This window comes from Arvicanthis niloticus, chromosome 4 (assembly GCF_011762505.2).
Source record: "Arvicanthis niloticus isolate mArvNil1 chromosome 4, mArvNil1.pat.X, whole genome shotgun sequence".
Lineage (NCBI taxonomy): Eukaryota > Metazoa > Chordata > Mammalia > Rodentia > Muridae > Arvicanthis > Arvicanthis niloticus.
The window spans coordinates 69,985,711-70,127,677 of record NC_047661.1 but is presented as its reverse complement, the minus strand read 5'-3'; the positions used below and the strand labels follow the sequence as shown (position 1 = coordinate 70,127,677).

The following is a 141,967-nucleotide window of genomic DNA, read 5'->3' as shown; positions in this document are numbered from 1 at the left end:
TGTGCTTTGTACAAATCAATCTGAGGTTTGTGGAATAGACCAGGGGTTAAAAGAGGCCACAGGAACATAGCCAGTTAGGAGATGGTGGTAACAGTACCATAGTCCAGCTGAGTGCTTAATAGACCTGTTGTGGTGTCAAAAGTGCCAGTTTGGACAGAATATAAACTGCCCCTCCGTTAGACAAGGCAACCTGAAGCTCCTATTGTAATGAGCCCAACAGGAATGAAGATGTTGTAAAGAGAGACTGTGTCTCACAGCCCGACTACTGAATCAATGCACCCTACAAAAGTGGGGATTTTCCCAGGAATCCTATACTGGAAAAAGAAAAAGGTCTCAGCCACCCGTGTACTTTGGAAGAGATTTCCCACAATTATAACACTTTGTCAGACTGCCTTATAGGATGAGACTGAAGAAGGACCACATCTCAACCTGTGCTGCTGAAATATACATATCTGTGGCCCTTCACATTTTAATCTCACTTCAGGGCCCCAGAAGATGGACTTTGGTGATCACTAGAGCCCCTTATCCCTTTTTGCATGTGACCATATCAAGCAAGTCTCCTCTTTCTACTTTCCAACATCAAGTTGACCCTCTTGATTGGCTTATAGAGCATAGGTGGCAGGACCCAACTTAGGCTCAGATTGTTACCCCTAAATTTGATACACTGGCATAAATAAATTACTTTAATTTTATGCTGTTTGCTCAGAGCTTGCTAAGAAAAGGCCCCTGTTTGGGACAGCCCAGTGAAGCAATCTTACACAACCCCAGGACCCAACCTCAGAGTCCTCTTTACCCCACCTTCCAGAGTTCCCTAAAATTTATATTTTAGAAAGTACTGCGTTACAGATTTTGACATTCCAATTACCAAGACAATAGCAGGAATGATGCAATTGTTGCTCAAGATTCTTGGGCTCATGTTTTGCTCAAGACCAGGTAAGCTTCCCAGCCATAATAGAGATATGTCTTCAAGAGACCAAGAAATAGCCCCCAGGAGAGAAATCACATGCCTCTCACAAGTTTTCTCACTTTCTATTGTGAGTTCCCCAGTGTTTGCCTTTGTAACTGAAAATAACAGGTGCAGACCTTAGAATGGAGCTCAGAAAACAGAAGAACACTAGCAGGCATAATAGGGGTTCAGGATCCCCATGGCCCATAGCCTAGGGCAGCCCCACATTAGTGTCAATCTCTTCCTCTCCTTTTCTCTTCTCTTCTCTCTCTCCCCTCTTTTTCCTCCTCCTCCTCTTTCTCCTCTTTCTCCTCTTGCTCCTTCTTCTCCTTCTTCTCCTTCTTCTCCTCCTCTCCTTGAATTGCTCCTCTCTTTCTCCCTCTATCTTGTTTTTCTTGGAACACTTTCTCACTCACTGCTTTCTGACCTCCAACGCTCCCTAGTGAGATACAGCCCTATGCTGTTAGGGTACTGATGTAGGGACTTTGCAAAGTAAGTATGAATATCCAACCATGAAGAACTACAAGCACAGTATTTACCTCCCAAGTCTCATCATAAAAGAAGGGGCAAATCACCAGAGGGAAATGCAATTGTTTGTCACTTAAAAGTTTTTGGATGATTTGCTATTGTGCAAACATCAAAGGGTGTGTTTGATTTAGAAGAAATCCAAAGTAATAGTGTTGATGTTATAAAAGATTTACCAATAGATCTTCTAAGGAGCCATTATCACGCAATGTAGCATTTAGCTAAAGGAGTACAGCCTCCAAAATACCCCAAACATAAAAAGAATGCCTACCAGGCCTGTGAGAGCTAAGCAAAATTTACAGTGCTAGGATAGAAATGTTTGTTCACCAGGACTGAACAGCCATTAGGCCCATCTCCAAAGAACACACTACTGACAGGCAGCTCAGGGTGCATCAAAGGGTCACAACAACCATCAGGTCCTGGTCTGCCATTTAGTTCCCTATGCTCTTATCAAGCAAAGCATACTTCTGACAGGTAGACAAAATTATCCTGGGTAACAACTATTGGAAAAGAACAACACTGGTATGCTTAAGAAATAATTCTGGCAACAGCTTTCCTGTGTAAATTTCTCATCTGCTCAAGTGGCCCGAATTGCAGTCTCCTGTACCTGTTTAAATTATAACCTGGAGCTGGGACCTAATGAAGATTTAAGGATGACAATGCAAGCGAAAGGCATAACCATAAGGTGTGTATAAGTTAGTAAACTCTTCTATTCAAGGTTGACTCTTCCTTGGGCATTAGCCACAGTTGGCTGTGACATAGTTGTTTATTTTTTTAAAGTAAATAGGTTTTCCTTTATTAAGATCTAAGTGTAAGAATGATTTCTCACAAGGCACCAGGAAGGCAGAGTATTTCTACAGCATGCTTACACAGAGATAGGTGGTACAGGCCAGTCCCTCGTTATGGCCTCATTTTGCAGTTGAGAAACTCTCTGAACATGAAATGTATGTGGCAATTGCTGGTAAAACACTATTATTTTTCGGTAAAGTTTTTTTTATCTTTTTGAATTTTTTTTTATTTTTTTACATGTCTGAGTGTTTTTTCCTGCATGTGTGTCTGTGTGCCACATATATACCTGGTGCTGTTGAACACCAGAAGAGGGCATCTGGAACTGGCTGCAGATGGTTATGAGCTACCATGTGGGTGCTAGGAGCCAGACCTGTCTTCTCTGGAAAAACAGCCAGGGCTCTTAACCACTGAGTTATCTCTCCAGGCTCTCAGTAAACCATTTTTATAAATAGGAGGAGCACACTTTAAAACAATGAGCAACAATAAATACATAAACCAGTAACATGGTCATTTGTTAAAATTACCAAGCACTATGTACAATATGTAGTTGAGTGTACTATCTTTTATATGACTGGCAATGTGGTGATTTTGTTTATACCAGCATCACCAGAAATATACAAGTGAGACCTTGTACCTTACACACATTACTCATCACTAAACGATAAATTTTTAACTCCATCATAATCTTATGGGACCACTGTCCTATATGCTATATGCCTTTGACCAGACATCATTATGCTTGTTCTTGAAAGACTTGGTAGAAATGAGGTGTTCATAATGATTGCTGATGACTGGAAAGGAGTCCAGGCCTGCAGGATCTTTTAAGATATGAGAGTCACTTGCCAATCATCTCCCACACTCCGCAGTACTAACCCAAAGCATCTTTCCTGTATTCAGTATCAGCTGTTACTTCCTTCTGCCAGAAAATAGTGACTCCATTAAAGGAAACTAACACTCATTGGTTATTCACTCATTCTACAGAGTCACTAAATAGACACTGGTGCAAGATATGGCTATTGACAGTGACGTCAACAAAGCACATAAAGTCCCTGCTCTCATAGAGTTTGCATCTCAGGGAGAGTAAAATGTCACATGGTGGGAAATATGTAGCCTAGGTCATCTCAGATGGTTATGAGTCCTACTGAGAAAACAAAGGAGGAAGACATGTTCAAGTGGCTGCTAAGCAAGACTCTGCTAAGGAGAGAACACTTATCATGAGATTTCCGTAAAAACTGACCATCTCCAGGAGAATGTGTTGGGTTAGAAAATGCTTGGAGGTGTTTTCTCAGGCAGGTAACATGATAATTTTTGTGTGGTGACCATAGGACTGCTTCATGGAAGGCAAATTTGGGAATTCCAGAGTAGAGGCATGAAGGGGACTTAGGAAGCTGTTATAGAGGCTCACTGAGCCTGATCATGTGTCAAACACTGCTAGACCCATATGGTCTAGAAGGCCTCCAACTAATGGAGGGCTGGGGGATGACAGACACCCAAAAATTGATTCTCAACACTAGCTAGGGCAAAACATAAGGAAGACTAGGTGGCAAACAAGATGACCAGGAAACACAAAAGAGGAACATTGTTTCTGTCTTCTTGGCTGGGGTGAGGCAAGGTTTCTCGGATTGGGTTCTGAAAGGATGAGAGCATCATTTCTGTTTTCTCAGTGCCAGGCCAAACAATGTGAGAAAGCAGAGCCTTCTAATTTAAATAGTCCAGTTTGCTTGCTTCCAACCGTGAAGGCTTCTTAGGTCGTCCAATATCAGGGGGACTATGACAACTGTTCCACTGAATCCAGATCCTTTTGCTGATTCCCAGGGATCTGTTATTACAGGTCAGCTTGGCTTATGGAGTACAAAAAGCCTGCCTGAAACGTCCCCGTGAACGACAAGAGATTAAATACTGAGCACCGAAAACAGTATGAGTGGCATTGCAATAGCTCATCAACTTCAGTCCAGAAGTGCTAAGTCCAGAGATGGACTGTGACTTGACTTTCAGCACTCTGTGACCACCTACAGTCACAATCCTATGAAACATCTAACCACTAACCAAAGTAAGGGCACTTACTCCTCAACACACAAATGTGAATTCTGGGAAGATGAAAGTATTACTGAAGGCACTAGGCAAGGTACTTTTCATAAGGCGTTAAGTGAAGAAATCTCTTTAATTCATTCTGAAATGATTGCAGGAAAGTGCTTAAGAACAACTTCCAATCTGGAGCTCTGATTCAACAATGGCTGCCCAGGTTTTACTTACCCATGTTTCACCCTTGTGCCAGTCAGAAGCCCCTCACTCACACTCGACTTTTCTGAAAGGTTTCAGACATAGTCCTGGATCCGGCTTCCATGTTCAACTCCACCCTTGCTTCCTATCAAAGGCCAAGACAGCAAGTCTCACTGCTGGGAAATGAAAAACGGGGTGAGGCACTTGGTGAGTATTTATGATAATAAAAAAAAAATGATGACATTGAAAACATTCAGAGCGGACTTGTAATCCTGGAAGGGCAGAGGCTTCGGCTGAAATTAAGGAAATCTGAGTGAAATGAATTCTTACAATAATGTATCAGTGGTGATTGGTCACCTTTAACAAATGTAATAGATGTTAAATCACACAAGAAACCAAGCACAGATGTGTGAGAACTCTCTATGGTGCCTTCTCATTTTTTTTTTTTTAAATAAATCTACAAGAGTCCCCATTTGTTAAGAAGTAAAGAGTTCTGGAGCAATTACAACACACCAGACACAACCTTGCAAAAATTCCTTAAAGCAGCCTTGGGGGCTGGGGTGGTCAGATGACTATTTTGCAATGAGGAATGGTTTAGAGAAGTGAAGTAACTTTTCTAAGTGTCAAACTCACCTGTCTCCAAAACCTTTGCTGTTATAAAACTCCCTAAAATCTGAAAATGTTTTTATTTCAGAAAATAATACCTTCAAAGCCTTTTTGAAAAAATGATTTTTGTAAGACATTCTTCTGTCAGACCCAACCTCTGGTTTTCCTCTAATCTTTATCTTAATACAGTTAATTCCCAATTTTAATTTTAAAACCCCATCCTCCTAGACAGGCTTGAGTCATTGCTATCTTGTCCAGTGGAGATAGATAACAAACTCTCAGGCTCTGGTTTATAGCTCAGATAGGTTTTATTTTAGATGTGTATGTGTTGATGTAAATTCAGTCTTATTTCTTCTGGCTGCCTATTCTAAATCCTTAGAATATGTTCCCATAAGTTACACTTTGTGAATTAAATGGCATGCATAATTCTTGCATTTTGTACAAACCTAATTTGATTTTTTTAAAACTATCCTTCTAAACTGTCTGTTTGCAGGTCAGAACATGGGGAAATGTAATTGTGTGGTGCTCTGAATATTTTTAAACTGCAAATGAAATTGACTAAACAAAAGAATTCTATACTCAGGGTCACTGTGTGAAAAGCCCTGTGCTAAGTTCAAGAACAAACTGGCACCAATGGCTGCCCTCTGAGACTTTAGAACTGAATGAGACCATGCACTTTTCTCAGCATTAGCACTAAGGTCACTGTGGTGAAGCAGAGCATGATGCTAAAGTCAGCCAAAGAGCTGACTCCATTCTGGGGGCAGGACTACTCAACAAAGTATATGCCCTGTCAATGAGAAGCCATGGGAAAGTGTTGGGACTAGACATTTCTTGGGCATCTCTGAAGTTCTGGCTACTTTGCCACTTATAGGAGGCAGGACACTCACACAGGTTTAAGCAAAGTTTGAACAGACAACAGAAAATTAGAATGTGTGGCAAGCCAGTCCCTCAGAACCACCCAAAGCAGATGGAATTTTCATCTATATGTGCCCCTATGATGCACAGGAACTGTGAGTCTCCAAAAAAACACCTATATGCCAAAGTCAGTGGGATCACTGGATCAGCCAAAGCCATATGGGACCAATCCCTCAACTCAGAGAAAGCAAGCTAATTCCGTGTGTCTTCGGAATTCCCTAGATCTGATGACCAAGGTTTGTCTCTCAGATCCACATTACACCTGGACTGACAGAGTTCTCAGTGTATCATTGTGGAGCCAAAGCCAGAACAACAGAGAGGGTGATTGGGCCTGGAGCAATGACCTCTTCCAAAACCCCATCTATCCAGGTAGGAAGAAGCCAAAGGGGGCCCTTTAGGCAGTCCCATTGTTGGCAACTAATAGGAATTCTCTTTCTGGGTTTTTCCTACTGTTTCTCTACAGTACGTGAGAAGTTTACCCATGTACAGCAGGAGATGTTACAGTAACAAAATATGACCCTATCCTGCACCAGAGAATCAGAGTTTTCAGTTACCTACCGCCACTGGGCTTAGTGAGTCTTGGTGGTCCTAACTAGACCAGGTGGTAGTATAGATATCCCCACTGGAGTCAATGACAGGTTGGGTACTACTTTCTCAGGATTTATATGATTATTCCAGATATGAAGACACATACAATAGAATAAAAGCATCTGTTGGATTGTGTTCCTGGAAGGATGTTTCAATCAACCAGGTGATGACAGACTAACAGCCTGACAAATCATTTCACACAGATGCCTTGTGATGCAAAAATCCCAAATAACGTTCTACCTGAGTGTGACAAGCACCCCAAAAAGGAATTTATAAGCCAACCCAATGTTTGTAACAGCAGCCAGTGAATGCTCATTTGTAAGAGTCTCTAGTCCAAAGCCATGGATTAGGTAGTGGGTTAAAACTACACAGCATGCTTAACCTTACACACCACTGGCAGTGTGTAAGACCTGTCTAACTTTATGTTTATGTTTCAGGGAAGCTGTACCAAGCTGTCCTTCTTCGATCAGGTTGTAGATTGCTGTTGGGATTCCCATCAAACTAACGGGCGGCTGCGTGTGTGCTGCTGGAGTCTGGGGTGGGATGCTTCAAATGGAGAAGCTGAGCCAACAATGGTTATGCTACTGGAGTCTGGGGTGGGATGCTTCAAATGGAGAAGCTGAGCCAACAATGGTTCAGAGCCCATGAAAGACTAGAAGGAAGGTTCATACATCCTGAGGGAGAATGGGGAAATCCCCCCAAGAACTTAGGGAAATCAAAACACCAGTTTCCTTGTTCCATGTGCGGGAAATTATCCTTGTCTGGAGGATTTCTCACACCCAGAAAGAGTCACCAGGACTTCAGGCCCTGAGGCATCTTGAGTGGAGTCCTGGGCAGAAAAAAAAAAAAAAAAAAAAAAAAAAAAAAAAAAAAAAAAAAAAAAAAGCCTCAGAGACAAGTTCATTGGCATCTTCCTGGCACCCTGTGCAGCAGAGGTGCTGAAAGGAGAAGACAGAAAAAGTCTAGAGAAGCAAGCATAGAGAGGAGGGAAGCTTGGCCCTGTCCACTCACTAAAATCTAGTGACTAGAAGAAAATAAGCCAGCAGCACTGCATACACTAAGCAGCGTCTTCCACCCATGATGAGCATGGGTCTGGACCTTACTCTGCACTTGCCAGACTAGTTAACAGGTTTTCAAGTTTCTTCACCTCTCTGGATGGATCTCTTTATAAGCAAAATGAAAATCAGGATTTCTTCTCTCACAAAGTTGTTATGAGAAATACATTAAATAGATTACCACAGTATCTCAAGCAAAAGCAAAAACTTACCAATAAACATAGTGGGCCTGTGTCAAAATTGTTGTTTAATTCTTAAGTAAAAGAATCATCAAATATTTTTCTCCTAAAAGAGTGGCTGGAAGAATATTCAAAATAAGTAAGGACAAAAAAAAGCAAATGTCTAAGGTTCTTAAGTGACTCACCAAACTTTAAACAAGGTGATGGCCATCACAGTCTGGGGTTCAGCATCTTGACCAAGCTGTAAAATACTCTGCTTTGTCCAACAGATAGAAAGCATGCCCTTATTTATAATTAGACACACTTTTCTCAAGTAACAAACAATGACAAAGATTTCTTCTTCTAAATAGATGAAGGTAGGAAATAAATAGCCACCATTTGTCTTTTCTCAGGTTGGAAATTATTTTTTCTTTTTTTACAGTGCCACACAGTTAGATCCCAATAAGTCCCAGATTGCCTGGCCCTCTTTAACCATTTGAATTTGGAGACCAGTACGTGGGATGAGGTCTGGACCCAATCAATATGGTTCCTCTCCCAAGAAGAGTATGTAAAGAACCTCCCACTAGACTAAACACTTGTGCTCAGCTGCTGGAGACCAGTGGTCCAGTTCCAGACCCTCTCTGTGCCCTTTTGGACCATTGCTACAATCAGGAAGATCTTGGCTGCATTCAGCCTTGGGTGGAGAACCTGGATAGACAGGAAAATTGCAGGCCCCGGAAATCTCAGTGGCCGGATCTGCCTCAATCGGTGAACCAAGATTTCCTCCGTGGTTCAAGTGTTGCATAAGGTTTCCTGCTGAGCCACTTATTCTTAACTTCCCACTGTATTGTTCTTCTGCTACTCTGAGGAAACAGGAAATCAAATCACCGTGCACCAGGCCATAATTCCTATCTGACTCTGCCCATTGGTTCCTATGATGGACACAAGGTTGTCTGTAGTGATAACCCCAGCCCATTCCTCCATGGAGCATCAGAGACCTGTCTCCCTCATCTCATTATTCTCTGCCCAAGCATGAACTTGGAATCAGTTGTTAGTAGCTTGGTGTTAATCTAATTCTTCCCAACTGGGGCTCATTCACAGAGCAACATGGTCCACCTTCCTTGTAGTTCATCTGGGTGAGCTTGGAGAAAGCATAACTCACTAGAATTTCAACTAAAGGCAGGCAATTACTAAAAATACATATCACCCAAAGATCTGGTGACAGCAAGTCCAACAGAGAATTTCAGGAGGAATCCAAACCACTGAGACATGTCCTTCCAGCCCGAGAGAGAGAGAGAGAGAGAGAGAGAGAGAGAGAGAGAGAGAGACCACCACCACCCAAGTGGATGATAGCTGAGAGGCATAATATACAGGCTGCTGTCTTTTGTTTGTTTGGAGTTGTTTTCCATATATCATACTCTCTCAGTATCAAGTAAGGCTAGAATGTGACCTGGTGAACCCAGAAGCTCTCCGATCTTTTCCCTAGGTCACTTTGATACCAGCTGCTCACTTTTGAATTATGAGTTAGAAAAACATTAACAAACAGAAGTCCATCTTCACGCCGAGTTATCCTTGTCTCTGTATTGCACAATGTGTTCCATGCTCCTGCCTTAGGAAGAGGATGGAAGAAGATATCCCTCCATAAAACTGAAGAAAGTGCTTTATTCACTTCCCTGATAGGTTTAGGGAGAGAGTAAAGGGAAAGTTGGAGAGAAAAGTATAGAAACTCATTGACTCCTCCTTTAGTCAAGGTGATTATTAATGCCAATAGCATAGAGGAGATCTGAAGAAAAATCTTAGCTCCCCACCCCCACCAAACAAAGCAAGGTGTGTTCTTTTAAGGTCCTAAGGAGGAGGAGGTAGAGAGAGTGGAAAGGTACTATACCACAAGAAACAGGTCAGGTCCCTTTGTATGACCAAAATACATTCACCCTGTGATTTGGGCCAGCAGCAAGTTCCTGGAAAGTCCAGAGCACATCTGAGGGTAAACGGGAGAGTGGGTCATTTCATGGAGCAATGGGCCTGGTTAATATGTGGCACATGGAATGGATAGGACTGGTTAATGCACAACAGTGAGACATGACAGTCACACTGCCTCTGGACATTAGAGAAACTGGTTGTGTTCTTGTCAGCCCCCTCTGTTCAGGGACTTAAGGCTTGTTTCTCTACATATATGACATGTATGCCATTTTCTATTCTGTGACTATTCTCCCATATCTATTTAGTCCCAATCTTTTAGCAGACTGGCTGCCCACTATTTGTATAAATATGTTGCTCATAATCAACTGGTTATTGACTGAAACATTGCTAAACAAGAAAGTGTCACTGTTTCCTCTACATTTACATTCAGGGTCTACTGCAGACATTAAATCTAGTGCTCAAAACTGAGCCGTCCTACTAGCAGCCAGTTAAATATCTGACAGCATTTTACTGGCCTTTAGGAAACTGCATATCCTTGTGAATTCCTGTGTTATTGGTCACTCCTCTCCTTCTACTGAGCATGAAACACAGCCACATTCTCCAAAGAACCCTCACCCTGGCCATCTCAGAGGTCAGCTCCTTTCTTCAACTCAGCTCAGGGATCCAAGGAACAATAGCTATCCGACCACGGTAACAACTGTCCAAGCAGGGTGTCTGCTGCAATTATACAATGGCTAGGAGGATACTCCAGGGCAGACAGACTTCAGGCTGTTTGTTGTTCACCTCCCAGATCAGGATGTCTTACGCTTCCAGAGGAAGATGTGAAGGGCTGTGGGCAGCAGGTAGAAACTGATCCTACCCTTGGGAACACAGATTCTTCCCAAAGGCTCTACCCACCTATCCAAAATACAACCCACACCAGTAATCCACTTTGCACTACAGAAAGCCAACAGCTAGGGTTACTATTCTCAAACTTTTGAAGTCTTTGACACTTTTTTTTAAACATTATTGTTACCATGAGAGTATGTGGCTGTGTGTGCCACTGTGTGCCTGTGGAAGACAACCACGAGGAGCCTGTTCTCTCCTTCCACCTTACATGGGTTCTGAGAATCCAACTCAGGTTTTCAGGTTTGATGCAGATCCATCTTTGACACTTTTGAGAATATGGTGACTGCTGTGGGGGAATGTTATACACCCATGTATTTCAAATGCAGCATCTCCTCAGTTCAGCTTCTCAGATACCCTAAAGTATAGCATAGACACTGGCCAAGTCAACAACCCTGGTTTAATGATGTTAGTAACGGTTCTCTATCCTCAGCATCACTAACACATGAGTAAAGACAATGCAAAGTTTCCCAAGCCACAGATCAGAAATCCAGACCAAGGGCTCATCTGGTAAAGTCCTTGTTGTACAAGTCTGACAACTTGAGCCCAATCCCTGGAACTCATGTAAAGGTGGAAAGTAGAAAGGAGAGATCAGACTCCACAAAATTGACTCTCTCTCCCTCTCTCTGTCTCTGTCTCTGTCTCTCTCTCTCTCTCTCTCTCTCTCTCTCTCTCTCTCTCTCACACACACACACACACACACACACACACACACACTGATGATGATGATAAATATTTTTAGTCTTTCCCAACCCCCAGGCTTGACCTTGGCCATACACCCTGTGTGCCAGCCCAGTCTGGTCCGCTTACCTGACATCAACCTGCCCGTACCATCTCCAGGCCTTAAGTAGGGTACTCATTCCGTGGGCAGGTACAATCTGGCAACTTTCTCAAACCCTAGGCTTCCTGCACCATCCCAAATCCCAAGACCTATTCCAGATCACACACTCTGCTCAGGGATCCTAATCTGCACATCACCCTAATCTGGTCAGTCTCATCTGCACCATTCCAAACCCCAGGGATTTAGCTGTACGTTGTCCTAGCCTGGAAGAAACAATCAGTCAAGTAAAGAGAAAGCCTATGAAATGGAGAACTTTTGCCAGCTATATATCTGATAGTAGATTGATATCCAAAATATATAGAGAATTAAGAAAACAAATGACCCGATTTTAAAACTGGGCTATGGATCTAAACAAATTATTTTCAAAAGAAAAAGTTAAAATGGCTAAGAAATATCTCAAAAAGTGTTTGACATCCCTAACAATTAGGAAAAATGCAAATGAAAACAACTTTGCGATTTCCTTTTACCCTAGTCAGAATGGCAAAGATCAGAAAAAGAGCTTACAACAAAAGCTGGTGAGGATGTGGAAAAGGGGAATGCCCTTCACTGTTGGTGGGAGGACAAACTGATGCATCATTATAGAAAACACTGTGGGTAGTTTTCACAAAGCTCAAAGTAGATCTACCATGTGATACCACTGTGGGTGGGGAAGGGGGCCCTGGAAGCTTTCTGGATGACAGGAAAGTGATACATGAAGAGACAAGAATGAAACTCAGTTCATTCCCACTTAGGTAACAGGTGATGGGCCAAAACCTCTAAAGTCTAATCTCAGCTCATTTATTTTTGACATATTTAGGCACAGCACAATTTTGGAAAAAGATTTCCTGATAACAATTAACTCAGTCCTGTGAGTACAACAAAGCTAAAGACCAGTCTGCACTGAAGCTCTTTGAAAAGTCCACATGACTTCTTCTGTAAAGATGGATTCTGTTGACTTAGAAAAAAAATGTTCAACATAAAGGTCTAAGGAGAATGGCTGTGGTAAACACAATGACTGTGGGAGTCAGGATTTACTGTTGTAAAGTACAAATGACATTTTTATAGCCTACAATAATGTTCAAGATTTTGCATGCTGGAAGGGTAAATGTGTGGGATAAATAAAACATAAATTCTGGGAAATATTGGCAAAGCCTGATTCATCAGAGAACAAAGGATTGCCAGGTTGTAAACTATATCTATTCCCAGAATTTCAGGAGGAAAACAGGTTAAAACATCTCCTCCCTTTGAAGAATGCCTGTGTATTTAACTTTCCTGGCTTCTCCAGTGCTTATCCGTATGCATAAGGATGTTTTACCATCTACGTACCACTCCTTAGCTTGTGCCCAAAGGACTCCACACACTACCCAGCATCTACCTGCTTAGCCATGTTCATTGCTACTCTGATCACAATAGCTAGAAAATGGAAACAGCCTAAATATCCTTTAACTGATGAATAGATTATGAAAATGTGCTATAAACACACTGCAGAAAACTATTCAGCTGTAAAGAAAGACTAAGTTTACAGGTGAATGCATGTAACTAGAAACTATTATGTTGAGTGAAGAGACCCACACCCAGAAAGACAAATGCCAAATGCTCTCTCATTTATGGTACCTAGCTCTGAATTTTCCAATGTGAGTGAAGTAGAAAAAAAAAAAAAAAAAAAAAAAAAAAAAAAAAAAAAAAAAAAAAAAAAAAAAAACCTCGTATGCAGGCTAGTTTGTGTCAACTTCACACAAACTAGAGACATCTGGAGGGGAAAGAAACCACAATTAAGAAAGACCCCTACCAAATTTCCCTATTGGCAATCTTGTGGGCCATTTTCTTGATTGGTGATTGATGTGAGAGGGTACAGATGTATACAGAGGTATAGGTGCTACCCCTGGGTTGTTGACCTGGCTGGTATAGGAAAGCAGGCTGAGTGGGCCATCGGAAGCGGCTACTGAGCAACGTTCTTCCATGACTTCTGCCTTCATCCTTGCCTCCTGGTTCCTTGAGTTTCTTGAGTTCCTGCCCTGACTTTTCTAGATGATGGACTACAGGCTGTAAGATGAAATAAACTTTTTGTTCCTTACATTTCTTTTGGTCATAATGTTTTATCACCACAATAGAAACCTAAATAAAACAGAAATTAGTAACAGGTCATGGGGTATTGTTGTGACAGACCTGGCCATGTTTTGTAGAGGATTGAAGAAGGACCTTGGAATTTGGAACTAGAAAAGCCATTGGGTATTCAGAGCTTAACAGGCTACTGTGGGGACTTAGAAAATAATGCTGATAGTGATGCAGAGAATAGAGGCTTGGCTTGTGAAGAAAAGTGTGAGAATCCATTAAAAACTCCACTAGGACCATTCAATTTAGAAGAATTCAAATGAAAGCTTTGCTGTACTGGAACAACCGATGCTGGTCAGCTGGATTGAGAAAAGATCAGCATTACTGGCGTGAAATCTGGGCAGTGTTTTCTCAAGCTCAACACTCAAACTGTCGTCCAGAGGGGGCCAAGATATTGTAACTTATGCTGGCAGCTAAACTTGGTAATATGTAAGAATGTCCCATTTGGTACTTGTTTTGAAGACATGAAGCGGTCATGGAGAACAGCTAAGGCTCGGTACTGTGAGAAGTCACTGGCGGCTGTGCAGCAGCAGTTAAAGAAGCCCCAGGATTAAAGGGATCAGAGAAAGAAACTGAGACTTGGCACCATGTGGCAGAGTCATAGTCCCTTAAGAGAACTAACAAAAGGTTGTTGATGAAGGTGCAGCCTCATTGTAATGGAGTCCCCACATTTTGGATAAGACAGCACTCTGGGACACCCATCAAGTTCAGCCAGGCTGAGTCTAGGAGATAAACTGTGTGTGCTACAGAGGGCAGAGCCAGAGAAGTAGCCCAGTGGGTGAGTGGATCCCAGACAGTAAGCGGTGAATTTTTTACAGTTTGATTTGGGCTTTGCTCTTACTTGATTACAACTGTACCTTAGTTCTTCCTTCTTGAAGTGAGAAAGTGTTTGACTTATTTTTGCTGTTGTAATTGTTTTACAAGAGCCCACAGTTAAAAACTTTGAAGTTTTAGAGAGGCTCTGGATATTTTTGAGAGGCTTTGGAAATTGAAAAGGACTTCGGATGATTTATAGAGATTAAACTTAATCTGAAAACTGTAGGGCTTTTAATTTTATTTATGTTTTATATTGTAATATTGATATTAATATGAGATCTTGGGGATGAACAAGAAAGAAATAGTTTCAGTTTAACAGTTATATGTTTGTGTTGACAAGAGGTCAATTGTACTGGCTAGTTTTATGTCAGCTTAACACAAAAACCAGAGTTATTTGAGAAGAAGAAACCACAATTGAGAAAATTCCCCCACCAATTAGTCTGAGGGCAAGCTGGTGGGCCACTTTCCTGATTGATGAATGATGTGGAAGGGCAGACCTCGTGTAAGCAGTGCCACCCCTCAGCTGATAGTTCTGGATGGGATAAAGAAGACTAAACAAAACACAGGAAATACGCCAGTAAGTAGCACTCCTCTGTGGCCTCTGTGGCCTCTGTGGCCTCTGTGGCCTCTGTGGCCTCTGTGGCCTCTGTGGCCTCTGTGGCCTCTGTATGAGTTTCTACCACTAGATTCCTACCCTGACTTTCTCTCGGTGATGGACTTTTACCTTGAAGTATAAGCAAAATAAACCCTTTCCTCTCCAAGTTGCTTTTGTTCATGGTGTCTTATCACAGCATTAGAAACCCTAACTAAGCTTCTTCCTTTAGAGTTATTGAATCATGGAAGTCTAAGCAAACTCCAAAATAACATACAGTGTTGCTGTTGCCCTTGACTGTCTCCCAGAATTTGAAGGTAAATCAGACATAAGATTTGGAGGAATCAATCTGAATCTGACCCATAAGCCTCCTCTCTGAGGCACTATGAGAGCTGACAAAGGAGGAAAGCACCCAATAGTACTAACCATATGTGAGGCCTGTGAACCACAGCAATGAGCAGTCTGGTAAGAGATCCCCAAAGGTGCAATAGTGACATTTTTTATCTTGTCAGTAACCAACAGCCATCTACTAGCCCACTCAACTGGAGGGAATCCATCCTGCATTGTAATCCCAGCCATCTAGTTGTGGATGATAAGATCATAGACCCCAGAGGAGAGCCTACAACTTCCATTTTCCTAAAGCCAAAATGATTTCTAAATATATTCTAGATACTTATCCTTTGACCCACAGATAAGATAAGTATGGCTTTTATCTCCTCTCATTACATAAGCTTGTGTTTGCAGCAGACAGAGAACATTACAGAAATCACAATTAGTCAAATGCATACTTAGAATAAACGGTGTTGGGGTACCCAGCACCAAATGATGCATCTGTAACACAACCCCTACACATAAGGCTCACGGAACATCACAGAAAAAGGTTCAGAAATACTGTTGAGAGCCAAAGGACTAAAAAAGTCTACTATGAAATGGTGTCTTCTATATATGACAGGGATGCTGCCCCCCATGAAGTATCAACAATATGGCTACCTAAATAAGACCTGAACAATTCTGACACCAACTGACATGACAACATAAATGGGTCTCACTCATAGATGAAGATCTATAAGCAATTAACAGCTTCTGAGAGGGAGACTCAGTCTTCATCAAGGATGAGCCCCTGTAAGTGTCTATCTAATACCGAGTGCTCAGCCCTAAACACGTACACATGAGCAATCCTAATTGAATTCATCAGGTTGTGTTTATACATTTGTTCTAATATCTATATGTAACAATTATAATTAAAGAAAAAGAGACCATGGATTTGAGAGACAGTTGAGAGGGAATGACGTGAAGGAGGTTGAGAGGGGAAGAAGGAGGACGGGAATGATATAAATACAGGACACATATAAAATTTATATTTTTTATTTTAAAAATAATAAAAGTGTTTAAATTTTAAAAAGGAAATTCAGTTCAATGGCTAAGCTCTAGTGAAAGGTCTATGAGTTCCTCATTTTACCAGTCCCTAGGAAAATCCACAGATGTAATGATGGGAAAGGCACACAGGTCACATATGACCATAGCTGTCCTTTGAGTTTTATGAATGCATTGACCTATCTACTCACTTCCTGTATCATTTAACTGAGTTGAAAGTTAGGAGTGAAAATGGAAAGATCATTAAGATATGAGACCAGATGTCCCTAGGGACCAGATGTACTCCTCTAGTGCTTAAGGTAAGACTAAAAGCCATCTACCTACCCCAAGACAGAAAATCAGACCTACCAATATCTCTCTCTCCTCTTCTCTCTCCCTCCCTCCCTCCCTCTATCCCTTCCCCCTTTCCTCCCTCTTCCTTTCCTCCCTCCTCCTTCCTCATATACATACCCTTCATACCTATCCTACTAATTTCCAAAAAGTCACATCTAAGACATTGAACTAGAAACTAAGTTATGTATACAGCATCCGTTTGCCTAGAATCCTCCTATTTCCAAATCTCTCATTTGGGATAAACCAGTAAAACTATCAAGTCTAAGTTACAGACTTTGGAAAATTCTTAAATTCTAGAACCACTGGCTCAAAGTTCAAAGGCCAGAAGAGACTGAGAACAATCTGGGGGTTAGTGAGCAGATGAGCAGTCATGGGAAAGGACTGGACCATGGACAGCAGTAAGGGCCAAAACAAGACAGGTTTTTTCTTTCCAGTTTTCCATCCCTTCCTTCACCCCCAGGAAAAGCAAGAGACTCAAGACAGACCTGAGATAAGACAACTTTATTCTGTAGACATGTCCAGGGGCCCAACCCCAGGCCAGAAGCTCTGCTACTCCTTGTGGCTGTCTTTGTGAGCTGCCACGCCCACTCTTATTGTCATCACAAGGAACTCCTCGAAGTTAACTGCATTGTCACTATTGACATCAAACTCTTTGAACAAGTTTTCGATATTTTTATTCTGTCAAGAAGAATGAGAGTGGGGGAGTTCAGACTGTAAATATATCAGAAAAAAATAAGCAGGGGCTATCTGAGGATAAGTACTGGCTAGCTGCAGAAAGCAGCCTGGAGGACCAGCCATCCCAGCACCATTAAAGAACCCTGAGAATGCAGCACCTCCTCACCTTCACATACTGAGGACACTCAGTGGTGACCATTTTCTTGAAGTCATCTCTGTAGACAGCATGGTGATTCCCTTTTATAGTGGAATAATTGTGGTAAACATCGATGATGTTGCTCAAGGCCTTCTCCAGTTCAGACTGCATTGTCACTAAAGATTTCCTTTCACCTGAAAGGAAAAGCCACAAAGGGATGAGAGCTGCAGTTATTCATGGCAGGGTGACAACTGAGTGAACATTCAGAAGGTTTGTGACCCAAGAACAAGTTTTGACCTGGCCTGTACCACTCAGATAACTAAACCCAGAAAATGGCTCTATCTCTGATAGGAAGGAATAGGATAGAGCATTGGAGGGAGTTTAGTAAACATACACACACACACACACACACACATACACACAAACACACACACACACACACATACACACTCACACACACAAGTGTAGCAAACTCTCCACACTAAATACTCCCTGCCTTCTTCTACTAGACACTGCTAGAAGGTTCCACTTTCTTTATCCTCAAGCATTTGATCAGTGCTGCAGACTTCCCCACGCTTTCTTGCCCTCTCAGAGGAGGTTACTCTATCCCCCAACCCTCCCTAAGGAAAGCCTACCGTGTGAGACAGATCCACACAGCCCTACTTACACGAAGTCCTGAAGACAAAGCTGACAAAGGATGTGTGAAGCTAAGTGTCTGTCGGCTGCTTTTATAGAGGAAAGCTTGGCCAGCTGCCCACAGCCTAGGACTATGGAGACAGCCTTCTTCCCTTCCAGAGTTGCCACAACCTCTGTTTCCTAACCAAACCCATGTGGCAATCACTGAGCACAGTGAGCATTTCTGAGTCTGAGGAAGTGGGAGTGTTGGAATAGGGAAGACATTTACCAGACAAGAGTGAACGGCAGGAAGAATCAGGATGGGGCACGGCAATAAATCCATTCCTGGCACATCGTCCCTGCATCTAAACAGACTTTCCGTCTTAGCCCTCTCCTCTGTTGCCATTGCTGATCCAATGCCTTCATGTCCAGTCTACCTCTAAACTGAAGTGAAGGTGAATATTGGTGTGTGAGTGTGGGTCCATAGAAGAGACAGCTTCCTCCTAGTTCTCAAAGTACCAAAGACCTCAGAAACATTACTGGTTCTAGCTACTGGATATTAGTAGAGTTTGGAGTACTGTTGTGGGGTAGTATTTGGATGGGTGGGTAAAGTCTTTGGGGGGACAGCTGTCTTCCCAAGGGTTGGATTAGTTCCTAACCTGCCATGACCCTTAATGATCATTCTGCTCTAAAAACTAAGGATGTCCTGAGCCATTGACTATAATTCCTGATCTTCTGTCTGTTCATCCTGCAGCAGCCACTGCATCACTGCATGATCACAGTAGAGACCCTTCCAACCTCTCAGAATAGTCACTGTGCCTTGGACCCCAGGAGCCTGGGATGAAGAGGGGCATGAACTCTAGGATGGTAGGGGGTCAAGCATTTTGGAAAATTCATGTGTATCTCATGCCCAAGGGAAAGAGAGGAGGGGCTGATTCCCAGGAATTCATAGAAGCAATCCCCAAGCCCCAGTAAAATGCTACTCAAATTAACTGACTGCCAGCACTGGAGATCTGTGGCATATTTCTCACATGACAGTGGGTTTCATCCACATTATCTTACAAAAGCTTCATAATAGGCCTCTCAGGGAGGCAGTGAGCTGAATCAGCCTATGTACAGATGAGGAAGCTGAAGCCCAGAAAGGTAGAGGGAGTCAACCAATTTCCCAGTCCAAGTGTGTCAGGATTGCAGAGTCCCTAGCATGATCTGACAAGAACTAGAGGTGATGGGGAAATTCATCTCTTCTTTCCTTCCTCTAAGTCCTCGGATACCAGTCCTGGTTCTACACCAGCACCCAGGCCATCAGAGCTGCGGCAGTTGATCTTTCCTATCAGCTCAACGGGATTCAGACTCACCATGAAAACAAATCTTTGGGCTTCTGTGTGAGATTGTCTAAATCAGATAAATTAAGATAGGGAGAGCCACCTTAAACATGGGCAGTACTTCTCACAGCCTGAGGTCCTGTTGGAGAACAGGGTTTTTGCATCCTTGCTCTCTGATTCTTGACTAGGGACACACTGTGACAGCTGCCTCTTGCTCCTTCTGCCATGCATTCCCCGCTCTGATAGACTGTGTGCTCTGGAATTGGAAGCCCAAATAAACCCTTCTTTAAGTTGCCTTTGTCTGGTTTGTTGTTGTGGCGGAGGCGGCGGCGGCAGCCGTGGCAGTGGTGTGTTATTACAATAATGAGCCAAGTAACAGTTTCTTGGGCAAGTGGATGAATTAACCTCTCTCGTTCCAGCTTCCACTGCCCACTAGATTCCAATAAGCAACTTCCTTACATTATACATGTGTGACCCAAGTTGAGCCAATTAACCATCCTCTTTTGTCTTAGTTGCATCAACTATTATATAAAGATTGAAAACATACTATATCTCTAACCCCACGAAAAGAGAGAAGTTGCTTGTATTTTGTATTTGTACCTGTATTAGTATTTCATAAGAAATTAATATTTAAAATATTAGAACCCCAACAATTCAACATAAAAAAATAAAACCAGCCAAAAAAAGGAAGTGAAAGGGAGGTTAAGTAGATGTTTCTCCATACTTTATACAAATGACCAACAAGCATATGAGCTAGTGCTCAACACCATAAACCATTAGAAAAACGCAAGTCAGCCTACGGGATGCCATCCCACATCTGTTAGGATGATAAAATACATACATACAAACATACATACAAACATACATACAAACATACATACAAACATACATACAAACATACATACAAACATACATACATACATACATACATACATACATACATACATAAATGCAGGAAAATCACAGGTGTTGCCACAGAGGAAGAGACATTGGAAGCAAGCTTCCTCTTGGATTTTTACCTAAAATGCAATAGAGAAACTTTGTGTCCTGTGATAGAAGTGAAACATATGAAACTGCAGTCCCTTGGTCACCAAGAATTACCATATAATCCAGCAGTTCCACTTGAGAACGTATAGACAAAAGACTGGACAGCAGGGCCTCAGAAAGCCCTGGACAGCTTGGGGACTTTTATGGAAGAGTAAGGAAAAGGATTGTAAGTGCCAAAGTGGGTAGGAACTTCAGAGGAAAGCCAACAGAGTCAACTAACCTGAACCCTTTGAACTCTCAGAGGCTGAACCACCAACCAAAAAGCATACATGAGCTGGACCTAGCCCCCCACTCGCACTTATAAGCAGATGGGCAGCTTGGTCTTTGTGTGGGTCCCTAATAACTGGAGGATGGTCTATCCCAAAAGCTGTTGCCTGTACGTGGGATATGTTCTTCTAGCTAGGCTGCCTGATCTGGCCTCAGTGGGAGAGAATGTGCCTAGCCCCACAGAGACTTGATGTGCCAGGGTTGAGGGGGTTGGGGGGGGCACCCTCTCAGATGCTCCTTCAGATCCGCACCATCCAAGAGAACCAAAGAGGGAAAGCAACAGCAGTGTTCGTGGATGGATAAGTGATAAGTCTGCTTTGCATACAGTGGAATATTCGTCAGCCTTGGTAAAGGAAGCAAGTTCTGGCACATGATGGAACATGGATGACCTAAAAGGAGAAATCAAGTATGGTTCCAGTTGTGCGGGGTTTATCTAGATTTATAGAGCCAAGTTAGAGGGGCTGGGAAGAGGAAGAATGAGCCACCGGTTAATGGGGTGCACTGTCAATGTCGCAAGAGGAAACAAGTTCTGGAGATGAGCTGTCCAACAATGTGAATGTAAGCAACCTCACTGGACTATACACCTGGAGAAGGAAAGATGACAAAAATGCTGTCATGTGTAACTGCGCACAATCGGGTGTTATAATTTTCAATGCTCATACCTATAACGTTTGCTTCATATTCAGTCCTAAGTGGGATGTCTTTGATAAAGCCCTCTCCTCAGGCTGTCTATGCCAGATCAATCTATCAGATCTATCTATGCCAAAGAGGAGGCAGGGAGATTATAAGAACCAGAAGGGATGGATGACACCAAAGAAACAGTGTCTTCCAGGCACAGCAGGCCTAGTGGGAAAAACAAAAAAAAAAAAAAAAAAAAAAAAAAAACACCTCACACTCACAGGGCCTACAGAACCTGCACAGCTTAAACCAGATGGTCCCAGTGCTGAGAAGGGGAAGTGGACAAGGCTCCCACACATAATCAAGAAGCTACCTGCAATTCACACCCACTGGCAAAGGGAAAATAAGTTTTCTCCAGTGGTATCTCAACCAGACTTCAGGGCTGGAAGCCATTGGCCAATACAGACTGAACTCACTGGTGTTTTTGCAGGCTTTATGTCTCGTCTTGCTTTGCTTGTTTGTTATTGCATTGGATTTTGAGTTGTTTCTTTTTCTCTCTCTCATACAATACATTCCAACAGCAGCCTCCCCTTCTCTCAGCTATGCATCTCCTCTCTTCCCCAGATCCACTGCTCATTTCCCTTCAGAAAAGAGCAGGCCTCCCGGGTATATCAACCAAACTTGGCACAACAAGATGCAATAAGACTGAGCACAGACTCTCATATCAAGGCTGGACGAAGCAATCCAGTAGGAGAAAATTGTATTATGAGCAGGCAAAGAAGTCGGAGATACTTCCACTCCCACTGTTTAAGAGGGCAACGAAAGTTTCAAGCTAAAGAACCTCAGCAGAGGGCCCGGCGCAGATCCATACAGGTTCCGTGGTTGCCACTTCAGTCTCTGTGAACTCCTATGAGCCCTGCTTAGTTGATTCTGTGAGCCATGTTCTTTGGTTGTCCTCAACCCCTCTGGCTCCTAAATCTTTCCTTCTCCTCTTCTGTAGAGTTCCCTGAGTTCTGCCTAGTATTTGGCTGTGAGCCTCTGATCTGCTCTCATTAGGAATCATTTCATTGCTGTTTGTTGTTGCTGCTGTTTTGTCAGCCATGTCTGATTCTACCCTAGATCTCTGAGACATCCAGCTTCCAGATCCTGGCTATCTAGGCAATATCAGGCATAGACTCCCTCTAGTGGTTGTGGGCCACAAGTTAAACTAGTCATTGGTTGGCCACTCCCACAAGTTCTGAGCCATCATTGTTCCAGCACATCGTTCCAGTAAGGCAGGTCACTGTGGGTCATAGAGTTTGTTGGTGGGTTGATGTTCCAGTCTCACCACTGGAAGCCTTACCTAGTTACAGAAGATGACGCATTCAGGCTCTGTGTCCTCCATTACCAGGAGTCCTTGCTATGGTCAACCTCATATGTTCTAGGAAGTTTCCACTGCACTAAGTTTCCATTTCACCCCCTAAATGCCCACCTATTTCAGTTGTCTCTCCTGTACTCTCTGCCTCCATCTCTCCTTTCCCTACCTGATCCCTCCTATTCCCATTCCTCTCACCCTTATCTACCATGCACCCACAAAATCTATTCTATGTCCCCTTCCCAGGGAGATCCACGCTCCCCACTAGACCTCTCCTCTTTATCCACCTTCTCTGGATCTGTGAATTATAGTGTGATTATTCTTTTCTTAACAGCTAGTATCCACTTATAAGTGAGTACGTATCACGTTTGTCTTTCTGGGTCTGGGTCCCCTTGTTCAGATGGATTTTTTTTTTCTAGTTCCATCCATTGGCCTGAATATTTCATGACGTCAGTTTTTTTCTAACAGCTGAGTAATACTCCATTGTGTAAATATACACATTTTTTAATCCATCTTTTGGCTGAAAGACATTTAGGTTATTTTCAGTTTCTTGCTATTATGAACAAAGTCAATATGAACACAGTTGAGCAAGTGTCCTGGTGGTAGGATGGGGCGTCTTCTGAGTATATGCCCAAGAATGGTATAGCTAGATCTTGGGATAGATCAATTCCCAATTTCCTGTGAAGCTGCTATATTGATTTCCAGTGGTTGTATGAGTTTGTACTCCCATCAGCAATGAAGAAGACTTCCCCTTGCTCCACATCCTCGCCATAATGAGCTATCATTTTTGTTGTGGATCTTAGTCATTCTGACATGTGTAAGATGGAATCTCACATAAATAAAGTTGGGTGGATGAGAAGGACTTGTTGGAGGAAGGATCATGATCAAAATATACTATATAAATTTTGAATTTAAAATAATAGTAAATAAAAAAATTAAAAATCTGCTTCATGGGTATCAATACCACATGAATATACTCGTGATTTTGTTTTTATTTTTTAAGAATTTCATCCACCCATACAGTGTATTTTGATCATATTCACTACCTACTTGCCACTCCAGCTCCTCCTATATCCCCTCCATGTCTCCCTCCCAACCTCATGTTCTCTTTTCTTATAATGACCCATTGTATCTATCACATAGATATAGATATATTACATAGATATAAAGATAGAAATAGTGAGAGAGATACATGGGTGTGGGACCATCCGTGAAGAGTGGTTAACCTACCAGGGAGTAACATTTTTATTATACTTTTGAGAATTCATACACATATACAATGAAATATCATATACACTCTCCATCTCCATCTTACCCCTCCGGTTTCCCTCTTATCTCAAAGCCCTCTCTCACTCAATTTCATGTTGTCTTCTTTTTTTCATAACTCACTAAGTCCAATCAGTGCTGTCCACAGGTATAAGAGGGTGGGGCACAGAAAACCTACCAATGTGAGTTCAAGGCAAGCCTGGGCTGCATCATAGGATGGTGTTTCAGAAACCCTAACACAGAGAGAGAGAGAGAGAGAGAGAGAGAGAGAGAGAGAGAGAGAGAGAGAGAGATCACATACACAATAAACCATACAAAATGATCCTTAAAAATGGGAGAGAGCTGAGGGCAGGGTTGCCATCTGTGGTTGATCCTGTAACTGGACACGGAGCCCTCCAGAGTCAGACTGTTAATATTCAAATCAATGAACCAAGTCCCTGCATCTGGTCCATTGTTACTTTAGGCTCATCAGGTGCTTCAGGAAGTAATACAGAAAGGGGGGCTGTGTGGCTGAAATCTAGTGATCTGGACATATGTTCCTCCTTGGGACTCCTTGGTCACTTCTTAGTAGTGTCATAGATGCAGGAGCCTAGGTTCCTCAGCCTGTTCTTCCAGAAAGACCAAGGAGAGGCCTTCTGCTTGTCTCACTTGAGGCATCGTTAGCTGACCACAAGCCAGCACAGTGCCTGACGTGCACAAAGGCAGCAGCCACAACTGTAATAACAGTGAATAATAGAGGCTAATGGCTGACAATTGCTGGGTGTGTGCTTGTGTACCATTGTGGGGACTCCCCCAATGATTTACTTACATAAACCCTCCTAACTCTCAATCCTATGAGGCACATGCATTACAGACCCCATTGTATAGAAGAGACTGAGGCCCTCTATGAGATGCCGGGATGGAGGTAGCTTAAGATAGGATGTGACAGCATCTATTTCCTCCATAGCCTGGAACACCTCTGTCCTGACAAATTTCTTATTTTAACTACCCAGCTAAGGTAGCATCTACTGTCTCCATCCTGCCCCCCATCTGTTTCCCCAACAGTACACCAATCATCTTTCCTCTGTTCCTCACAAGCCCTTATCCACTGTCCAATAAGTCTCTTTCATAAGAGGGAATGGTATACATCCATCAGAGATAAGTTGATCCCCTAGCTAGCAAACTAGAACCCAATGCTATATCACAACTTTCCAACCCATAATCAGCCCATAGTTCATACACATTCTCCACCAGGCACGGTTTTATGTGAGTATGCATTCACCACCTTACCAAAAAGCAACTCATCTCTTTTCAAAGCATGTTTACATCTGCTCGGAAGTCTAGTAGACTGAACTTTACAAGTAAAATGTTCCCTATGTAAAACATAAGGAAACCGAGGCACACGTGCTACTCAACGTAATTCCTCGGGCTCATTGGATTTCAAGGTGTTTATGAATGAAGGCTTCCTGCCGGCATCCTCAGTAGGATGAGTAGTGCGTGGGTCCGTGACCTCTCACCACCAGAAAGCATTCCCTCTAAGTGGGCAGCAGGGTTGTCTGACAGCCGCAGCCACATGTGTGTGCTGAGAACATAACTGGCTTGGCAGAAATGAAGACATTCTAAAGAAACATTTTATGCCTCTCAATCTGACTGTCGGACTATTGAAACAATGAACTCTGAAGAAATGGGAAGTTCCCCCACAGATCTCATGGTGGGAGAAGGGAAAGGCACCAGCCAGAGGGGGACCTGTCTCTAGAAAAAAAGACTTCACACCTTTCTAACAACTTGTCAGACTACTTTACAGGATCAGTGATGGGCAGGACCACACCTTGACTAGGACTGCCTAGACATACTTATCCTTGGCCCTCCGTGTAAATTTCCAGGTTACTTTAATTCATTGGGTCTCTTTGTCCTTCTTCCCAACATGGCCACATGAATAAATCTTTCTCAAATTCCCACTTGTAATTTTTGCTCTTTTAACTGGCTTGCTGGGGAGAGGTGGCTGGACCTGACTTTGGGGTACTGGTTATGACCTCCAAGTTCAATAACAAGAAGTAAATAAGCATGTTGGAGAAAAGGCCAAATTTGTAATTACCTGACAGTATGGAGCAATCTAGAATGAGAGTGGCAGGGCTGTGTTTACAGGAAAAGACTAAGACCCTAGGCTTGTGTTTCAACAGCCAGCTCTGAGGAAACCCAGGCAAAGGAAGCAGCACTGGTGGGGAAATGATCAGGAAGTGTTGGGTAAGTGCCAAGTGCTCAGGCTGCCAGAGCTGCTGCGACCTTGAAAGGTCAGTGCAACCCACCTGTCAGTGTAACCAGCAGGATCTGCCTGGACCCTCAGCGAGAGCAGCTGAGTAACCCAGGATCTTTGATATGAGCAAGAAGTAATCAAGTGTCATAAGAGGGACATAGGTCTAAGTCACTAGATTTCAGCTCCATGGGTCCCCTTCCTGCTTTCCTTCCTCAAAAACCTGCTGAACCAATCGTGTGAGGACACTGGGCCAGTTGCCAAAAGATAGAGGTATGCCCTTTATGGGACTAGACTTTGAGGAGAAAGAAATACAAACTTCTCTGCCCAGAGTCTTCAGAAAAGACAGGCCACCAAGTAGAACACTAACAGTGCCTTGGGGCAAAGAAATCCTTCCTGCAAGAGTCTTCCTTCATCTCTGGGCTCCAGGAAGAAAAAGAAAAATGACACAGCCAGGCAGCCATAGGGACCAGTCAGGAGGGCAGGGACCACAGGACCGGGCCCACTGAGTCACGAATACCTCAGAATCAGGAGAAACACCAGTCATCGCCATGTTACATTAGTAACAACCACACCCAGCCACTCTTTCCTCCAAGAAATCCTCCATGATTGACAACTCCCAGCTTCTGTTCATCAACTCTTCCCATAGCAGGTATCTGCTGCTTTGTTGGGCTAGGTTGCTGGCTTCGCAGGTACTTTCCTTGCCTCTCTGACTCAGCATACACGAAAGCCAGTGGACAGTGCTCCCTAGCACACTGGCTCCACGGTGACTTGGGTCATGTCCAGGTCAACAACTAGCATCACCTTCTCAGGATCAGCAGCAGCAGATACCTGGATCTCACTGGACCCCTCCCTCACAAAAAAAAAAAAAAAAAAAAAAACCTGTCCTTGAGGACTAAGGCTTTGACATTCACATTTCTCTCCTGTCTCTTCCCTTCCTTCTGTCCGTATGTGCAGCTACTAACTTGTCCACACTGCACCTGTCCAGAATAGTCAGGAACCCCTTATTGAGTCTCCCATTTCTCCCCACACGATCCATCCTTCCAAATTCCCAAATTTGGTACCCAAATTCCACTACACCATTTTCAAGGATAAAGTCCAAATCTCAACGTCCTCATGAGTAAATGAAGCTCACATGTTCCTCTTGAACACTTATTTCCAGAGTGCTCTCTGCTGTTCCAGACATACCATCTGGGTCTCTGGTGCTATTAAATCATCTTGAAACACCTCCTCCTCCCCTTCCTGGTCCTGGGCGTCTCCTGTTCTCCCATTCTCCTGTGTGTGCAGACTCACAAAAGGACCCCTTCTATGTGCCATTATCTGTGTGGCTCCCCTCCCCCCCCCATCCTGCATTTGCTGTGAATGGTCAGTCAGAAACATCATTGGGAGGTCTTACTTCCTTCTCAGGGGGTGCCCTGGCCCAGAGAAGAGCTCCTTCCTAACAGTCTGAAACCAGACAGCAGGCTATCTCACACCTCAGATAAGAATTCTGTTAGCAAGACTTGGTCACCTGCATCAGATAAGGGCACCTTGAATTCAAGGCCAGTATTCCTCCATTAAACAAGGGATCACTAAAGGCAGGAGCCATGTCTCCTGCCCAAAATGATGTTCCTGATAATAAAGATTGGATTTCTTTTACTGAACATTAAGGGATACCAAGAACCATGCCCTGAGTACTTCCCAGAAATATTTGTGATATTGTTTGTACACATGTGTGCACACCTAAGAAGAAATACATTGCTGAGTTCTGTAAGTCGTTCATTGTCAGGCCATGTCTCTGGGGAGAGGTTCCGGTGGTGAGAGACTGCCTGTCCTCCCTCTAGTAGAGGCTGTGCTGGGTGCAGTAATGTATGCACAACTGCCGGTGGAACTGGAGATGATAGTCCTTCACCAGTTTGCCCAAGATGTACAGGAACTCATCAAAGCAGATCTGGTTGTCCTTGTTTTTGTCAGCCGCCCGGAAGAGCTCTGTGATGTAGTATGGCTGCCTGCGGCCCTGCCAAATACAAAGAGGAGCATCAACACACAGTGTGCATTCAGTACACCAGTCCCTGCTGGCGATGGTAGGGATTACAACAGCATGATCCCCCTTCAAGGAGCATTCAGAGAAACAAGTTCTCCCATGAGTATCAACGAATGACAAGGTGACACCACATCCTGCAAAATCAGGCTGAAGAGGCGCTGGTGTTGATAGACACCTTGGGTCACTGGAGCTAGAGTGGAGTAGGCACAGAGACCAAAAATAGCCTTTTCAAAAGAGAACTGTAAGTAACTCCTGAGTTGAACTCAGCAGCCTGGAGTCCCCAGAACCACTTCACATACAGTGAAGTAAGTGTCTATGCTGGCTTTGCAGATGCACTGTAAGCTCTCCACAAAAGACACTTGTACAGGCTTCCTGAAAGCAAGACACTGCCTTCTTTCTCCATACCGAGAGCTCCTTAAGGGGAAGGTGGACCTGTTTCCTTGCACACACACACATCTCCAGCAGGACCATCTCCAAGCAGAGCAGAAATCTGCATGCTATGCTACCTACCTGGGCATTATTTATGAAACTCTGCCTGGTTCATCTATAGTGTGCAGAAAGTGGAATAGGGCAGAGAAACGGCCACAGGAGCTGCCCAGGATATTCAAGCAGAGGGCCTTGGGGCTGAAGATCCAAATGGCAAAAGAAAGGGTTGTTTGAGATGGGAGAGGAATGTGAGGAAAGTCGGGGTTCTTGTTTACAAAGAAGATATGAGACAGATAGAGATGGGAGGACATGGTAGAAAATGAGGGAGGGTCAGGGAAATCAGGTTTCAGCAAGATTTTTCTGGTATATGTGGGCATGCTCAAGCACAGAATGAAGCATCTAGAAAGCATGTGAGGGGAGGAAGGTAACGCATTTGTAAGTAGCTGCAGACCTAGAGGGCAGTCCCTCACCCCTGTAGGAAATCAGCAGCTTCTCTCCCCTTACCAGCACACCATCCTGTAACCCCATCACATCCAGAGTACAGATCTTTCTACCTCTGATGGACTCTCTTCAGCTCCCTTATCAACGCTCATCCTTACCAAGTCTACCAACTATGCCCTCGTGTCTGCCCCCAAGAGCCCTGCAGCAAAAGCTATACTATGGGTTCTATGATCCAGGCCTGGGTAATCCAAGGCAGCCCCAAGGAGTTCTTCCCAGGAGGGAAATATTTCCTTAAAACAGTTTTCAAGGAACTCCTATCCTGGCTATCTTCTAAGCCTTCAAAGGAACATTCCAGAAAGAATGAGGTTGTCTTTAGGTTCTTTCTCAAAGCCTGGAAGTAGGTGAAGGAGATATTTTACAGGAATGAGCAGACTCTCACTTCCTCTAGAGGTGGCAGATGAGAGAGCCCGGGACACCACAGACTGCAGAAGACAGCACCCACAGTTTCCTTCAGAGCTACAGTCCCTAAGAAATGCAGTAGCTGGGGATTAGAACTATTCACAGACTGGATGAGCAGGCTCTATAAGCCCAAGATCTAGGGCTGGTTCCATCTGACTCTAAGAAGTCCTAGGCATAGGAAGTGGAAGAGGTTATATTTCCCATGCCCACCAGACCAGGGCAGCCTCCACAGCCTAAATTACCTACTCCAGGCTCGCGGCAGACACGTTGGTGAAGGGGCTTATGCTCCAAGAGCTCACAGAGAGAATCTGACTTTAGGGCAATGTCACTTGTGAAGAGAGAACAGCTTTGAACCTGTCATGCTCACAGGATACAGGAGGCAGAAGAATCCAAAGGTGTGGTATCAAGCCATAGTCTCAGAGATTAGTTCTTTGTGGGACTGGAGTGAAACCAAGCTGGTGACTTCAGAGGAGGGAAGGGCAGGAAATAAAGCAAACCCTGCCTTCTGCATGCCCTCCCTCCTCCCTCCTCCTTTTAGGAACAGGAGATTCTCATGGGAGTCAGCTCCTTCCACCTACACACAGCACTCTCTGGGCACTTTGGTTCTCTCTTCATCTCCACTCCAGCCCCAGACTCTACATACCAAGGTGTCCATGAAGCGAGGCACACTATCCAAGAGCAGGGCTTTCAACTCCTCCAGGGACAAGGTCTCTTTGTCCCCTTCCCGGGCAGCATAGTGATGGAAGCAGTGTATGATTTGGAAGAGGGAGTCCTCCACTGGTGTGTCTGGCATGACTGATGGACCCTCGGGGTACAGGCAGATCTGCAGAGTAGACAAGGAGGCTCTGGGACAGTGGAGAGTCTGTAAGGAGAAAGAAGAACCTGATCTGCTGACAGGAGGAATTCTTCCTCCTAGAGACATTGCCACCAGACCCCCACTGCCCACTTCCCTGCTGCATCAGAACAGGGCCTCTTCACACCCCTGCTGGTCCCATGTGAACTTGGTTCAACTCTGCCCTCAACAAGCTTTCCTACCTGATCTAAGAGTGAGTCCCTGCACTGGAACTGAGGGCCTCCTGGGTCCAGGAGTGGTCTCCTCGCTGCTAATAGTCAAGATCTGAACCAATTAAAGATGATTTGAAGCAAGGTACTGTTTTTGTTGTGTACAATGAAAATATTGAGATCCTTGGAGAGGCAAGATCCTCTACAGTAAACTGCTTGGTGGGACCAGCAGAACATTAAGATAACTATACTGCACAGGAGAATCAGACCGGGCATTGTGCTGTTCGAGTTTTATTTCTCACTGGAATATACAGACAGACAGCACAGCCATTGACACCTTTGTCCCCACCACTATCTGCAATGTTATCTTCTCTAGGAGTTGACCACCCCCAGCATCGTCTCTTCAGCCTTCCTATCCTGGGGCCTTCTCACAGCACTATGCACTATCCATCAGATGCCCAAGGCCCGTCACTCCATTCTTCATACAGACGTACAGGTAATAGAAAGCAACTGCCTTCCCTAAGCCCTGTGCAAACAACAACCATATCAGCCATGCATCCAGCTTCTTCTGGGCCAGGTAGATCATAGGCAGAATATCTCAAACATTATCCCATTTTATCCACACAGGAGTTGAGCATCATGATGCTATTCTCCTGGAGGGAAAATGAAATCCAAAGAGGCTAGGGAATTTACCAAAATTACACAGCTGCTACACATAGAATTGGCCTCAAATCCTTGTATTTGTGGGCAAGCCCAAAGACACGCTTGTCCTCTGGGATTTAAAACCACTTTGGGGCCACAGCTCCATTGTTGGAGCACTTGTTCACACTATTCATGTTCTCCATAACAGGCAAACTGAGGATCTCTGCTCTCTAAGAGCTGCACACACCCAGCACAGCCCACACCACTCCCGAGACTGTTCTGGAGGAGGCACTGACCTGTTGCTCTTGGTGCAGGGCTGCCCGGCATCCACAGCCTAGCCTCTGTATGATCCTGGAAATCAGATAAAAGGCAGACTTATGAGCAGGGCAACTTCCACCATGCTAGACATCCTGCCCACGCCCGGCCCACTCATTTATGACAGCCAGTGTGTGACTTTCCACAGGTTCTTCTACAGCAGGACCAAACCTTAACTGCATTCCTGGGATGACATCGTCACACTCCTGGTTTTAGGGACCCACCTCCAGGACCTGAAAAACCTAGGAATCACAAAGGTTTCATTATACATCCACCGCCTCCAATCAGAGCTCATCATCCCACCCCACCCCCTAGCCCCAGGGATACTCTTAAAAACAACCTCCCTCAATTAGTGAACCTCTAAAGTCCACAATAATGAATCACATTCATCACTCAATCAACAAATATTTCATGAGTACTTGCAGCATGCCGGGTCCTCTGCTAAGCAATATGAATAAGACACTTACCCAGCTAGTTCACAGGATGCGGTTGAATAAGAAGGCTGACAGTTATACGTGGACACCGTGTACCCTGGGCAAGTCTAGGACAACCAGGGCACCCATCAAAGGCCACCCTCTCCCAGAAAAAAGAAATGAGGCAGACTTAATTTAGAGAGGTGCTATTTGAGCAGTGTCTTGAAAAGAAATTTTGAGTTACTTTGAGTTACTCTGGGAAACAGAGGAGCTCTAGGTAGAGGGGAATGTGCAAGCAAAGGCTTGGAGGTATGGAAGAGCATGTCTTGCTCTGGACGTGGAGTTGGCATAGTACTCGTGAATGCTTAAAAGAGCAAAGCTCCGGACAGCAAGGAGATGAAAGGTAAAAGCCCTGTGCACCTAGCCAGTGCTGAACCTTGACTTTCTATGTGGAAAGAGCTAAGATATTGTTTTAGTAGTCTAGACAATGTATGGAGGTCAAGACCTACACCTACACACACACACACACACACACACACACACACACACACACGGCTAGGATCCGTTTAGACCATTAGGAAATAACCAACTGCAACCTGGAACTAACTCTACTGAGTAGTCCAGACCTGTACATCTGTCCTCTACACACGGGTCACTTAACTATAAAGAACAAATTATAAAGAACTCTCCTTCTTCATCTCACCCCAGTTACAAGCCTTCTCTCATTTGTGGCTTCTGTCTGACCATCTCAACCCAAGTAGCACACATGGGACCACGCAGGCAGATGAGTGTATCTCCCAGAAGGTGGTGCCAAAGATCAAGCAACTGATTGAAAGTCTGCGCTGCATCCCAGAAGGTTCTCCAGAAATTGAAGGTACAGCGTGAAGTGTACTAGAGCCCCGGGGCTCCGTCCCAGCACCAGAAGCACCACAACAACCATAGCACAATGACACCCTTAAGTATACTTAACCCAGTACCTTTCTCTCTAGAGTTTGTGTCCCTCTAACGACACAATTTCCTCAACAGACAAGTGGTCTACCAAATCTCTATTGTATTTCTATGCTAAAAATATGGCTCAATTTTCTCAACTATTTGGAGATGCCAAGCTAGAACCTAGAGAACTTTATTAAATATCTTTGACTCATCCATCATTCACTGATAATTTATCCCAAGAAATTGACTAACTAGAGATTTTTAAGCAATAATTAAAAAAAATTCACCACTGTGATGTCTATAACTTAGAAGCATAGGTAAAAAAATATAAGTAAAACATTTAGTATTTAGACAAATAGTATATAATATTTTGTATTTCAGCTGTAGCTATCACATGTGGAATGAAGATCTAATAACCAAACTGCTGCTTGCCGGACAGAGACCAGCACCTCCTCCTGGCCTGTCTCCCTCCCTGATCACGTCTCACCTCCTCCAGGGACTCTCTGCACCTCCTTCTAGCCTATCTCCCCCCACCCCATCACATCGCACTCCTCCCAAGGACTCTCTATTCACTAACAGTGATTCAGACACCAGGTTATGCTACTGCACTTCCTGCCCGACCCCATCCACTCAGATCACCCAAGCTTAAGGCTGCTTTTCAGGAATCACCACCTGCTTCTGGCCTCTCTCCCCACTCTGGGACTCACCATATCCCAGCCCATCCCCCTCCCCACCGCAGGGACTCCCCAGACACCACATATGACCTAGAGTGCTAAAACCCTGTAAGATGCCTGGCTGGGACCCTCCAGTTGTCCTATCTTTAGAGGACAGGACTCAGGACCACATCCTTTCCTAGGAAGATCTTGTTTCAAACCCTTTTATCAAGCTGCTGAAGGCATTAGACCATAGCAGACAAGAGGCTTGTGTTAGGATAGTCTATAGTCCCAAATAGCAGACAAACAGGAAACCTGCATCCTAGCTCTACTGTGAATTAGCCCCACCCTGAATATTGTAACCTGTAATGAAAGAAGATGACTAGAACAAGAAAAGAAAAAGAAGAACAAAAAAGAAACAAACAAAAAAACAACAAAGAACTAACTCTAGATGTGTAAACCTTAACTCATAGGTTAAAACACACACACATACACTCTCTGTGTCTCTCTGTCTCTCCATTTCTCTCTGTCTCTGTCTCTGTCTCTCTCCATCTCTCTCTCTATCTCTCTCTCTCTCTCTCTCTCTCTCTCTCTCTCACACACACACACACACACACACACACACACATACACACACACACACCTTTCTCAACAAAAAAGGAAGAAAAGAATACAAATCCATGACAATGAAAACAAAGAGATAAGAATAAAATGAAGAAATCCATGCAGATATTTTTTTTTATTTTTTTAAGAAAACCCAAACTGAAACAATGCTGGAAATAAAATTCTCAGTAAGCCAAATGAAAGCTTCAGCAGAAAGCTCCACCACAGAACAATCATGTCAAAACCAGAGTCAAGGGTGGAAGGCAGAGCAGAAGAATCAGACCATGGAGTATACATCTATACATACATCCCTGTATCAATAACAATTATAGGTGAGATTATTAACTTTGAAGGAGAGAGAAAAAGAAAGTGGGAGTGGTGGAGATGCACTATTCGTCCATGAAATTCTCAAAAAAAATTAAAAAGAAGTATGTATGAACATTTCATGAAGAAACCTAGTACTTTGTATACTAACTTAAAATTAAATAAAATGTATTTATATAAAAAGAAACATTAATAGATCATGGATATTTGGGGGACACCATGAAAAAAAATCTCACCTCTGAGGCATAGAAGGAGATTACCATGGCATAGACATGGAAAATATGTTCAGTAAATTATAGAAGTAAAGCTCCCAAACCTGGTAGAAAGATGCCTATTCGCGTGCAAGAAGTCTATAGAACACCAAATAGATAAAACCAGAAAATAAAATTGTTCATGCTGTATTATATCTAAAACATTAGAAACACAGAATGAAAGGGGATATTGGAGCTGCAAGATAAAAAAAAAAAAAACCAGTATCTTATCATGATAAAAACAAATTAAAGGACTCTATGACTACTAAGCCAGCTCTACAGAGGTTACCAGAAAAAATACTTCAGTCTGGAGAGAAGAATAAACACAGGGAACAAATAAACAATGCTGGGGTAGAAAAGACCATAAAATCAACAAAATGACAGAAATGAATACACACCTTTCCATAATAATTCTGAATACTAATAGCCTCAAAAATGTCTTGAAGAAAACCTAGCCAGGAAAATTAAAGACCTGTACAATGAAAACTTTAAAACCCCAAAGAAAAGTTGGAAAAGATATCAGGAGATGGATTTATAGTGAGATGATTGTGAAAATGACCATCCTACCAAAAGCAATTTATAGATTCAGATAGGCCCCTTTTGTAACAGTCAGTTATAAAATGAATCAAAGACATTAATGTAAAACTTGAAAGCTTGAAGCTGCAGGAGAAACACATAAGGGGAAACATTAGGCAAGAACATTCTTGAAAGGACTCTCAAAGCTCAGAAAATAATAGCAAGAAGTCAGAAATGAGATTGTCTGGAATCTAGAAGCCTCTGCCCAGTGAAGGAACAAACAAATAGTGAGGAGACAGTCTAAGATACAGCAGAAAAATCTTTGCTGTATGTACAGTGGACATTGAATTTATATCTAAGATAATAAAGAACCCAAAATTAAATATTCAAAACCTAAATCAGCTCATCAATAAAATCTACCAGACAGGCGGTTCTCAGAAGAATGATAAGTGACTCAAAATAATATGAAAACATACTGGGGGTGGTGATACATGCCTGTAATCTCAGCATTCCAGAGGCAAAAGGCAACTGTATCTCTGTGAGATTCCGGGCCAGCCTAGTCTACAGAGTGAGTTCCAGACAGCCAAGGCTACACTGAGAAAACCTGTCTCGGGAGTTGGGGAGTGGGGAGAGAAAGAAAACATGTTTTACATTTGTAGTCAATAGAAAATCAATCAGAACTAAATTAATATTGCATCTCATGTCGGTTGGAATGGCTATGGTCAAATACTCAAACAACAATACATGCTGATAATGATGCTGAGAAAAGGAATCCTGACACACTGCTGGTAGAAATGTGAATTACAGTATTTATTATCCATGGAGACTCCTCGAACTACCATATGATCCAGCTCTCCTACGTCTGGAAATACACCTGAAGAGATCTAAATTAGTATACCACAGAAATACCCACACACTCATGCGTCCTAAGGCATTATTCACAAACCCCCCATACATAGGTTCAGCCTGGATGCCCATCAATGGCTAGAAATGGATGAATGGACAGAGAAAGCATGGCCTATATACGTGGTGGAGTCTCATTTAGCCATAAGGAAGAAGAAAAATATGTCATCCACAGGAAAATGAATAGCCATGGATATCGTTGTCCTAAGCAAAATAATCTAGACTCACAAAGACAAATTTTGCAGGTGACCTCTCATGTAGACAACAAGCAAGTTGAAGGGGAACTGAGTGGGGAGGAGGAACTGATGTGAGAGAGCGGAAATGATGAGGAAAGAGAAGACATTGTTAGAAAAATGTAACGGCATGCATGCACAAAAATGTCATCATGAAGTTCATTCACTTGTATACTAATTTTAAAATTAAGTAAAAAGAAACCCTTGTATGGCCCCCAAGAAAAACAACTGCATAATGTCCATGGTATAGATACAATAAAGTTCAACTATTTCTATTTTAATTTTCATTCAAGTTGTTTATAGCCTGTTGACATGGAGTGGTATTTCTATCATGTGGAGAAGTGGAGAGAGAGAAACAGAGGCCTTGGTTACAGTGGGGATCCCTCAGGGAGAAACTTGGAATAAAGTGGATTAAGACAGCAGGCACTACCTAGGGAAAGCAGTATCGTAGCTCAGTGGAGGCCTAAGATGCCCAAAGGGCTGGCCACCAAATGGACCTTGAACTCTCTTGTGCCTCGTGGTGAATTCCAGGTTCAGAGTAATAGAAAAGTGTCCCATTTTAGTTACTCATCCCCCACTTTCCTTCCACTGACTTTCCGACTCCCACTGACCAACTATTTCTTCTTACCCCCCTGCCCCCCGCACTAGCCTTTTCTGTAACACAGTGGGGCACGTCAGGTTTAGTACCATAGCAAGCAAAACATAGGCTGTTTTGCATATATTCAAACTTCTTAATCTTCTGCTCCAGACTTAGTCCTTAGTGGTTCTTCCATCACTGAATCCAGGCAACGGAGAACAGGAGAGTGGCACCAGAATTCTCCTCCCCTCTTCATAAGAACCCTGTGAGCTTCTGACTATCCATTGCACTGAAGTGATTCTGCCTTTCCCTGGACTGTTAGTTCCCAAAGGGTAGTTGCTGATGAGCCGAGGGTGGGGGGCTTTAGCTTAGGGGACAGGAGAATGGATTTGAAGTGGGATTTTCTACTGTTTGTTTGCTGTGTGAACTTGTTGAGTTTGCTTAACTCTGTACATGTCAGCTTCTCTTTACCTAAAATGAAAATAAATCCTAACTGTTAAGATTATGAGAATTAAGAAGGGATGAAGATGCGGCAGGACTCTTAATGTCTGGTCCATTAAACACTCACTTGTGGGGCCGTTGTGACTAGCTGTCGGGACAAATGTGTAGAACTCTGTAAGTCAGGCGAATGATCAAATAAAACCATACTGCCTCCCAGGCTCAAAAATTCTAGCAACTCAGTGTTTCTCTTCCATTTGCCTATCCACTAGCCACCCAAGTGCTAAGATGAGTTACAACAACAGCTTTCTGCTCCAAATACGATCTCTTGGGAGATACAGAACCTGGTCATTGGAAGGGCTGAGCACAGCATGGTGTGTCTTACCCACATGAAGTAGGGCAACACTAAAGGAAGCTGACTGTATCAGTGGCTCTATGGTTTCCAGCCCCATGATGAGATCCAGCCTTATAAAGGGACTGCTCTATGTTCAGGGCACACATCCTACCTGTCCTCTCGTTAGGACCATCCTCAGCTCAGGTAAGTCAGCAATTGACTCTTATTTCCTGGGACTGTGTTACCCTTCTCTTAGCCCATCCCACTACCTGAAGGGTAAGGAGCATTGTGGGGCCTGAGGCTAGCCACAGCCCTGTCATCAACAGGCCAGAGAGAAGAGAGAAGCGCGATGCTGATAACCACCGTGAACAACCTGACCCAATAGCGTAAGAAGCAAAACAGCTGTTTCGGTTCAGCAGGTGCCTATTGTAGTCATCCGTCTTTGTTTCCTCATCTTCAGGATGTTCTAGAAATTGTCTGACTAGTCCAGGACTGGGCTTTAATATCTTCTCAGTCTTATTCACATGCTCACACTTGGAGCCTACACAATATTTCATGAATATCTTACGAAGGGTGATGATGAGGCCCTTTGGTGCCTTGTCCCTGATAGAGAATGGGCAGAGAGCAGATGGCCAAGGACAGTATCCTGCTTCCACCAGTCTAACCTTGACTTTGAAGCTGGAAGAATTGGTCCTGATGCTTCCTAAGGAGGGGTCTACCAAATACTGGGTGCAGCTGGGTGCACTATCTTAGGGCTCAATCATTTTCTGTATGTTAACCCCCAGTTCTGCCTGCTTCTGCATCCTGTTCATGGTCTCCACTGCTAGACTTTGGTTCACCTATATTTTCACCTTGGTTCCTGAGTAGATAAACAAATGTCCCAGGCACATTCCTACCTTTCTTTTTGAACAATAACTATTACATCACATTGAAAGCAATAAGCTCTTTCTGCCCTGCCTTAGTCTTCCTTCCCTCAGTAGTGAGGAGGAGGAAAACCAGATCATTATCTTTGTTCCCTACAGACTTGTGAAAGCAAACATGAACAGCACTAAAGCTGAAAAGTCCATGGTGGGCGGAATCAACACGTTTCATGAATACAGGGATAATGGTGACATGATCAAGAAGCCAGATGGGACAAAGATATTGAAGGAGAATTTCCGCAACTTCCTCCATGTCTGTGTGAATAAAAGTCTGACTTTTCAATATTGGTTGGGTTCTGCTATGGCCCTCAGAGGAGTCTAGTATGACCCTATGCTGAAAAGGCCAAAGATGGAGAGTATCCTTCTAGGCCACAGAACTCTCAGTGTGGAGGGTGGGGCTGGACTTCAAGGGTAAAGCCCAGTGCAGGTAGAGTTTGGGATAAGAAGAAAGGTGGCAATGGAAGAGAGAAGTGGAGGAGGAATAAATAATACTAATGTTGTTTGAAAAGGCCATAGAGGCCAGGCGGTGGTGGTGCACGCCTTTAATCCCAGCACTTGGGAGGCAGAGGCAGGCGGATTTCTGAGTTCAAGGCCAGCCTGGTCTACAGAGAGGACAGCCAGGGCTACACAGAGAAACCTTGTCTCGAAAAACCAAAAAAAAAAAAAAAAGGCCATAGAGAAGCATATTATTTCATGTCACTAAAAATTACATATAATATTTTGTGTATATGTTTGTATATATGTGTGTGTGTATAGTTTAAATGAAGTTATGCCGCTTGAGGGGTGAAAATGCCCCTCACAAGCCATAGACTATCTAGAAAAAAAAAGGTATCAGACATGGGAGACCTTTTCAGTTGTTGGTCAGGGGAGTCCAAGAGACTTCCAAAGTCATGTGGGCTACTGCCATTGCTCTGGTTGCCTCCCAGACACTGGAGGTAAGAGCATTCTCAGTTATTTTTAAGATAGATGTCCAGTAATTTAACTAATGGTTGATTTGTTTACATTCTTCATATTTTTCTCCATCTTCTCTCCTCTCGTACTTTCTATTTTCTACTGAATTCTGAATGTGAATAGAGCAACTTCGCAGGATAAAGACAAGTATTCAAAGAGGGGAGACAAAGAGGAACAGCAGAACATTGGAGTGTTGGAAGTGAGCCCTAAAGGATGTCACGGTGTGAACTATGGTCTGGAAAGAATTTCCTGAAGAGGAGAGAGAGGGGTGGTTTATAAATAGAGGGCTAAAGAAACGGTGTGAGTAAAGAGTGGGCATTCCCACAGACAAAAACTTTCTTCATAATTTTTCTGAGACAGTCACTCACTATGACCTGGATATCCTGGAACTCACTATGTAGCCCAGAGCGGCCTAGTGCTCAGCTGTACCTATCAGTTGCTGGTTGACACCCCTGTGATGATAACTGGGATAGGCACTGATCCAAGATCTTTTACATCTCTGAATGTTCCTTTTTAAATCTTGTTTCAGAGAAAATGCCTTTCATAACTCTGAAAATATAAGAGTTTTCTTCTGATGTTCTCTTCCTTTTTTCCAAGTTCCACTCGTTTGTTTGTTTGTTTGTTTGTTTGTTTGTTTGTAAGAATCTTAGTCTTTCATTTTCTTTAAACCTCTGGTTGTCTTTAACTATCTATTCCTTTTCAGACTAAAATGCTAAATGAAGGTGAAGAATGGCTCACTTGGTAAATGGCATGAGAACACTCCTGTCACACACCCCTGCCCCTTCACACATACACTGGGTAGAGTAGGAACAGGCAGATCCCTAAGCTAATTGGCTGGCCAGGCTAGCCAAATCAATGAAAGATCCTGTCCCAAAACCAAAAGGTGGGGCCTAGATAGACTAGCTCACATCTGTCTGTAACTCCAGTCCCAAGTGCGCCCTCTTCTGGCCTCCATGAGCACCACACATATGTGGTGCACTGACATTCAAGCAGGCAAAACACCTATCTATATACACAAAAATGACTAAGTAAATAAAATTTCAGAACTAATTATTAGAGGCTGCTCAGACGTTAGGACCACAAGGGCTCTTTCAGAGGACCTGTTTGATTCCAGTACCCACATGGTGGCTTTCAACCACCTGTAACTCCAGTTCCAGAGGATTCGATGTCCTTTTCTGACCTCCTCAGGCTCCTGAACATACACAGTGCATATACATACTCTCAGGCATGCACACACATGTATGCACACACACATACATACACACACACACACACACACACACACACACACACACACAAATAAAATAAGTAAATATTTTGCTGGATGTGGTGGCACACACCTTTAATCCCAGAACTTGGGAGGCAGAAGCAGGTGGATCTCTGGGAGTTTAGCCAAAACTACATAATGAGAACTTGTCTCAGAAAATCAAAATAAAACAAAAGGTAAAATATAAATAAATAAATAAATAAATAAATAAATAAATAAATAAGGAAAAATACTATATCATCCCCTGGTCTCTATATGCACTCATTCATACTAATAAATACATATTCTACTCACAGTGATAGAAAAAGGAGAGAGACAGAGACAGAGGGAGTGATGGGGGGAGAGTCAGAGATAGCACATGTGCAGGTTTCTCATTTCTGTTTTAGTATAAACTTGTGTCACTCAGAGCTGTGGGTGATCTGGCCTCCACTGAAGTCTTAGGCCTCAGGCCTCACCTCACTTGTCTTCATCTTCTCCAACCCCTTCCAGCTCCTCCATCATGTCGTGATTACTTCCCTCCCCCAGAAGTTTCTCTGTGCTATCAATATGTCCAGAACAACTATCCGCTCTTCATTCTTCCTGACTGACATGGGCTTAGGTAACTGTCAGGATCTTTCCTGAACCCCTAAATAGGACTGTGTGTGCTGCAGTAAGGACTCTTGGGATCTTGATAAGGAAAGGAGTGTTGTTAAGAAGTGTTTGTTCTTGGGAGGCAGAGGCAGGCGGATTTCTGAGTTGGAGGCCATCCTGGTCTACAGAGTGAGTTCCAGGACAGCCAGGGCTACACAGAGAAACCCTGTCTTGAAAAAAAAAAAAAAAAAAAAAAAAGAGTGGCTTTCCCCTGAATTAACTAAGTCATTAAATTATCAGCTGACACTTGGTGGTAATTAAATATCAGCCTGCTTAAAGCAGGGACCTTGGAAAGACACCAGATCTAGAAGTGATCTTGGTGGAGGTTCTTGAGGGAGCAATGGGAGGGGTCCCAATAACTGATGTACACCATCCTCAACTTTGTGACACTGAAAGACACCTGAGAAACCACTGCCAGGATGAGCATCCCCTTGAAGCCTCCTCACCCTGAGAATCAGGGGTTTCTGAACCCCGGCTCTCAGCTAGCTCTTAGCTGCCTGCCTTGCCCAGGTGTGGCCTTACTTGGAAAGTACCTAAGAAAGATTCACACTTAGATGTCAGCATCGAAACAGAGTAACATTCTATGTCCTTACAGTCTGGGTTCAGTATGTGCACTTGTACTCCCAGTCCTGGCCTCGCCATGCCCACACCCTATGTCCCACCCAGGCCCCACTCAAGCCTTCTCCACCTCTGTTGCTGCCTCTCTTCCCATCTCATCCACTATCCCCACTTGGACTTCATACCAACCCCACCCACCACAGCTGAGAGCTCTGTGGCCTAAAAGGACACTGTCCTCGTCTCTGATCTTCTCAGCAAGGACTCAGACTAGACCTCTTGAGGGCCTGAACTTTCTTCTCTCACCTTAGGTAGTCCTCAGGAGCAAACACTAGCCTAGCCCCAACTGACAGCTCATCAAGGAGAGGGCACCACTTCCTGACTCAGCTCCCTGGTACTCCCTGCCCGCCACCTCCAGATCTCTAACTACATTCTCAGGAATGTAGATGAAAGGCTACAATGCTCTCTCACCCTAGCCTCTTGGAGATCAAAGTCTGGGGATGACAGTTTACCACTGTGACATAAAGAAGGAAGAGGAGGGCAGATTATAAAATGCTGACAAGCCAAAAACTCTGAGAGGTGCCCAGTGGGCTTTGCATATGGGTTGTTCTGGCAGTACCAATAGTGGGTACAGGGATGTCTGTTATAGGTGTTCAGGACCATTGTGCCTTCCAGCAAGGCTCTCCCAGGGCTATCTTGGTCTTAACGAAGAAGCTGTTGAAGAGAGCTAGAAATGGTCACTTCACTTGGGTTTACTAAATGCTGGGCCTTGTGTGTTCTGCCTTACATTACCCAAAAGGCTGGCTGGCTGTTTCTGAATAGTCCGTAGTAGTTCTTCAGAGAAAGAGACAACCCATCTCCACCGTTTTCCAGACAAAAGTCTACCAAGCCCCATCCACACACACCCCCATCAGCACTTTGTCTCTAGCAGCCATCCAAGAGCCAGTGCAGATGTGATCACACAGTCAGCAGTTTCAGCCACCTACTGGGTGCCAGGTCCAACTCAACTGAGATGAAGCTCCTCCCCCATCCCCACATTACAGGTAGTCACAGTCAACAGAGCCATAAATCTAACTATAGTGGCTACTGAGGTTTTCTCAAAGGGCTCACTTAACCTAGGGATTTCCTCAGTGCACTGTGTGAAATGTCTTTCCCAGAGAGATTTATTATCCCTTAAAGCAACTATCTTATTGCACAAATCTCTTCAAGTCTCATTCAATCTTTTTCCTTTATTTTACATTTCCTTTGTCCTTTACCACATTCTCAATCTTCATCAAAGTAGCTACTAAGACTTCAGCTCCAGCCATTGCTATAAGCCCTAGGGCACAGATAGCTAACAGCAACAAGACCTGCCTCCTTTACTCTCTGAAGAAGCACAGGCACATGGCATCAAAAGGGCTCAGGTACATAGTAGCATCAACCAAGAGAAATTTTAATAACACCACAGACCATAGGACAAGCATATTAAGATAAGGGGTAGAGAGGTGGCTCAGAGGTTAAGAGCACTGGCTGGTCTTCCAGAGGACTCAGTTTGATTACCAGCACCCACATGGAAGCTCACAACCATCTGTAACTTCAGTTTCAGAAGATCTAACTTCCTCTTCTGGCCACCTTGGGCACAAGTCATGTACATGGTACACAAACATACATGAAGGCAAAATATCCATACACGTAAAATAAATAAATAAATTTAAAAGAATATTAAAAATCAATTCAACAAAATATACCAATTCTGAAATGCATATAGAAAAGTCTAGATAATTCTGAAAATTAAGATGATGAGCTCACTCTACCACAGATTTATTGTATAACAATACAGAGACAGAAAGACAGAGCAAAGCAGAAATGTCAGAAATTCTGGAATCACAAGCATGCACAGCAGAAATGGAGCCACAGATAAATGAAAACAAATGAGAGGTGGGCACAGGATACGGGTGTGGGAGGGACTTTGCAGATATGTGGGAAATGGTAGCCTAGCACAGAAGTGGTGCTGGGATAACTTCCAGATAGGGAAAAATGGGATTGTATCTCATTCTGTATCATATAATATGCAAAAAGCTAAAACTAGGCACAGTAGTCAAGGGAACAGAGTCAGGAAGATCACCAAAAGTTCAAAAGGAATTTATATTTTCAGTTAAACGTGGGGTACCTGCCTATAACGCCAGCACTCGGGAGGCTGAAGCTGAGAATCTGAAATTCAAGCCCTCAAGACCAGCCTTAGCTACGTAGTGAGTTTGAGACCAACCTGAACTACATGAGATCCTATTTAAAAAAAAAAAATCTCTCCAGATGCACTGACATCTTTAAATCCAACACTCTACACTACAGAATAAGAGACAGGAGGCTCACAAATCCAAGGCCAATCTGGACTTATTAAAACAAGGGCTGGAGAGATGGCTCAGAGGTTAAGAGCACTGGTTGTTCTTCTAAAGGACCTGGGTTCGATCCCCACATGGTGGTTCCCAACCAGTTGTAGCTCTAGTTCCAGGAGAACTCGCAGCACTGAAAAGAAGAAGCGGACACAAAATCCCACCCCTAACCCAAAAACTGCTTGCAATTGATAACTTCTGGGAAAGGGAAAATCTGTTTTCCCCAATGGAGAGTCACTGGGTATATTAATACACTTCAAGGTAGGTCTCAAACCCAGGAGTAGTGAGCCAACATAAAATCCTGCCCCTATCCTGCTTTGTACTCCGGCTCCCTCCCTTCTGTCTAGTACCCATCCAGATTTCCATCCCTCTTCTCCAAAGGCCCTTCACAGTGAGCTCTGACCTCCAGCCTCCTACCTTATTGGAACAAGGGCCCCAGCACCCCTCACAAATCTGATATAACTCCCAACAGATATAAGGGAGCACACCTGTAACCTCAGCACTTGAAAGGTGGAGGCAGTGGGGAGTTCAAGGACATCCTCTACTACATCACAAGTTCAAGACTTCCGACTTCTGTCTCCTCTGCACTATCTTCTCCCGCCGCTAGGGGCAGAATGCTTGCATAGAGAAATGCAAGGAAAGAACTGCGTTCAGAACCCTACCTTCTCCTAGGTCTTCACTTCCACACACTTACAAACGTTTTCGGTGTGAGGGATTTTCCACTCATGCCCATGTCGCTGCTGTTGGATGTGAAGTGAGAGCCAGCCCTGTCTCTGTTTCCCTCCTACCAGTTTCAATCCTGAGGGATATGAGTGCTGTTTGCAGCCCACGGGCCATGCTTTCCCCCTACCCCCACAGTGTCTCACTACATGCCCCTGGCAGACCTGGAACTCACTATGTAGACCAGGCTGAACTCAAACTCACAGAGATCTGTCTGTTTCTGCCTCCTGAGCACTGGGATTGAAGAAGTATGCCTCCGCAGCCAGCACACCGGCCATTCTTAAAAATCATTCTTTTGAACTTATTTCTGGCATCTCCAGCCTCGATGTCTTTTGGAATCTGTGAGACAATGGTCCTCTGTAGAAGTTACCTTGGTTTTATTAGTTTGTTTTGTTTTTATTTGGTTTGTTGGTTTTGGTTTTGTTGCATCCATATTTCTTGTGTTTCGGTTGAAATGTACATTTCTGTCGAGGTAGACAGCCTTACATCGATGTGGTAGCCTTCATAGTAAATAGCTTTCTCTTGATCATGTGTCTTAGGGTATTGGTATATTCTGCTGTGTTGATTTATTAGATCTGGCCACAGTAATATACTCCCCCTTATCCTTGTAGCACAAGGCATGTTGTACAGAGAGAGAAGCCCACTGGGTTTCAGAACAGATCATGCTTTATCAGACAGAGAAGTCCCCAGAGTCTTTCAGGAGTGGGTATACTGGCGATTCAGGCAGATGTAGTGTAAATGGCAGAGTGTGTGGGTTATGTCCTCCACGAATGCTCCCACCTCGTGAGTTATAACCCCTGTCAGATAACGGCAACTTTGACAGGAACTGTAGCAACTCTCTGTTACTTCAAAGTGACTGCTGTCATTGTCATTTTCTTTGATGTTTGCATGTTTGTTTGTGGCATGTGTGTATGATGCTGTTTCTATGTATGTGGTCCATGCATGTGACTATCCAGGTGTACATACGTATGCACTAGCATGCAGGGGCCAAAGCAAAATGTCTTCCTCTCCCTCTGCCTCATTGCCTTGAGACAGGGTTGCTCACTGAACCAGAAGTTCCCCATTTCAACAAGTCTGGCTTGCCAGTGAACTCTTAGGATCTGCTTGTATCCACATCCCTTCACTGGGATTCCAGCCATATCTGGCCTTTTCCATAGGTGCTAGAGATTTAACTCAGTCCTCATTCCTGCAGGGTAGGCGCTGCTACCCACTGCACTATCTCCCCAGTGACTCTGGCACTGGCTTCTGTGAAATCAAAACAGGAACAATGTAACTTACAAGTTAATGGGAGACCAAAATGGGAAAAATAGACCTTGCAAGTTAAGGGTTCTGTTTACAGTTAAGACAGTCAAGAATAAGTTCCTATTTGTCCTGTGTTAAGCCCTTTCAAGGTAATATTTCTATTTGTAATTAAAAAAAAAAAGTTCTGTTCCGAGCCCCTCCGTGTCCCCCTTCGCCCGCGAAAGAGACACGTGAGGCGGTGTTTGGGTGGTTACCACAGCGAGGCTTTATTCTTGTATCAGCAGAGGCAGAAAGACCCCAAGCCCGGAAAAGGCACTGCTATATGTACCCTAGAGTGGCGTGTTCACTTCTGATTGGCTGTTCACTCATTACCCATAATACGCCCCGGGATGGGCAGTGACTTTGGCGCGCTTTTTGCCTTTTGCACCTGCGTAGTTAGTTGTTTACTAGTGGGAGCACAGGATGCCCGCGCAATGCTATCACGCTCACGCAGGGCTCCTAACAAAGTTCCTGCTTGTCCTGCTCAGATGTAGTGTAGGTTTCTGTTTGTAGTTAAAGAATCAATTCCTGTTTGTCCTGTGTCAAATTCTTGCAAGTTAGTTTCAATTTGTAATTAAGAATAAATTCCTGTGCCGGGCAGTGGTGGTGCACGCCTTTAATCCCAGCACTTGGGAGGCAGAGGCAGGCAGATTTCTGAGTTCGAGGCCAACCTGGTCTACAGAGTGAGTTCCAGGACAGCCAGGGCTACACAGAGAAACCCTGTCTCAAAAGACAAAAAAAAAAGTTCCTGTTTCTGAGATCTGATCTAAACTACAAAACTTGTTTTTCAACCTGCACTAAACTTGTAACCCGATTTACATGTTATATATTCTTACCCTCGCTCCTCCCCATTATTGTAGCTAACTATGTGTAACAACCAACTCTCCCAGCATGCATATATACATATATATGCAAACAGTGGCAGATGAGTGTGGATTATATCCACCGAAGCTTGTTCTCATACACCAAAGAACTCCATCACCTTTACTCCTGTCCCTGGAGTTTGTAGCAGTCACCATTGGTACAACTACCCACAATTCCTCTCTCCCTTCTTCCTGATAAAATCTACCTTCCATGACAAAGGCTGGGAATGCAAAAGGCTTGGTTCTAAGCTACACTTGCCACCTAGAAGTGTTCTAGATAGGATCCAGCTCTGGTTAGTGTTACAAAGAAGTCTTTTGGGGAGCTTAGGGGTGAGGTTCTGCTTCGAGAAGAAAAATAATATTAAAAGAACAGGTTCCTGCCTCCCTTTTTATTCTGAGTGTTGTCATAAAAGGAAGCATGTTATTGCTTCTTGAGGGGAAAGACATACTTGTAAAAAAAAAAAAAATTGGTGTCAGTCAAGTGGTGGTGGCACTTGCCTTTAATCCCAGCATTCAAGAGGTAAAGGCGAACAGATCTCTGAGTTCAAGGCCAGTCTGCTCTACAGAGCAAGTTCCAGGTCTATACAGAGAAACCCTGTCTCAAAAGAAAGGAAGGAAGGGAAAGGAAAAAAGGAAAGTACAAATGGAAAGAAAGAAAGAGAGAAAGGGAGGGAGGGAGAGAGGGAGGGAAGAGAAAAAATTGCAGAACACACTAGCTGCTCCTTGCCTGCTGACGTGGCTTCCAGCTTCCCATGACAGCAAATGGCTATGACTTGGTCCTTCCAAGGGCCGATGGATTTTATTTCCCCAGTATCTATGTGTCATCCAACAACCCACTCATGCCTCTGCTATGCCCTCTGGGCTCTCTAAACAACATTAAGAACCAGTGGCCAGGCCACAGCAGATACAGACACTAAGGAGCCTTGAAGATCCTCAATGAGACTGGGATCCATCTTGGAGAAGCCAGCCACCGCAAAGCAGCTTGGGGCAGTAAAGTTCTGAGACGCCTTCAGGGAAAAGACCAAGTCCTCAGCTAACTCAGGCAAGATTAGGACACTTTGGCCTCCCTTTCCCCTAAGGCCTCCTCTCCCAGGCTGTCCTCCAGCACTCAATTCACTCAGCACCTGCTGGGCACCAGGCTGCCCTGAGCATTGGAGAAGGGAAAATACACAAGACATAAGATTCTCACCCTCTCTCAGTATAGTCTGAGAAAATAAGGGTTTTTTTTTTATGTTTTTATTGGCATATGTAACTATATATGCATTTATTATATAAGGATGGTCTGTAGGGTGTTATATTTGTGTGTGTGTGTGTGTGTGTGTGTGTGTGTGTGTGTGTGTGTGTTGTGTTCATCTAGTGGGCACGATTGTGTATCTGGGGCCAGAGGACAGCTTCAGGTGCAACAGCTCTGGGGCATGGTCCACTTTGGGCTTTTGGGTTTGTTCTGTTTAGCTCTGTTTTTTGTTTTTGTCCTTTTAGACTGAGGAATCTGGACCTTGCTGCTTAGACTAGGCTGGGTAGCCATCAAGCCCTGGAGATTTGCCTGCTTCCACCTCCTCAGCACTCCCAGCTTCCAACATGGATGCCAAGACCCAGTGAGACTCAACTCAGGTCTTTGGGCTCCCACTGTGAGCACTTACACTGAGTTGTCCCCTCTGTCCCAAGATGACTTTTGTAACTTTTCTTTGTTGTGCTTTCTTCTCTTTTGAGTTGTAGAAGTGACCCATCCTCACTAAGGAAAAGGACATGTGACAGCCATTATGCTGCAAATATTACTTCACTTTGTCAGTGAGTTTTCCTTTTATATGTCCATCAAACCGATGCTTGCATATGCCTTTTTTTTTTTTTTTTTTTTTTTTTTTTTTTTTTTTGGTTTTTCGAGACATGGTTTCTCTGTGTAGCCCTGGCTGTCCTGGAACTCACTCTGTAGACCAGGCTAGCCTCGAACTCAGAAATCCACCTGCCTCTGCCTCCCAAGTGCTGGGATTAAAGGCATGCGCCACCACCACCTGGCTGCCTTTTTTTTTTTTTTTTTTTTTTTTTAAGTTAAATAATTCAGATGTTTTGTACTACAAAAGCTTCTCCCTGGGGCAGTCATTTTAGTGACTTTCCCTTGCTCTGCAAATGTCATCACCTTAATAAGGCGACTTACAATTCTGTTTATTTAACTAAGTTATGAGGGCATTTCCACTGGCTCCCTGCATGTAAGAGGTAGACTACTCTCCCTGTCTCCCTCCTAGTAACTATAGTGTTATTCTTTTTTTATTGGATATTTTCTTTATTTACATTTCAAATGTTATCCCCTTTCCCAGTCCCCCCTCAACCCCTATCCCATCCCCCCTCCCCTGCTGCTTCTATGAGGGTGTTCCCCCACCCACCCACCCACTTTCACCTCCCTGCCCTTGAATTCCCCTAATATACTGTTATTCTTTTAGCTCTTCTCTTGACAACCTTTTTGACTACTTCAAAGACATATTTTTATTTTGTGTGTATGGGTGCTTTGCCTGTTTGTATGCATATCTGTACAAAATGTGCATGTGGTGCCTCTGGAGGCCAAAAGAGGGCATAGGCTCACTTAGGACCAGAGTTACAGATAGTTGTGAGACACCCTATGGATGCTGAGAGCCAAACTCAGGTCCTCTGTAAGAGGAGATGGTGCTCTTAAGAGCCGAGCCATCTCTCCAGGCCCACCTTTGTGACTCTCAATCATAACCCCAAGCCTCCTTTGTGTTTCAGACTGTCCCTCTGCACTCCTGACTCTAAGATAAAGTGCATTCCCACCCTCCCCGGCATCCCACATGCCTTTATCTGCCACCCACCTGCTCTGTCAGACCTTTGCTTTTACATCTTCAGGCAATCGCTGAACACTCTTCTGGACCCATGGTTACAGCTCCAGGCTTTATTTTAGGTTTATCATGTACAACTGAAAACCAAACACCACATTTCTGTGATTGTAGAACTACAAGTGGCAGCCAGCATCATCACTCTTGCTACAGAGCCAGACACTGCACAGATGGCTCTTCATTCTTTGTCTAGTGACCTAGGATCTCAGCCTTGGACCTTTTATGATTTAAGCAAAGTAAACACTTTTTTTTTTCATTTTGCTATAAACTGAATGTCTATGCCACCTCTACCCCAAATTCCTTATGTCAAAGCTCAGTCCAGAATATTGGGCTGTTCAGGTACAGACACTATGACTGGATTAGTTTCTTTTATCTTTTATCCCTCTATCTTCAGACGTGGAAGAACACATCTTAAAAGACCTCTTCTAGACATGAGCGCAGGGCAGCTGTGTTTACCTGGACAACACCTGCATATGACTGGACTCATCAACATTTCATTATAGATGGAGGAGGGACCCAATGACACCCAGCCTCTCCCTGAGAGTCTATTGTCGGTCAACAGCTGTTAGGGTAGAGGTAGTGTGTTAACTTCTTCTTCCTCTTTCACGCTAGGAATAGTCTTCATATTGTGAGTTTTATAACTTTAGGTTTCATTTTCTTCAGTGGTGTAGCCACTGGCAAGTTCCTTGTGCTCCATCAAATAAGGTCCCACTTGCTCTCTTGAAAGAAACTCTAGTTAAACTCAATGGGTCACACAAAGAAGAACAGATGAAAGTGGGAGGCGGACTTGCTGTGAATAAAGGTTCCAGTGGGAGATGGAGGGGCGAGAGAGGGGACTGAGGAAACATCACCAAAACCCATTACATAAATGTATCAAACTGTCAAAAAAAAAAAAATTAAGGCAATCATCTGTGAACCAAGAAGCAGGCCCTCATCAACACTGAAGCTGCTGGCCCCTTGACCTTGTCCCTCTCAGCTTTTGGCACTAGGAAGTCACCAAGTCTAAGGTATTTTGTTGCCTCAACAAATGAAAACCATTAAGACACTAAATGTCATTTGTCCAAAAACATATTTTCACTATGCTTTCTTCCTGGACCATGACTTTCAAAGTTTCTGTTTCATCTGGTTTTCAATTGTTTTGTGGAGTTTCTCTTGCTAAGCAAAGAAGCCTATGGAGTCTGTATAACTACATGACAAAAAGCTACAATTATTAATTTTCACTGCAAAGGTGTACATGTCACTATATAACCCAACTTCATATCCTGTGCAGTCATGTCCCCCAAAATCATTTCGTGAACACATATCCACATCCCAGCTGCCCCTACCTCTCTAAGGATGCAGTGTTCTGGCTCCTGAACGGTCCCTTCCTTTTCTATGACCAGTGGTTATTCTGCATGTTAATCTCTTCTTTCTCTTTCACACTAGGAATATTCTTCACATTGTGATGATTTTGTACCCTTAGGAATAAGAGACCAGGTTAATTTACAGCTCGGATTGCCTGACTCAGGTCATATATCCACCTCTTTCAATAGTCACTGTGGCCAGGGTGACATCATCCACAAGAATTAAATTAAAGGCTTGGAGAAATGGTCACCCTCTGATGCTTTGTTTGTGAGGAGTTGTTGTTTGTAAAATAGCCAGAGGACTCCATGTCCTCAGAACATTTCAGAGGGTGTCAGCTAGGAGATGTTCACTGACCGATTCCTCTTTCCATGTCCTCAAACTTGCCTCCTGAAACTCTGACAGTGTTCCAAATCTGTCCCGAATTAGTCAGGTCACCTCATTCTAACCCGAAGTCAGCTACAAGTACCGACTTGTCTGTCACCCAAGTGTCACCCACACTGCAGTCATGAGCCACCGTAGGCTGCCTCCTGCATTTCAGAGCTTTGAGAGACTGCACACAAGAGGCTTGTCCAGGGCTTATGGCATGGGGGAAAAAGGTTCTTGGATCATCCAGGTCTGTAGTTACACATATCCACACTGTGAGAAGTAGGTATTAGATTTTGAAGTACCACCAGAAGGAGATGGAAATGAGAAAGACAGCTGCTCTAGAAATAAGGGGCAAAGCCTCAGAAAGGGTAGTGGTTGGACAGATGAAAGTGAACACAAGGATAATAGCAAGAACCAACTGGCCTCATAGCTGACCTCTGGGCACTGGGAACTTACTGGGTCATTTTGCAATTACCACACACTCTATCCAGGGGACCCAGAGCTGAGTCCCTTGGCCACGGTCTTACCAGTCTCCCTTCCTCCTCTGAACCTCATTTCTTACCCAGGAAACTTCCTGGAGGAAGCAACACCAAGACCCCCCCCCAATGCAATTCCATCCATTCACTCATTCTCCAGACCCCAAAGCCACAGGAAGTTAAATGCTTTCACTGTTTCAATGACAGTGGCCCCAAAGTAGAAGGTAAAGGGGTGCATTTCCAAGCATTCTGGAGAGGCTTATGGTCCTCTATGGGGAATTTTCTAGATCAGAGGCTAACTCTAACAATAACCCTATCCTCACCTTAAGAAAAGATAGCCTAGGATTACTCAGAGAGAGAGCTGGGGTGTTTTTTGGGGGGGGCACCATTTGTTCCCACCTCACCCCCATAGAAGAAGAAAGCAGATATTCTCCCCCTAGACCAACTGGGACACTCACTAAGAGAACCTCTCAATTGACTGAAGCTGGTTAATGTAATGAATAATACAGGAAATGGCTCCTGATCCATGAGTAAAACATTCTGAAGGTGAGAGACTGCCTGTCCCAAAGTCAATGAGGAAAGATGGCTGCAGGGAAGTCAACTGTGTTGCCACCTGATGTCCAGGCAATTATTGAAGTCTCATGATCAGATAAGGATCCCTAAAATATAGGGTCTGCCTACAGAACAACTTAACCCCAACACAGTCTGTGTGCAGATGTTGACTGGATCCTGGTAGTGTCATAAGTGATCAGGTGAAAGAGACGACCCACAGGAGTCAACACACCTTGAGGGGGATGGTCAGAAAGCCTGTGACTCCTGTGTCTCTATCCCCCTAATCAGACTGGGCAGACACACAGTGATGATGACAGACCACTAAAAGAGTAAAGAGGCTCCCCACGTGCCCCTTCCCCATTGCAGGATAGGCCTGGCTGGAGCAGCAGAAGCCCTTGAGTGGAACCTGAATGGAGAACTTCAGGTGTTTTCCACTACCTGTAGGTCATGACCTCAGAGACACTAAATAAGGCTATGGGCCTGACATGATTTCATCCAGGGTAAGGACTGGTGGATGAGAGTGTGTTGTTTGAAGAGAACTGGTTTTGTCTGCATTTGCACTTCAGAAAGTCAGTGGTTATGACTCATAGGCACCTGCTGTGCCTGACTCAATGTTGGGCTTGTGGAACACAGCAATGAATGCAGCCTTCAGGACTGAGCCCTTCAGGGATCCCTGAGATGATGACTTAAAGACACCCCTGCCCAGTGCCTGAAGTCTCAGAGACACACACACCTACATGACCTAGTCTCACATACTTCAGCTTTCTGGTTCGTCCTGCAAGATGTTCATGATGAGAGCCCTACTTAAAAGCACCTTCCACAGGCTCCTCCCTGAGCCCTTTACCCCCACCTCCCTCCTCAGTGTAAATAAAGATTTACTGAGTATTCAGGTCTTTGGCTGAGTGAAGAGGAGGGTAACTTGTCCCTTTGAGAGGTGTCTCAGTTCAGATTCAAGTGAGGGATATGGAGGAAGGGGGAAGTGGAGGAGGGACAGGCATGGAAACCGGTATCATACTCTTGAAACAAGGACTGTTGCAGAGGAATAAATCAGGATAATGGGAGAGACAGTGGAGAGCCCAGGACCTAAGATGTCACTGAGCAGGCAATATACAACTGGGTATGGAAGGCTGGGAAGGCTGAAGCATGACAGGAAAGTTGCAGGCCTGAATCACAGAGGTTGGAAGGATGCAGAATCAGAAGAGGGCAGTCCCTACTGTTGAGTGAGCCTGGCTCTTTTGCTAGCAGCAGCATGGTCTGAGCTGGGCTCTACAGTCTGAAGCTAGTAGATATGTTGGCTCCAACTTAGTGCTGTGGTCACTTTCTCCTAAAATACCCATTAGCAAAAAAAATTTGTAATGTGCCATTTTCTATCTGCAAGATACATGTTCTCCCATTGATAAGCTACCAACATCCGCTTTATAAAATATTAGCACCGGCTTCAGTAGGTCCCAGCGTATTTTGCTTGTTTTGAACAGTTAATCTCTCAGAGAACTGTGATGTCTCGACCTGCATCATCAGGTAAATGTCACCTTGTCCATGCATCCTGTTGTGACCACATTTCTCCAAGATAACTAAAAGGAAAGTTTGTAGGTTTTTTATTGGGAGATATTAGTTTGGGGTTAGGGGGTGGTTTGGTTTGGTTTGGTTTGGTTTGGTTTGGTTTGGTTTAGTTTGTGTGTATGTCCAGGAATTTTTCTGTCCAGCTGTAAATTTTGGCCTAGAGGAAAAAAAAAAAAAAAAAAGTCACAGAAAATGAAACAGAAGAGGCAGAGGGCAGAGACACAACTGTAGAAGGCTTGATGTGCAAACTCAAGGACCTGGCCCGTGGCTGACACCCATGAAGAGTTTGAAGTAAGTAAAGGATCAGCTTGGCTTGAAAAAACAAATGCACTTTCAACAGCAACATAGGAGATACATGGGCATATAAAATCTTAGCTCGGCTCTTCCCTCTGGGGGCCTATGCTATGCTGTGGCCCATTGATTTAGCCCTGAAGAGGAACAAATGGGTCTAGCTTCTGCTCAAACCAGCTGTTGTCCAAACATCTGGCCAGTGGGCTCCCCCAGCAATAGCAACCTAACCACCTCAAACCGGTTTCCCTGCAGGACCATAGTGAGTGGAAATGAAATGACCAGAAGGAGGTGCTAAAGAATGGGTTATGATACAGCTCGGGCTAGAAGAGGAAGACACCCAGTCTCCTTGCTTTGTGCAGATAGGCTCCATCATCCCTGCCCTCAGGCTCTGAGCTCAGACGGGAGCACAGTAGAAAGGGGGCATTTTTTTTATCCCAACATTTGGAATTCAGAATATGAACTGGAGTTCCCAGAAAAGAAGCTACCCATCCATTACAGATCCACAAGACTGACTGCTTAGACCTCTGTGGTTACAGCACTGCAGCATGGCAGATTCAGAGCCAAATTATCTTGGGCTATCTTTAGATCCCTTAACAATCATTCATATCTTCCTCTGTCTCTGACTTAACTTCCTTATGACTGACACATAAGCCCTTTTGAAGTACAGTGACAAACCACCAGTTCCTACCAAACAAAAATTAAGGACACTATCAGCTCGCATCTGGAAGCAACAAGAGATTTGCTGCAACTCACCTGATGTCCCCACTGACCTCATAGCAAATTTTCTGTCCCTCTGACTTTACAACCTTTCCACCCCATCTTCCACAATGACCCCTAAGTCCCACTCTCTACCCCACAATGATCTCTAAGCTTTAGGTGTAAGAGTTATGTTGTACATGTGTCTGTTAAGACTGGGATTTTTTTTTTTTCTTAATAGGGTTTCTCACTGGCCTGGAGCTTGGTAAATAGGCTATGATGACTGGTCAGGGCATCCCAGGGGTCCCTGGGACTTAACCACCTCCCCAGTTCTGGGATCATAAGCAATCACCACCACACTCAGCTCTTTTTAAGTGGGTTTTAGGGACCCCACAGGAGCTATCCCCTCGGCTTCATCTTGGAGTAGATTTTACTTACCAAATTCGTAAATCAACAAATGGTCACATTTCAGGTGGATGCCAGTGTTCCTGAACTAACACTGTGGCTCTGCACTGCTGAAAGGCTGTGCAAAACAAAATGACACACCAGGGCTCGGCATAAGTGAGAGATCTGAAGACTGGCTGCTGCTCTGGAAAATCACTGCCACAGTGAAGCTGCCTTTGCTGACACATTTTTCATAAGCAATCTGTGATTCGGGGAAGTAGAACCAGAAACAGTCTCCAAGGTCCAGAGGGAAGGGGCATTAGCAGACACTGCACACAGCAGTTTCTGTTTCTGACAGTAAGTTAATGCTAACTATGCTTTTCTAGGAAGAATTGATGTGGAAACACTGCTATCTTCAGGGTGGGGAGGGAGGTATGCAGTGAGAGGGACAGGTTCCTAGGACAAACTCTGAGCATCTCTCACCAGAGACCAAGAGAAGGCACAAAGGACTTCTTGTCTGTTTGAGAATTGGAGAGATCATGGATTATTTTTTTGCCTTTTATGTGATGTTTTATAGTATGTTTATAATTTTTCCCAAAACATACTAAGTAGGTTGTTCCATTCATTCAATAGGTTCTGAAAACCTCTACATAAAATATGAGTGTCAATCCATATTTTTGCTACTGCGTGAAATATAAAAGTACAAATATTGACCTTTTGCCCCATGAAACAATCGCTAAGAATGAGGCCTCTCGGGCTCAACCAGTTTTTCCATTGCTTTATATTTAAGCTTCAGTTAACACTGGGGTTCTGTAGTGGAGGATAAAGGGAACTGGGGGTTGTCAGGAAAAAGGATAAAAGGGCATCAACGTGGGGGTAGGGGTGGGGAGACTTGGAACTTGCAGAGCTAGAGGAATTGTTAAAGAGACATCAGTTACCTTCTGAGAGGGTTGGGATACAGGGCAAGAGAAGCCATGCCCCACCCCCCGGAAGAAGGGTACAACTTGGCTCTTCCTGCTGACCCTTCAGTCTTCAACTCTCATCTGTTCTGCCTAGTGAGAGCCTGACCCACACAGCCAGACACATATACCAGCAGGACAGCTTTCCTGAGACCCCTCAGGACAACTGTACAGAAAAAGGCACCCTCAGACTCTAGGTGGGGTAGTGGAGAGGACTCCCTACTGCTGTATGCAGAATAAGTTAAGCATGTTGTGGGGGCAGCTTATGCCACAGGTCAAGGCAAAAATATAAAATGTCCAATGGTGACATGTTGGGAGCTGACTTAAGCAGAAAGCGGCTAGATCAACTTTGCAGCCATCTGGAACCATATACCCTGATGAAAGACTTGGTTGTCAAAAGCCTATAACAGCTGAAGCACACTCTGATAAATATCTTGTTTATCCCACATAGCTTGTTTTGCTGTTTAGTGACCTCAGCTGTATGGTGCACATGGTAAAATGTTTTCACCTGTGGTCTCCTACTTGTGTATATAAATACCTCAGAATTCCCTTCAATAAGAGAGACTTGAGAAAATAGAAGAGACTGAATCACACCCTGTCTTGTCTCCATTCTTCTCGTCTCTTGCCCCAAGAGCCACACTCTCTCTTGATCAGAGCACTTAGCCCCAAAAGCGTTGAGGCAAAGCATTGAGGCCGAGTGTGGGCCTCAACAGTGACATCACCAGGTGATGGTGACATAAGTGCCTCGGAACACAATATAAAAACCCATCACGGTTAGGTGGTAGAACCTGGAACTTTTAGGGTTTTTTTTTTTATCTGTAATATTGTCTTTTCAAATTTCCTATGAAGTTTACTACCTCTGCCCTTCTTCCTCAGGAAGAGCAGACCTGACTGTCCACCACAGTCCATGTCCACTGTCCACCAGTCCCTCATCCCTACAGATGGTCAGCCTGCATCACAATGTCATCCATCCATGACAGCCTCCTCCTCAGACTGGCCACATGCAAACCCTCCTGGAAGCTTCTCAACAGCCTCCCACAGCCTGCTCTCGCCACATGCTCCTCAGAAGCAGGACCTCCCAATAATGCGCTCACCGCCCCCCAACACCTTGCTCCATCCCAGCTGGCCTCACTCTTTTGACGATTATTGTTCTTATTGTTTGTAGCAAAAACAACAGCTAGTGACAGACTGCGTGATTAGCTCCCTCCCCGTAGGCCCTGGGACAGACTTCTTTGAACTGTTTCTGAATGGCATTCTCCTGGGGACAACTTTTATTTGTGTTTATTCCCCTGCTACTCCATCCATCTGCTTTCTGGTGTTGGTGTTGTGTTAACACGGTTCCAATAGCAGCGCCCCTTATGAGGAAGTGACTTTCCTCACCCTGGCCCTCGTTCACTTCAGTCTTCACACTTTCACTCACTACTCCTGGTCTCAGTCACTTCCTCCTGATGCTCGATCACCAGACCCATAGTGGCTCCTCTAACAACTACTGTGGCAACACCAGCATTTGGCTTTTTCCTCCATACTGGTGATGGCTGCTTGGCTCCCAGCTGCCCATGCCCCCGAGCTGTGATAGATCTAATTGTGGAATGATATCACCATTATCTTTCAACCTACTCTGACTACTACCTAATAAGTATTTATATACTAACTAATAACATATGTAATGTGCTAATAATAGTTATCATTTACTATGTTGTAACGCTAAGGATTGTAAAGGCATTATTTCCTTTCATTCTCAAAACATCTCTAACAGGAAGGTGTGTGTATCTCAGTGTAAATAGGACCAAACTGAGGCTTCAGGATTTTTTTCCACCTAAGGCAAAGTGAGGGCTTAATAGTGGCTTGGTTTGAATCTGGGGTTGTTTTACTCTGTGAGCTTGGTTTGGAAGAGCTTTCTTTTGTTTTCATGTGATGTGGTAGGTTTGCTTTAGTTTGATTGATTCGGGGTCTCACAGTAGCCCTGTCTTGCCTGGAACTCACCATGTAGACCAGCCTGGCCTAGAACTCCTGGACTCCTACCTTGCCCCTTGAGTGCTGGATTTCAGGCATGGGCCCTACACCAGGCTCACAATGAGGTTCGCACTGGATTCTGCCTATTCCAAAATCTAGGCTCCCCCTTGACAACAGCCTTTCTGAAGCAGTCTGTGGAGTCTACCATCTGTCTCCAACCAGGTCTTGTCCCACCTTCCTTCAAGAATGAAGTAGGCAGACAGGAAAGAGCACAAACTGGGGGTACTTTATTGTAATGTTAAAAGTTGAAACAGGTGTCCAGGCTAGGTCTGAGGAGTGTTAGAACTCTGTGAACTGGCACACCTCAAAGGCTGGAGGCCTTCAGGTGTCAATAAAGAGCAGAGTTTTGCAGAGCAAGCCTGTAGATCAGCAGTGGGAATAACAGAAGCAGCAAATCTTGTCTCCAGCTGGTCTCGAAGAAGGCTGGAGCGGAAGGTCTCTGGAACAATGGGTCTCCAAAGCTGGCGTCACAGGTCTCTCAAGTGGCAGATCTAAAAGTTTGGAGCTGCCAGGCTCAGAAGCCAAGTTTCAGAAAGTACAAACAGCTGCAGAAGAAACCCCCTTGGGGAGCCCACCAGGGGAGGGGAGCCTTGAAGGGTGAGACAAGCCAAGTTGCATCACCTGCAGCTGCTCAGGTCCCAGAATCCAGCAAGTTTCCTGTCTAAGGCAGAAACCTTAGACCCAAGGACCTTTTTCTCTGTGCCCCTGGTGATTCTGGAAGGCACGCTTCCTTCTCCACTGAGCAAGCCAGCAAAAAGCAGGAACATCTGGAGCCCAGCTGCAGGCCAGGGCCAGGGAGCAAGCTTTGAAGTCTTCCTTCTGTTCCTCCTTGGTGGGCTCCTACAGCAGCCCTGGCTCTGCAGCTCTGGAAGTGAGGATTCATAGAGGTGCCAGGGTGCCAGCTGGGCCTAACTTGCTGAATGAGGGTGTGCAAATAAGGTGAAAAAGGTAGCACCGATCAGGGAAAATTTGTCCAACCTGGGAAGAGAGGGCATGCAACATGAGCAGCCAAGAGCTGCCAAAAGTTCACAATGAGGTCCACAGGTCTTTTGTCTCTGCAGGGGCAGGGAAACTGTATGAAGGTTCTGTCTGTTTCTGGTTGCTATGGTGACCTTGGCAGTTTGCCTACTGCTTCCCAGCTGCTGGGTTCACTAGGGGATTTCACTCAGCAGGTGCTTTTTGTTTCTTGAGGCTTTTTGTTTCATTTTGCAGCTAGCATGACTGTACTAATACAGGCCCCTTGGCCCTCCCCACTTCAGAAAGTTCTGAGTGTGAGGTCAGGGGAACTGACATAAGACTTCTGCTAAGCTAGTAAGGACCCTGTGCTAGGAGAGAATAACACAAGCACCTGAATCAATGATCAGGATGACAAGATAACACATTAGAGGTCAACCTAGGCTACATGGTGAATTTCAGGCTAGCCAGGGATATAGAATGAAAGCCTGCCTCAAAAAGCACCCCCAAATCCACAAACCCCAAAATGTCAATTCAGGGGTCTAAATTTTTAAATATCTAAAAATGTGTTTTGCCTATACATATATTCGTGAGCTACTATTGTGGGTTCTGAGAACCAAACCTGGGTCCTCTGCAAGAGCAGCCAGTGCTCTTAACTGGCAAGCCACCTCTTCAGGTTCAATTTAGAGGCATTTAATAAACTCGGCATTCTATAACCATTACCATGATTTGATATCAGCTCAGTTTAATCCCTTTAGCAACCTGATGCCCATTGACAGTCCTTCCTCTGACCTCCGACATCCACTAACACACTTTTGTCTCTGCATTTGTCCACCCTGGGAATTGCATATACACGAAAGCCACTCAATAATCTTTAATGACTGACTGCTTCACTTGCTTTCAGTTGACCTCTGCGGCACACATCAGTACTCAGTTCTTTTTATGACTAGCACTCCATCGGGTGTGTACCACAGTATGGTGATACGTACAGCAGCTGATGATGCTACATTTAAAAAAATTACAAATCATGCTGTTCGCAACATGAGTGTTCACACAGTTTTTGTAATAAAAACAACTTTTAATTCATTCATTCATGGATATAACAAGACGTGGATCGTCTCCTTCTTGTACACAGAAAGCAAATTGTGTGGCTTTCCACACCATTCACCTTCTTTGTGTAGTAGCGTGCTGACTGGCTTTGTGTCAACTTGACGCAAGCTAGAGTCATCAGAGGGAGGCGCCTCAGTTGAGGACATGCTCCCATGAGATCCAGCTGTAAGGCATTTTCTCAATTAGTGATCAGTGGGGGAGGGCCCAGTCCATTGTAGGTGGTGCCATTGCTGGGCTGTGGTCCTTGGTTCTATAAGCAAGCCACGGGGAGCACATACACACACACACACACACACACACACACACACACACACCACGCACACAAAATAAATATGTGAGAAAAGAAAATTGTAATGACGGGTAGATGACAATGAGTCCATCTTAGCTTCTTAATTCTCTTCCCAGAGGGGACAGTGCATGGAGCAGGTGGAGGTCAGAATGAACCTTCCTCTAGAGCAGCAGTTCTCAACTCTCCTAACACTGCCACCTCCAATACATTCAACACAATTCCTGTGTTGTGCTGACCCCCAACCATAGAGTTATGTCATCACTACTTCATAACTGTAATTTTGTACTGTTATGAATCACAATGTAAATATTTGATATTCAGGATATCTGATATGCGACCCCAAAGGAGTCAAAAGGTTCTTTACAAAGGTTAAGAACCGATGCTGTAGATAATTCATGAGGAAATCAGTAACAGCCTTTATACAAAAACGGAGAATGGGAATCAGTGTGCTGCTCTCCCTCCACGTTGGGTCTAGACAATGCATCATGGGGAAATTCCTTGAGCTTCATTCTAGCATACCAAGAGGCTACCGCTGGGATGTCTTTTGTAAGGAGTGAGGCAGAGTGACCCACGGGAGACCGTGAGCATGTGGAGCTGTAGGTTTGAAGAGGGAGGAGAGCTGTCACTAAGAGGAAGCATCATGTGAGGCCCTCCCCACCCGAGAGTCCAAAATGAGCCTGCAGGCAGGAGAAGGTCCTACTGATGGCTGGTGCTTGTTTTCCTCTGGAAAACAAGATGGACGCAGGAGCCCACAGTCTCCCCACCGCTCCACCTTCTGGACACAGAAAGGAGTTGAGCTCCAGGAAGTCTGAAAAGGCACTGCCATGGTGTGGGCACTGAGGGAACTCCATGACATATCCCTGCCATGCCCAGGGGCTCCCAGGTTCCTCTTTGCTCCCAGTTCATCTACCACACCTTCAAGAAGAGCTCCACGGCAAGCTTCTTCCCCACCCCCTCTCCCGACTCGCCTCCCCAAGTTTTGTCCCCTCCCCCATCTCTGCCTATGATGGTTTGGACTGCCTGGCTTTAAAACAAGGGTTTTAGATATATATCAGACTGACCTTGAGCTCACTATATAATCTACAATGGCTTCACACTTGTAGGAGTCCTCCTGCCTCCACCTTTTGAGTGCTAGGGCTACAGGAATGTACCATCACACTAGACTCAAGATGCTTTTTTAAGGTAAGTGCATATTATTTTGAGAAGAGCCGCGATTCATCTAGCCAGCTGCTAACTCCTTTTCCTGCTTTATTTTTTTTTTCACCAAAAGTAATTAATATTTCCACTGAAGTACTTAGATATTTACATCTTTAAGGAATGATGCTTTTATTTCAATGATGTGGATCCCCGAAATGAAGATGCTGGATGCCAGGCACATGTATATTTAATTTATATCACTTTCCAAAACAGTAATAACAGTTCACGCTTCCATTAGCAGTCAATGAGGAGCAGCCTTTCCTGGCATCTCTAACATCATATAAAAAGCCTGAGTGACTCAAAGGCGATAATGGAGTTTGAAAGCCCCATTTCCAGGCTGAGGGTGAGGAATAGCTGGGGAGGGCTTTTGAAAGATGGGGAAGGCCTGGACAGGTAAGGATATCTGGACCCTGAGAAAGGTAAACTGGGGCAAGTCTGACAACTGCTGGTGAGATACTACTCAACATGGGTGGACTGGGAAAGTGGATGTCAGGCAGGGAGGAGGCAGACATACACTCAAAGGTGAAGAGACGCTTTGCTGGACATAGGCCAGAAGGATGGGGTCTTGACTGGAGACTAGGATGATGGGGCTTGGCTCTTGGGAGGACACAAGACTAGCAGTGATGGTGGCATTCCTAAAGAATACACCAGTATCCTCTGACCTTGGGCTTTTTCTATGGACCTAGTACAGGTTGTGCGCAGGGACAGTCTTAGTAGGACCAAATAAATAAATATTTTAGACCACAGAATTTGTAATTTAGGGGTGTGGGAGCTATAGTCAGTGGTAGAAGAATTGCCTATCAGTCAACACACAGAGGGAAAATGTAGAACCTAGTGAGATGTCTTCTAGCCAGTGGAGATACATCCCTAAAGGGGATATTGAGAACACAACCCCTTCCTCTTCTTTCCTACAACTAGGCCATGAGGCAAATTTATATTCACATGAGGCAAATTGTTCCACACATGTTCCCATTACTGTGCACTGCCTGTAGGGTTAACCTACCATGTTAAGTCTTCAACGCTGTGAACAAAAATAAACTTTCTTCTTCAGTTTATCGTTTCACATCTTTTGTTATAGTAACAGAAAGCTAATACAAGTACCTACTTACAGGTTAGATATGATCCCATGTCATTCAAAAATATTGAAAATATCCTTTAAGATGAAGAGATGAGATGGTCATAACTTTAATTCTAGCATTTGAGAGGCAGAGACAGACAGATCTCTGAATTTGACCAGAGGCTAGCCTGGTCTACAGAACTAGTTCCCGGAGATCCAGTTCTACATAGAGAAATCCTGTCTCAAACAAACGAAAGATAAACCATGTTCATGGGTTTCAAGGATCAACATTCTCTACAAGTTGCTCTACAAAATCAAAGTAATGCCAATCAAATTCCAAAAGTTTTATTGTGAAATTTATTGTGGAACATTTCACAATCAAGTATATTTTTAAATATTTATTTACTTGAGAGAGGGTATTTGTTCAGTTTTTCTTTTATTTTGTTTTGAGACAGGATCTTCTTAAGTAACCTTGGCTAGCCAGGAACTCATAGAGATCTGCCCGCTGTTAGCTCCAGAGTGCTAGGATTAAAGGTCTGTGGCACCGTGCCTGATTTATTCATTTTTATATTATGTATATTGGCGGTTTGCTTTGCATGTACGTAAGTGTACCACATGCATGCCGTGCCCATGGAGGAGGCATTTTCTTAATCAATGATTGATGTGGAAGGGCCCAGCCCACAGGGTTGGATGCTGCCATCCCTGGGTTGGTGGTCCAAGTTCTGATTAAGCTGTGGGAAGCAAGCCAGTAAGCCCCACTCCTCCATGGCCTCTGCATCAGCTCCTGCCTCCAGCTTCCTGCCCTGTTACTCAAAAACTCATCCTGCCCTGACTCTCTTCAATGATGGACTACGATGTGGAAGTATAAGCCAAATAAACCTTTTTCTCCACAATTTGGTGGCGGTGTTTCATCATAGAAACCGTAGCCCTAACTAGGACTGTACACTAATGAGATGCCCAGTGGCCCAAGACAAGGTGGCACTGGTCATCAGAAAGCCCTGGGTGTTCATGATTAACACTTTCATCCTCACATGCCAACCTCCAGAGCTGAAGGCAAATTTGGTCAGTGGCTCGGGATGTAATCAATCACACTTCCTAATGAAGCTTCCACAAATAACCTAAAAGGATCAGGCTCTGTGATCCCAACACTCAGACGTGAGAAGGAAGAGGACCAGGAATTCAAAACATGCTTCAACAGAAAGCAAAGTCAAAGACTTCTGGGACCACTTGAGGGACTGTACAAATAAAATAAAATGAATACGAGGGCTCAGATAGCCTTTATAATATATAAAGGTTCCTTGAATGTAAAGTGCCCAGAGGAGGCAGGAGAGTCCTTTCCTCCTCACATGCCTGGTCTTTGGCATCTTGTCCATCTGGCTGTTGACCTGCTTCCTCCATTAGATCCCTAATGAACCAAGTACACAAATGGTGTCTGGCTGGCTCTTTGAGCAACTCTGGAAAAATTAATCAAACTCTATACCTATTATAGTGTTTCTCTCTTTTAAAGATTTAAGATTATTTTTAAATTAGATGTATATGTGTGTATTGGAGAATATAAAATGTGCAATTGCATGCACGTGGCTGCAGTGTCCAGAAGAGGGCACCAGAGAGATCCCTCGGATCTGGAGTTCAGGCCATTCTGAGCTGCCCCACATGGATACTGGGGACCCAGTTTCAGTCCCCTGCTGAGCTAACTCTCCAACCCTGTTTCTCTTTTTCTAATTATATTACATTTATTCATTTCTGTGTGCACATGCATGTGTGCACACATGTATGGGCACACATGCCACAAGCATGTATGTGGAAGTCAGAGACAACTTACAGGATTCAGTTTTCCCCTTCCACCATGTAGGTCCTAAGGATTATTCAGGTCAGCCGGCTTAACACCAAATGTTTTTACCCACTGAGTCGACTCGTCTCAGAAAAATGTTAGTGGTTGTTTTTTGTTTATTTGGTTAGTTGGTCTTTGGGGTTTTTTGTTTTGTTTTGTTATTTTGTTTGTTTGTATTTTGGTTTTTTGCAACAAGGTTTCTCTGTATAGCCCTGGCTGTCCTGGAACTTACCCTGTAGACCAGGCTGGCCTCAAAATCAGGGATCCACCTGCCTCTGCCTCCCCCAAGTACTAGGGTTAAAGACATGTGCCTCAATATTTGTTTTTAAGACTGGGTGTTTTGTGTTGCAATTTTTAAAGTTTAGGTATAGTCTATAATCTGTTTGGATATTCTTGATATTTAATTAAAACATTTACGAGAAAGGGATGAAGAAGAAAGAGTGACATTAAATCCTGAAGCAGCCGAGGAAAGCATTGTTGAGCTGGCCTGGGGTCAGAAGAGTTCATTTCCTCCAAGAACTTCTCCTGTCCCACCTTGGTGGACATCCTGCAACTGAGCCTTTAGTAACCCACACTACACGTAATTCTTCTGGAGATGAGGCCACAGTAGGTATAGTAGCACCTTGTACAAATGCAAGTGCTGTAGGACACAGACACCGTGGGAAGTGGCGCTGGCGTTCTTGACAGTTTCAGATATCCATGGCAGAGGACAGATAATACACCCCAAATCAGTCCCACTCCAACCCCCAACCTGGGAGACCACCCAGTTTATAGAAACAGTTGCCACTGTTCCAGCCTCCCATGTGTAAGGGTAACTAGTGCTACTTAGGCAGCGGCAAGGAAAGAATAGAGCCTGACAACAGGAAGGGGGAGCAGGGCCACTCCTTCTACCCAGCCTTTGGGTGTAGTCCTGGGCCATCTGCAGGGAAGGAGTCGCTGCAAGTCCCCAGCTCCAGCCCTCTCCTGGGAACCTAGACGATGCTCAAAGGCCAACTTGAAATCTTTTGAACTAATGAAAGAAGTCAGTCTACACCTGACCACACCCAATTCCACCTTTGCCTTCTGCCCCCACAAAATTTCCAGTGTAAATGGCCCTTCGCTTCTCAATTTTAAACTAAATCCCCAAGGCAACCAAAAGTTTCGCTACTCATTTTATTTCACTTTGTTTTGTTTTGTTTTGTTTTGTTTTGTTTTGTTTTAACTCTCCCCACCACCACTATACAGCCCTCCCTCCCCCACCTTACTTTTTCATTAAGACTGTGTCTCAGTATGCAGCCCTGACCGGCCTCCTGAGGAACTGAGCACCTCCTTCCGCCACCAGGCCCTACACCCTGAAAAAACTCCCCCTTGCCCTCCAAGAGCCTAGCTGATTGTCTTCATCTTCTAACCCCAGAAAGAGGAGGGCGGGATGGGACTGGATTCCACTTGTCTTTACAAAAATTTTCCCTTCCTTGACTTGCTTATAATAGATGTACCTCGGATGAAGTAGGGGTGACTGCTGAGAACTAAATGATGACTCGACTCTTACATTCCCTGAATAGCTAATTCTATAACAGCCTACACCTCTTAATCTTTGGCTCCCAACCCTGGTACTGGTGCCGTTGCTCTTTCCACAAGGCTCAGAAAATCAACTTTCTTCCTACTCCCCGCCACGTTCCTTCCCCCGCCCCCTCCTCGCCACGCCCACCTCCTACCCAACCTCAGCTTCCCTACCTGTAACCTGCTCTCTGTCCACAAGAGGGCGATCATTCCACACCCCAAAGTATCAACAACTGGGTGTGGGCAGCATATCGGAGTACTTTTCCAGAGCCACTGAATAGTTATGCTGTTATGCTGAACAGCGAGGGGTTGGGAGCGGCCGGGGACCCTCTGGCTGTCGAACAAGGTGGTAAGACTAGAATACTGCTGGAGAAGAAAGGTTTTTAAGAAATACAGCTACTGCTGTTTACTAGCCCCCACCCAGAGCAAGGGAAGACCACTAAATGTCTTAAAGTTGAGTGGAGAAAGGGTGGGGGATAAAAAGAGAAAATAGCTATGGTCTCCACATGAAGTCCAGATCTTTTCCCCTCGGGTCTTGGCCAGGATGCTGGCCAGCCTGAGTCAGGCCTTCCCAGGAGGAATAAATAGCAGCAAATGCTGACTCCATGACACCCGGACACATCACACACAGCTTTCCCCACACCTACGACTTAACTGCTAATGTACACAGTAGGCAGTAACTCAGTTGGCCATCTACTCTGATAGAGATTGAGGGCTCAACTGGGTTCCAAGGGAGTAGCCCCATGAGTCATTCTGCAGGGACAGGCTGGGTCAATATTGACAGAAAGGCCTGAAGCCACATTTGGTATGTTTAAGGACCCCAACCCTGCCCTGTTTATGAGAACCTCGTGAGTCACATGTTCATGGAGCTGTCAGCTCCTTGGCTTACCACCAAACAAAAAAGGACCCTATACACGATACTCCTAAAGTCTCCTCCACCTCCAACTGGAACACAGGCAGCTACAGAAACCTCAGTCATCCTGTGTCCCTGCTCAGATGTGCCTCTCCCCACCCCTCCCTCATATAGCACACAAACACAGTGAAAAGTTGGATTGCCCAACGTCAGGGCCCATCTAGTACTCCCTGATACACCACACCCAGACCAAAGTGTGCCTTCCAGGAGACTGCTGGGACTACTGCAACACTGCTTCTAGGGGCCCCTTTCTACTGGAGATTACTTGATTGAGCCTTTGTTTAAAGTGGCTTTGCCTAGAGGGGGCGCCTCTTTTAATACATAGATTCCTGGTGAGCTAGCAGACCTTGTCTGGGTCGGTCAGTGAGCTACTACTCTCAGAGATTCAGCCGCAAGCCAGGAAGAACTGGACGCCAGAGCACAAGAGTAGGCAAAACAAAAGCAAAATATTTATTGTATAATTACCCACCACTGGATTTGGCTGAGATAGGCCCCCAGAAGGTATCTCTGCCTTCCCATTTTATTTCAGAGCTTCATTGTAGATCAAAGCCAAGGCCCCCAGAAAGGCGACATACTCCTGGAAGTTTACTTCCTGATCCTTGTTACGGTCCAGATCCTCCATCAGCCTTGCAATTTCAGCATCCTGCAGCTTCTAATGATTAAAAGGAGAAGTCCACACTCAATGGCGGCCAGCACCCTAGACTCTTTTCCCCTTCCCTGCAAGCCCTCTCTCATACAAGTAGCTCTGCTCATTGTGACCAAAGATGGGACTTCAGCTTGAGTTTACATTGATTTACTCTCCTCAGCCCCTGCTCCTCCCTCACGGGATACGACAGGATGGAAGCATACAGGCATCCCTCCACAGGAAGTAAGATCAGGAACTGATTAAATGTCACTCAGATAAGTGGTGGGCGGGGAACCCGGACAGGGACTACTCACAGAGCCAATGGTGAGCTCCTTCTGGATCAGCTCCTTCAGCTCCTTCTTGCTCAGGGTGTGCTTGTCACCTTCCTTGCCAGAGTACTTGTGGAAGATGGCCACGAGAAGGCCAATGGCCTGATCCAGAGGGCATGCCATGACTGATCACTGGGCTAGAAGAAGCTGTTTGACAGAGGGGCTAGTCAGTGCTGCTGATAGCAGAGAGTTCTCTCACCATCCTCTGAGCCGGGTGACTACCTGCCTGAAGCAGCCAGCCTCAAGCCAACACAGGTGGCAGCCAAGGCAACTGAGGTGAGGGATATACCGACAGAAGGGGCTTTGGGGTGTGTGAACGCTGTCCTCCAGGGCTTCCAAGAGAACTGGGGCATATGACTGAGCAAGGAAAAGAATGGAGGCTGCCCCTGGGCACCTCCTAACAGGGCCACACACTGGGACGACAATGACACACCCAAGGCAAACCCTCCTGCACCCCAAAAGAACAGACTCAGGTTGCCGCCCCATAGGGATGCCTTAGCCTCGAGGGTTTGCCTGGTACAGCCCAGCTGATCATGGCTCTCCCTGCCTCCCCAGGCTCTGAAAACTTGGATCCCAATGCATTCCACCCACGGAGCCTGCAGAGGCTGACTGGGGTAGGAAGTGGCTTAATCCCTAGCCCAGGAGCCGACAGACCCTAGAGGCATCCCCCAGCTAGAGCTCACCGCACGGTCGACAGCGAAGCACCAAACGAGTGGTCCAGGGGATGGACTGTGTCGCAGTCTGGCTGGCCTTATAGTGGCCAACATCCGTGTGGCCCGCCCAGGGAGGGAGTGCTGGCACGCCCCAACCCCACCCAGCGCCTGAGGCAAGGCAAACACACCTCCCTGCCCCCTCGACTTTCCACGCCCCTGTTGCCTGGACTGTCCAGGATTTGGAGCGGGATGAGGGAGCCTGGTGGACCCTGACGGGCCCAGAGGAGACCAGTGCAAGCCGGAGACATCGAGTTTTCTCTAATTCCGTGTTTAGTTTGCCCTTCTGACACGTGACTCGTAACTCTGGCTGTGTGCTGAACCTTCTGCCAGCCAGAGAACTTAAAAGTTAACATCAGTGTGATGCGGCTGGAAACCACACTGATGCTGTTGCCCTCTAGTGGCAAGGTCAACTCCAAGTGACGGAGGGGCAGCAGTTAGTCTACCAGATCCTCTAAGATAGCGGTTCTTAACCTTTCTGATGCTGCAGTTAGTCTACCAGATCCTCTAAGATAGCGGTTCTTAACCTTTCTGATTCTGCGACCCTTTAATACAGTTCTTTATGTTGTGGTGATCCCCCAACCATAAAATTATTTTCGTTGCTACTTCATAACTATAATTTTGCTACTGTTATGAATCACAGTGTAAATACCTGTATTTTCAGATGGTCTTAGGCGATTCCTGTGAAAAGGGTCTCAACCCACAGGGTGAGAACCATTGGTCTAAATCTTGATGATATAGCTAAATAGGTTGATCCCAAGACGTAGAATTTAGAGCTAACCTATATAAGACCCTTGTCTCAAAAAGGGGGCGGTGGAGGAGGAACACAGTCTTCCCCAACAACATAAATTTCCTAACATCACTGGCTTCCTCCCACTCACTGCCTGGAATTTCATCCTTAGAGCAGCTTATGTATTGATGTGCACACAGGGGAGCCAAGCCCAGCGAGCATTCCTAGTTACTCATCTCAAGTGAAAAGTTTTAAACATTTTCTTCTGGGGGGTGGGGGGGGAGAATCTTGAGAAGAGGAAGTTGGTGGGGGATGGGGAGGGATTAGCATCCTGAAGTCACTCTTCAGTGAGTAATGGGAAGGGTGCTCCTGGAAGGGTGGAGAGGAGACGGGCTAAGACTCCCTTCTTTACTAGGGCTCCTGGGGTGGTCTCCCACAGGCTGTTCCCAAGTCAGACCGCACCATCCCTGCGCCAGCAGCACAGCCCATCCCTCTGACCTCCTGGCTCTCACAGTGCTTTTCTCTGTTGTCTTTGCTGCATCTTTGCTGTCTGGGCAGCTTTGTTATTTTACAAGAGTGCAGAACAAAGTCAGAACACTTCCAACAATGTCCAGGATAAAGGACAGCCAGTGGAGTGGGGTGAGAGGCCAGTTCCTGTACCCACAGACCACCTGTGAGTGGCCCAAGGCTGAGTGGGACGAAATGTCTGTCTGTTCTCCTCTGCTTCAGCCAAGCGAGACAAACCACCCTAAAACCAGCACATGCAATGGATACGGCTTTATTTCTCTGCTAGAAGACTCCATCTGAGAGAAAGAGAAGGGCAGGGGGCATAGGAGACTGCAGAGACCACAGAAGTCAGGACAAGGAGCTGCCGGTGAGGGTAGAGAGGATCCTGGTCACTTGTTGTCCTCTAGGAAGAAATCATTGTAGGCCATGCACAGCGTGGTCAGGAACACGGAGTACTCCTTGAAGTCAATCTCCTGGTCGCTGTTTTTGTCCAGGCTCTTCATCAAATTGTCAATGCTGCTCTCCTGCATCTTCTGCAAGGGCCCAAGGGATGGAGACCTGCTCAGCAGCTCAGCCCCAACCCACAGCTTTACCACAGGACCCGACACCTAACAGGGGTCAATGACCTGCGTGCTGACTCCAAATGAATTACAGTAGGAAGGCTAGTTCTAGCCTTCACTCCTGGGACATCTTCCCATCCAAAGAAATAATAATCTATAATTCATACCAGTACCTACTGAAAACAGCTTGAGGCCTGGCCATGTGGCCCTGAGCATCGTCCTGAGTTAAATCCTAGACTTAGCCTACCTGATTGTAAGACCAAGCTGGGAAAGGATCCAGACATCACTACTCTCTGTAAAATCAGTATATTGGAGCTGAGAAACCAGCACACCCCCTGCCCCAAGACCTGGCCTGGCACTAGATGCCTTCCCAGTTTGGTTCCTGCATCCTGGCTCTGCTAGGAGGTTAAAGGCAGAGCCTTAGGGTAAAACAAGAAAATGCAAATGTGCACACCCTGCTTTCCCTCCATTGCAATCAGTTCTAGATCTCCCTTGGATTCAGGATGTTAATACTCATACTGGTAGAAACTGCTTCTCTGTAACATGATCCTGGTCCCCAGACTGGGCTCCTCCCCTGGGGCTCTGGCACCAGGTGAGTCAGAGGTCCCCCCTCTATCTTCATTAGCTCCAGGATAGCAAAAGCAGTTTCTAGGGTTGACTATGTATGTGCCAGGCCACATGTGGTGACACTCAGGAAGCAGAGGCAAGTGGATCTCTGTGAGCTGGAGGCTGGCCTGGTAAGGAACTACAGAGTGAGTTCCAGGACAGCTAAGTCTACACAGAGAAAACCTGTCTCAAAAAAGAAAAGAGAAGAAAATGTATGTGCTATGGTAAACTTCATGTGCCTTGGAGAGAGGACACAGAGAGGCCTAGGAAGAGTGGCAATGGCTTCGCCACTGACCATGGCATACTCCAGGAAATTTCTCTCCAGGGGGACACTAGGATTTAGGACTTCATTGTAAAAATAAGCAAGAGGTTGGTGCAGAGGCCTAGAATTCCAGCTCAGTCCCAATGGACAAGGTCTCTGATGTTTCCAAGGCTCAGTTATTCTATCACATAGACCCTCACATCAGCCCCTCACCACTCTTGTCATAGCCATCCAATCAGAATCAAAGTTCCCTCCTTCTCAACCCATGTTCACAAATCAGCCTATTAGTCTATTTGTCAGCATCACTTAGGACCTTGACTCTGCCAGGCATGGGGGAGAACCAAGAAGGATCCCTACCCTCCAGATATACACAGCCAAACATGGCACCCCACATCCCTCAAACCCTCAAGATCCCTAACACAGGCTATCATCAAAGTATCCTTTATCCAATTCCTTAGCCTCCCATGGGCAGTAGTCTGCCCCCAGACTCACCTCCTTTCCAGCACAGAGGTCTAGAGACTTGGTAGCCAGGGATGCCCAACTCTTCCCCTGTCTCTGGCCCTTCAGCAATCCTGACACTTCCTTAAACTATAGTACCCTGAGAGTTGATGGGTATCTCCCAGAAGGAGTGGGATAAGGAAGAATGTCCACCTACCTCTACAAGGCTCAGCTCTGTCTTGATCAACTCCTTCAGTTCTTTCCTACTCAGGGTCAACTTGCTACCCTCTCTCCCTGAATATTTATGGAAAGTGGTGACCATGGTGGTCAGTGCCTTCTCAAGAGGAGTCTCCATAACGATGTGTACTCTGGAGTAGGAGAGAGGACAGTCACAGCACTGGAGAAGCTAAGCTTGCTCCTCACCAATCATGTATACCCAAAGACCCTCCTGCAAACCACCATTGACAGGGTCCACAGTGAGACCAACAAGAAAAAATGTGTGTGTGTGTGTGTGTGTGTGTGTGTGTGTGTGTGTGTGTGTAAAATGAGAGCCATGGCAAACACTAGAACAGCTAAAGTTGTAAGTCCAGCCCCCAAAAGAGGTGCAGCTTCCCTGATCAAGACATGCCGACAAAGAGGTCCAGATGCAAAGAGAGGACAGGATAGCCTCTTCAAAAGAGCTGGTAGAACAGAAGAAGGGTCAGGATTTTCCTCTTCCCTGCACAGTTCCAGCCACAGTCCCCACCTAGTCACCCTCCCTTTTCCTGAGTCACCTCGCTCTAGTGTCTCACCATAAAGGGAGTCAAAAAAAGAAGTCCAAGGGTCAGAGGGGCTGGGGCTGAAGCTGGGAGACAAGGTCTCAGCAGGAAGTAGGAGGTGACTGGACTTGCTCAGTGACCTCCAGTCTGGTGCCCCTAGATCTGTACCCAAACACTGGCAGGGGCAGGAGATGAAGGGCAGGGCTATCAACATGGCCAGGACCTTCTAAGACCTAGTTCTAGAAGTTGGGTTTGATTGATGGCCTCAATTCTGTCAGCATAGCCACTCCACCAAAAGAGCAGGCAGCTGAAGCTTGTGGGACTCAAGACTCAAAAACCATTTCCCCTTAAAGAGGAAGGAAACCATGGCCACAGAACTGGAGGCGTCTGGAGATCCTGTAGAGAACCCCGGGCTGTCAGCTTCCCTCACCCCACAGAGACTCAGCCAGGACCACAGCTCAAGGTAAGGAAGGAAGTCTGAGCATCTGCAGAAACATCTAGCTGGTTCCTCTCTCTCTCTCTCTCTCTCTCTCTCTCTCTCTCTCTCTCTCTCTCTCTCTCTCTCTCTCCCTCTCTGAGACAGTGTCTCACAATGTATTAAGATAGCTGGCCTCAAGCCCACGATCCTGCCTCATCTTTCCTGCTGCCAGGGCTGGATTCTCAGGGAATCCTTACAGTCACAATTCCAAGTACTCTGTTCTCTCCTCCCTGCACACGATCCCACTTGCAAGGCCAGGCCTTCCTTGTGGAGGATTCCATGTCTTGTCACACTCTTCTCACCCAGACTGGCCCAGCAGAAGTGAAAGAGATCATCTGAAGGAAGAACTCACCAAGGAAGAAGTGAAACTGGAGAATCTATTCTGCAGCCACGGCCTCCCCGACAGTACCTTTATTCCCTTGTCCCCAATCCCCAGGAGATGAGGATGGGTGGAGCCAATGAGAAGGGGTCAGGAATATGAAGACTTCCAGACAAGGCTGACGTGAACCTTCACTGGAAATTTTGACTTGCTGTTTACAAACAGAGCTAGATATGGCACATGAAGTTACCCATGACACGTATTTTCAATAACAGAAACCATTTTTTCTACGAAGCCTCACCATCTGGTGAATAGGCAGAGAAAGGGAAAGTCACCAGAAAAGAAACAGGAAAGGTGTGGACCAAACACGGGATAACTCCCCATACCCTAGGATAAACTCCACACTGAAACCCTCCATCTTTGAATCCATTCCAAAAGCAGAAAGGATGCCTCTTGGGATGGGGTCAGTGAAGGAAGGTCTTTTCTGCCAAGGATATGGCTAAAGTCACTAGCTAACATAAAGTAAAAGATGGAAAATAATTGTTAGAGACTCCTGGCTTGGAGGACTGAGAATCCAGGGTTGGAGAAGGTTCTGGACTGGAAAGGGGACTGAGAGTATGGACTGGGGAGGAGACTCAGGTTTAAGCTATGGTCATTGGCACAGAGGTCAAGGCAAGTTGCCTGTATTCTGCAAACACTCACACTGCATCTAAGAACAGAATTGGGTTAGGGGCATGGCACTCATCTTGGCTGAAGTCCCACGCTAGCCTGCCTGTTTCCGCTCTGCTGCCCCCTTTGTCATCCCACCACAACTATTACACTAGTGATACATCTGGGACTTGTCTCTAAGCAACAGGAGTTTCCGAAAGTAGAGAGTGATGCAGGAGGAGGCTCTAGGGAGCACACTCCCATGGAAGATGGGCAAATTGACTGGGAGTGCAAAAGAGAGGAGACAGGCTTAGCCTGGACTGAAGTCTCTGTAGTCAAACTCCAAGGGAACATCTGAGTCACCTACCCCACTCCTCTGAGGCTAGAGAGAAAAGCACAAGATGATGAGAGGGGAAGCGTGAGGTCAAGAGGACCAAACCCGCCAGCCTTGGGACAGCTTCTGTACACCTTTCCTTAAGCATCTCCGTATCATCCAGGCAAGGGCTTGACGTCTAATCTCAGGCCATTCTCTTCACTCTGGAAGCACTGGCCTTAAGCCTACCCTAAGGGAAAGCAACAGTATGCCTCATGTTCTAGGGATGAGAGGATGAGGAGATGGGGATCTTAATTTTCTTTATCAGAGCCTATGGCCAAAATTATGTCTCTAAAACTATGGTCACTTCCCCATCATCTCCTTCACTCCCACCTGGCTACTACCCCTGCCTCATTCACTCTCCCTGAGGTCTCTTGTCCTCCTCTGAGCAACATGAGTCTTAGTAATAGTAGATACTATTGTTGTAATAGTAGGCAATATAATAACAGTAATGGCAATCGCTTGTCCCACAGCCTTTGAGGGCAGAGACAGTATGTTAAGAGAGTGACTGTTTCAGTCATCCATGGTAGCATATGTCCATAATGCCAGCACTGAGGAGGCTGGCAAGAAGGATAAGAAGTTCAAGGCTAGCTTTGGCTATAGAAGTGAAACCTCTTCAGAGAGAGAGAGAGAGAGAGAGAGAGAGAGAGAGAGAGAGAGAGAGAGATTCTTTTGTTACTACAAATGACCTCCCTCTATATTACCCTTCTTCATCCAACCCTTCATGGACAGGAAAGGATTAATCCAGTGTTTGAAGCGAATGAGCTGGAATGGGTAGCAGGACAGGACCTGGACTATAAATGTCACGGCTGAGTGCCAGTCCACCTCCCCATTCTTCTCTGGCTTCAAGACTCCTTCCTCATGACTCAGGCAGGCCTGTTGTCTTCTCTCCAGACCCCAACCAGCAGCAGATGTGACCTTTAATCCCGTCCCAACTTCAGTTTGAGTCCAGAGGCAGTACTGGAAAAAGGAGGGAGAACCGTGGGCTGGCTAACATCCCACATCTGGAGCCTTTCAAGCCAAGCCTCTGGTGGTTTCTGCCTTTAGTGTTCCCTAAAGTTTGCTTTGCTGCATGTACAGGAGCATGTGAACACACACATGCACACACACACACACACGCATGCATGAATGCACCCATACACAAGCAAGCACACACAAATACATGCTTGCAATGTGCTCAAAACAAGCTACCCACCCCACCCCAACCTTTTCTAGGTAGGGCCCCACAAAGCTCCAGGTCAACTTCCAGTAGTCTCTACCACAACCATCCCTCAGCCCCCAACCCACAATCTCCAGTCTCTCAGACAACAGCTCGCAGTTTCAAAACTCTTTATTGAACTTGGTCAGCATTGTGCACACGTATGAAGAAGCCAGAGTAAGGCACTATGCTCGCAGCCGACGGGAGAGATCCCCACTGGCAGACTGCACCCTGACAGTTCATCCAAGGAGCTTTCACTTCTTCCGGGGCTCCTTATCCGGGCAGCCCTCAAAGAATTCATTGCACATCATGGCAATGCAGGACAGGAAGACACAATACTCCTGGAAGTCAACTTCATTGTCCCTGTTGCTGTCCAAGTTGCTCATCACCTTCTCGAATGCAGCTTCATTTGTCCTTTTCTGGAGGTAGAAGATGTGCAGTTAGAAGCCAGAGCAAACCAGACATGTGCCTCCAGCCAGGGGCTCAAGAAGGTTTCCAGGCACTCCTTACTAGCCTCAGGGCTAAACTATGGGATGAACACATGGGATAGCTGGGAAAGGATGTGACCACATCTTCCCTGTGCTTGTTTTAATTCCCTTAATAGGTAACTGTCTTAATAGTGATACATTAACTAATGTAAGGTGCTATGAGGGGAGGATCTGCAGCATTTGTGTGCCTCCACAATCGTGTCTTTACAAATAGAAACTTGATTTCTATTGCCCATCACCGGAAAGACGGTCGTGATCTAGGCTGTGGTTTCAGACACTGACTGCCTAATATGGTTGTTTTGGTTTTCCTCTGCCTCTTCAGTTATCTTCATCCTAAGCCTTGTCTCTACTGGGGGCTAGTGTGAAGTAGATGGTTCACTGTGGTTTTACACCAAGTACCTAGAGCAGGGACATATGCCAGCTATAGCTAGGTAGTGCATCAAGGCTAGTGCCCACCAGCCCCAGCCTCTGCCTAGGGATACATCACACATGCAATACACAGGCAGGACCCACTCACCCCCAGGAAGCTAGGCAGCTCCCTGGTCAGTAGCTCCTTGAGCTCTGTCTTGTTCAGCTTGAACTTGTCACCCTCTTTGCCTGAATATTTGTGGAAGGTGGACACGATTATATCCAGAGCCTCCTCCAAGGGTCTCGCCATGGTAACCGCTGAGACCTAAGGGCAAGAGACACAAAAGTAGCCTTGTCCAACCCACGCCAACAGTGAGTTGAGAACTGGATATGTGTCACTGAGCACAAGTGACATCACCCAAGTCACATGCAACCTGTCCCCATTTTAAGTGCTCTACCCCAACCTACTCAAAGAGCACTTCAAGAGACTGACCTGACTCCCAGGGAGACCAGAGGAATGGGACCCACTGATGGCAAAAAGGTTGCACGTGCTTTGGGCTCTGAAACCTGCAAAGCCTACCACTCAAACTCTGGAGATCCATGCCAGCAGCCTTCTGTGCCTCGCTCAGGCCTGGCCTCAACACCAGCAGTTTTCCATCCCTCACTGAGCTTATTCACTCCCACGACTCAACCACAAGCACCAAGCTCTGACCCATTCTTCTCCTCCCAGCACTGGGCGAGGCTGCTGGCTGCCTGCCCGGGGCGACAGCGGAAAAAACCCAGCTGCCTAGTAGGAGTAAGATGAAGTGGCAGACAGAGGGGTACGGGGGTGGGGGAGGTGGGGAAGCCAGGTTCTCTTGGCCTAGGTGCTATATGTTCATAGGGCTATGAATTCCTATGAACACAAAACACACTATGAACACACATGCCTACAGGTGGGTGCTGGAGAGATGGCTCAGTGGGTAGAGGTGCTTGCCCCCCAAGCTCAAAGGTCTGAGTTTGATCCCAGAACTCACATGCTAGAAGGAACAGATTGACTCCCACAAGTTGTCCTTTGATTTCCACAGGTGCACCTTGGCATTTACCTCAGCCCAACCCATACACTCGTACTATAATTTCAACATTGTAAAACAAAAAGGCCTACTGATGCCTTCACTTCACTTCCTGTATCCGAGTGTCCACACACTGACTTGTATGACCGAGTAACACAAGTCACCATACCAATCCATCACAGTGGCTCCCAAGCACCAACATACACTATAGCAACAAACAAGCAAGCCTCAGCATCTCAGAACCTCCGGGAGCTCAAATGTATGCACTTTTTTTAAATTTTCATTTTTATGCAACATACACAGACACACAGACACACAGACACACAGACACACAGACACACACACACACACACACACACACACACACCCCTCCACATCAGAATCTCTCATCTGGATCTATTAAAGACATCTGTCCCCCGCAGCAGCCCCTGTTTCTCTTGCCCTAGCCTCAGCCTCTAACACCGCTAACGGTGCTATCAGGACGACACAACTCACCAGAACAAGAGAGGAAGTGCTGAATAGAGAGGTTTGGGGAGAGCCCAACAATCTGACCTATTTATACCCTGCCAGGCCCTGCCCATGCAGCGGATGGAGAAACATGGACACTGTGCGCTTGCTGTTGGCTGATGTAGCAAATGTCACAGCACCCTCCACTAGCCCAGCCTGGGAACCAGGTCTCCTGCTCCCCAGTAGGCACAATCAAGTAGTGAGTGAGCTCCAGTGGGCACGGCAGAGACTTGGATGGGGTGGACACCACCAAGTAGCCACAGCTCAGTCAGAGTTTTAGGAAGCTTTGAGAACGGGCAACCTGGACATGAGGTGTGGGCCACAGGAAAGGAGATGGAGGTGTTATGGGCGAGAGATGGGAAACTGCCCTGGAAATATGTGGCCCAGGAATTAAGGAGGTGACCCCAGCTAGTGGGACAATGTCAGCCCTTCTCTCCAGCCTAAGCAGCTTCTTGTCACAATCAGGAAGACCCAGGGTGGAGACTAACAAATCCCCCTAATATTGAGTGGAAACTATACCTAGGAGGTCATGATGGAGTTAGGATGGCAGTGTGACCTGGAGGTTTATACATGGATGGAAGCTTAAGTAAGGGTATTAGGGATGGCAGGAGCACCCGGGGTTGAATGCTCAGCTGGGAGAAGAGAGTTAAAAAACAGGAAAACTGGGGAGTCAGGATTAATCTCTAAGGATAGGGTACAAACACAGGGATTGAGTGAAGGTTAGATGGGGATTTGGCTCTGGGCTCCCACAACCACACCCTCCTTGTAGCTTCCGGTCACAAGTACTGAGTACCTCCCAAGGAGCCCCTTGTCCTCCTAGAAGGCCCAAGATAAGGACTTCTACCTCAAGCCAGGGGACAGAGAGATGGAGACAGAAACCCTCCATTCTTCTGACGGGACCTTGTATTGTCCCCGCCCTCCTATTGGACTCAGAAATGTGCATTTCTACAGGGTCTGACTCTGCTTTGGGGGCCCATGCCTTCAGTGGTCAGTCTTCTTCCTCCAGTGGTAAGGAGCATAGAGGAACAAGGACTCAGTCCCAAGGCCCAGTATGTCTCATCAGAAAAACCAAAGTAAGCCAAGATGACATGTCTTTATTGGGAGTTGAGGAGGTCCCTGCCACAGCAGTCCCAATTGGGTGCACATTGCTGAGCTTCCAAGGTAAGAGCAGAGATGTCCTTCCCTTCCAAGAAGAGAAGCAGCAAAGGCTGGCTATTGTTCCGCCCCTCACTAGCTAGACATCCCTAGGAAAACCTCTAAAGCTCATGGGTAGCTGGGGTTAGCACATCAAGGACTTGGCAGGTCTAAATTGAAAGGGGTACCACAGAGAGAGTAGGAAGGATGTGGCTACACACCCAGGACCACCTCAGGGACAAAGACGGTGCATTGGAGCAGACCCTGCCCTTCTGGGATAGCACACACCTCCGGATCAGAGGCTACTGGGGGCAGGGGGGTTCAGGGGGGCACTCTTTGAAGTACTCGTGGCAGTAGAGACAGAGGCTGGCAAGTGAGTGCACGTACTCCCCAAAGTCCACCTCGCAGTCCTTGTTGGTATCCAGAACACTCATGAATTTGTTGTAGTCACACTCCCGGAACTCACTCTGTGGAGGGGATGAGAAAGGGGGGTCAGAAAACCAGGATAAGGAGCCAAACGGCTCCCCACACCACTTCCCTCTGCTGGGTAGGCTGCCCCACTGCAAGCAAAGCCCTCACGGGCCGACCTCATCCTACCCATCTGATAGGACACCCATTTCAATCCCCCTTCCCAGCCCTGCTTCTCAGCCCATCTGCCGAGTTCCTACTCCTTGTTATGGAGATCCTGCTGAGTGAGGCATTATCCACCGGACAGTGACTGTCAACCTATTCACATTCTATTTCACTAAGACTCATGAGGCCTTGTCAGTTCATTTCCTTATATTTCCCCCTCCCCACAATCTAGCTTCTCTCTCTCTTGCTGCCCTATGCTGGTGCTTGGTCCTAGGTTACTCTTTGCAGAGTCCAAGCGGGGAGAGTATGAGGTGCTCACCGGGGTCCAGGTGGGCAGCTCCTTCTGCAACAGCTCCTTGAGCTCCGACTGGCAGATCTTGTATTTATCCCCACAACGCTCTGCATACTTCTGAAAGGTGCACACGATGGCAGCTACTGCCTGCTCCAGGGAACAGGTCATCCTCACTGTCACAAAACAAGGGTATGACTCACAAGGAGATCCAGGCTCTGACTCTCCTCTTCCTCAGTGTTTCCCAGGAACTAATTCCAAACCTGTCCATCTCCACCATGCTAAAGCACCCCTGCCTCTGAGCAGCCCTCCTTGACCACACGCGTGTGCGTGCGCGCGCGCACACACACACACACTCACTCACTCAATCAATCAATCAATCAATCAATCAATTCACCTCCCCGTTGTGCCTGTTGTGATTTTTCTAGACAGAAGTTTAAGCTCTAGACATTACCATAAATTCCTCAGGATCAGAATATCCACCATCTTCACCCCCAACTGGGAGCCTCCCTCAGGAGTCTGATTTCCTCCCATCCTTTCTCATCACAATGCCTGGGAATTCTCAGTCTCCTATTGGGTACCATTTCATGTGATGCTGCTCCTGGTCCTAGAAAGCTCTGCCTTTTGGAGACCCAGAGACCCATCCTGTAAGAGCTTGCACAGGAAGCCCTGCCCAGGGCTTTTTTTGTCCAGATTCTGGTGAGGCTAATGCCAGAGGCAATGATGGTAAGGCCTGATAGGACCCCTCCACCTCACTATGCCTCTTGCCCTGAACTCAAAGAAGCTGCAGTTGGGGGCCCTCATTCTCTTGTGCACTCCAAAGCCCTAGGTGAACTGTTTCTCTCTGGGTCTCAGTTGTCTTATCTGTAAAGTGGGATAATCTAGCCTCACAGGCCTAGTCAGAAACATGGACCAGGTGGTGTCTGCAGAGTCCACCGGTTCATAGATCTACTCATCTATAACCTACCCCATTCTTTAGCCATCCTCCCCTCCCCTGGGGGACCTCAGAGGGCTTTGAGAAGAGTCCCCCACTGGGATGGAAGGGAGACACTTCCAGAATCCCTTCCTTCACCTCACATCTACTGTTGCCTTCCATTGCCCATGCAGCCTGGGCAAATCCAGGCTGGCAGGAAGGCAATGGAGATGTTTCCATGTGAGTCCAATGACTCACTCCTGACTCCCTCAGGGAACTGGAGTCCTGCAACACAGGGCAGCCAGAGCCAAGACCCTTCCTGGTGAGTTCCCTCTACTGGGAGCAAATGACCAGCAAGACTGTAGCTGACAAGGAAATAGCGGAATGGGAGCTGAGGTGGCAAGCACTACTGGGGTCTAATTCTCTGTGACAGCCCGGGCACTGGAGCAAGGATCCACATTCCCAGTAGAGGAAAGTGCCACAGTCCTTGGAGAGGAAAGCGCAGTGATCCCAGGAGCTCTGCTCCTCAGAGCCCTTCTGAGTTCCTCCCAGCCTGCCTGGCGCCACTTCAGTTGCTATTTCAGAAGCACGGGGCTTGAAGACTCACAGGAATCCTCTCTTCTCCTGCAGCCCTGGCCTGTCCCAACTCGTCCCCAGGAATGAAGCTAAGAGTCAAGCAAGGAGCTCACTAAGAGCTTCCCCAGAAGCATAGCTAGCCACTGTCCTCACAGCAGTACTAGATGGTGGCTGGGTACACTCCACCAAAACAAACTTCCTTACAGCGCCTTGGTGTATGAGGGAACCTCTGAGTTCCCATCACCTGCTAACATCACCTTTCTGCTCCCATATCCAGACCCTGTATCCAGGAACAGGCTACCTATTGAGGGCTTTCTGAGCTGCCCAGAGCCCCAGCCCAAGGCGGTTCCCAGGCAACCGTACTCACCACTGCTGCTGTTGCTCCAGCTGTAGGAGCCTACCAACCGGGTGTCCCTATTTGTAGCCTCTCGAGAGATGAAGGGAGCAATTATAAGGACCCAAGTAGGTCAAGGCTGAGGCTGCCCCCAGGGTCCCCTGCCTCCTTCCCTCAGTAGCCTCTATTACAAGCCCACCGCCTACCTAGCAACGCACACATCAAAGACCCAGTCAGAGTCTCGGGCACCGCTCCCCTCGGGCACCGCTCCCCACTCCTTCCCCCTCTGCCCTTCCCCAAAGCTGGGAACTGGTACCAGCTTCCTGCTTGCATCTTTCAGCCACGCACATCCCTCTCCTGGGCTTTTTATTGTGAAGAGACCAAGAATACAAAATGGGAACACACCTTGGACTCTCTTAGGGTATACCTCCAAACAGTATCTGTGCAGGGGAGACCTTAAGAGCATCTGGCTAAGGCCCCTATTTCCAGGTGAGGAGTCTAAGGCCATGGGACACTTTCTCTGCTCAGCCTCCAGATCACTGAGTGTTGGGTGGCCTTTGGCTGTGAATTGCTTATTTCGCTGGAGGAAATTGTTATGAGGTATTTTTGAGGCCTCGAAAGAAAGGTATTTCTTCTAGGGAGCCACCAGCTGTCAGGGCTTGAACTTTCTTGCCTCCCTGCTCCAAGTGATAATGGATCAATTTGGGCCACACATTCATGAGAGAGCTGGCATGTCCCCAAGCTGGCATGTCCCCAAGCTCCCGAGCTCCCGAGGAAGCTGGTTTTCAGTTCCACTACTCTGTTCTGTTCTGGGGCGACCTTCCAGGCAGTCATGGGGCAGAGCATTCATTTTAACTTAATCATATTACCCCTTGGGGTTCCAGTGTCAAGTCTCTACTTGTCTCCTCTGTGAGCCCTGGGCTTCAGCTTGTGTCTTTTTCCCAAAATCATCAAACACAAATTTGAGCTTGGGCATGGCCAGAGCCCTCAGGGTGCCTGACCTGCTCAACTTCACAGATTTTTGCCATCACTTAAGGTTTTTTTTTTTTTTTTAAATTAGTTTTTATTTGTTTTGTTTTCTTGTTGTTTTAAAGATTTAATTTTATTTTGAAAGATTGTAATTTATTTTCCCTCATGTGTGCGTCTGTGAGTGTTTTACGCATTAGTGTAGGTGCCCACAAGGGCCACAGGCACTGAGTCCCCACAGCACTGGGGTTACAGGTAGTTGTGAGCCCCCTAATGTGAGTGCTGGGAACCAAATCTGGGTTCTCTGCAAGAACAGCAAGTACTCTTAACCTCTGGACCATCTCTCCAACCCCAATGGAACTTGTTTTGTTTTTTTGAGACAGAGTCTCTCTACATAGCCCTGGCTATCCTGGAACTCACTATGTAGACCAGGCTGACCTTAAACTCACAGAGATCTGCCCGCCTCTGCCTCCCAAGTGTTAGGATCAAAGGCATGCACCACCATGACTGGTCTGAGATTTTTCTTACTACCTTGTTGTTCTTTGATGTTTGAACTAGGTCATTTTAACTCTGCCTGGCATTTCTGGCCTTTCTTTATTTTTTCCTGCCATTCTTAGCTGGCATCGGGGAGACCACCACTGACCAGACATGGAAATCCCCTCCGGCTGTTTCTCTGTTCTCTCCCACCCCTAGGCTTTCCTGTTCCACAAGAAAGAAAATCCAACACCCAGGAAAATACAGGAAGGAGAAGAGAAACCTGGCTTCCTGGCCAGTGACAAAAACCTCATGCCTATATGGGCACTCTGGGAGCCCTTGACCTCACCCCAGGCCCAGTACCAAGCTTGGTCTGGGACACAATCTCCTTTTAGGAGTTGCCAGGCTGTGGGTAAGGGGAGTGAGCAATGGAGGCAGAAGGAAAGAAAAGTTGTGATTAACTCTGTTTTATTGGCAAGGAGTTATGAGCAGTCTGAAACACAGGACAGAGATGGTCACATGGCCACAGGAGGGGCCGAAGTGGACCAACAATTAATTTGCTTCTAGGTCAATGACTTCGTCTCACCTGTGTTAAGCAGAGGCTACCAGCTACCTTAAGCATGTCATCTCTACTCTTGCGACCTGGGTTTCCTCATTGATGGAAATAAAAATAGTAACCATCTCATAAGGTTGTTGTGGAGTTTGAGTTAGCACAAGCAAGGTTCATAGAATAAACATTGCTAAAATACAGTGAGGGCTTGGTAAATGTTAACTCTGAGAGGTAATGACTTGCCCCAAATCACATAACTAGTGAGCAGCAGGCTCGCTATTCACGGTGTATACAAGTAATTAGAGGCACTGATACTAGGCACGGGGGTGTAGCATAAACAAAGCCGACACGGTCCCTCTCGAGGGAGATGACAATCTAGTGGGAGAAACAGACAATAACAAACGAATGTTTAATAAGCTGGAAGAGCCTGGCTCCTGAGCCCACTTTCTTATCCAACAGCCCTTCGTGTTTCTGGGCACAGCCACAGCCCCAGGGAACACAGCTTCTCTGTCCACCAAGAGAAAGCTGGAAGAGGCCTAGAGACATGTCTTGGTGGAGAGATGGGGTTGGAATATGCACATGGAAAGAACACTTAATTGGGCCTTCTCTCAGAACTCCACCCCACCTCAGCACCTGACTTCAACATGTCTGCGCTTTACCTTGTTAGAGACTTAATTTTCTATCTCCAAGATGCCTACCCTAAGAATCCTAAGTGTTGCCTTTTATGGTGGAATATGTCTTTCATCCCAGTGCTTGAAAGGCAGAGGCAAATAGATCTTGGTGAGTTCAAGCCCAGCCTAGTCTACATAGCAAGTTTCAGGCCAGTAAGAGCTACATAGTAAGACCTTGTCTCAAAAAAAATGTTTTCGGCAATGTGAGTGCTCTGGACCCTGAGTTCAACTTAATAGGAGTTCCCTAGATTGCTGGGGGGAAGGGGTCAGAACCAATCCTTCCTCACCAGCTCATCTTTCTGCCTCCATAAAGATGATAGAGATGACTCTAAACTCTCTTCCCTTGTACCCCGCCACCCCCCAAAAAAAATACTTCTTAAAGTGTCTGGAGTCTTCCTGCTCTATTGAAGTTTTCCAGACTCTGCCCTGAACCCTTTTTTTTGCAGTGTCCCCAATGCACAACAGTGGACCCCAGTTCCAAGGGCTGGACTAGAGCAATCTTCCATCTTTCTCGCTCTTTCCTGCCCACATGCTCCATCCCTACCCTTAGGCTGAGCCTAGGACCACGGCTTCTCACCTTGCATAACTCCCTGCGGACAGGAGAGCTGGCTTCTCACCTTGCATAACTCCCTGCGGACAGGAGAGCTGACCGCTGAAAAATGTGCCGTCACTGGAGACTGAGAAGCTTTGCCTCAAAAGGATCAGCAAGAGGGTGTGCAAGGGTAAACACAGATGCTAGCCGATCTGGCAGGACTTCTTACAAGCTAAAACTCTGACTCTCCTCACTATCACCACCATCGCCTGAGATCCCTGGAAAACACATCACCCTTCTAAAGGGCAGTGCCTGCCCTTGCACCTCAGGGGGAAAAATAAGATAGGATGTCCCAAGAATCTGGACACTCTATTTACTTCTGGCAAAAGATCCTGAGCCCTATGTCCAGCAAAGCCCATATCCAATACCCCATGAGGCTAAATGAACTTGACCAAAACAATAAACATCCTTTCTGATCTTCTGAGCCACCTATGGAGGACATTTGGGAAGGGGTATCTGATTACTGGGGCCAGTGAGAAAGCTAGAGTCAGAGCTGAAGCTACAGAACCAAGAGCCTGCAGAGGTTAGACCTATCAGTTGCTTTGACAACCAAGCTATGTCCATTGCACAGATGAGAACAGTGAGTTGCTGGAGAGATGAAGTGACCCATACAGGAGCTGTAGAGCACCAGCTCACTCCATTGTCTCAGAACCCATGACTGAATGTCATGTGAGTTATGAGAACCGAACTCAGTTCCTCTGCACAAACAGTACATGCTCTTAAGTGTGGAGCTATCTAATTCTAGCTTTGCTGGTTCCTAGTTTACTTTGAAAATCAGTAGCTATGGAGGCGATGAGCGGGGCAGGTCTCGTGCTAGGGTGACTGACATCTCTGATGTTTGGTTTAAAATGACAGAAGCCCCATAGAGTACTTTTCAAGGATTTACTTGAAAGCCACGTACTTTACTGTAAGCACTGACACTCTGGCCCACAGGAGTGTCTAATGGACAACTAAAACAAGATGAGATTGACCTTGGCACTTAAAATCAGATAGACTGAGGCAGGAGGATTGCTGAACATTTGAGCACAACTTAGGTTTCGTAGCAATACCTTGGGGTCTTAGCAATAACCAAGGGTAAAAATGCTAGGGACGTCCACTATTTGTGCTTATCTCCTTTGCTACCTTAACCTTTGGGTCAGATTCTGCTGAACTCTGCACAGAGGCACATTAGTCATTTAATAAATGTTTGTCTGGGACTCCTAGTACAAGACCAGCTTACCCTAACCTCTGTCCTCCCTCTCCAAGGCTAAAGACACCAAGATAAAAGTAACTCAGATACTTTCAAGATTTACAATCACATCACCGTCTTGTGACCCCACTCATACCAACCACATTTCTCAATGTCCTATTCCAGATCACAGAAAAGGCACAGTCCTTCCCTACTCCAGGGCTGAGCCATGCAATAAAATGTGGCTATGACAGGAGGTGAGGTTACTGTGTTGCTCGTTCCAGCAGCAATCCCAGGAGGACTGGGAAAGATCTGGCCACAGATCCTTGAAAAGCTGAGTGATGTCCAAACACTCTTCTGCCTCAGCACAAAAATACGGAAGCTCCTTACAGTTTGATGTAGTTAGTCTGACAAATACCAAAAGGGACAAATAGCCACTTTGGAACTTCTCCAAGTGGGGGAAACCTCAGAGGCAGAGGCAACAATGTACGTTTGATTACTGTACCCCAACCGACTGTCCAAATCCAAAACTGAGAAGCCCCGCACCTATGGCACACCAAAAGAAATCAGAGGTCACAGAGCCGACCTCCTGCAAGGGGGCCTCATCTCCCTGTGATTCAGGATGATGGGCCAGGTACCTCTGAACCCTGTTCAGCCAGGTCCCCTCCAGGTCACACAAAGCCCAGAGTTCTGGAGATGGTTTCAGAAAGAGTAACAAGGCCTGGTCCACCATCCCAGTGTCCCAAAGGGATGGGGAGTTTTCTTATAGATGTGGGTCATGCCCCAACACTAGTCCTTATTTCATGTCCCTCAGCCTCTGTTTCTTCATCTGCAAAGTGCAGGTTCACTGAGGATTAAATGGCCAGTGCCTTAGTATCTCAAGCACCTGGTCAGAAGCGGGGCTACAAATGGCTAAGGCTGCCTCTCCCAGCTTCCCCATCTGTAAAAAGGTTAATGATAGCCCCTTTGGGGTTACCATGAGGTTGAAATGACAGTGTGCTGATCAGGATCTTTGAGAACTGCCCCCAGAATGTTAATTACTGGCATCATGATTCCCTTACCTATACTTATCAGGTCCCTCTCCAATAGGGTGTTAAGAAGGTGGGCTTCTCTCTTTTTATTGCTATGAAAAGAAACTATTTGTCCCAGAGGCCTGCCTGGCCTTATCTCCAGCCCTATACGCACAATGAAGACGGAGCACTGAGAACAAGTGGCTGACATGTGGCTTCTCGGTAGCATAACCCTCCTCTGCAGAGCTCTGTCTGATGTACTCTACAAATGGCACACGTACATCAGAGTTTCCTGGGAGGAAAGGGTTCCCACATAGCGTGGGCTTCTTAGAACATGGCTCCTAGCTTCTGACATGCCTCAGATGGAGCAATAGAAGAGGCTAGATTGGATGCTGAAATACTCTTAAGACATATTTCAGAATTCCCAGGGCATCATTTCTGCTCCATTCTATTGATCCCACAAATCATTAAGGTTGGCTCAGAAACAGAAGGAAGCCACATAAAAGAGTTGTCTTCTAATCTCCACAAGTACACCCTAGCCTATGCTCATGCTCAAGCATGCTCATGGGCAAACACACACACAGACACTTGGGGTCGGGTCCAGGCCACATCTGAAATCCAGCATCCTTTTGTTGTTTTGTCCTTTAAACCTACAGCACACCATCTGCTACACTATGTTTGCTGACTCCTGATCACAACATGGCTGCTATACTCACTGTCCATGCTCTAGGTAGAAGACAGAGTAAAGATAAGACATGAAAAGCTTTTTCCTCAAGAGCCTTTGTCTGAGTGATATGGCAGTATTAACCTCTCTAGTCATCCTTTACCTTCTTCACCTTCTCATTATGTTATCCTGAAGGTGACAGGGACAGGAGTTATCACCAAGCTGGCCCCTGCCCAACCCACCTCCAACACCTTCCCTGACATCAGCGTCCAGCTTTCACCCCCAAGGTGGGCAGCCAGGTTCACTGTGGGCAGGAAACCCTTGTAAGGTACCGAGAAGGCCAGTAAGAAAGGACAGATAGGCTTATGATGTAAGTGTCTCCAGTACGCCTAATGGAGTGGGGGGTCCTGGGTATTCCTCAGAGTATGAAGAAACTAATCTTTGCTAGGCCCCAGCTTCATCTTGATAAAGAGAAAATCAGAGCTTTACCGCCCTCTCCCCACAGCAGGATGAATTCAAAGAAGGCAAACTTTTTAATACCAGCCAAAACAATGAGAAAGATTAACCCAAAGTGAAGAAGAAGAAAAAAAAAGGCAAGACCTGCCTCATACATTAAGTTCTGAGACCTAACTCTATGATTACCCATTAGTCTGTTCAGGGCAGGAGACAAATAGAGAAGGTAACAGTGCCTCTCTAGCAAATGCCCCAGGGTGCCTGTCTTGGCTAGAATCCATTCTCTCTGTATACTTTCTTGGCTTGGCATAGAAATGTGTAAAATAAAAAGAGAAGTTAATACCCACTAATAATGTCCTTGTGTGCTCCATGGCCAGCTGCTACCCTTCTCTGAGTTTGGGACCATTCGACTAACCAATTACAGGATTAGACAGATAGACTCTGGAGCCCCCAATAGCAATGTGCTTGCTAAAGCACGCTGAAGGACGCAGCCATTAATAGCCCGTTCACACATATACACCTAACTGGCACCTCAGGTACTGTGAAGTAAAAGCTGATAGGGAATCCTCAACCCCACCCTGGGACTGGCACCAGGAGGCACCTTGAGAATGAAAGCAGGATTAGACTTACCCCCTCCCAGGCTCCCCTCCTGGCCTGCCTCACTACCCCCACATAGCTCTTTCATCTCCCCTTTGTTGCTTTTGAGCCTCTCACCCTCTTGACTGGCATCCTTGTGGAAGGTGTAGACCATCACATCCACAGCCTGTTGCAGGTCACTAGACATCTTGGATCTAGAAACACAAACGAACACCACCAAGGCACTTGGGGCCTCAAATCCGGTCTACAAGGCCTGCTTCTGCTTCACCAAGTCCCTCCAGGAATGGCAAGTCACTGTGTGCCTGCATTCTGCCCTGGAAGTATGGTTTTCTAAGGATGAAGTTCCACTCTGCACTGTAATCAGATGTTAGACTTTCCAGTGCTGTGAGAGCCACCTGGAGCAGAACCTTGTGTCTAAGGACATATCTCTGAATGTAGATCTCCCTGCTTGAGTGTCTAATGGGAGATGAGGAGGGGATGAGAGGGAGAGGGGTTGCAGGGTGTCTAGAGTCTCAATTTGACTTTTATCTGTGCCAAGAATGCAGAGAACAGATGTGTCCATGGGGTCCCAGAGTCACCTGGCAATAGCCATGAAAACAGCCCAGAAGTTTAAGGCCCCTTCATAGGGTCAAATCTTTCACAAACTCTAGTCTACTGAAGTCAGAGTCTCTGCCATCTAAAGGGAAGCTCCCTTAAGCAGGAATGTTTCCTTCTTCACACCAGAGACTCTCATAGAGTGTCAGACGTGCCTCCTGCCAGGCTGAGGGTTATGCTGCACAGTGCTGGTTCTCTGTAGTCAGGGCACGGGCAGGATGTAAGTGACTCAACATCCTCTCCAACAGGAAGGATTCTGCTGGAGTTAGAACTAAAGAAATTAAATGGTCAGTGTCTTGGGATCAGGTTAGAAGCTGAAGAGATAAGGTCAGAGGTCAGAGGTCACCTCTTCCAAATTCTTCTAAGAATATTGAGTGGGTTCCAGGGTAAGGCCAGAGGAGCCAATGTTGGAGGCAGGAAAAGCCTCCAGCCGGCCCTGCCAGCCCTCTTCTGCCAACCCCACTCTTATCTACTTAGAAAAGCACAGGAAGTAGCCTTGGGCATGGCTCTGCCACTACACATAGGACTAGGGACTCAGGCAGGGCTAAGCACTGAGACCCCTGTCTCTCTGCCTTCTTAGTCCTAAAAGAATCCAAGACTTGGCAAAAGCAAAAACAATTCAATATTGATTGTTTGTGACATGTTACTCTACAACCCAATGTGACCTTGACCTAATATACCCACTTTACTGCCTCAGCCTCCTGAGTGTGGAATTACAGACAGGCTCCGTTGCATCTGGCACAAATTGGGGATTCTTATAAAAGCACTCCCAATTCCTAGGCCTAACACCACCACCCCCAAAAATGGTCATATCTAAACTGGGAGACACAGAGTCCTCAGACACAGAGACCAGAGAACAGGTAACGGAGTAAGCCCCTAAGCCCTCGAAGGAGAATGTAGGAAAGGCCCTTCCATCTAAAACTTTACAGAGAGGGTCCCTTCAAACAGGAGATCCCACCAGCAAGTCAGAGAAAAGCTACAAGGACCAGGGTCAAGATAGTGGGACAAAGATAGAAACCCAGGTCCTCTACAGGACAAAGGTACTCAGCAGATCAGGTAGCAGAGACCTAGGAGGAAGTAAAATGGTCAAGACACCCAGGGTAGGGATTTATATGCCAGCCCAACTGACCTCCAATTTGTCGTTTTGGAGAAACAACTTGTCCTAACCTGATCTTGGTGAAATCTGACCTCCTCCCCACCGCATATACTCCCTCCCAGACAGCACTGGTCTCAGCACCTGCTGAAGACTCTCCAGGCCCACCCAAGGGCACACCTGAGCTCATCCAGGCCTCAGCAAGCAAACAGGTGTGGTGGGGAAGGGGCGTGTACTGGCTAGTTGTGTGTGTCAACTTGATACAAACTAGAGCTATCACAGAGAAAGGAACCTCCCTTGAGGAAATGCCTCCATGAGATCCAGCTGTAAGACATTTTCTCAATAAGTGATCAAGGTGGAAGGACCCACTGTGGGTGGTGCCATCCCTGGGCTGATGATCCTGGGTTCTATAAGAAAGCAAGATGAGCAAGCCAGGGGAAGCAAGCCAGTAAGCAGCACCCTCCATGGCCTCTGCATCAGCTCCTGCCTCCAGGTTCCTGCCCTGTGTGAGTTCCTGTCCTGACTTCCTTTGGTGATGAACAGCAAGGTGGAAATGTAAGCTATTTTGTGCAGGAATACAAACCCTGACTAAGACAGGGAGCCTGGTCAGGGATGAGAGGAGACAGCTTTTGTTCTGGGGCCTAGACACTCATTCCAAACCTGGTTCTCATGTTATACTTGTGAGTCACAACTCCCTCCTGTGTCAGAGAATGCAGTGTGACACAGAGTGGGTGGAAACTTCACAGCCTGTGCTCACTTGTGTGTGTGTGTGTGTGTGTGTGTGTGTGTGTGTGTGTGTGTGTGTGTAATGCAAAAAATTCAGCTGAGGGACATCCAGAAGAGGATGCCAGGAAGTCAGGAAGTCAAAGAAATCTTTTCTTACTGTTTTGTTTTATGGAAAATGCCTGGCACCAGAACGCTTAAAGAGATAGTGTGGTGACAGAGATGTGGGTCTGGTTAAAACTGTGAGCAATAGTCTGTGCAGAATGCAAGAGAGGACCAAAGAGGAATAAAGGGAAATGTGAACACCCTCTTCTTTATTTTACATAGAAGTGAGTGGGTAGGAAAGACTGCCCTACCCAGAGCTGAAAACACAGCATGAACCCAGCCATGCCCTCCCTCAGGCCCTCACCAGTCCCCCCTGAGTGCCTTCTCCATGGAGAAAAACAAACACTGTGTCCTTCAACTGGGCCCAAGGGAAGGGTCTTTAAGGAAGAGCTGACTTCAAGACTTCAGACTCCACACTGCCCCCTTCTGCTTCTTACCCCTTCCCCAGTTGGGCACCGCCCTTCCTGTGGACCCAGCTCTCTTCCCCTTCAAGACACCAAGCAGCTTCTCTCAGCTCCCCCAGGATGGGGTGACTCACCACGGTTCCAAGCCCAGATACCCAGGTGGTGACTCAGCGGCACACCCTGCTCCCCAGGGCCAGAGCAGCAGCCGGAAACCCCAACCCACAAGCACCAGAGTGGAGCCCCTCACCAGACAGCACCCAGGGAACCGATGGTGTTAACACCACTGAAATCTGAGAGGTAGCAGAATCAGACCCCCAGGTCTTAGCCTAGGACTCACTATGGCAACCAGCCTGCACAGCACAGATGAAGTGGTGTTGGGCCCTCCAGTGTCCTCTTCTAAACCTTTGCAAAGCCACTCAGTGTTCCCCTCCTCTCCACCCTGAGGAAGGGCCCATAGGGAGCAAACCTCTGGTGCTCACAGGGACTCCCTCCACATCATTCAGCATCTGCAGGTTTCCCCTCTGCTCAGAAACTACATGTGTCTCTTCCATAAGGTGCACAGTGAATACTCCATACCCACTGCTTCCCAACCTCCTTGCCATCCCTCGCTGTCTGAACAAGGGTCCAAGCACACGGTGCAACTAAGGCCCTTGGCTTCACTAATCATCCTGGCAAGAATATGCCCACACCCCTTCTGCTGAGATTCTATCTATGCTTTGAAGGCCACTTAAAAGGCCTTCTCTAACCCAGCTAGAGTCAGTCTCTACCTGTCCTGACACAGACAAAGCACTCCTTGTGCCCTCCCTTCTGTCTTAGCTTCTTCCTATTTAGGCAGATTCACTGTGTACCTGCTTTCTCTTGCCCTCACTGCCTGCCTCATGGTGAGCTCACTGGTGAATACTGAGTCTTATTCATTTCTGCATGAGCACAGGATCTCACCCACGCCAGGTGCCTACCAGCATTTATGACTGCTGACTGGCAGCAGGGGTCACTGGGGCCAGTGGATAGGTAGGAGTGCTGGGGGGGGGGGGGGGCCGTGTCTCTTTTCTTGCTGCCTGAAAGCACACCACTAGTAAACAATAGCGTCTCTTCTGAGTCCCAGGAGTGGCAATAAGACAGGGTTGGAAAACAGAGCCTTGGAAAGCTATAAACCACTAAGGGACCACAGGAAACTTCCTGCCACAGGGACCCAGAAAAGGAGCAAAGTTCCCAGAGAGCAAGGATGGAGATTAGACGCTGACAAAGAGAGCCTCACATTCCATCCACCCACTCCCAAGTTTTACAGCAGCGGTTGGCTCGGTTTTGCCTATCCGGCTTCTGCCCCCTCGTGGTTAAGATGTATCATTGCAATTTAGTTCTTGGTTCTCCCTCCAGTCCACCAGAAAGCTGTTCCCAAGCCCCAGCCATGATTCACCAAGGAGGAGTCAGTGGTGACTCATCTCCAAAGAGCCTTCTCACACCCACACCTGCTTCACACAGAAAGGGTTTCCTGGACAGTCCCTGCTGAGAAGCCTAGGTGGACTGAACAGGAAACCAGATACCGGGAACCTGTTTCAACACCTGGTCCAGGATAGGGGCAACAGGAGGTGAGCGTCAGAAATGAGAGTCTAAACACTGCCCAGCCCGACTCACTCTCCCCTTTCAAGGGGTAAGTACAGTGGAAAGAGGAATGGTCTCACTATCAGCACCCCAGGTGGAAGTCTGTGCGCTGTCTCTGAGTCACCCTGCCATGTTGGATAAGTGGTACCACACCTCGGAGCCTACACCTTTTTGCCACAAGGATCTCTTTTAGTATCCCCTGTACCCTAAAACAAGTTTTGAAGTTCTTTTTCTTATCAAGTTGCATTAAGCCATTCATGATCTGTCCTATAAATCCTACCATGACTCTTCCGTTGGTAGCATGGTCAGCATGCCTTACATGCTTGATTGCTATTCCTTTTCTTTTTATTGCTATTCCTAAGGGGTGTGTGTACTCCTATAGCTGGGGGACTACTGTGTGCCAAGTGCTTTCCATAAATTATCCCACCGAGTTCATTAGACAACCCCAAGAAGGTGGAAAAGCTCACCCTACTTGATAGAAAAGAAAATTAGGACTCGAGGAAATGTTCCCACCCAATGAATGAGAGAGAAGAAAAGATTTAAAGGTGAGTTACTTAGTGGTGTTAATCTCCTGTGTGCTCCAACCACCAGTGATCCTGGGAGGCCTTAAGGAAAGTTGCTGCTAAGACCAACCTCCATCGGCCCAACAAATTAGTCTCAGGTCTCAGCCACACTGGGTCCAGGAGCCTGTCTTCTGAGCACCTCTGGTTCTGGCACCTTTTCTCATCGCCTACAAATATGGCCTGAACTTGAAATAAACTCCAAAGAAGCCTTTGTCAGCTTCCCCCACCTTCCAGTAAAGACTAGGTCTTACTCATTTTTTCATGAGCACAGGATCTTGCCCACGCCAGGTGCCTGCCTACCAGTGTGCTCATGGCTGCTGAGTGACAACAGGGGTCACTGGGGGTAGGAGCCAGAGAGTCAGGGATCCCTCTCTTATCCAATGCCTGAAAGCACACCACTGGTTACACTAGCAAGTAATAACTTCTCTTCTGAGTCCCAGGAGTAACAATGAGGACTTGGAAGTCAGGCTTGGAAAACAGAGCCTTAGAGAGCTGCAACCCTCTGAGGAGTGAACACAGGAAACATCTTGCCACTGGGACCCAGAAAAGGAGCTGAGCAAAGTCCCCAGAGAGCAAGGATGGAGACTGGAGACAGACTGATGGATGAACCAGGCTTCCCCTGGGCCACAAAGAGCACTACCATCCACCCAATGGTCTGAAACAGGCACTTGGCTTCTGCCCAGCCTCCTGCTTCCTGCCTGCCAACCAGATGTCTGGTCAGTCTGCTTATTGTCTCTGAACAGGTCTGGACCCTGTCCACTCTGCTTTAGGCCTCTTCCAAACCATCTAGCCCTGCTGCAGACACACCCAGATGCTCTTCCACCCCTGCTCTTGGGCCTTACTCTAATCCCTCCTCAGCTCTGGCACCAGGGTAACTATTTAAAACCTCAGATCTCTCCAGACTAAAGGACATGGTGAATTAGAAGGTTGAGGCATGGCATTCTACCCTAGACACACTACCTTGCTGAAGCATAGGTCACACTTTTCATGTCCCCAAACCTTTGCCCATGCCATGTACTCTCATGGAAAGCCCTTTGCCCATGCCGTGTATTCTCACGGAAAGCCCTTTGCCCATGCCGTGTATTCTCACGGAAAGCCCTTTCTCAGTAGAGCTATCCACCAGCCTCTTGATTTATTTTCATTTATTTTTGGACTTTTTATTTATTTATTATTTTAGTTTATGTATATGAGTGTTTATCTGAACACATGTCTGTGTGTCATATGCATACAGTGCCCAAGGCAACCAGAAAATGCTGTCAGATCTCCGGGGACTGGAGTTACAAATTGTTGTAAGCCGTTGAACCTGGGTCCTCTGGAAGAGCATCAGGTACTCTTAACCACTAAGACACCACTCCAGCCTCACCCCCAGCCTCTTAATCACCCTTTCTGCTCAGCTCAAAGGTCATTTCCTCTGGGTATTGTCCTGAATCTATTTCCCAGGTCTTCTGCAAATCTGAGCACACTCATGCATGCACTTAGCTGCTTCTCGGTCTGAAGCCTCTTACCCACGTTTTATTAATGTTATAATGAATATATATATTGATCTCTATAGATATAGTGATACAGATAGATATAGATCACTAGAAATATTCATGAAAGCCTCCATCCCTTAGTGCATAGCACAAAGCAAATGTTTGATGGATAGTGTATGGAGGCTCAAGCACTATCCTTCACAGCCAATATCTTCTTCTCCCTATCTCCAGATACACTCAATCCTCTAACCCAGGCCTGGCCCTTCTGAAAACTGACTCCTTACCATTCTATGGAATTAGCTCTCTTTGGTGCTACCAGAAACTCCCTTCTTGCTATGGGGTGGGAGTAGTTTAATACCCACCTTCTTAGAAGAGTTCTTCAGAGGGAGCTACTCACTCCACGCCCGCTCTCCATGTCTCTAAGGAGACTGTGTTCTCTCTGTCCTCTCTTCATCCCTGATGCTGCTCTTCCTATCCTTCTGTGTTCTCTTCCTCTGCTAATGGTCCACCACCCCCATGAGGCCTGTTGTTGGGCAGCTTCTATCTATGAGGAGGTGTGAGATGTCACACCTCATGCTGTGTGATTTTTCTTGGGGGAGACATGAGCAAATGTCTGTAGTGAAGTGGTGGGTTTGTTAAGGTTACTTACTGGAATATGGATAGTCAAAGGCATTACCAAGAAGTCTACCCTAGCATGGGTAACAACTCATGAAGCTGTATCCTCGAAACACCCTGCTCTGCTTGCAGGTAGATCAGCAAATCAACAGGTCTCCTCTCCCCACAAATCTTTTCTGATTCTATACCTTCAGGGAGGCACCTTGTGAATCTTGTTTTAGGAGCTTCTTGAGAGAGAAAAGTTTTGTTTACTGCCTGAGCTTTAGAGGGATGTTTCAATTCTGGGGAAATAACTACATGGCTAGCAATGATAAAGATACCAAGATCTTGAGGCTAGAAAACTGGTTCAGCAGTTGAGAGCACTGGCACTCTTCCAGAAGACCCAGGATCGAGTTTCCAGAACCCACATAGCAGCTGTAATTTTCCAGGGTATCCACTGCCCTCTTCTGGCCTCCTTGAGCACTGCATGCACAGAATGCAGAGACATACTTACAGGTGAATCACCCATACACATAAAATAATATAAAGACCCTATTGGCCTGCACTAGTTACTTTTCCCATCACTGTTATGAAAATATCTAAAAGAAAAAACTTAAGAGAAGGAGAATTTATTTTTGGTCAAGTGACTCGAGACAGAACAGTCCGCTATGATGAGGAAAAGCCATAGAAGCAGAGCAACTCCACATTGGGGTAGAAGGACCGTTGGACTTCTTATATCGTGTCATCAGCCAGAAAACAAAGAGGTCAAACAGAAGTAGGCGGGGCTATAACTCCTTAAGGCCTGCCTCCCCCAGCTCCGTCCCATGTTCTAATTTCCTGAATCAGCACTACCTGCTATGGACCAAGTTTGTAACCACGTGAGCCTGTGGAGAACAGTTCCCAACCAAACCATGACATTCTGCATCTGGCTAGGTGGTCTCAGGGCCACACCATAACGCAGGATGCACTCATACATTCAGGACAACTTTAAAAGTCACTAGAGTTGCTGGAGGAAAGGCTCAGTCCACAAAGTGATAGCTGCTCAAAATGTGAGAAGCCAGAACTCATAGAAATAAATAGCTGGGCATGGCAGCACATACATGCAACCCTAGTGCTGGGAGATGGAAGACAGAATTCTTGGGGCTTGCTAGTGGGGTAGTCTGGCCAGTTGATGAACTCTAGGTTCAATATGGCACCCTGCCTTAGATAATAAGCTAGACAGTGATTCAGGAAAACATTCAAACTTGCCTCTGGCCTCTGCATGTGTGCACATGTGTACACACACACAAAAATGTGTGTGTATATGTATACATGTGTATATATATACATACATACATATATACATATATACACTATATATTCATATGTACATTATATACACATATATACACTATATAAACATATTTATATTATATATCATGTATTATATATTATATTTGTGTATGTATACACCACAAAACATGAAAAGTAAATAAAATAAAGATTGAAAAGTCCTTGAACTCTTAAAGTTCCAACACTTTTCAGAAGTACAAAGTCTTTCTGAAACTCAAAACAAACCCTTGGCGAAGAACTCTCAAAAAAAAAAAAAGTTACATACTTTCAGCATACAATGATACAAACATATCCATTCCTAAAGGAAGAGATGGAAAAACATTACAAGGATAGCAGACTAAAGAAAGACCAGAATTCTCTCAGACAGATACCAAACCTTGCAACAACTGCACAACCATTATTGGGGGCTCATGACAACGTCCTCTGGGCTCCAACAGGTTTGGACAGTCCTGTCCCTCCAGCCCTGCAACCTGTAGCATATGTGTGTTCTCTCTTGACCTGGCTCTTCTCAGTGCCTACAGAAGTCCAAATTCGTGGCATCTCAAACATCCTGGAATCTCTATTGAAACTTGGGCTTCAACTTTATGCACATCCCACTCCATGCAGAGAATGTAACATTGCTGCATACTACTTGACCTCAGCAACTTTGTGGAATCTTATTGGCCCATGAATCTTGAGGTTTGTTTGCCTGCCAAGCCAGTACTACATGGAAAATCGCACCAAGTTTTTATTGCCAACTTGAAATATAGCCTGACCCACTTGGACTGTGGCTGTAGCATCCAAGTGCCTATATGACTTAATCAGTGAAAATTTTTCCTAGGCAGCCATTTTCAAGCAAAAGCACCCTGTGCAGGCGCTTTCCTTTGCAGACCCTCTCCTTTCAAATGAATGTTTTCAAATAGTTTCAAGCTCTGAGCTCTTCAGTGAGTAAGGTCTTGCCTTTAAGGCACCATTCCTATTGTGTCCCAAAGCAAGCTGCACAGTTTGCCCTTAATTGTGCTCCTATCTTTATAATTGTAGCTACTTTGTCTGCAAAAACCTTATCTGCTCCTTCTGCAACTTTATCTTGGCTCGTGCTCCTGTGCACATTAACACTGTTCATTTTTTGAATTTTTCACTTCAGAGATTTTTACTGGAAACATAGCTAAAGACAGTGATCAATAACCATGTGACAACCTGAATCCTGCTCTGTCTGGCAATGTTCTCTACCAAACAAATTAGTCTATTGCTTCTGAATTCAACTTCACTCAAATTCATAAGACAGAGCACACAGCCAATTCCTTTAACTAAATTTAATATAAACAGCACCTAGCCCAGTGTCTGCTATAATCCTTGCTTTGTTTGGGGGTGTGTGTGTGTGTGTGTGTGTGTGTGTGTGTGTGTGTGTGTTAGTTTGGTTTGTTTTCCTTTGCTGTTCTCTGTCTATTTTGAGAAATTTCACATGGAGTCCAACCTGGCCTCAAACTTGCGGATGACCTTGGGCTCCCAATTCTGGTGCCTCCACCTTCCAAGAACTTGGATCACAGGTATGCACTGCCACTCCTGGCCATTTCTTCCCCTCGAAATCTTCATGAATCTAAATAATGTTCATCTATCTATCAATAGTATGACCTGAGCACTTACCAGAATGGTTCAGTAAGCTCTGACTACAGAATTTTAGGGCCTCTCTAACCCACAATTCTAAATGCTTCCACATTCCTCCTACAAACCACCACCAAAGACTTACAAACAATATGGTCAATTTTATAACAGCAACAGCTTTCTGTATTAGTCACTTCCTCATCACTGACCAACCCTTGACAATTTCAAGGAGAAAGGATTGATTTTGGTTCACAATTTGGGTGGGTACAATCCATCATGGAAGAAAGCATCGCTGTGGATGGCTTCACGGCAGTAGGAGCATGAGGCAGCTCTTTGCCATGGCGTGCCATCTAGGAGGCTGAGAGTTCATGCTGTAACTGTGGGTGGGCTCTAACTCTTAAGGCCCACTCCTGCCTCAAGTCTCTTAATAGGCTCCAAGTCCAAAAGGTCTTGCAATCTCCCAAAATAATGCCACCATCTAAGAACCAACTATTCAAACACAGGTGCCTGTGGGAGAGGATTACCATTCAAACAACAACATGGCCTCAGCTCCAAATTGCATCATCTGGTCCATGGCTGTGATTGGGAGCCCTGCATGAGTCTTTCTCTGAGCTTCAAAGGGAAGAAGGTGGGAATAATTAGCACCCTCCCAAACCCCAATACCTACATCTTGCCTTCTCAGCCTCTCTGTAGCTGTTTATACCATTCAACAGAGACAGTCTTCAGGGGAATGTGGTCAGAAAAAGAAAAACACTGTTCCCTATCCTCTAACCACCAAAGCCACCATTGCATCTCAGTGAGAGCCAATGAGAAGGAGCACAATAAAATGGTCCATATGAACGTCCCTCGAGGGTAACACACTCAGAGGGGACATGGAAACTCTGAGCTGCTCTTCCTGTACTTAACACAATGCACCTCTTCATCTGCAATAAACAAGCAAACTAAGGTCTTGCAAACTAAGGTCAAGCAAAATATAATTGGAGAAGTAAATAACCTTGAAAATATAAAGGAAGAATGGGCTAACTGTGGTTCAGTGGGAGAGCACCTGCCTGGAAAGAGCAAGAACCTAGGTTTCATCTACAAAAGGAGAGGCTGTGAACCAGGCTCTGATAACCAACGCCTTCTTGGTAATCAATAAACAAATCCCGAATATTTCGTGAACAGCCTTTTTGAAGAAGCTCAGATGGTGTCAAATGTTCTCTTTTCACTGAGTAGCAGAAATAGATTACATATATAAAATTATGGAAAACTGGGCTCTGGGCTAGTGTAAACTCTTAGCAGGTAAGGTGCTTGCCCTCAACTTGAAGGCCCTACACAGTGGAAAAAGAGAAGTAAATCCCAGAGTTGTCCTCTGACAGCCGCATAGGCACCACGGCACACGTGTGTACACACATATATAAGTAAGTAAAGCAATAGGTTAAGTAATGCTAAAGATGGGAAGAACTCCCCGACAGAGGCCTCCCCCTCCCTGGGGCCTCAAGTCTCTGGAGTTTTAGGGGAATCTTCTCCCGCTGAAGCCACACCAGGCAGTCCTCTGCTATATATGGTGCGGGAGCATCCTCTCAGAGACAGGGGGGAGGAGAAATGGAATGAGGAACTGTGGGAGGGGGGAGCAGGAGAGGGGACAATGGCTGGATTGTAAATAAATTTAAAAAAAATAAAATATTTTTAAAATGAGAAAAAGTAAAAGAATGCATGTACTGTAAAAAGAAAATGTCAGTTTTATGAGAGAGAGAGAGAGAGAGAGAGAGAGAGAGAGAGAGAGAGAGAGAGAGAGACTGACTCCAGAGACAGTTTTTCCCAGGACAGTCACAGGCTGGAAGTGTTACTTAGAAAATTGTATCTGATGTTGAAGAAAATGTTGCTGTCCTACTACACAGTTTGATTGATTGTTTTGCTCTGTTCTGTTTTTTGTTTTGTTTTGTTTTCCTTCTCCTTTCTTTCTTTCTTTCTTTTTTTCTTCTTTTTTACTTAGTAACAGGACTTCACTATGCAACCTAGAGTAGCCTCCAATGCAAGCTCCTTCTGCCTTGGACTCCCAAGTGATGGGGTTGCCAGCACATGTTGCCACATGCAGCTGTCATTAAACAGCTTAGAAACCATCACTCATACGCAGATCCAGTTAGTCAGGGGTAAAAGATCATCTAGGAATGTGATGTGTCTCGGAGTATTGGACTTCCATATTCTCTTCTCACTGTAATCCAAGTCAGAGACTCAGAGACTTCATCAGAAAATACCACATCTCTCCAAAAAAAAAAAAAAAAAAAAAAAAAAAAAAAAAAATCATTTCTCCCTGGCAACAGCTCTTTTTCCCCTTAAATGCTAAGGAAAACATCCTGCAAGGAAACAGGCTTATAGACAGCTGTGACATCTGAGGGACTCAACTCCTGCTGAAGCATCCAAACAACTTTTGAAGCATTGGACTAGCTGGAAATTTTTCAAAGAACTAGTAGTGACTGTGAGTAAGGTCAGTGTACAAGCCAGATCATGAGGTGGGGAAGCCAGACTCTGAACTCTTGTTACAGATGCTAATCCATCTCCCCCAATGAGATCTTTAAGTGAATTTCCTAATACTAGTTGGGAAAGCCGCATGTTCAATGCACTTTTTCTACAAGAATCCCCCCCCAAAAAAATCGTAGACTTATTTTCTAATACCAGTGAGTCAATATAACATGTTAAATAGCTGTCTCATTAGAATCTTTAAATAATATAGATTAGCAAATGCTTTTACTGCATGAATTATTCAGACATCCTCCCTCCCTTTCTCTCTCTCTCTCTCTCTCTCTCTCTCTCTCTCTCTTTCTCTTTCTCTCTTTCTCTCTCTCTCCAGTGCTAGGGATAGAACCCAGAGCCTTACACATTCTAAGCAAACACTCTACCACCACCCTACATCACTGCCAAATAGTACAAATGTGCTTAGAAGTCAGAGTTTTAAATGGCAATGCATTTTTAATTATACATGTGAAATATCCCATGCAATTACCATCACATTGCTAGAAGGGCCTGCTTCCTCCACCGCTATGCCTAAACCTCCAAGCGTTCTCCGTTTTCAGTTTGCAACGGCAACATAGACTGCAATGCTAGCCTAGGTGGAACACGCAACATGCGCTTCCTTTCTGTCTGTGTTTATCTGGTTTTGTAGAGATCATTGAACACAGAGTCTCACACATGCTGGGTAAGCGCTCTACCACTGAGCCACACCCTCAGCCTGCATTTTCATTTAAGAACTGGTGGCTTAGTATATTAGCCGTTATTAACCTGCCAACTCACATTTATGCAGTTCTAGAACTATGCATATTTTTCAAGTCTTTCTCCAAGAATTCCAGATCACCTTCTTTCTATCTTTCTTTTAGAGTCTGTTTGTTCCTGGATAATCTTTGATGACTCGTCCACTTGTAGCCTCTCACAATCCACAGCTATACCTAAACCTCCGGTGTCCTCATTTTTCAGTTTGTCATGTCAAGATAGACTCCAATATTAAGCTGGGTGGAGCATCTAACTTGTACTTCCTCCCAGCTAAGGTCATGACCCCACATCACTAGGTAATGAAAATTCTTTAAATTTGCCCCATAAAATGTGGTTTCTATGTCATATATCAGAGTCAACCTGTGTATACATAAAGGGATGATTTATTACATTCTAGGGTCACAAAGGGGAACATTTTGTTAGTTTAAATTTAAACCAGTTAGACTTCTGTATCCCACTGTTGTTTTCAGTGCCCTAGCTGTGAAAAGAAAGAAGAAAAGACTCAATGTCTGGACCGTCATCCCTCCACACTGTAACTAAAAGAACTGGAGCCAGGCTTGCACATCTCACAGTTCCTGACAGCCAGGCTGCAGAGGGTCTATAGCTCCAGAGTTCTGCCACCTGATGCCTGAATCAAGAGCTCAGAACATCTGTACCCTGGCTGCCAACTCCTAGGGCCTTCCATAGCCAGAGACTGGCTGCTGTCCCAGCAAGTGCATAAGCCTCCATGTCAGGCAGGATTGAGGCTGAAGCTAGCTAGGCTCCACCGCTTGCCAGAAGAGAGGGCCAACAATGGATAGTGTTACTGCAACTGGTGCTGAGAGGAATCCGCATAAATGAAAGTGGTAACAATCCTCTCAGAAGCATTCAACTTGAGAGCTATGTCCTGGTGTGTTCCGATGAACTCAGGGAAGTTCCTCATTCCAGAAAGGGATGGTAGCCAGATTCAGAAAGGAAACAAGTGACTCAGAGGGAGCAGTGTTTTTAAACCTAGGGTGTTACTCATGAGAAAGTGGTTTCAGAGATCAGTTATGGTAAAAGAGTTAAGACTTTGGGATCCGTACTTGAATCTCGACCCAGTAATTAACATTAATTCTATTAATTAAATTCTTTCAGGGGCTGAAGAGATGACACAGTGGTTAAGAGTTTGTGCTGTTCTCGCAGAGGCCTAGAGTTCAGGTCTCCCCACCCACACATGGTGGCTCACAACTGCTTATAAGTCCAGCTTTAGGGAGTCAGAAGATCTTTTCTGGCAGGTACTCACATGTGTGTGTTCACTCAAATACACAGAAATAAAAATAATTTTTATATTTTTAATGTTTTACTCTTATTTTTTATTTGTTGCTTGTTTATTGAGACAAAGTCTCACTGTGTAGCCTTCACTGACCAGCTACTGACTATGTAGATCAACCTGGCTTCAAATTCATAATTTTTTTTTTGTTTTGTTTTTTTTGGTTTTTTTGTTTTTCGAGACAGGGTTTCTCTGTGTAGCCCTGACTGTCCTGAAACTCACTCTGTAGACCAGGCTGGCCTCGAACTTAGAAATCCGCCTGCCTCTGCCTCACAAATGCCGACACTGAAGGTGCACACCACCACACCCAGCCATAATTTTTCTTAATCTTTCAGGAGCTGCAGAGATGACTTACCAAGAGCCCATACTGTGCTTATAGAGGACCAGACTTCAGTTCCCAGTACCTATGTCAGGTATCTTACAGTCACCAGTTCCAAGTGGGTCCCATGCTGACCATCGCAAGTGTGCATGTGTACACACACACTTTCATATCCATACTCACTCAAAGTCAGACACACGTGTGTGCATGCACGCAAACACACACACTCTGACACACACATACTTTCAAATAAAATGAATCTCTTTTTAAATCTTTCATCAAAGCCTGATCTATAACTCAAGAGGCTGAGGAAAGAAGGTCACAGGTTCAAGAACAATTTAGCAAGACCCTGCCTCAAAATAAAGGAGGGGAGCTAAAAATCTATTTAACTTTAATTTTTTTAAAGCCTACTTTTAATGATGGTTTTTAAATATTTTAACCTCCCTTCTAGCCCACCACTCACCAGAGGTAGTGGAAAAGAAAGGATATGGGGAAAATGGACCTGTTTAGAAATGGCTCTTTAGAGCAAATCTCATGTATGTTGTCAGGAAAATAGTAGTTTTAGTTCATGGGTCAGCAGCTTGATCCCTTTGCAAACATATCAAGGATATATCAACAGTCCAGTTGAATAGTGTCGGGATAATAAACACAGGATAGTAAGCACTAGTAGAGACAGCCAGGCCTCAACCTCTGCATGAGTCAGCAAGAGAGACCAGGAGGGACACCAGGAGTTCTCAGATGTGCCTCTCCCGGTGAAGCAAAGATCGGCGAGACTCGAGACCAACAGACATTGCACAGCTAGCTCTATAAGCAAGCCTAGCTCTGCCTCCTTCACTGTCTGTCCAGTTCTATTTATACTCTCTCCAAACATCCCAGGTCTTATATCGGCATGTGTCTTGCCTCAGCAGACTCTGTCTCAGCTGACATCACTCTGCCAATCAGCATGAGTCCCCCGAAGTGACAAGAAGCCACAGCACACCCCCAGAAGTGTTTTGGTGCAGTTCCATCTGTGGAGCCCTGACAAATGGAGCTCAACTACACAATGAAAGGCAGACCAATACGTGTGCGTCAGTAGCAAAGACTCCTTCATCACGGGTCCTCTCGAGCACTTGCTTTAACAGAGCGTCCTTTTGCCTGTGTCTACTTCAGCAAAACGCTCCTTCACGTGTTTGCCCCAGCAAAACACCATCCAACACAACTGACTTTCCAAAGAACACTTCGGTTTCCATTTCGAATCTGGCTCTGTGGTTGAGTTCCTGCCCAGGGAGTACAAGGCCTGCCTGGGTTTAATCGTCAGCATTATGATCGAAAATGTCCCCAGTGATCCCAAGCTGGTTGCTCTGTTTTGGAAACTGTGTACAGCTTTTAGGTTATGAGCTCAACCTGGGGAAGTATGACAGGCCTTGAGGGTTAGAGCCAGGCCCGCTGTCCCATTCACCCCTTTGCTTCGGGACTTGCTGACAGAGTGTAAGCTTTCTGCTGATTTAGCGATACTTCCTCCCGCTTTCCCAGGATGGTTGGCTGTACCCTCTCAAACCTCAAGCCAAAATGAATCTTTTCAACTTTAAATTATTACCCAGGCTTTTTGTCGCAGCAACAAGAAGAGAAACTGCTGGCTATACTCAGGGTTTCAGCTCTGGGGCAAGCTCAGCTGGAGCTCACAGATCACTAAAGATAGAAAGGTGCTGGGAAGTGGTGGCACAGGCCTTTAATCCCAGCACTCCACACCAGGCTGGAGGCAGAGGCCAGCCTGGTCTACAGAGGAAGTTCCAGGACAGCCAAGGCTACACAGAGAGCCCTTATTTTAAAAAGGGAGGAGGGAGTTGGTAGCCTGCTTACCTAGCATTCAAGAAATCTTAGGTTTAGTCTCTAGCATCCCATAAATTGGTGCAGTGGTATACTTCTGACACAGGGGAAGTAGAGGCAGGAGGATTAGGACTGTAGGATAATCCTCAACTACATAGTAAGTTTGAGGCCAGTTTGGGACAGATAAGCCCCTACCTATCTCGAAATAAATAAATAAATAAACTTATCTTTACAGTCATTCATTGATCCAACCTCAGGGGCCAAAAGGAATTAAATATCCATCCATCCATCCAACCTAGGATCTGCTTATTAATGCAGGGGAGTGCCCTGATTGGCCCTGCTTGGTTCATATATTCTGTCATTGGCCAGTAGCTGTTGCCAGGGAGACAGAGTGCTCTAATTGGCAAGGGTAAGATCAGATACTCAGCTCTGTTGTTAGGGTATTTTACTAAAGAAAGCAAGCAAGTTGTTACAGTAACTACATTCACTATGTGCTCTCACAAATAGGTAACTCTGCAGTCTATGCTCCCCTCTTTTGTAACAGACAAATACTATCCCGGCCACAGATCAAATGAGATGACACATATGACATACGCAAGAATTCAATGCACTCAAAAGGAAGCCAGGGCTGCAGAGTTGGCCCAATGGTTAAGAGCACTGACTCTTCTTGTAAAAGACCTGGGTTCAATTTCTAGCACCTACATAGTGGCTCACAATTGACTGTCTCCAGTTCTAAGGAATATAACTCCCTTTACTGACCTCCACAGTCACCAGGCACATAGGAAAGCACTCATACACATAAAAGTTTAAGATATAAGTCAACCTTTAAAGAAAAATAAAAGAAGAAAAATAAATCAATTCTATTCCCTACAAGGAGAGACATACACCCTACTATGGTCCTTTAAGATCATTCACATCTCTGGGTGGATTGATGGAGACTGTAATCCAAGCACATGAGGTAGGAAGATCAGAAGTTCAAGGCCAGCTTCAACCACACAGCTTGTTTAAAACTAGCCTGGGTTGTATGAGAATAAGACCCTGAAAAGAAAGAATGAAAGGAAGGAAGGAATGAGAGAGGGAGGGGAGAAGGGAGGGAGGAAGGGAGAGAGAAAGAGAAGAGGGAGAGGGAGAGGGAATGAAGAGATGGGGAGGGGGAGGGGAGAGGGAAAGGGAGGGGAGGGGAAGGGGAGGAGAGGGGGGAGAGGAGAAGAGGGGGGAGGGGGGAGAGGGAGGGAGAGGGGAGAGGGGAGAGGGAGAAGTGTTATTCCCACCCAGTTGCTCACTGCTGGCTCCAGACTCAAAGAGGGACTTTCCTTCTGGGAAGAAATAAATTCCAGATTCCTGGAATGCTAGGATAGGAACTGATCTCTTCATCCCAGGAGGAAGACTCAGGCTCTCAGGACAAGACCATCCCTGAATGAAGTGATAAACAATGACCTGAATCTGCCCAGCTTTAAGACAGAGACTATGTCCTTCTGAGAAGAGAATAAGACAGTCAGCAGGTAGGCAGAAAGAAACTGAATGTACTAAATAGTGTGCACATAGATTACCTGGTTCCTGTTTCTATAACCCTATCGACATAGGGATCTATGAATTCAGTCACAACTGCATGGGGGTGGAAGAGCAATGGCAATAGTCGGTAGTGTTTTAGAGGGCTCTGAAGCTTCCCTGATCAATAACCACAGGGACATATCCTATGCTTGGCATTGAGATTTTCAGTTAGTAACTCATGTCTTCTCAGGGAAGCCCAGAGAAGCGCTGGGGAGCACCTGTGTTCTAACTCTTCTCAAAGCTAAGCAAAAATAGCTTACACACTAGTGAGTTTCCATAAGGGTTGTTTTGTTTTGTTTTGTTTTTTGTCTTTTTGAGACAGGATTTACTAGGTAGCTCTAGCTAATCTGGAACTCACTATGTAGACCAGGCTGGCCTTAAAGTTATAGAGATCCAACTGCTTTACAGGTGTGTGGCACCACTCCCAAGCTTCCATAGTTTCCATAAGGGAGGTGTGCACACACACACACACACACACACACACACACACACATCAGCAAGAGCCTTTACCAACTGAGCCATCTCCCCTGCTTCCCTCTGCCTTCCACTTTTTTTGGCAGGGGACAGACTCTCATATATTCCAGGCTAGCCTTGAACTTACTGTGTAGCTGAGGATGACCTTGAACTTCTAAGTCTCCTGCCTCTTACTCCTTGAGTGCAAGATTACAGCTATGTACTGCTACACTGGGCTTATATAGTGTCAGGAACTAAAACCAAGACTGCATGCTAAACAAACACTCTGTCAAATAAACTATGTGTTCAGGGTCCTCAAACAGCAATTATTATTTTCTTTTTGAAATTTTTCAACAGTGACCTGACCCGAGGGTCTAGTTATTTCGTGGGCACAAGAAGGATTGTAACCTGAAAGAAGAAAGGGCAAGAGAGAGAGAATGGACTCAAGGAAGCAAATGCTTGTCAAGAGTCATGTAATTGGGCGCAAATCGCATTTTTGTACCTCGGTTTACAAAGGGAAAGGTAAGAGGGATCCAGGTGGTGGGAAAGTACAGAATCTTCTCGGCCTGTGCCCTCAAACAATGGTGATCTAACTGCTTTTCTCAAAAGATACGGTACACTGCTTTAAATCTATAAGTCTATCTGTAACTGTCAAGCAGGACCTTGTGGTTGCCATGGGGAATGAAGCTGCAGGGGACATTGTGCAGGTGGGGAGAGGTAGGGGGTGAGGGTGAGAGGCAAGGGTCCTGGCTTCTGACAAGACAGAGTTTCTCTATGTAAGCCTGGCTGCCCTGGAACTTGTTCTGAGGCTGACCTCAAACTCAGAAAATTAGCCTGCTTCTATTTCTTGAGTAATGGGACTAAGGGAGTTTGCCACCACACCTGGCCTCAAGCAACAATTCTTAAAATCAAATATCCAAACATAATACAATTTAAAAATACACTAATTTATTACTAATTTGCTGGAGAATGATGACAGGAAAATATTAATAGTCTTTGTTTTCCAGGCTGAAGAGCTGCCTCAGCAGTTAAAAACACTGGTTGCTCTTACAGAGGAGTTAAGTTTGGTTCCCAGCACCCACATGCAGCTTACAACCAACGTAACTCCAGTTCCAGGAAATCCAACTTTCCTCTGGTCTCTGAGAACACAGGCACACACCCTTCCCTGCACATACACATAGTTAAAAACAATAAAAATAAATCTTAAAATAATAATGTTTCTATAAAAGTAGCAAACCTTGTACATACAGCAAACACACTGCAAATCATAACATAAGCTAGTGTCAGGTCTGAGCAGTGTGTTAGTGTTCATTGGTGCGGTGAAGCCTTGCATACCACAAAGCACTTGTTTGTGCTCAGAGCCTCTAAGGCTGCAGTGATGCTGTGTAATCCCACACTCTGATTCATTGTACGTTAGCTTTTAAATTAATTTCTGGTTGTTTGTTCCAAAATATTACCATTGCCAAAGTTTTCGTGATCAACTGCCTTCAAAACATTCATGTTCACCATCCTAGATTAGCGCTGACCTCAGCCTTGCTCAGAACTTCATTTCTCATTGGCCAGCAAACTCATAATTGGTGAAAGAGCTGTTCACAAATCTCCCAGCCCTAAATGGGACATTTACATCAAATCATAACTCTTCCTTTCCCCCCACCAAAGCTCAGAAAACATAAAGGAAGGAAACACAGAAGGAGGAGGAGAGCCAAACATACTGTGGAATGTTGTCTTCCGGATATGACATGGCTTTTCACTCCTGAACTCACAACTATGACTACCTCCAGACTATCAAGCCAGTCAGCATTCCAGCATGGATGCAAGAGGAGCTCATGAGGTCCACCCCAACAGAGGATCTTCTTACAATGACTGCTGCAAGACGAACAGTCCTATTTCTTCAGGGCAGGCGGCTGCTGGTAAGTTGCCCATGCTACTAGACACCCCCTCACCCACAAGCATGCAAGCAGCATGAATTAATAGACTAAGTGGGTTATTGGAGGAGGAAGAGGAGGAGGAGGAGGGGGACGAAAGGGAGGGGGAGGGGGAGGAAGGGGAGGGGGAAGGGGAGGAGGAGGAGGAGGAGGAGGAGGAGGAGGAGGAGGAGGGAAAGGGGAAGGGGGAAGGGGGAAGGGGGAAGGGGGAAGGGGGACGGGGGAAGGGGGAAGGGGGAAGGGGAAGGGGGAAGGGGAAGGGGAAGGGGAAGGGGAAGGGGAAGGGGAAGGGGAAGGGGAAGGGGAAGGGGAAGGGGAAGGGGAAGGGGAAGGGGAAGGGGAAGGGGAAGGGGAAGGGGAAGGGGAAAAGTATGGATGAGTCTGAGGGAATAGAGTAGGTGATTGGAGTTGGATATGGTCAAATACACTGTATGAATATATGAAGAAATAAAATGAAGATTGAATAAAATATTCTAAAGATAAAAAAATAAAATATTTTGAAATAAAAAAGATTGCTGTTTGAGTTGCTGGCTTGATCATGCAATATCAAATATTCAGCCAAGATTGGCTAAGCATGGCGGCACATACCTTTAATCCCAGCATTTGGGAGGCAGAGGCAGATAAATCTTTATGAGTTCCAGGCCAGCCTTACCTACAAGTACTGAGTTCCAGTGATATATAAGTGAGACCCTGTCTCAAAAAAAAAAAAAAAAAAAAAAAAGATTTAATTCGTTATGTGAGACTAAACAAGCAGCTTGTCCATGGTTATCCCCAGAGGTGGAAGGTAAATCCCTATTGCTGAAGACACCAATACCTTCAGAAACAGGGCTCAGAGACTGGCACTAACCTAAATGTCCCCTCCTTGAGGACCAGAAGGCACCATGAAAGCTTCCAAAGGAGGGAGGCAACCAACAATCCTATCCAACTATGATGAAAGAAGGGAGGCAACCAACAATCTCACCCAGCTGTGATGCCTATGAACCACATCAATGACCAGCGCGGCATGATAACCCACGGGTGCAGTAATGGCACACGTACCTTGGTAGTAATCAATAGCTCTCTAATTGGACTTAAGACCTGTTCAACAAGAAGGAAATCATGCTTGACACTGGAAACCTAGCTAGCTACTCACCCAGCTGAGCTCTGCGCCTGTGGCTACTGCCTCATACCAGCCTGTCCTGGGAGAGCATCCTCCTCATGGCTGGATGTGCGTGGACACTTCAGTTCTACAGTCATTACAGAGTTGTGATTCTGCTTCTCACTTGCTCAGAAGTCTTCTGGGTCTTTCTGTCAATCTCTACATGGTTTAAGCCCTTAAGCAAGGGTATAACTCTCATTTTTTTTTCTAAGAGATAGAACTCCTACTGTCTTAAACTTCTGGGCCTAATTCTATCTTGGTCTCCCAGGTAGCTGGGACTACAGGCATGCACTATTATGCCAACGTCTAATTCATTATTTACACACTCAACACTTAACAGATTCTGTAAGTGCTGCTACTATACTAAACTGATGATTAAATAAAAAACACATGTTCCCTTTCTTGATGGAACACACACTCATGAAAAGTCAAGAAATAAACATATAATAACAAATTATAACAAGTGCTGTGAACTGAGGCTGGGGTGTCCTTCCACGGTGCTCACCTGGCACATTCAGGGCCCTGGTTTCAGCCCCCAACACTGCAGGACAAGTGCTGTGAGTGAAACATATAAGTGCAATGCCAATCACAGGTACTGGCACCCACCAGGCACCATGGTCCAGAAAGGACATGCAAAGGTTTGTGGAGTTTCTTGCATTGGAAGTGAAACACACGAACATACCAGGCAGTGGCCTGGAGATGAAAGTTCTAGGTATAAAGGGGTCAAAGAGAGTCAGTGTGGAAGCCATGAATGGCAACAGAGGGAATAGCAGGTATGGGACTAAAAGTCAACACAACGCAGAGCCTTGTGGACAACACAAAGAGCTTGGATTCTATTCTGAATACAAATGGAAGGGACTGGAGGATTTTAAATAATGGAGTAACATAATCTGATTTAGATGTTTAAAGTTACTCCAGGAACTCCAGGAAACATGTGGGGGCACACACCTGTAATCCCAGCATTTGGGAGGCAGAGGCTGGAGGATCCGATGTGCAAGGCTACTCTCGGGCTACATGGCAAGTTCAAGGTCAGCGTGAGCTGCATGAGACCAAAGAAAAAAGACCTTCAAGGATACAACAGTCAGAATAGAATGTCATAAAAGTTCAATGGGAAAATACAAAGTTGATACTGCTCAGTGGTAATGGGCTTAGATACACAAGGTCCTGGGTTTGACACCCATCACCACAAAACAAGAAATAAATATTCAGGTAGACTGGTGCAGGCCTATAATTCCTGCACTCAGAAGACAAAGGCAAAAAAAAAAAAAAAAAAAAATGGAGAATTGCAGGCCAGCCTGGGCTACATACAGAAAAGAGTTTGAGGCCAAACTAGAATACAGAGAAAATGCTGTCACAAAGAAAAGAAGGAAAGGAAACAGAAAGAGAAAGAAGAAAAGGAGGAGGGGAAGGAAGGATGGAGGGAGGTAGGAGGAAGGAGTGGAAGAAAGGAAGAAACTAACCATCTCTAGCCTCACACTTCTGATCCCAGCCTCTCAGATGCCTGAAGCAGGAGGAGTGATAGTTTTAGGTCAGCCTGGGCTACACAGATCCCTAGACCTGTCTTAAAAAAAGAAAGAAAGAAAGAAAGAAAGAAAGAAAGAAAGAAAGAAATCAAATGATATATAACTGATATTCCTAAGAACAAATGATAAGAGCAATAATCTAAAATAAATACTTCACTATCCATATTTAAAGAATACACCATATTACACACACACACAAAAAAAAAAAAAAAACTCTTATGACAAGAAAAAAAGCTAGGGTCTAAAGAGGTAACTGCATAGTTATGAACAGGCTCTGCTCTTGAAGAGGACCTGAATACAGTTCCCAGCGCTCACAGCAGGCACATTGCAACACCTGGAACTCCTGCTTCAGGGGCACCCAATGCCCTCTTCTGGCCTCCAAGGGCCACTCCCACACACATGCCAACATATTTATATCCATGGCAAAAAATAGAATCTTTAAAGTAAAGAAAGGAAAAATAGAAATGTACCCGGCAGGGGAGAACCCGTTATCAGGAAGCTGGTTTTCCAAAGTGAGGCTCGTCTTGTGCTGACCCCGCAGCTTCCCCAGAGGTCAGGAATTCAGCTGCATAACTGTGTTGTAGGGACAACGAGAGCACCCTCCCCTGCAATAAAAGAGAAGATAGATTGCCATTTCCATGTGGTTAAAGCACATGTCTGTAGCTAAACTCAGATGAAAGTAAATTATCCAAAGTCCACATCAGAGGGGGAGCTATAAGGCACAACAATATGAGAGATGAACACCACAGCTGTTCTTGGGAAGGGGTGGTTTTAGCTTTGGAGGACAGAAGACTGTAGTTATGTTACAAGCAACCGGAAAATGAAAAACTCCTTATATGATACAAGAATCCTCAAACCCTACAGCTGTCCTTGGGGAAGTGTGTTTCTAGCTTTACAGTACAGAGGGCTCCAGTTATGTTTTCAAGCAGCTGTGAAATGGGAAGCCACCCCCCACATGCTACAAGAATCCCCAAACCCTACAGCTGTACTTGGGGATGTGTGGCTCTAGCTCTGGGGGACAGAGGGCTTCAGTTAATGTTTGCAAGCAGCTGTGAAGTGGAAAGCCCTCCCCCCACATGACACAAGAATCCTTGTCCCTGTGTGAGACACTGAGCTAAAAGAAATCAAGAGCAAGGAAGCCTGTACACCTGCTTGCATTCTAACTGAGAGAAAAATAGCTGTCCTAAAGAAAGTTAAGTGTGGACCCACCTCTTGACGTACTTGAGTTTTGCTTGCAGGGCTGGTGCGGTTCAGACGGGCCAAGAACCCAGTGTAGAAGTGGCCGGTGATCTGACTCAGGGATAGGATACTCACCTGGCATGCCCTTGGCTTAACCTAGAGAAACAGGAGGAGACAAAGAGAAAGACACAAAGACAGAGAGAGAGAAAAATGGAGAGAAAAAGAAAGACAAAGACAAGAAACCCTGTCTCGAAAAACCAAAAAAAAAAAAAAAAAAAGAAAGACAAAGACAGTGGCACAGAGAGAATACAAAAATTTTGAGCCTAGTATGGTTATGTGCACATGTAATCTCAGTGCCAGTAGTTAGGAGGTGGAGGCAGGAGGATCAAGAGTTCAAATCCAGTCTCAGCTACGTAGAAAGTTCGAGGCCAGTCCCCAGCTACGTGAGACCCTTAAAATAATAATTTCTAAATATGAAAGTTAATTGTATTAAATGGTGCCAAACTGGTAATGGCCTTGGGCATTTAAACCAGACTAACCAGTTTTTCCCTAAAGCTGAGACTGGGGTTTTTTTTAATTATCTAAAATCAGTGTCTCTACAGATAAAACATGTCTCAGTGGTCAGCACAAAAGACTCTTAACCACTAGAGAAATCAACCAGCCACATAAACCTACCCAAGGAAGATAAAAACCAGGGGGAGGGAGTGGAGAAACTGCTCAGTAGTTAAAAGCACTTGCTGCTCTTGCAGAGAACCCTTGGCTGGGTTCCCAGCACCCACAGAGCAGCTGAGGACTGTCTGTAATTTCAATTCCAGGGGATCTGATGCCCCCCTTCTGCTCTCCAGAGGCACAAGGCATCCTCAATGGTGCACAGACATTCAGGCAGACAGAGCACCTATACATATAAATAAGTAAGACAAGCATTGACGCTAACAAGACACCGGACTGTAATCTGAGCACTTGGGAAACATCCTGGAGTTGTCTGTTCGGCTTTCAATTCAGAAGCAGCTTGGGAGATGACACATGCCTCAGGGTCACCCTCTGTGCTGTCACCAGCTTCTTATCCTGAGTGTTGGGAGCCAACTTTTAGCAGAAAGCGGCTATCAGCTTTGCAGCCATCTTGAGCCATATACCCTGAGGTGAGACTTGTTTTTCAACAGCCTACAACAGCTGAAGCACACTCTGATATCCCACATATTTTGTTTTGCTGTTTACTGCCCCCAGTTGCAAGGCGCACGTGATATCCATGCCTGCAAAGCATGCGGTTCATGTGCTGTCCACGTGCTATCCACGCCATACATGCCTGTAAGGCTCACTCGGTATCCAAGCCTGCAAGGCACACGGTGCACATGCTATCCACGCTATAGACGTCTGTAAGGCTTATGTCATATCCACACCTGCAAGGCACGTGGTATCCATGCACCTACAAGGCACGTGACAAAAGCCTATAAATACCCCAGATTTTCCTTCAATAAATGAGACTTGAGACTTGATCAGAACCTCTGTCTTGTCTCCATTCTTCGAGTCTCTTCCCCTTTATCCTCTCTCTCTCTCTCTCTCTCTCTCTCTCTCTCTCTCTCTCTCTCTCTGTCTCTCTCTCTCTCTCTTTCTCTCTCTCTCTCTCTCTCTCTCTCTCTCTCTCTCTCTCTCTCTCTCTCTCTCTCTCTCTCTCTCGACCCTGACCCGCAGACCAGAGCGGCAGCTTGGGCCGGGGAAACAGTGGCCGCCAAGCAAGGAGTGGAGAGGGCAGCAACACCTGAGAACACTGGTGTTAACCTGAAAACTTAAGGGTTCTTTGAGGAGTCAGTTTGCGTTGGGTGGTGTTTTGCTGGGGCAAACATGTGAAGGGGTGTTGTCCTGAAGTGGACACAGGTGAAAGACTAAGGCAGACTCATGAAGGAACGTTTCACTGAAGCAGACACAGGAGAGAGGATGTTCTGCTAAAGCAAACATGTGAAAGGACACGTGATGAAGGACTCTTTGCTAACAACATGCATGCATTGCTTCAACTTATATTGCATACTTGAGCTGCATTTGTAGAAAGAAACACACCAACAACTTCTGGTGGTGTACTGCAGTTTCTTGCCGCTTCCTCAAGCTCGGCTGATTGGATGCACCTGCTGAGGCAAGACCTGTGCTGGGACAAGGCATGTAGAGGACATGTGATGTTTGGAGGGTATAAATAGGACTCCACAGAATGACAGATACAGAGATTGGCTTCTGGTACAGCTGTACAAGGCTTGTGGGTCTAGAGTCTTCACTGATCTTTGCTTCCCTGAGAGAGGCACAGCCGAGAACTTCTCCTAGTGTTCCTGTTGGTCCCTCCTGCTTACTTGAGCAGAGGCTGAGGCCTGGCTGTCTCTGCTAGATCGTGTCTTCACTCTTACTAACTGAACTCTACCAAACTGGACTTCTAGTGTGACCATGAAGTGTTTGCAAGTGGATGGAGCCGCCCCTGCCAACCTGAAGTGAACTGCCAATTTCCAGACAACACAGACGGGAGTTGCTCTGCAAAACCTTTCTAAACAGGTCCACTTCCCAAATAAGGTTTGAAGAAATTAAAGTTACATTGTGTCCTGTCCCTTTTGTTTTCATTCTGGAGGTGAAAGCATCATCTTTTAAATGTTTCCAGTCATTAGGATATCACCCAACAAAGGGGCAGCAAACAAGTAGGAAGCTGATTCTTGGTGCCTTTGGTCATTCATCAGCAGATGCAGAAACTGAATCTTGATGTCTTGAACTGAAATGAAATATGTGTCCGTGCCTGGTCCTGACACATATGCTCACCAGCCAAAAGAACAGAGCCTGTTATTTTGTGCAGCAATGGTATTGAAGTATGCTCAAAGGACTATAGACACAGATGGACCAGGAAATTCAAATACGGTAATAAATATCCTCAAAAGTTAAAGGAGAGATTGGTGACAGAAATAAAGAGGGAAGTCAGTAAAGAGAATGAAGCGAGGACTGGGGAGGTGGCTCAGTGTGGAAAGGCCACTGAGACTGAGGGCCTGAATTCAGCCCTGGATAAAGAGAGAACCGACCTCTGCAATTGGCCCTCTGACCCCCACATGCAATTGCAACACATTCATGTGTGCATGAACACATACAGGCACTCTAGTGTTGTGGGATGTCCAGCACAGAAGACTGCTTAATTATGGGTTTAAAGCAATAGAAAGTCTTTATTAGCTGGCCAACGACTGTACTAGGTATTCTGGGATCCCAATGTAGCCCTGAGTGTTTCTTAGGGTGAGCTTCTTTTTTTTTTTTTAACTTTTTTTTATGAGTTTCACATCATGCACCCCAATCCCAATCATCTCCCTGTCCCTTTATATCCACCCTCTGCCCTTGCAATCTGCTTCCAAAATAAAAAAAAAAAAAAAAAAACAAAAATAAACAAAACATAGAAAAACATCTCATTGTGGAAGCTGTAGTGTTTCTCTGTGTGTCCTGCAGTATACTCAGGGTGAGATTTTTTAAGCACAAAAAACATGTCCTGGCCGGGCAGTGGTGGCACACGCCTTTAATCCCAGCACTTGGGAGGCAGAGGCAGGCGGATTTCTGAGTTCGAGGCCAGCCTGGTCTACAGAGTGAGTTCCAGGACAGCCAGGACTACACAGAGAAACCCCTGTCTTGAAAAACAAAACAACAACAACAACAACAACAACAACAAAAAAAAAAAAAAAAAAAAAACAACAACAACAAAAAAAATGTCCTGGGTTAAAAGTTAAAAAGAACAGTTAGCCAGCAGCAGAAGTACAGAAACTGAAAGACAAGGTTAGTAGATTTAGAGACTTTCCCAGAACTATGGAGTTTGATGGATTAGGCCTTTGTTTTGCTTTTGGCAGATGGTGCTGAGTTTCACAGCCTAAAGGACTCTTCTGCCATGGAGCCAGGTGTGCTAATGTCTGGGGGCTTAACAAGGTTTTGAACTCTATTATACTAGCGTGCAAACATACACACAAATAAATGTAAACTATTTTTTTAAATAAAGTGAACATATTGGGGATTAAAATTACACTGGTTGGCATAAAGAATACAACGAGAGAGATGAGCTTAAGAGATGGCTCAGTAGTCAAGAGCACTGGCTGTCCTTCCAGAGGTCCTGAGTTCAATTCCCAGCAAACTCTAAACATGTCTACAAACGTCCTACAGAGGAACTCTGAGGCCGATTCATTGTGCATCAGCTTGTCCAAGTGAGATGAAACACTCAAACCCAGGCTGCATAGTAACGGATTAGAGGGGCCAAGGATGGTAAACACCTGAGACTGATGGTAAGCGGGTTCCCCACAGCTCCAGAGGCTGCTAGAACAGATGAAACTGTACTGAGCTTAGGACCCCCGGAAAGTATCCAGCATGGTCTTATGTATCATCTTGGCACTTACAGAGTTCTTGTAGGCACTGAGCCACACAGTGCATGTGGAAGCTAAGTAATTCTTTCGGCAGGGTGCCTCCTGCCAGCAGGGGCCCTTGAATAAGAGCCACCCCAAAGCAGCAGCAGCTGCTGCAGTTTATTGGCCCATACTTCTGTGAGGTCCACCAGATCTGGAAGTGTGACCAGAAGTGGGGTGACATTACAGTCTGTAAGGTGATAAGACAGGACAGACTTGCAAATGCATTTGTCTAATTAAGTTCAAGTTAAAGAAGTTGAAAATGGGCTCTCATAATTCAACGATATTAGTATAAAATAATAGTGGTGTAGTATAAAAGAATCAGTTCTAAAGCCACCAGTGAACTAGCTCCTGTCAGCCATTGCTTTCCCGGTTCCCAGCAGCCATGGAACAGGGTGGTCCCACCATACAGGAGTTCATTGAGATGGTATAACATTTGAGACTGAGTCTCACCCCCAGGCTATCCTTGAACTCACTATGTAGCTAAGGTGACCTTGAACTTCTGATCTCCCATCTCCATCTCTCAAGTGCTGGAGTTGCAAGCACGCAGCATCACACTGGTTTAATAATACCATTCATGTAAAGTATAAAAACATGCAATGTAAACTGATACGTTGTTCGGGACATGTATGTGTGTGCTCCAAGCATTCTCTTCAAAGCTAGAACCCTTGCCTTGTATGTTTAGGTTCCGGGTTCTAACCCCAGCACTACAAATAATTTCAATAATGGAATCATACACATATTCTGATTCAGGACAGTGGCTGCAGATGTGGGGCACATGTACATGGGTGTATCCACAAAGGCTTTTAGCTGGATCTGTGAGCCTTAGCTATTTACTTTAAGTGGTTTGAAGCAAACATAGAAAAATGTTCAAATTCAACAAAACATATTTGAATACTTGTTATTTTCTTACTTTTCTATACAACTAGAATATTCCAACACTAAAATAGTTGAAAAAGAAGAAGAAAAGAATTTAAGAGAGAGAATCCAAGAAAAGGAAGCCAGCTGCTTATAGGAAAGGAAACTGGGTTAGTACCAGTCTTTCCCAGGGCACGGCTGAGGGCCCCAGACAGTGCAGCAGTGTCTGCGGGGCTCAGAGAGAATGAATGACCCAAGAGCTGCATTCATTCATTGCCAAGCAGCAACAGCCTCAAGCTGAAAGAATGCTGAAATACATGAGCCAAGAGCCTTTGAAACCCAACCAACTAAATAACGAATCAAATACAAGATGCAAGGATGAGGCCAAGCTTAGAGGTCTGCTTGTGAACCCTGAATTCAGAGAACTGAGGCTCAACACGCATGCACATCATGGCAGCAAACAGAATGTGAATAGTGAACACACCAACATTCTAATATTAACAGACACAGTCGTCAGAACATGGCAGAATAAGGCAGGGGAAACAAGAGAAAACGTGAATTTACTATTTTTCCCCATCTTCTTGGAAGAGTCCCTATGTAATTATATAAAATGAAATATGCTAAAGAGTTGAGGGTTTTTTTTTCTTGCTGGATTTTTTTTTTTTAGAATTAATATTTTCAATATCTGAAATTCAGTCATTTGTTCATTTTTCTCTCTAGGTACATACAGATAAAATTTAAATAGAATTTTTATAAATAGTGTATATCATGGTCCCATGTTTGTACCTTTTGTTCTGTGGACACATCTCACAGTCTACTTAATTGATTCTCTCATCTCTTCGTATCCTCAGGACACTGGTTCTTAGGCCCTTGAAGAATACCAGAATCCACACCACTCCTTTCTATGAAATGTAACGTTTGCATATATATAGTCCACGTGCATGCTCATGTATGCTGTTTGCATATATAGTCCACGTGCATGCTCATGTATACTGTAGAGAACCACTAGAGTTCTCATAATGCTTAGTACAATATAATCCCCACATAAATGGCCATTGGACAGTATTGTTTGGGGTGATAATAATAAGGGAAATTTGATATTCAATATATGGAAAAATGCATAACATTTTAATCTACAATGAGTTGAATCTGAGTATGTAGAGCCCTCTATTGTAGAGGACCAAATACTCACTCAGAGAGAATCCCAAATGATGTTCATCAAATGTTTGTTTCTGGATGCTGAGACAGTGGGAAGGTGTCTTAGTCGGGATTGTATTGCTTTGAAGAGACACCATGGCCTTGGCAACTCTGGCTTCTCCAACAATTTGGAGTCTCCAAGGCAATCCAGTCTTCACCTTCACAGCTTCATGCAAAGACCACTCTGGGCCTCCACACAGAAAATCCCTGACACATGCCTGGCCTTGGCAGCTTTCCTTAGCCATAGAGGGAGACTCCACAACCCCTTTCTTGTATCTTTATAAAGCCAGAACCATGTGGCCGAAACTGCCAAGTTCTTGCTAGAGCTGGAGCATGCCCCCTCCCCCCATTCAAATGAAACACCAGCTTTCTGTTTTCAATGTTTTTCTTTACTGCTTAAGCTTGACTGTCCTGCAACTAGCTCTGTAGACTAGGGTAACCACCTGAGATCTTCCTGCCTCTGCCTCCCAGATGCTGGAATTAAGGGTGTGCGCCACCACACCTAGCCCTAGACTTTCCTTTAATTCCTTTTCACAAGTCGGAAGCTAAGCTGGGTGGAGTCTTGCCCTGAGGTCCCTTTGTTCTATTTAGCAACAGCAGATAGATAGATAGATAGATAGATAGATAGATAGATAGATAGATAGATAGATAGACAGACAGATAGTTCTATTTAACAACAGTATATATATATGCATATATATGCATATAATATATTATATATTGATGTGTTTGTAAAAAGATAAAAAGATAAAGAGAATATGTTCTATAGGTGTGTGGAGAGGTATGGGGGAAGGGGATGTCTCAGTGGGCCCATGCCAAGGCATCTCTTCCCCCTGAGGGACCAGTCACACACCGGTATAGTATAGAACAGAGTTTATTCAGGGCATGGGGAGGAGAGAGTGGAGCCAGGAGGGTAGTAGAGGCAGAGAGAGAGGGGAGGAGAGAGAGAGAGAGAGAGAGAGAGAGAGAGAGAGAGAGAGAGAGAGAGGAAGAAGAAGAAGGAGGAGGAAGAGGAGGAGGAGGAGAAGGAGGAGGAGAAGGAGGAGGAGGAGGAGGAGAGTAGAGGCACATGGAGAAGGGGAAGGGGCAAGGGGACAGAGGGATCAAGAGATCAAGAGATCAAAAAAGAGAGGAGGGGGCAAACAGCCCCTTTTATAGTGGGCCAGGCCCACCTGGCTGTTGCCAGGTAACTGTGGAGGTGAAGTTTAGGCAGAATACTAACATATATTTACTTTTAATCTCCTTGAGCACTGAACTTAGCTCCGTTACACTTCCCGATGCCCCTTTCCTCTTCAAACTGTACATTTTGTATTTCTGCTTGCTCAGCTTGCTTCTTTTCATTATGGATCTGCATAAGACTGGCCACTAATAACCCTGTGACACAGTCAATGCTGGGCTGCTTGAAAACTCTCTGGCAATGCCATTCATCTAAAAACTCTTCAATTCTACCTCAGGAAGACTTTTTTCAAACAAGGGCACAAAGCAGCCATATTCTCCATCACGATATCATAAGAACAATCTGTAGGCCACTTACTAATGTCTTCTCTGAAACCTCTAGAGCTGGGCCATCATAATCTACATGGCTCTCAGCACCACCACCTTCCCTGCTTCTCCTAGCACGGCCCATTGTGCCCCAGTTAAAAGGTTCAACTGCTTTCCTCATCTAAAGTCCCAAAGTCCGCATTCTGGCAACAAGAATCATGGTCAGGCCTGTCACCGCAATATCCCAGTCCCTGGTACTGGAAAGCCCAACCAACTCCTTTTTATTTTTTATTTTATTTATTTTTTTTTTTTTAAGAAACTCTATTTTATGCAAGACCAGGAGCTAAACTCCAATTGCATGAAGAAAACCACAGAGTCCTTCTGAACAAGCAACCTATGGCACCCCATCCCCCTTAGCAACATCCAGTCAGGCTACAACAGCAGGACCAGGGTACATAAAGATAACCTAAAACACCCTGCAAAGAATAGATAACCTGACCATCCTGTTTGTCAGACAGTTCTGCCCTCGAGTTCCGTTCCTACAGATTACACCAGAAATGCAGTTTTTAAAATATTAACTTGCTGACCTGTATGGAAATTCCCCAAGTTTGTTGTAACCACAATAAAATCCCTGAGCCCCTAGACTCAGGACTCTCATTCTGACCCGCTGTGATGGGGACAATGAGAGATCTGGCTCTAGAGCTCTAATAAAGACCCTTATGTGTTTTACATTGGAATTGGCTCCTCCGTGGTCTTTGGGTACCCACAGCTTTGTTGTTTGTTTGTTTGTGGTTTTTCAAGACAGGGTTTCACTGTGTATCTCTGGCTATTCTGCAACTTGCTTTGTGGACCAGGCTGGCCTGTAACTCTGTCTCCTGAATACTGGGATTAAAGGCGTGCACCACTATGCCTGGCCAATGGTAACTCTTATACTTTATAAAATACTAAAGGAAAGCATTTCATTGGGGCCAGCTTATAATTTCAGAGGTTTAGTCCGTTATCCTCAAGGCAGGGAGCATGGGGGTACCCCAACAAGGCCATACCTCCTAATAGTGCCACTCTCTGGTGACCAGCATTCAAATCTATAAGCCTTTGGGATCCATTCTTATTCAAACCACCACAGTAGGGTTCCTGTTTGTCTGAGTTTTGTCTGGCCCTTCCCACTCTACCTGCACTTTGCTTCCTTTGTCGATGCTGTTACTCATGGCAGGGGTCAGAGTCCTGAGTGTTGCAAAAAAAAAAAAAAAAAAAAAAAAAGCAGAAAAGGTGGCACAAACCTGTAATCCCAGGACACTGGACCCCAGCACACTGGATCCCAGCACACTGGATCCCAGCACACTGGAGAAGCAGAAGCAGGAGGGCATCTGTGAGATCAAGATCAGCTTGGTCTACATAGTGAGCTCCAAGACAGTCTGACCCACTCACTATGTAGCTCAGGCTAAGCTTGATTTCTAATCCTCCTGCTTCAGCCTCACAAGAGCTGAGTTAACAGCATTCAACACCATACCCAGCCTGTCAGTTACTTCTACAAGAGTGAAGTAAGACTGAAGAAATGTCTCAATGGCTAAGAGCGAGCACTTGTTGCTCGTGCAGAGGACCAGGGTTCAGTTCTCAACACCCATCTGTAACTCCAGTTCAAAGACACCCAACTCCCTCCTGTAGCTTCCACAGGCACCAGGCACGTATATGGTGCGCAGACATACATGCAAGCAAAACACTCAGACATAGAAAATAAACCTAAAGAAAAACTTAAGAGATCAAAGTATACTATGTTAACTAGGAGTCTGTCTCCTGTGACCACCGTGTCCAGGAGATAGTACTGTAAGACGGAGCTGAGGGACAGTAGGATGGAAAGAGGCAGACATTCGTAGCCCAGACACTGCTAGCCTCACTTCAGCGATCTTCCTGCCCCACCCTCCCAAGTCCTTGAGTTGCAATTGTAGAGTGAAAAATTATAAAGGCCATTTTATGAAATATGTGTAGATTTTTCGCCTTACAGAACTCGGAACTGAAAATAAGATTTCAGGCCTTCACATTCCAGGTGAAGGACACTTGCTGGATTACATTCCCCAAGCCTCGCCCAAGGCAGGAAGGCATTCCTGACTACAGATAAAGATGCTACCACCTAGGTGGGGCCATAGCCCTATAGCAGGAAAAAGTAAAGATAGTAATCTGAAATGGCAGGATAGGACACAATAGCATGGTGAAAACCACATTTTTGAGAAGAATGAGTGTGCAGAGTGATCTCACATGACTCTAGATCATTTGAGCTAGATTCTCTGAAATGTTCCACTGTTCTTGGTTACCCCTCCCTTGGTCTTCCCAGTGCTATGTTCAAAATTTGTAAAACAACCAATCATGTGTAAGCGCTCGAAAATGCCTTCCTCCCCCCACCCCATGCTATAAAAGACCCTTTAACCCACCACTCGGGGCCAAAACCCTGCTCTTGGAGCTAAAGAGCTTGTCGTTTTGACCGCCGGCTCCTCCCCTAATAAACCTCTGCTGATTGCATCCAGGTATGGTTCCTTGTGATTTTTGGGTGGCCGCAATGTCCTAAGACTTGAGGAAGGGTCTCCGGAGTTTGGAGCTCTTCACAATCAGGAGTCACCACAGCTGGCTGAGGTTCACTTTGAGGTAAAAGCAATAGCTCTTGTTGATCAACTGGACATGAGAAGGGGTGTTGGCATTTCCTCTAGGCTCTACCCCACAGTTACCTGGCAACAGCCAGGTGTGCCTGACTCACTATAAAAGTGGCTGCTTGCCCCCTCCTTGCTCTCTTGCTCTCTTCTTTCTTTTTTTTTTTTTTTTTTTTTTTTTTTTTTGGCTTTTTCGAGACAGGGTTTCTCTGTTAGCCTTAGCTGTCCTGGAACTCACTCTCTCACTCTGTAGACTGTAGACCAGGCTGGCCTCGAACTCAGAAATCCGCCTGCCTCTACCTCCCAAGGGCTGGGATTAAAGGAGTGCGCCACCACCGCCTGGCTCCTCTTCTTGCTTTCTTACTCTCTTCCCCCTCTCTCCCCATACCCCACCTTCTTTCTCCACATACTCATGGCCAGCCTCTACCTCTTCTCTCTCTCTCTCTTTTTCTCTCTCCCTTTCTCTATCTCTACTCCCTCAACTCCCCTCCCCATGCCCTAAATAAACTTTACTCTACACTATACCATTGTGTGGCTGATCCCTCAAGGGGAAGGGATGCCTCAGCATGGGCCCACAGAGGTACCCCCTTCCCTCACACCGTACTGTGCCTCCACCAAACATACCCTTTCCTCTTCTCTTTCTTTTTATAAAACACAACAAGGGGTAAGGAAGAATTCAGGAAGAATCCTGTGACTAGACTTTGTGCAGGCTAGGCTTTTATGTCTGCTTGACACAAACTAGAGTTAAGCTGGAAGAGGGAACCTCAATTGAGCAAATATCCCACAATATTGCCCTGTGGAAGAGCCTGTGTGCATTTTCTTGATTGATGGCTGATGTAGCAAAGCCCAGCTTACTGTGGGCAGTGCCACCCTCAACTGGCAGCCCTGAGAGCTAGAAGAAAGCAGGCTGAGCAAGTTATGGAGAACAAACCAATAACAGCACTCCTCCACCGCCTTTCCACCAGGTCCTGCCCTGACTTCTTCGGTGATGAACTGGGATGCATAGTAGACATGAAATAAAACTTTCCTCCCCAGCTAATATCCAATATATACAAAGAACTCAAGAAATTAGACTTTAAAATGGGGTACAGAGCTAAACAAAGAATTCTCAACTGAGGAAACTCGAATGGCCGAGAAGCACCTAAAGAAATGTTCAGCATCCTTAGTCATCAGGGAAATGCAAATCAAAACAACCTTGAGATTCCACCTCACACCAGTTTCCACCTCATACCAGTCAGAATGGCTAAGATCAAAAACTCAAGTGATAGTAGATGCTGGAGAGGATGTGGAGAAAGAGGAACACTCCTCCATTGTTGGTGGGATTGCAAGGTGGTGCAACCACTCTGAAAATCAGTCTGACGGTTCCTTAGAAAATTGGACATAGCATTACCTGAGGACCCAGCTATATCACTCCTGAGCATATACCCAGAAGATGCTCCAACATATAACAAGGACATATGCTCCACTATGTTCACAGCAGCCTTATTTATAATAGCCAGAAGCTGGAAAGAACCCAGATGTCCTTCAACAGAGGAATGGATTTTAAAAATGTAGTACATTTACACAATGGAGTATTACTCGGCTATTAAAAACAATGAATTTGAGAAATTCTTAGGTAAATGGATGGAACTAGAAAATATCATCCTGAGTGAGGTAACCCAATCACAAGAGAACATATATAGTATTCACTCACTGATAATTGGTTATTAGCCCAGAAGCTTGAAATGCCCAAGATTTAACTCACAGACCACATGAAGCTCATGAAGAAGGAAGACCAAAGTGTTGGTGCTTCGGTCTTTCCTAGAAGGAGTAACAAAATACTCAAGGGAGCAAATATGGAGACAAAGCGTGGGACAGAAACAGAAGGAAGAGCCGGGCGGTGGTGGCGCACGCCTTTAATCCCAGCACTTGGGAGGCAGAGGCAGGCGGATTTCTGAGTTCGAGGCCAGCCTCTGAGTGAGTTCCAGGACAGCCAGGACTACACAGAGAAACCCTGTCTCGAAAAACCAAAAAAAAAAAAAAAAAAAAAAAAAAAAAAGAAACAGAAGGAAGGGCCGTCTGGAGACCATTCCACCTGGGTATCCATCCCATGTGCAGTCACCAAAGGCAGACGCTGATGAGGATGTCAGGAAGTGCATGCTGACAGGAGCCTGATATAGCTGTCTCCTTAGAGGTCTGCAAGAGTCTGACATATTCAGAGGCAGATGCTCACAGCTAACCATTGAACTGACCAAGGGGTTCCTGTTGGAATCTAAGGATCCAAACCCATGGGAAGCGCTCTTTCAGAAATACCCACGGAAGAGAATCGCTGCAATCGCATGAGGTTTATTAGATGAATAGGTGGAATAACAGTAGCCGGTGCACCAGGGTCCTCCACTCTCAAGTGAGAAAGAGGCACCCCAAGTGACCAAAAAGGATGGTATATACACAAAGTTCACAAAGACAGTCAATTGCTTCTTAGACAATAAAAGAGATTTCAAACATCCGCAGCCTCCAACCCAATTTACAACTAGGCTCTATCCTAATTTACATCTGTATCTTGCTCCTGGGAGAATTCCTTTTAAGTGACTTCCGTTTACCCAGGTGTTTTATTGTCTCTATCTTGGGTCTTTTGTGCTTTTGAAATGTTATTCAAGCCCTTGGAATGCACCCCAGGGGCAGCTAACACTTGAGTGTAAATTGAAACTCTGAACCTAAGAATCTTTCAAGTTGAGACCTAAAATTTCATTTTTACAATTTATTCTCACATTCCCAATGGAGGAGTTAGAGAGAAGACTGAAGGAGCTGAAAGGGTTTGCGGCCCCATGAGGAGAGCAACAATACTAATGAACCAGAGTTCCTAGGGTCTAAACCACCAGCCTGGGAGCACACAGGGAGGGACCCATGACTCCATCTGTACATGAAGGGGAGGATGGCATTGTCGAGCATAGGTGGGAGAGGAGGTCCTTGGTCCCATGAAGACTGGACACCAAGTGTGGGGGAACTCAAGGGTGGGGAGGTGGGAGTGGGGGGTAGGTGGGTCACATCCTCATAGAAGCAGGAGGAAGGGGAATGGGATAGGGAGCTCCAGGGCAGGAGTGGGGAGGAGAAATGGGGTAAGTGAATAACATCTGAAATGTAAATAAAATATTTAATTAAAAAAAATTTCCTCCCCAAGTTGCTTTTGTTCATGGTGTCTTCTCATAGCAATGAAAATCCTAAGACAGATGAGAATGCCTGAATAAGACAGCAAAGAACACTAGGACAGAAAATATGGGTTTGGGATATGGTAACATTCAGATACTTCCACGTGAGAGTGCATTTATCCTTTAACTATTGAGTACTGGCTACATGGCAGATCCTGGAACGACACTATAAACAAGACAGAAGAAAATCCCCCCTCATGGAGACTACATTGTAAAGAAGAAAATGACATACAACATTTTAGAGATCTATAAATGCTGTGTCAAGAAACCAAGCAGGATAGTGGCATGGGCCTCTAATCCCAGCTATTGAGGAAGCTGAAGCATCACAAGTTCAAGGCTCACCTGGAAAACCTCAAAAGATCCTGTCTCAAGGTAAAACTTAAGACAAAGAGTGAGGGTACAGCTGGGTAGGAAAGTACCTCCTGAGCATTTGTAAGGCCCTGAGTTCAAGCCTTAGTACACAAATAAAAGAAAGCAGTAGGCGGGCATGGTGACACTCCAAGTGAGTAAAACACATCTGATAAGACAAGTGGGGCTCCTGCAGTGAGTCGCCATTATGTTTCTGTACTCATGGTATTTATAGGCTCCCAGTGGCCCTCAAAGTACATCTCTAAAGGTTGCTAGGAAACCACTTCCTTTCTTTCTAACTTTGCCTAAGGAGTATAATTTGTATGGAGGTTAAAAAGTTAGAGGTTTTCTCAGTAAACGGTGGTAAGGTACACTTATGAACACCATCACCTAGTCTAGCAGGGAGAAGTGCCAAGACGATGAGGTCACACATCATGTTAGCCCTAAGTAAGCCTAGCCCAGTTACTGTCATCATCATCATTGATGTCCTTGTGGGAGGTCTCTCTGTGAACATATCATCTGGGCCTAAACAGAGCAATTTATTTACTGCCTACATGTATGTCTGTGCACTACTTGTATACAGTTTCCTGGAAGGCAGGAAGAGGGTGTCAGCCCTACTCCTACTCCTGAACTGGAGTCACAGATAGTTATGAGCCACCATGTGTGTGTGCTGAGAATCAATCAAACCTGGATAAGATTTTTGAGCAGAGGACGAATGTGATCAAATATATTTGTTAAAAGACTCACTTTATGGGAGAGTGCACCTGTAATCCCTGCACTGGAGAATTGCTGCAGATTCAAGATCTGGGCCAGTTAGGCCTGTAAAGTGATCTGTCTACAAGTAAGACTCACTCCTGCTGCTGTATGGATATAAAAGAGACCTCCATCTGACCTCCATAAAGGGACCAGGGGCAATGCTTAATTTAAATGGGAAGTGACCATGGTTCAGGATGGTGTAATAGTGATTGAGGTGGTGGAAATAAGAGACTGAGTCTGGATGCATTTGAAGACTGACCAGCAAAAAATGTTAAGTAGAAAAAGGAGCCAGAGGCAGCTCCAGATTTCCAGACTCAACAGTGGGGAGAATGGAGTTGGTGCTGAGGCAGAGGGCCATCAGGAGATTGGATTTACACATGTTCACTTTGAAATGAACATGCTTCTTGCTGTGTTCTTGTCCCTTGGCGAACCTATTTATGTTCAATACTTAAGCTGACATCTTGATTGTCCCCTTGAGTGGATCTGGTGTTGACTAAGACAGGTGCCTCTGGATGAGTCTGAGAATGACTCCTGGAATGATTAACTGAGAAAGGAAGGCCCTCGGCCAAGTAAGCAAAACCACGAGCAAATCCATCCAGTAGTATCCAAGATACAGAGAGTTCCAGAGGAGAAGTGGTACTGCTTTTGCATTCTGGCCTTGTGCCGGGCAGTGGTGGCTCACGCCTTTAATCCCAGCACTTGGGAGGCAGAGGCAGGTGGATTTCTGAATTCAAGGCCAGCCTGGTCTACAGAGTGAGTTCCAGGACAGCCAGGGCTAAACAGAGAAACTCTGTCTCAAAAAATAAAAAACAAATAAGCATTCTGTCCTTGGCTCCTTGTGGGTGAATGCATCTAATCTATAGCTGTTACTGTTACTGCTACCCTTCCCTGACATCAGACTCCAGCTTCTGGGTCTGGAGAAATGGAAGAGCAGTACTGGCTGCTCCAGGATAATGTATACAACAGTACACAGACATACATGTACGAAAATGTACAAGCAAAACACCCAGACACATGACATGTTTAAAAAATGAAAAGAGTCAGGCATGGTGGCGCATGCCTTTATTTCCAAGGGAGGCAGGAGCAGGCAGATCTCTGAATTCAAAGGCAGTCTGGTTTACCAAGTGAGTTCCAGGACATCCAGGGCTATCCAGAGAAACCCTATCTTGAACACACACACACACACACACACACACACACACACACACAGAGTTCCCAGCTTCTTTTTGATTCTTTGTTTTTTATTTTTAACACAGGCTATGCAATTCTGGATGTTCTAGAGCTCCTTGTGTCAACCATGTTGGCCTTGAACTCACAGATCTGTGCCTGCCTCTGTCTCCCAGGTGTTGAAATTAAAGACATATGCCATCATGCCCCACTGTTCCAGCTTCTTTAAAAAAAAAAAAAAAAAAAAAAAAAGTATGTATGTGTCTGTATGTTGGTAAGTGTATGTCCATGCAGGTGCCTGCGGAAACTAGAATTACAAGCAATTATGTCACTCAACATAAGCAATTAGGAACTAACTGAAGCCAGATCCTTTGACAAGCAAGCAGTATATGCTCTCAGCCACAGTTCAGCATCTACAGAGTTCCAGTGTGGACTGATGACCAGCAGCTCTCCAGGAATGCTCCATCCCTTCTGCACCAGAATAAGACTGCAGGGACATCCAGCCTTCTGGACTGAGCAGCTACTAGGTTCTAAGCCTCTACGTCCAGCATGCAAACAACCATTGTTGGACTACCCAGCCTGCTTCAGGGAAGACAATCTTGTAAGTTCTCTTTGTAATAACTATTCATTCCATCACTTCTGCTCCTCTGCAGGACCCTAATATGCCATCTAAACATTTCTGACTCCCAGACTACCAATCCAGCCCATCCCTCTGAACTCCAGGTGTAAGTATACAACTTCATGTGACATCACATGACCAAACTAAACTTACAATATTCATATATCTTCCTCTCCATCAGCGGAAAACATCTGGTGGTGCATAGTACCACCATTCTGGTACCCAAACATCTTTGTCTCCCACTTCCATCAGATCTACCCCATCTCCACTCACAAACCCACCCCTTCTCACATCTTCCACCTGTTCCACCCACCTCTACAAAGACACTCTATACATCAAGGTTACCCTGGTTGCTTTGTTAGAAATGCCTTCAGAGCCGGGCGGTGGTGGCGCACGCCTTTAATCCCAGCACTTGGGAGGCAGAGGCAGGCAGATTTCTGAGTTCAAGGCCAGCCTGGTCTACAGAGTGAGTTCCAGGACAGCCAGGACTACACAGAGAAACCCTGTCTCGAAAAACCAAAAAAAAAAAAAAAAAAAAAAAAAAGAAATGCCTTCAGAGTTTATCTCATTTTGCAATCCCCCATGTGTTTATACAATCATGTGTTTATTTCCTGCCTTTTTCACTAAGTTGTGAGTTTCATAAAATCAGATGATACCCCCTTACACTCTTTCTTTCGTATCCTCTGTTAAGCCTTGTACAAACTAGGTATCACATTGTTTTGGGTGGGTGTGGTTTTATGTACACACAAAAGAGCATCAGAGATTGATGCCAGGTATCATCCTTAATCACTCTTCACCTTATTTTTATGAAACAAGGTGTCTCCTGAACCTACCTCCCCAGATCACTGGACAGCCTGGATGGCAAACCTTAGCCATCTGGCTGTGTGCTTCACCCGCATTGGGGTTACAGGTCTACACTGCCATGCCTGTTTAGATTGTTTGCATGTTTGTTCTTAAATACACAGGTATTGGGGATGGACCTCCCATCCTTATGCTTATGCAGCAAGCACTGAGCTATCTCCTCTCAGCCATCAGCTCCTCTCACCACCTCTCTATTGTAATGGTTTCGAAATATAGACAAGTGTTCCTGTCCTTGGCTCAGCCCACCTAGACTTAGTAAAAGAAGGGGCCTGAGCTGCAGCTCTTTGGGGAATGAGCAAAACATCCTCGGGTAAGTCACACCTCGGCTGAGCCCAGAGGCTTGTACTGTGAAGTGTAGGCACTGATTTCTGCCTCAGAGCTGCCAGAGGGAACAAATGAGCCTTGGATTTGAAAAACAAAATTTTAAACTTTTAATGCTAGATAATATAGAGGGTCTTTCAAAAGGGATTTTACTAGGAATCTAAAACAAAAATGGAAAACAAAAGCTGATGCGAGGCTGGGGAGGTGGCTGGCTAGGCTGTTAAAAACCTTCATTTGCTGTCTTATAGAGGATCCCGGTTAGGTTATTAGCACCTACATGCTGACTCACAGCCATCTGTAACTGCAGCTCCAGAGGCTCCAACACCATCTTCTGGCCTTCACAGAACCAGCCACACATGTGGTACATATACATAGATGCAGGCAAAACACTTATATGCAAAAAAGTAGATAGATAGATAGATAGATAGATAGATAGATAGATAGATGATAGATACATGGATCTTTTATAAATACTGACATATGTATTTTGCCCTCATGCCACACAATATTCCAGGTTCCAAAGAAAGACAAATTAAGCCACTGACGGCTTTGACAGACACAATTCATAGACAACTCCTAACCTCAGTTCCAAGTGGTGTAGACACTGAGGCAGGGCAGTGTGAGACCCTCCCTAGACAGAAGGTGCTGGGAAAGCCAGCTTACCAAGACCTGCAGCTGGTCCTCTGGCCTGCTCAGTTTACTCTGTCAGCCTTTTTCTTACCCCACACTTCCCAAGGAGCTCTAAGTGCCCTGACCTTGTCTTAACTGTATTTGGCCCTATGGGACTTCTCTGGCTTCAGGCCCTGAGGCAAAACCAGACTGCCACTAAAGTTTCTGGCCTCCATAAAAATTCAACTTCCTCCACATAACTCTAGGCTTGAACTTAGACCCTCTAACAACAGGCTTTTAAAAGCTTAGTAATTGTGGACACAGTGATTCACACTTGTAGTTCAAACCCTCAAAAGGCTGAGAGTTTAAGGCCAGCCTGAGCTGGGGTGCAATCCTAGTCAAAACAAGACATCTGGATGGGGGCAGGGGAAGGGTGTGATGCCATGAAAATTAAAAGGATTATAAGAGACTTCTGTGAATAATTATATGCCAAAAGTGGGGGGCTGGTGTAGCCAAAATGGCCAGGTTATATAGAGACTCTGTCTCAAAAAATGAAAATAGAAAGATGAAGAAGAAAGATAGGGAGGAAGGGAAGGAGAAGAAGGAGAAGAGGGAAAAGGAGAAGGAAGAAAAGGAAGCAACAGCAGCTGGATGTGGCGATGCTCATTGCTCATTTATAACCCCAGAATTCCCAAGGCAAAGGAAGAAAGACTGTAGGCTGGAGTGAGGCTGAGCGGTCAGCAGAGCTATGTAATGGTGAATTAGTTAAACTGATTTGACTTCTGGTGAGTCTCATGCACTGCTCCCACCCAAGAGCTCTCTGGATTCTTGAATGAAAGACACACACACCAGCTAATTTTGATATGCCTTGACTAGCTCAATGGCTGGTCATTTCTAAACCTCCCAGCAGCTAGCAAACACTCCCCTCCGGTACTCCTGTGTTAATATCTTTTAAAACCTATACTTCATCTCTGCTACTCCAGAGCCAATAGGGGAAGGGCCCCTAGGGCCACGTTCTCAGAGTCTTACATGCCGGTGGGCCTTTATGTTTCATCTTCCTGTTTACCCGTATGACGATTCTCCCTCCTTCTTCCCCCATCTCTCAATTCCTTGCCTGTGCAATCTAAAAGTCCTGCCCCATCTCCCTGCCCAGCCATTGGCTGTAAGGCAATTCTTTATTATCAATGAAAGCCCAGCTGGGATTAGGGACCCTTAGGTCTGGAAGTGAGGCTTTTGGGAGCCAAAATAAGACAGAGCATTAGAACCAATTTCAGACAGAACTATATAGCAAGAGCCCAGGTTAGGTAAGAGTACAAAAGACCGTTTCAAAAAAAAAAAAAAAAAAAAAAAAAAAAAAAAAATATATATATATATATATATATATATATATATATATATTCACTATTTCATGATTTGCATGTCATCCTTGTGCAAGGGCCATGCTGATATTCTCTGTATCGTTCCAATTTTAATACTGTGCTGTTGAAGCAAACACAACCCTAAAACATTTTGAAACACATAAGAACACCACAACATCATCCTCCTGTTTAAGTGTTTTGTTTTGGGTTTTTGGTTTGGTTTGGTTTTTGTTGTTGTTGTTGTTGGTTTGTTTTTTTTTTTTTTTTCCACACACTAAGCAAACCCTCCATGATTTGGTCATTTTTGGTCATTATACATTGCATACAGGTGTCAAGTTGACTGGACCCTATGAAATACATATAGTTATTTTATGTTGGAAATAATCACCAAAAAAAGAGCAAAATAGACAGACATGGAGACACATACCTATCATCCAGCACTTGAGAAATAGAGGCTGGAGGACCCATAGTTCAAGGTCAACCTCAATTATTATATTTAGCCAGTTCAAGACTAGCCAAGACTACATGAGACCCTGTCTCCAAAACAAACCCCATAAAAATGTGATATGTAAACAGAAAGAGCTCATAAGAAAAGAAAGGGACCCTGATGGGTGGAAAGTGTCACTGGGAAAGCAGAGAACCTGCCTCAAATGTGAGGAGCACAAAACTGGAGCACTTGCTTAGCACACTTGAAACTGTAGGTTCAAACCCTAGTGCTACCTAAACAGAAGGAGGAAGAGGAAGAGGAGAAGGAGAAAGAGGAGATTATAGATACAAGGGACATACCTAAACATAATAAAGGCAATTTATAGCAAACCTATGCCAACATCAAATTAAATATAGAGAAACTCAAAGCAATTTCACTAAACTCAGGAACAAGACAAGGTTGTCCACTCTCTCCACAGCTACTCAATATAGTACTTTAAGTTCTAGCTTCTGCAATAAGACAACTGAAGGAGATACAAATTAGAAGGGAAGAAGTCAAAATACAGTTATTTGCAGAGACTATGATAGTATACATAAGTGACCCTAAAAATTCCACCAAAAAACTCCTACAGCTGATAAACACTATCAGATAATTGGCTGGATACAAGATTAACCACCCCCCCCCCAAAAAAAGAAAAAAGTAAAGAAAATCAGTAGCCCTCTTATATACAAGCAACAAATAGACTGAGAAAGAAATCAGGGAAACAACACCTTTCACAAAAGCCTTTATTAATATAAAATATCTTGGAGTAACTCTAACCAAGAACATGAAAGACCTCTGTGACAAAAACTTCAAGTCTTTGAAGAGAGAAATTGAGGAAGATACCAGAAGACAGAAAGATCTCTTGTGTTCATGGATTGGTAGCATTAACATAGAAGAAATGGGGCTGAAGAGATGGTTCAGCAGTTAAGAGCACTGACTGCTCTTCCAGAGGTCCCGAGTTAATTCCCAGCAACCACATGGTGGCTCACAACCATCAGTAATGGAATCTGATATACTTTTCTGGTGTGTCTGAAGACAGCTACAATGTACTCATATTAAATAAATAAATAAATAAATAAATCTTTTTTAAAATAGTAAAAATGTCCATTTTTACCAAAAGCAATCTACAGATTCAATGTAATCCCCATTAAAATTCCAATACTGTTTATTTACTTATTTACTTATATTTTATGTGTAGGTGTTTTGCCTACATGTATGTCTGTGCACCATGAACATGCAGTGTCTTCAGAGTCCAGATCTCCTGAAACTGGAATTCCAGGCAGTTATTAATGTCGTGTGGGTGCTGTAAATTAAACCAGGGTCCTCTTGAAAAGCAACCAGTGCTCTCTCAATCACTGAGCCATCTTCCAGCCCCCCAACACAATTCTTACAGACCTTGAAAGACAAATTTCAACTTCATATGGTAAAAAAGGGGGGTTAGCTAAAGCCATCTCAAACAATAAAAGAGCTGCCAGAGGCATCAGCACCCCTGATTTCAAGCTGTGCTACAGAGCTATAGTAATCAAAACCATTGCATTGCTGTAAAAAGAGACATGTGGATCAATACAATTGAATTTAAGACCCAGACTAATCCACACATACATGAGCGCCTGACTTTTTATAAAGAAGTCAGAAATACACAGTGGAAAAAAGACATCATTTTCATCTTCAAACAGTACTGGTCAAACTGGATAGAGAAGAATGCAAGTAAATCCATATTCATCACCCTGCACGAAACTCAAGTTCAAGCGGATTAAAGACCTCAACATAAAACCAGATACATTGAACCTGATGGAAAAGAGAGTGGGAAGTAGCCTAACACATTGGCACAGGAGACAACTTTCTGAACTGAACACCAATAGTGCAGGCACTAAGATCAACAACTAATAAATAATAGGACCTCCTGAAACTAAAAAGCTTCTATAAAGCAAAAGATGCCATTATTCAAAGAAAGTAGTAGTCTGTAAAACGGAAAATGATTTTTTTCCAACTCCACATCTAAAATATATAAAGAACTCAAGAACGTAGATAACAAATAAACCAAATAATCCAATTTTTAAGTGGGGTATAGATCTAAATAGAGAGTTCTCAAAAGAAGACTCTCAAATGACTGAAAAACACTTAGAGAAGTGTTCAGCATCCTTAGCCATCAGGGGAATGCAAATCAAAACTTCTTTGAGATTCTATAATACACCTGACACAATGCCTAACATCAAAAACACATGCTATCGAGGGTGTGGAGCAAGGAGAACACTCTTCCATTGCTGGTAGAAGAACAAATTCATATAGCCAGTATAGAAATCAATGTGGCATTTTCCAGAAAATTGGCAATTAATCTACCTCAAGACCCAGCTATATCACTCTTGGGGAAATACCCAAGGACACTCTATCTACCACAAAAACACTTGCTCAACTGTATTCATTGCAACTTTATTCATAACAGCCAGAAACTAGAAACAACGTAGATAGCCCTCAACTGTAGAATAGATAAAGAAAATGCTGTACACTTACACAATGGAGTATTACTTAGCTGTTTTTTTTTTTTTTAATGACATCATGAAATTTGCAGGCAAATGATGGAACTAGAGAAAATCATCCTGAGTGAGGTAATCCAGACCCAGAAAGACAAATGTGGTATGTACTCAATTATAACTGGATATTAGCCATTAAGTAAATGATAATCAAACTACAACCCATAAACCCAAAGTTAGGCAAACAGGGTGGCTCTAGGGGAACAAATGGATCTCCCTAGAAAAAGATAGGGAAGGGGAAATAGATCCTTTTGGGTGTGCTAGGGACAGGTGGGTATGGGGTGGGAGGGATCAGGGGTTGGGGGAGATGGAACAGAGAGAGAAAGTACAGAGAGAGACAGCTGGAATTAGGCGGCATTTGAGGAACAGTGTGGAAACCTAGTGTCGTGGAAACTTCATGAAATCCATGAGGGTGATCCTAGTGAGGACCACTAGTAATGAGGGCCATAGTGTCAACTGGCCATCTCTTGCAACCAGGCAAGGCTTCCAGTCAAGAAACTCAGTTGCATTCCATTGAGTTCTTGGCTGAGGAGATCCTGTGGAGATCTTCAAACAGATCTTCTGATCTAAGACAGGGGAATGCTCTCTGTAAACTGACAGGAGTGGGGAGTGGGGACAGACATTGCCAATGACAGCCACACAGCTCTTGTAACATGGGTAAGTCTAGCCAATGTCTGCATGGAGTCTTCATCCCTATGTTCCAGTCTCTTCCATGTGGGAACATGTTCTGCAGGCTAAAAAGAGAAACTTGGATACCAACCCAGCCACAAAACCTTTGACCTACAATCTATCCTGCTTGTAAGATGTTCTGGGACAATAGTAGCACAAAACTTGTAAAAGTAGCCAACCAATGTCTGATTTAACTTGAGGCCCACTCCACGAGAAGGAGCCCATGCCTGACACTGCTTGGATGACCAGGAACCAGAGACTAGATAACCCAGAAACCTAAATAGGGTAAAGCCAAAATACAACGCATCTGGAGAGAGAGAGAGAAAGAGAGAGAGAGAGAGAGAGAGAGAGAGAGAGAGAGAGAGAGAGAGAGAGAGAGAGAGAGAGAGAGACTGGTGCCTTGTCCAGTCTTCATCGGAGAGGCTTCCTCTGAAATCTAAGAGGAGTGAATGCAGCCAGACATTATGCAGAGAAAGGGTCTAAATTGGGATCGCTGTCAGGTCCCCCACCTTAGAAAATCCCATGGAAGAGGGGCAGAAAGACTGTAGGACTCAGAAGAGATGGAGGACACCAGGAGAACACAGCCCACTGAATCATCCTAAGCAGGGTGCAAGCAGGCTCACAGAGACTGAGGCAGCAAGCACAAGGCACTCAGGAGTCTGCACCAGGTCATCTGTGTATATATTATAGGTTAAGCTTAGTATTTTTATGGGACTCCTGAGTGAGAGAACAAGAAGGCCTCTGATTCTTCTGTCTGCTCTTGAGACTCTTTTCCCTCTGACGGGTTGCCTTGTCTGGCCTCAGTGTGGGGGCTTTTGCCTTGTCTTGTATTTTGTTTTGTTGTGTTTGGTTGTTGTCTCTTGGAAATTTGTTCCTTTCTGATGGAAGATGGAAGAGGAGTAAATTAGGGGAGAATGGAGATAGGGAAGATAAGGGAGAGCTAGGAGTAGAGGGAAGGAAAACTGTAATTGGGATGTATTGTATGAGAGAAGAATCTATTTTAAATAATAGATAAATAAATAAATTTTAAACATAATTTTAAAGGGGATGGAGGTGGGGGGTTATTATGACTGCAGTAGGAAAAAAGGCCAGCAGGGCCTTAACAGCCTGTGTGAGACACACCAGTTTCACAACGTTGAAAATCCTTAAACGCACCACAATAAAAGTCTGCCCTAGGTCTGGTGTGGTGGCACACACCTTTAATCCCAGCCCTTGGGAGGCAGAGACACTTGGATCTCTGTGAGTTCAAAGCCAACCTGATCTACATAGAGAGATCCAGTCCCACCAAGTCTACATAATGAGACCCTGTATAAAACAAGCACACACACACAAAAAAAAGGAAAAACAACAACAACAACAAAAAAAAAAAAAAAAAAAAAAAAAAAAAAAAAAACACGTCTCTATACCTGTGCTTCTTTGGGGAAACCTTAAACTGTGGGTAGAGGCTGGGTTTCCTGTCATGTGCCTACTGAGGGCTTCTCAGTTCAATAGCAGAGAGAGATGGAAAAGCTGACATCGTTCCTAGCAGCTGAAAACTGTGGTTCCCTTTCTGTCTCTGGCTTCCCATACCTCTCTCCCCTTACACCCTGTATCCCGCCCCACATCATCTCTCCGCATTAGAATCAGCCTCTGAGGATCTAAACCCTTCATGCTACTCATAGCTCAAGGCTGAGGGTCATAGGCCCTTTTATTTAACTGTATTGAGGACTAATTAATGACATCTACTATGCATCTAAAAGTTGAATTTGAATCTGAGAATAGGTTATGAGGGGCTTTGGGGGTCACAGGCAAACAACACTACGCTGGGCTATGCATCCCTGGCTGGTCTTGAACTCCATCCCCTTATGCTTCAGCTGGGATTCTAGAATTACATATGTGGGCCATCAATCCCAGTTTAACTTCTGACTTTTTTTTCTTATTTTGTTTGCATATAATATTCTCTTATGCAATTCCCTAGAGCCTCAGGGTCCAAGGCAAAGGTCACCAAGGTGGAATACATTCTCAGGAAGTCTGGAGCGTTTAAAGAACACCACAAAGGAACCAGCCAGGAGTTACAAACTCCAAATCCAGCATTTATTTTGGTGGCAGAGCAGAGAGGGGGCTCAACCCAGGTTAGGTCATTCCCAGACAGAGACAGCTGAATAGGAGCCCCTGGGCATGCCTCTCCACTCAGCTAAGAGGTTGGGAAGAAAAGAAGAGGCTAATTCTGGTACTGCCACTGACATAGCTGCCACAGCCAGGAGCTGGGAGACCTCAAGCAGCAAGCTGACCTCTAGAGGTCAGGAAGACCCAGAATCAGGCAAGAATCAGACAGGAACATCAGCCATTGCAAGAGCACACAGACTCAACAAGTGAGGAAAATCTTGGGGTGGGGGTGGGGGGTGCAAACAGCATCGATATTTCACAAAGGGGGCCTCCCCCAGGGCCTACAGGCTCCAGGGACTGAACGCTCAGGGAAGCACTACCACAGTGAGAGGCTCACAAAGAGCCCTTGATAGCCCCCACCCGCCCATCTTGTGCTGTTCAGCAAGGGTAGGAGCAGGTCTGGAGGGAGAAGGGAGGAAGAAAGAGTCAATTTGAAGCATGGGAAGAACACTGGCAGGACATGGATCAGGACATGAAAAGGGGCCCAAGAGGGGCCTCTAGCTGCTGCCCTGCTGCTCTTGCTGGCCCTCCTGCTGGCTCTCCGGCTGGCTCTCCGGCTGGCTCTCCTGCTGGCTCTCCTGCTGGCACTCCTGCTGGCACTCCTGCTGGCGGATGAGGTTGGCCATGGGGCTGGTGATGCCACCAATCATGGTCCAGTATTCGTCAAAGCAGATGCGCCCGTCGTGGTTGGCATCCAGGTTCTGGATGAGCTTGTCAGCTGCCTTTCGGTTCCCTGTGTCCTGTAGAAGAATTTGAATCAGTAAAGCTTGAGATGACTCAGACAGGACCCTAGGTAGAGTCTCTTGGCTAGGCTAGCAGGACATGGAGAGGGGTCACTGAGAGAACTGTGAAGAGAAAGAAGATCAGATGCAGAGAGTGGCAGCAGGGGTACCGTCAGCATGTGGTTCAGCTCCCTCTGGAGCATCTTTCGGAAACTGGTCTTGCTGATCTTGTTCTTGACCAGGCTGTGCTTGGATACATATTTGTAAAAGTTTTCCACCAGGACAACAACTGCCTTCTCCAGCTCTGTGTAGCAGTCAGCCATCTCAGTGCCTCAGCTCCTCTCTGAGCCTAAGAAGCAAAAAGAGAGATGAGGAGGGACATCCCTGCACACAACCTGTAGCATCCCCAGACTTCTTGTTTTTCAGAGAAGGGAGGGAAGCAGACACAGGGTAGCAAGGTAAGTGTGGGGGTGGCCCTGGAAGGAGAGCTATGTGACTCCTCTAATCCAGGTGATCCCCAGCCAGACTGCCAACTGCCAAGACAGGTTCTCCAGGCCCTTCCCCTGCCCCAGGCAGGCCTGATGCCTGTCAGAGCCTCTGAGAGCAGAAGGCTCCTGTGAGGAGAGGAGGCAGGTAACTGTCCCCCCTAAACGCACACAGGTCCCTTGTTCTATGGCAACCTTAGCTGGTAAGAATCAAGACAGAGGAAACCAGGGGCTTCTATCTTCCGTCCTGAGAACTGGCTGAGACCTCAGACCTAAGCAACAAAGCATGGATAGGAACTTTGGCCCACCTCAGCCCCCTGCACAGGCTCTAAGGTAGTAGGCTCAGGGGATTAGGCCACCACTGCCCATCTCTAGGAAAGTGCAAAGTCTGGCTCCTCAGATCAGATTTTGTGTGGCTCCTCTCCTGGCCACACCCTGTCAGTCTCTCCTCCCTCATAACCATTCCTTAAGTATATATACATCATGGCCCAATGACACCCTTCACCCCATTACCTAAGGAAGATCCTGGCCCAGTTCTGCCCCAGCTAGAGACAGAGCCTGGGCCTCTGGACACAGCAGCTGCCTGGCAGAGGCTACATGCATCACCCCCTCACCCCAGAACAAAAGGCCACTCACACTCCGAGAGAGTGAGCCAGCGGATACAGCCTTCTGAATAACAGGATGTGAAGGGATCAGGCGGGTCTAGTCTGTGAGTCGCCGCCCATGCCTAGAGCCCCTCCAAATCAGCCTGGCAATTCAAACTCCCCTCCCACCCTCAAGCACAACAATGAACTCCTGCTGCCCTCACCCAGCTCGGTCCAGGAAGGGGAGGTGGACACAAAGCGACACAGCCACTGGGCCAGGCCTGTGCACCCACCGTCTGATTCAAAAAGGTGGTCTCCTTCCACAGACTCTAGCATGCCTCCTGTCCTTATGACTTGCTTTCCAGCCTTTGTGTAGCTATATCTTCTCCTTGCCCACTCCTCTCAGCTGACAGCTGCCTGTCATTCTGGCCCTCTCCAAACTGTGCCTGCAGGAAAACTTGCCTTGACCTACACCTTTTCTGGACTCCCTCAGCCATGTCTGTCTTCACCTCGTCGACACCAGCTGGGGCCATTAGCTGGTTTGCTTAGTCTCTGCCTCTTATTTCCCCATCTGTAAAGCCAGCAG

The 141,967-nt window shown here is 45.4% G+C and overlaps 7 protein-coding genes and 1 non-coding gene across 19 annotated transcripts in view; all 8 read right to left on the bottom strand.

Moving 5' to 3' along the window:
* Positions 1–17,140: 17,140 nt before the first annotated feature.
* S100a8 (S100 calcium binding protein A8) lies at positions 17,141–18,266 on the bottom strand. The gene is made up of 3 exons (XM_034500933.2): positions 18,133–18,266; positions 17,496–17,659; positions 17,141–17,332 (listed from the first exon to the last, which is right to left on the bottom strand). Exons 2-3 carry the CDS (start codon positions 17,634–17,636, stop codon positions 17,204–17,206), a joined length of 270 nt encoding a protein of 89 aa, XP_034356824.1. The 5' UTR covers positions 17,637–17,659; positions 18,133–18,266; the 3' UTR covers positions 17,141–17,203.
* A 5,447-nt stretch (positions 18,267–23,713) lies between these two features.
* LOC117707892 (protein S100-A15A) lies at positions 23,714–31,690 on the bottom strand. Of its 3 annotated transcripts, none has more exons than XM_076932826.1 (3): positions 31,474–31,690; positions 30,177–30,356; positions 23,714–28,180 (listed from the first exon to the last, which is right to left on the bottom strand). In XM_076932826.1, exons 2-3 carry the CDS (start codon positions 30,324–30,326, stop codon positions 28,004–28,006), a joined length of 327 nt encoding a protein of 108 aa, XP_076788941.1. In that variant the 5' UTR covers positions 30,327–30,356; positions 31,474–31,690; the 3' UTR covers positions 23,714–28,003. The 3 variants fall into 3 exon arrangements, with proteins under 3 accessions (XP_076788941.1, XP_076788940.1, XP_034357362.1); XM_076932825.1 differs by having other exon boundaries at positions 30,177–30,378; positions 31,474–31,689; XM_034501471.2 differs by having other exon boundaries at positions 23,715–28,180; positions 30,177–30,395; positions 31,474–31,687.
* A 36,337-nt stretch (positions 31,691–68,027) lies between these two features.
* On the bottom strand, positions 68,028–69,395 carry S100a6 (S100 calcium binding protein A6). Its single transcript, XM_034499423.2, has 3 exons — positions 69,238–69,395; positions 68,540–68,701; positions 68,028–68,252 (listed from the first exon to the last, which is right to left on the bottom strand). The coding sequence occupies exons 2-3, from the start codon at positions 68,675–68,677 to the stop codon at positions 68,121–68,123; spliced, it is 270 nt and encodes an 89-aa protein (XP_034355314.1). The 5' UTR covers positions 68,678–68,701; positions 69,238–69,395; the 3' UTR covers positions 68,028–68,120.
* A 1,361-nt stretch (positions 69,396–70,756) lies between these two features.
* S100a5 (S100 calcium binding protein A5) lies at positions 70,757–74,114 on the bottom strand. Of its 2 annotated transcripts, none has more exons than XM_034500972.2 (3): positions 73,956–74,114; positions 72,585–72,735; positions 70,757–71,034 (listed from the first exon to the last, which is right to left on the bottom strand). In XM_034500972.2, the coding sequence occupies exons 2-3, from the start codon at positions 72,720–72,722 to the stop codon at positions 70,891–70,893; spliced, it is 282 nt and encodes a 93-aa protein (XP_034356863.1). In that variant the 5' UTR covers positions 72,723–72,735; positions 73,956–74,114; the 3' UTR covers positions 70,757–70,890. The 2 variants fall into 2 exon arrangements, with proteins under 2 accessions (XP_034356863.1, XP_076788939.1); XM_076932824.1 differs by lacking the exon at positions 73,956–74,114 and adding an exon at positions 73,801–73,941.
* Positions 74,115–76,255: 2,141 nt separating this feature from the next.
* Positions 76,256–78,648, bottom strand: S100a4 (S100 calcium binding protein A4). 3 transcript variants are annotated; one of them, XM_034499435.2, is made up of 3 exons: positions 78,525–78,648; positions 77,147–77,302; positions 76,256–76,560 (listed from the first exon to the last, which is right to left on the bottom strand). In XM_034499435.2, exons 2-3 carry the CDS (start codon positions 77,285–77,287, stop codon positions 76,396–76,398), a joined length of 306 nt encoding a protein of 101 aa, XP_034355326.1. In that variant the 5' UTR covers positions 77,288–77,302; positions 78,525–78,648; the 3' UTR covers positions 76,256–76,395. The 3 variants fall into 3 exon arrangements, with proteins under 3 accessions (XP_034355326.1, XP_076788938.1, XP_034355327.1); XM_076932823.1 differs by lacking the exon at positions 78,525–78,648 and adding an exon at positions 77,558–77,670; XM_034499436.2 differs by lacking the exon at positions 78,525–78,648 and adding an exon at positions 77,471–77,605.
* Positions 78,649–79,610: 962 nt separating this feature from the next.
* Positions 79,611–114,229, bottom strand: S100a3 (S100 calcium binding protein A3). 5 transcript variants are annotated; one of them, XM_076932822.1, is made up of 4 exons: positions 114,022–114,229; positions 113,283–113,417; positions 80,563–80,708; positions 79,611–80,137 (listed from the first exon to the last, which is right to left on the bottom strand). In XM_076932822.1, the coding sequence occupies exons 3-4, from the start codon at positions 80,701–80,703 to the stop codon at positions 79,973–79,975; spliced, it is 306 nt and encodes a 101-aa protein (XP_076788937.1). In that variant the 5' UTR covers positions 80,704–80,708; positions 113,283–113,417; positions 114,022–114,229; the 3' UTR covers positions 79,611–79,972. The 5 variants fall into 5 exon arrangements, with proteins under 5 accessions (XP_076788937.1, XP_076788935.1, XP_076788936.1 ...); XM_076932820.1 differs by lacking the exons at positions 113,283–113,417; positions 114,022–114,229 and adding an exon at positions 98,356–98,460; XM_076932821.1 differs by lacking the exons at positions 113,283–113,417; positions 114,022–114,229 and adding an exon at positions 92,757–92,835.
* A 19,577-nt stretch (positions 114,230–133,806) lies between these two features.
* On the bottom strand, positions 133,807–133,912 carry LOC117707926 (U6 spliceosomal RNA). The gene has a single exon (XR_004606671.1). It is a non-coding gene; the product is annotated as a U6 spliceosomal RNA (small nuclear RNA).
* A 5,584-nt stretch (positions 133,913–139,496) lies between these two features.
* S100a16 (S100 calcium binding protein A16) overlaps positions 139,497–141,967 on the bottom strand; it is a 5,909-nt gene continuing 3,438 nt past the window's right edge. For 2 of the 3 annotated variants that reach the window (XM_034501442.2, XM_034501443.2), the window contains exons 2-3: positions 140,483–140,661; positions 139,497–140,330 (exon numbers count right to left, since the gene is read on the bottom strand). In XM_034501442.2, the coding sequence (XP_034357333.1) occupies positions 140,088–140,330; positions 140,483–140,635 (396 nt within the window). In that variant the 5' untranslated portion in view covers positions 140,636–140,661 and the 3' untranslated portion in view covers positions 139,497–140,087. Of the gene's footprint in view, positions 140,331–140,482; positions 140,662–141,310; positions 141,473–141,967 lie in introns of those variants that run through there. The other variant, XM_034501444.2, reaches the window with a different exon arrangement.

Coding starts and splice junctions, on each gene's coding strand:
- S100a5 (XM_034500972.2), bottom strand. CDS start 72,722: ATGGAGACTCCTCTTGAGAAGGCACTGACCACCATGGTCACCACTTTC. Junction 71,035..72,584: donor CAGAGCTGAGCCTTGTAGAG/GTAGGTGGACAT, acceptor GGGCCCTTGCAG/AAGATGCAGGAGAGCAGCAT.
- S100a4 (XM_034499435.2), bottom strand. CDS start 77,287: ATGGCGAGACCCTTGGAGGAGGCTCTGGATATAATCGTGTCCACCTTC. Junction 76,561..77,146: donor AGCTGCCTAGCTTCCTGGGG/GTGAGTGGGTCC, acceptor TTCTACCTCCAG/AAAAGGACAAATGAAGCTGC.
- S100a3 (XM_076932820.1), bottom strand. CDS start 98,458: ATGCTACAGGTTGCAGGGCTGGAGGGACAGGACTGTCCAAACCTGTTG. Junction 80,709..98,355: donor GGTTGTGCAGTTGTTGCAAG/GTTTGGTATCTG, acceptor GTTTTGTGACAG/TGAGGATGACCTGTTCCCTG. Junction 80,138..80,562: donor AGCTGCCCACCTGGACCCCG/GTGAGCACCTCA, acceptor TCCCCTCCACAG/AGTGAGTTCCGGGAGTGTGA.
- S100a8 (XM_034500933.2), bottom strand. CDS start 17,636: ATGCAGTCTGAACTGGAGAAGGCCTTGAGCAACATCATCGATGTTTAC. Junction 17,333..17,495: donor AGTGTCCTCAGTATGTGAAG/GTGAGGAGGTGC, acceptor TCTTCTTGACAG/AATAAAAATATCGAAAACTT.
- S100a6 (XM_034499423.2), bottom strand. CDS start 68,677: ATGGCATGCCCTCTGGATCAGGCCATTGGCCTTCTCGTGGCCATCTTC. Junction 68,253..68,539: donor AGGAGCTCACCATTGGCTCT/GTGAGTAGTCCC, acceptor TTTAATCATTAG/AAGCTGCAGGATGCTGAAAT.
- LOC117707892 (XM_076932826.1), bottom strand. CDS start 30,326: ATGCCAGACACACCAGTGGAGGACTCCCTCTTCCAAATCATACACTGC. Junction 28,181..30,176: donor CTCGCTTCATGGACACCTTG/GTATGTAGAGTC, acceptor TGTATTTGGCAG/GGCCGCAGGCAGCCATACTA.